We start from the raw sequence: 144,179 nt of genomic DNA on the forward strand, positions 1-144,179 counted from the left end.
GCAGGTCAAGAAGCAATAGTTAAAACTGGACATGGAAAAGTGGGCTAGTGCAAAACTGGGAAAGGAGTACATCAAGACTATATATTGTCACCCTGCTTATTTAACTTATATGCAGTGTATATCATGCGAAATGCAGGGCTGGATGAAGCACAAGCTGGAACCAAGATTGCCAGGAGAAATATCAATAGCCTCAGATATGCAGATGACACCACACTTACGGCAGAAAGTGAAGAGGAACCAAAGAGCCTCTTAATAAAGGTAAAAGAGAAGAGTGAAAAAGTTGGCTTAAAATTCAACATTCAAAAAACTAAGATCATGGCATCTGGTCCCATCACTTCATGGAAAATAGATGGGCAAACAGTGGAAACAGTGACAGGCTTTATTTTGGGGGGCTCCAAAATCACTGAAAATGATGACTACAGCCATGAAATTAAAAGATGCTTGCTCCTTGGAAGAAAAGCTATGACCAACCTAGGCAGCATATTAAAAAGCAGAGATATTACTTTGCGACAGAAGTCCATATAGTCAAAGCTATGGTTTTTCCAGTGGTCATGTATGGATGTGAGAGTTGTCCATAAAGAAGGTTGAGAGCCGAAAAATTCATGCTTTGGAACTGTGATGGAGTTGGAGAACAAGAGTTGGAGAAGACTCTTGAGAGTCCCTTGGACTGCAAGGAGATCAAACCAGTCAATCTTAAAGGAAATCAACCCTGAATGTTCATTGGAAGGACTGATGCTGAAGCCGAAACTCCAATACTTTGGCCACCTGATGTGAAGAGCTGACTCACTGGAAAAGATCCTGATGCTGGGAAACACTGAAGGCAGGAGGAGAAGGGGACGACAGAGAATGAGATGATTGGATGGTATCACTGACTTGACGGACACGAATTTGAGCAAGTTCCCGGAGTTGGTGATGGACAGGGAAGCCTGGTGTGCTGCAGTTCATGTCGCAGAGTCGGACACAACTGAGCAAGTGAACAATAACAATACACTTAGATACCCTTCCAAATCAGCCCCTGTCCAACTCAGTCTTTTTTTTATCAACTTCATTGCATTCCTTTGTATGACTATACCTTTATTTACTTACTCACTTCCTATTGACAAACATTTAACTTATCTCTAGATATTTTTGTTATTTAAAATAAAGCTAAAATGAGCATCCTTGAAAATATCTACTCTTTATATGTGCAGGAGTCTATCTATAGGAGAAATCCTTAGCAGTAGAATTGACAGGTCAAAGGGTATTTGAATTTTAAAATTTTGAGAATTATTGTAAAACTGCCTTCCAAAGAGTTTCCGTATCTCTCAACTTGCTATGTCTGCCAATTTCATAGTTGACAATATTACCTCATTGTTTTAATTTGCATTCTTTTAAATGAGTATTACTGTTTATACTAGCAATCATTTACATTTCATTATCAGAGCACTGCCTGCATATTTTTTGTCCACTTTTCTATTGGATACTTGTTTATTTGAAAGACCTCTATGCAGTGAATAAATTAACCCTGACTTATATATAAAGTGTATTAGAGCTTTGTCAAATATGTTGTAAACTTATTTTCTCAGTTTTTTGGTGTGGTGCTTTTCACATAGTATTTTTTATTTTTATGTAATTAAAACTAATCTTTTTTTTTTTTTTTTTTAGTGAGTTCTGGCTTTGGTATCTTGCTTAAGCAAACAAGCCTTTTAAACCCAAGGTTATATTTTTAAAAGTTACTTATGTTTTCTTCTAACATTCTGTGATTTACTTTTTACATTTTTGATCTATGTGAAGTTAATTATTTTTAATGCATGTAGATCCAGCTTTTTTCCCCCAGAAAGTTAGCTACATGCTTCAATATTATTTATTAAAAATTCTTTTTTTCTTCATTGATTTGAAATGCCACTTTCAGGTGGCAAACTGACTAGATAAGTTTCTTTATTCTTTGCCCCTATATTCTGTTCATTGATGAATCTGTGCATTTTAACATGTAGCATATCTCATTACACTTTATTTCTGCTTTTTAAAATATGTAGCATTATATTATGCCATGTACATTTCTTGAGAACATTTTCTTTTATATGAGTGCATATCTAAAGGAGCCCTCCAAATGAGTTAGATATGAAACATAGCCCCAAGATAATAAAATAAAATATTAAATGGAGTCATTTTGTGTGGATACCAAATCATAGAATATTAAAAAGCTGACATTCATCAGGCCATGTTGTAGAGGAGGGACGTGTACACCAAAAGCAACAGTTTTAATTCTGGAATTCATTCCTTCCTATTCTGATTCTCCATGGCCCCAGAAACCAGCAGAGGTTCAATTTTAAAATCACTCAGCTCAGTCCACTAAGAGGGGGTCAAGAAAATGGTGTGGAAAGCCTTAACTTTCTTCTAGTTTCTTCAGTGGGTTTTACAAAATATAGCAGAGAAATATTAATATTGTGTATAATATTAACATTATGCATACAAAAGTGTTCATTCTCCTTGCAAATTAAAATGAGACTTTGGAAAGCATTTTTGTTTGTTCATCTATTGTTTAGGAGAAAGCAGTATGGAGATCTGAGGATGTATATAGAAAACCAGTGTGTTTGTGTTTTGGGTGAATATAGAGCTTTGTACTTTTTTGAAACTAGACTAGATCAATGGTTCCCAAATAGTTGTCATTGGACCAGTGATAAACTAGCTACAGTCAGAGTTAGGTAGCTTGGGAAAAGCTAAAAGTTAAATTTATCCTAAGATAATCACATTTGTTTAGTTAGAACTTGGAAAAGTAGGGGACTTACTATAAAAATCAGAATTAGATTTCAGTAGTTTCAGTAGAAAAAGATCTCCTAGGATCTTTGCAGTGGTTTATAATTACCCAAATAAACTAGAATAGGTGATAAGACTGAAACTGTCTTGGTGTCATTTCAGGGGCTCCAAAGAACTCCAGTACCATAGTCTTTTATGTCTTAATGCAGAAAGAATTGAGTGTGAGCCAAAGTGATAGGTAAGTGATTTATTAGAATGCCTGGAGGGCATCACCGAGGCAATGAACATGAACTTGGGCAAACTTCGGGAAATGGTGAGGGACAGAGAGGCCTGGCATGCTGCAGTCCCTGGGGTACCAAAGAGTCGGACAAGAGTGGGTAACTGAACAACAACAGTAGAATAGCATGCTTGTTAGGCTTACAAATGGATACAAATGGATACTATGCCCTGAGAACTTAATGGGCTACAGTTTTATAATCAAAGAAAAAGTGGGGAGGAGAACTTCTTTGCCTTTCTTGAGTAGATGTCATGCTTTCATCATCATCTCCTTTTCCAGATTAAGTAGGTGAGTTTTCTTGTTCTTGAATGGTCAAGTTAGGTTCACAAATTACTGTTTTTTAATGTGTGTAGAGAGCATGTCCTAGGGATCATTAACTTATGGAGCTCACTGGGCAGGATGTGAGGCTCATGCCACTATTGTTTTATTGTTTGGGGTCATGTCTTATGCTTCTGTTACATAGTTTTATTGCTAAGCAAGCTTGCTTGGTTTTGTGGTTAAGCAAACTTGTTTTCTTGAGTAATCACTAACTTACAGGGGTCTCCTATATTTTTCTACTTACAATCTCCTAGCGGGATTAACTATTTAACTACCTACTTTGTCACTTTACTCGATTCCTGTCAAGATCTTATAAAAATTTTCTAGTACTTATGAAAGGTTTTCAGTCACAGGGTAACCAAGGTGTGAAAAATAACTATGTCATCATTGGATGTTGGTGCCTCCATGTTTCCCAGGCTGAAATCTACAACCAACATAGTATCGGAATTTTTTACTTTGAGCAATTAATTTTATTAGGGTCCTTGAATTGTAGTCGGTCAGAAATGTAGGTGACTCCAAGGATTATGTTGTCCAGAAACTCTGACACTGAGCTTCGTGGAGTCTGGAATTCCTTGGATTCCCTCAAAGGCAGCCTGTGTGAACAGATGGGTCCAGGCACCCATTCCAGATTCAATCAGAATAGTTTCATTTCTATGTTTGTATACATGCAGCTTCCCTAAACTTACATTTTAAGACAGTGTGCTGGATTATTCAAAACAACAACAAAATTTTTTTGAAAACAACTTACAGTTTTAATTTCCTCATTTTGAAGAAGAGAAAATCATGGCCTATAAATGTTTAATTACAGGTCCAAGATTATACATCTAATTAAAGACAGAACCTGAAATTAAACCCTTACCCTCTTAACATCAATTTGTTTATTTTGATATTTACACAAGATCTCATCATTTAATCTAATTTATTTGACTAATAATTTATTTGGTTTGAATGGAGGTCTTCCCATCCTGTGGCAGGATATTTCCTGTCTTTCTAGAAAAGTTAACCTTAGTATTTCATGAGTGTATCTGTGAATTCTACACTGGCTTGTATTTCTTGGCTCGTGTTCATCTCAGTGTTTTAATTAGATGGCCAGGTCCACAGACAGTATCTTAAAGAAAGTAATTCAGGATTTATCTCCTCTTTCCTGTGACTATGATTTATTACTAATGTGTTGGGAGAAGAAGAGATATATCTTTTTTTTCTCCCTTTATCTTAATTCTGGAAAATAATAAATTTGTCCCCAAGACCGAAAAAGGGCTTCGCAGGTGGCACTAGTGATAAAGAACCCGCCTGCCAATGCAGGAGATGTAAGAGACGTGGGTTTGATCCCTGGGTTGGGAAGATCCCCTGGAGGAGGGCATGGCAGCCCACTCCAGTATTCTTGCCTGGAGAATCCCCATGGACAGAGGAGCCTGGTGGGCCACAGTCCAGAGGATCCCACAGAGTCGAACATGACTAAAGCAGCTTAGCGCACAGCACAGACTAAAAAAGGAGACTTAGTCAATCATATTTTGCTTTTCTCTATCAAGGTCACGGCAGTTGCTTGCAGACTTTCTTCTTAAACAAGTCTTCCAGATTCAAGTTGTGGATTTTATTCACAGAAGTCCCACAATAGAGGGACTTCTGCTCCATTGTTACATTGTTCAAAAAGCTTATATTACAGACATTCCTTACTAAATTCATGCTCTCACAACAGGCATTAGTATGTTCTAGACTCAGAGCTACACTGTCGAAAAGAAGAATATGAGTGGAAAAAATGAGGTCTAAGCAGTGAGTAAGGTTTTCAATTACTTAGCATCCAACAAGTTCAGCAAACTTTATGCAAAGTCTATACTTTGCAATGAATTGCTAGAGGCTTTATAAGGGATGCAAGTCATCTGCCTCAAGGAACTTGTGCTTATGGAGACAAATTTATAAATATAGTTGACCCCTGAACAACACAGGTTTGAACTGCATGCATCCCCTTTTATGTGGATTTTTAAAAATAAACACATACTACAGTGCTATACAACCTGTGGTTGAATTCGCAGACGTGAAACCATGGGCCAACTGTAAAGTTTTATGTGGATTTTTGACTATGAGAGGGCTGCCATCCCTAACTCCCACATTATTCAAGAATCAATTCTACGTCTAATACTAATGTTACAGGAAATGAAGTATAGTGGTCCCTTCTCTTCCATGGTTTTGCTTTCCTTGGTTTCATTTTCCACTGTTCCAGTTACTTGTGGTCAACCAGGATCTGAAAATATTAAATGGAAAATTCCAGAAATGAACAACTCATAAGTTCAAAATTGAGAGCTGTTCTGAGCAGCATGATAAAACCTTGGGCCATCCCTCCCTAGCACACCTGGTGTGTGAACCATTAGTTTATTCAGAGTATCTGTGCTGTATCCACTGCACTCGTTTCATCACTCAGACGTCTTCTTGGATATCACATCTGCCCCAGCATTGCAGCACTTGTGCTCACATAACCCTTGTTTTAGTTAATAATAGCCCCAGAGTGAAAGAGTAGAGACACAGGTGATTAGGATACTATCCTACTGTGCCTTATAAACTATAACTTATAAACTAAACTTTATGATAGGTATGTCTGAATAGAAAAAAATGAAACAAAACATGGTATATATAGGGTTTAGTGCTATATACTGTTTCAGGTATTCACTGGTCGTCTTAGAAATTATACTCAGTTCTAATGAGATGGATGAAACTGGAGCCCATTATACAGAGTGAAGTAAGCCAGAAAGATAAAGACCAATACAGTATACTAACGCATATATATGGAATTTAGAAAGATGGTAACGATAACCCTATATGCAAAACAGAAAAAGAGACACAGATGTACAGAACAGACTTTTGGACTCTGTGGGAGAAGGCGAGGGTGGGATGTTTCAAGAGAACAGCATCAAAACATGTATATTATCTAGGGTGAAACAGATCACCAGCCCAGGTTGGATGCATGAGACAAGTGCTCGGGCCTGGTGCACTGGGAAGACCCAGAGGGATCGGGTGGAGAGGGAGGTGGGAGGGGGGATCGGGATGGGGAATACATATAACTCCATGGCTGATTCATGTCAATGTATGACAAAACCCACTACAATATTATAAAGTAATTAGCCTCCAACTAATAAAAATAAATGGGAAAAAAAAAAGAAATTATACTCTGTAGGTAAGGGAGGAATGCTAAACAGAACAGCAACTTTTGAATTGTGTAAAAGAAAACCAATTCAAAATAGATTAACAGAATGTTTAATTTATGTCATCTACTTTATAAATATTAATATGATATGGTTCCAGCTTTCCAATAACTTATGTTCTTAGTGGTGGAGACAAATGCGTAAACAAATTGTTCTTTTCACTCAGAACTGAAAATCTGGGGGGTGGAAAGAGGTAATTGTAGCAAATGTACACTGCAACAAAACCCTGAAGTATATGCAAGTATTCAATATGTAAGTAAGTATACCAAGCAGAAAATAAAAGTAGCTCATATCCTCTAAAGAAACCACCGTGACTGTTTAATACATATCATACCTAACTCTCCTCTTTCTCTCTCCTTGTCTCTCTCTCTCCAAATACACACACCTGTACTCAACCATTTATGATAAAGTATCCTCACAAGCATCAATCAAGATATATCAATTTATATGCCTTTTTCAACAGCTACAATTTCCCACTGATGGATATTTTAGTTCCTAAATTTCACAATTACAGTAAATACTTCAATGAGATGAGTTTGTACCAAGAAAACATGCATTTGCTACTTCTGTATTACTCTTCAAAATGCTACTCAGATTATATTCCCTCTAACAATATGTACAATGTGCCCATCACCCCTTTCTTACAAATAATAGTTATTATCAGTCTTTTATATCTTTTTAATTAAACAGTGATGCCTTATTTTAATTTATATTAAAATTAAATATTGGGCAACTATTTTATTTACTTATTGGCCAGTACTATTGCCTGACCATTCTACTGGACTGTCCCTTTTTTTTTTTTTTGGTATTGCTTTTTAGGAGTTTTCTCTATATTACATATATTAGCCTTTTCTTTCTCATATTTATTTCAATTTTTATCATTTTGTTTACTCTGTATTTTGTTTATATCTTCTTTGTGCAGTTAAAAATTTGTTTTGAAATCTGATCTGTTAATCTTCATTTGTATCTTATGCACTTAACCCAAGAAAGAGGACATAGGTGAGGGCTATGTCAGATGCAGGATGAAGGAAGAGAGAATAAAATGCGTGCAGCACAGTAGTGCAAGTTGAAAACTAAACCAGAGAATGGCTGCAGTGCCCTGAGAGGAATAGGGCTGGTTTCCTGCAGAAAGCAAACCTTCAGATAGGTGGAGAGAGAGAGGGCGTGGGCTTTGCTAGGGTGCAGAAGAGTCAGAAACATGCACTGCAGCCAGACCTCAGGCAAGTCTCAGGTGGAAACAAGAGAGCTTTCTCGAGCATCATAGGAACCGAGAATCACCAGATGGGGCGGGGGAGGGGGAGCGTGAGGATGCCCATTTTGGTTATACGGCCAGACTTCAATGCCAACTCTGGGTCACCTTGATTTACAGGGACCTAGGAAGGCAAAACTAAACTCCAATATTTTGGCTGAAACTCCAATACTTTGGCCACCTGATGCAAAGAACTGATCCCTTGGAAAAGACCCTGATGCTGGGAAAGATTGAAGGCGGGAGGAGAAGGGGACGACAGGGGATGAGATGGTTGGATGGCATCACCAACTCGACGGACATGAGTTTGAGTAAGCTCCAGGAGTTGGTGATGGACAGGGAAGCCTGGCCTGCTGCAGTCCATGGGGTCACAAAGAGTCAGACACGACTGAGCGACTGAACTGAACTGAGGAAGGCAAAAATTCAGCTCTGTTTCAAGCCCCAGGAAAGACCTAAATTCCTAAAGGTGGGGGGAAAAACTATATTTACTAAGTCAAGGTTTGGTCAGAAATACAAAGAATCAGTTCTTAGGTATTTGCTTGAGGAGGAAATTCAGAGCCCCGTTCTGCCAGAAGAGGAAATACACATGAAGGATGACTTTTTATGAGTCAGTGAGGAAAGTGAGGCACTGGCACTGGTTCGGGTAGAATTCTGGGTCCAGGCCCCTGCTCTGCGGCTGAGCCATCCCCAGCCTGGACTGGGAGTGTGCCCCGGCAGCAGGAGGTCCGGGGGAGTAGCGCCCTCTGCTGGTAGTTGGTGGGAGGCTCAACTCCTGGGCTTGTGTCCTGAGATGGCACTGTCTCCCCCAAGCCCTCAGTTTCTTCCTGGGATAAAGAATGTCTGAAAAGTTGGGAGGATTAATAGGGAAGGGAATAGGGAGATAAGAGTGAGTCTATGACACCACTCACTGTGGAAATAGGTACAAACCGAAAAAACGGAGGAGGGGCGGGATGGAGAAACAGAGGTAGAACACCAGGGAAAGTCAGAGGGAAAAAGGATGAAGAAATGTTCTGTTTTAAACATGGCAAGTGGGTTTTTCTTCTTTGCCCAAACTTGCACACATTCCTGAGGCTTGGCACCTTCCCACTTTGCTATCTGGGACCCGATTCAGGCCTAGGTTTGGTGCAACAGAAGGGGGCTTTTGTTAATGTGTCTCAAGGCAGAGGAAGACACAGGCTCTTTCAGCACATGTCAGCCTGGGGACACATGGGATGTGTTCTGAGAGAGGCCCTACTACAGAGCAGGAAGGCTAAATGAGGCCAAGTGCCCATGACGGGGAGGAGCAAGAGCAGGTTCAGAAAGAGGTATTTCCTCCCTGGTGAGAGGAACTGGCCTGTGACACACCCAGAGGACCTAAACAGAAAGACCCATACCCCTCAAAAGAAGTACCCATCTGTCTGAGAACTCCTTTTGCTGTTAAACCTGAACTAAAAATGTCTTCTGGACTTTGTGTATGAGACAGGACTATGGTAAAGTAGTTTCATAATGGACTCTAGCCCTTCTCCCTGGAGAAGGAACTGGCAAACCACTCCAGTATTCTTGCCTGGAAAATCCCATGGACAGAGAAATGTGGTGGGCTATAGTCCATGGGGTCAGCAAGAGTCAGACATGACTTAGTGACTAAACGATAACAACAACAGCCCTTCTCCTTTCCACTAAGTGGAGTGTGAGGTCAAGATTGTTTCTTACAGAAACAGACTCTCAGACATAGAGAACAGGTCTGTGGTTGCCAAGGGGGAAGGGGGAGGGATGGTGTGGGAGGTTGGGGTTAGCAAATGCAAACTACTATATATAGAATGGATGTGTGTGTGTGTGTGTGTGTGTGTGTAAAACAAGGTCCTACTGTGTAGCACAGGGAATTATATTCAATATCCTGTGATAAATCATAATGGAAAAGAATATAAGGACTTCCCTGGTGGTCCGGTGGTTAAGAATCCACATTGCAAAGCCAGGGGAACAGGTTTGATCCCTGGTCCAGGAAGATCTCACATACTGAGGAGCAGCTAAGCCCGTGCTTAGAGTCAGTGCTCTAGAGTCCAGGGGCTGCAACTACTGAGCCCTCATACTTCAACCACTGAAGCCTGGTCACCTAGAGCCTGTGTTCCACAACAAAACAGTAGATCCTGCTCGCTGCAACTAGAGAAAGCCTGCAAGCAGCAAAAAAAGACCCATTACAGCCAAAAATAAATAAATAAATCTTTTAAAAAAAAGAATATTTAAAAAATGTATACATATGTATAGGGGCTTCCCTGCTGGTTTCATGGTAAAGAATCCACCTGCCAATGCAGAAGACGCAAGAGACGTGGGTTTGATCCCTGGGACAGGAATATCCCCTTGAGCAGAAAATGGCAACCCGCTCCAGTATTCTTGCCTGGAGAATTTCATGGACAGAGGATCCTGGCAACTATAGTCCATGGGGTCGCAGAGAGTCAGACATGACTGAGTAGACACACATGCTCATGCATACATATGTATAACTGAATCACTTTGCTGGCCAGCAGAAATTAACACAACATGGCAAATCAAATATACTTCAACTTAAAATACCGTTTCTTGCTCTCCCTCCTCCTCCATAACTTCAAGGCTTTGCTTCAAACAGAATAAGATCTCAGTGAAGTCTTTATTAAATAAACAGGGGTAAGAATAAATGAATAAGCCATTCATCTGTGTTCTTCCAGTTGGCTGCTGTCCACAGTACGCCCATTATCAGTAGTGCATCGTTGTTAAACAGATGAATGAGCGAGTGAACTCTTGAGACCCCAAGTTGGTGGTTGCTAAGCTGGTGGGAAGCTGAAAGATGTTGCATAAAGGCTTGCCTAGGTTGAACCACTGGTGGGAACTTGGCTCAAATACAGGATGTGGGCTGAGTGCGTCTTGCCTTCCTATTTTTGAGGGTGGGGGTTGAGCACTGAAAGCGCCTCTGATTTGTTAGTGGGCCCCGTGCAGGGGTTGCTAGATCTGCAGAATTGAAAGTTGAGGGAGGAAGGAGGAAAAGAAGGATGTAAGCACCAGCCAGAGATGAAAAGCAAGCTATTGTGAGGGGTTCATGCCATAGAAGTTGGGGTCAGATTCCTGGAGGGGCCTGAGATAAGCACACATCATTGCCCATGGACCTGCTCCAACTCTTGCAGATGCAGGTCAGAGAAGACCAAAGTTCTTTATACAATAGGGATAATAAGATGACCTCCCCTGTGGGATTGTCTGATGGATTAAATTTGATCATACACATGAAGCATTTAGTATAGTGCCTGGATGAGAATGTACACTCAATAAATATGTTATTTTCCAACACCTTCTGAATGTTTATTTCTATTTTCTGTCACATTGATGAAGAAGGCAGGTAGAGAGCTGTGAGGAGATAGAACCTGTAATAGGGTGACCTTCCTGTGAGGTCATCACCCACTGCCTGAACTTGAGACCCTGGCTGCAGGGAACCTGGCCTCCACGTAGCTGCCCAAGTCCAGCTGTGGTTCCCTATGTCACAGGTTAGGTTCTCCAGTAACAGGGGTGGAATCAGAGCACAAGTCATTTATCGGGAGTCATCACCTGTGAAAGGAAGGGAGGGGGGCAGGACAGGGCAGAGGGAGAAGCTGCCTCATCATGCAGCCCGGACAAAGCTTTGGCCAACCTGGCCAGGAGCTCTAGAACAAATGGTGTCCAGCTGAGTTGTCCTCCTTCAGACTAAAATGCCTGGGCCTTTCTTCTCCCGCCCAAATTAGTCCCCAAATATGGCTACCCTGGTAAGGGCATGACCTTGGCAAAGGGAGACATCTATACCTGAAGCAGGCCCTGAAACACCAGCAGCAAAATGTGCTTCCAAACAGAAGTCCCTCAAACTTGTACTCCCGGAGAAAAGCGGCCTTTTATTTCTGACTCTCAGCCCCTCCAGGCCTGACACACAGAGGCAGGTATTTATTGCTCTACTTATTTTTTGATGAATGCCATTTGCTAACGTGTTACTGTCCACAGTATAGTTTCCTAGACCCGGGCTCATTCTGTTGCATGTTGCCATGAAAGGCCTCTGGGACAGACCTGAAGCAGATGTCCAAGTGGGGAGAACCGCAAAGCTCATCCCACGGGCTGCTGATGGAGTGAGTCTCAGTGCTTCTCAATGGTCTGTTATGACTCAGACACAGACACAGGGGGAAGATGACCATATGAAGACAGAAGCAGAGATTAAAGTCACACGCCCCAAGTTAGGGATGACCTGGGGCTGCCAGAGCCGGAAGAGACAAGGAAGGGTCCTTCCTTAGGGGATCTCAAGGAAGCGTGGCCCAGCCAATATCTTGATTTTGGACTTCTCGCCTCCAGAACTTTTTGGAGAACAGATTTCTTATGTTTCAAACCAAAATAAATAAATAAATGGTCTGTTACATGTGGACCTGAAAGACCTTTCCCAGATAGTCTGAAAGCAGGGTTGGGGAAGCGTTGGAAGGGAGCTGGCTGAAGGAGAGTCAGTATTCCAAGCATTAGAAGACAGGGACCAAGTAGGGGAAAGTGCTCAGAGGTGCTAAGTTGTGGGGAATAAAATGATATGGCTGAACATAAAGAATAGAATGGGAATGAAAACCACCTGGACACGCCTTCTGTTACCAGCAACAGCTTTATCTTAGGCAAATTATCTCCTCGCTCTGAGTTTCAGTTCCTCCACCACGTGCCAGTGTATTTACACTCAGCTCCACATCCTGGTAACTAGTACAGAGGCTGAAATGCACTGTACATTTAAAAAGGGCTTACGACCACTTTCAGTTACGACTGAGTAACCCTCACGCCATAAACTAGAGAACTAGATCAAAACATGAAACCATTATTTAACATATTTAAATGCAGGCAAACAATAGGCGGCATGCAGTGCAGGACTGTGAAATCAGAGAGAAGGCAAACAAGTGAGGTGAGCCCAGCTGCTCCTCTGGATTTCCGCCTTGGGACCATTTCCTGACTGCAGCACAAGGAAGGGTAACCTATTAAGAGAATCATGATCTCCCTGAGCTGAGAGGGCAAAGATTGGAGCTGAAAGAGGCTGGGAGATACGGAAATTGTGCAACAGAGCCCCAGAGACAAGGGAGCCATATGGAAAAAGAGCTTCAGAAATCTGTGTTTCCCCTGGATCCTCACTGAACGCAAACGGTACGCACAAAGGGTTAAACTCCAGAAGAATGGGTGAAGATTTATCACAGAGGGAAAAGAAACAAAAAATAGCACTAGAGAGCTGAAAACTAAACAACCACTAGAGCTTGCACAGGGCTGGGAGACATTAAGTAAGACTGGCCAGAAGAGAAAGCCTTGGTTGAGCAGTTGGTAAATTAAACTGGGACCTCAGAAGGTTCAATCCTTGATAAAGGACATGCTGGCCCAAAGATAGCTGGAGACATTCTTTAACAAAGCCTGAACACAAGCTTTGAAACACTGAAGCCAATCTGCCAGTAAACTGACTGCCTGCCAACAAAATCTACACATTCAGTGATGTAACAGTTCCCGTGTTCAGCATCCAATAAAAAAATTACTAGATATGCCAAAATACAGGAAATACGACTAACAACCAGGATGAGAATGATACATGTATACAGACATAGAAAATGGAGATTGACACACAAAGTCCTTAAAGCAGCTATAATTAGCATGCACAGGGACTTAAAGCAGAAATATAACTGGCAACTAAAGCATGCTACTCATCATCTGGCCTTACAGAGATTGAGTCATTAGCTGCTGAAGTCACTGACCTTCAGCATGCCCTGAAAGGAGTTTAGGGCAGAAATCAGGAATGAGGCACTTTGTGCTCTGTGAGAATTGGCAGAACAGGTCTTCAGACAGATATTTTCAGGAGATAATTTTATGAACCCAATTTATTGCATCTTCCCATGCTTAGAAAGCATTAAAACCATTGGCTAAGATATTCCTGCCTTGTGACTAACAGCAGGCTTGATTGAATGGACCCCCTTCTTCAAAATCATATATATGCTGTCTCCCTGTTCTTCTTCCAGCAGGCCCTCAGAGCTCTCTGAGAGACTGCCTTTATGGTTATAGTCCTCAGTAAGTCCCCAGAAAAAACTGAAACTCATATCTTTCACATTGTGTTTTTATACTGGTTGAAATAATGACGAGAGAAATAGAAACCATAAAAAATTGGAACCTCAAGAGCTGAAAAATATAATATTCAAAATGATGAATTCACTGGGTGGGCATAAAAGTAGACTAGATCCTAAAGAAGAAAGTAAACTTGACACTTTATGGTACAGCAGAGATTGACACAAATTTGTAAATCAATTATGTTTCAAATTAAAGTAAAATTAAAAGAAAAAGTAAACTTGAAGGTGACGTAACAGAAACTGTCTAAAACCAGGAGTGAAATCAGACAGGTGCCCTGTAAGTCATTCTAAGGACATTGACTTCTACACTGAGTAACATGGACACCATTGGATAGTTTTGATGAGAGGAGTGATACCATCTAACTTACATTTACGGGATCATTTTGGTTGCTGTGTTGATAATAGACTAGAGGCAAAAGGGTAGATGCAGGTGGTCTGTCAAGGGAATACTACATTATTCTGAGTGAGAGAGAATGGTGGCTTAAACCAGGTTAGTAGCAGCAGGGGCAACCAGTTCAGTTCAGTCGCTCAGTCGTGTCCGACTCTTTGCGACCCCATGAACCACAGCACGCCAGGCCTCCTGTCCATCACCAACTCCCAGAGTCCACACAAACCCATGTCCATCACAGACGGCATTTTTTTCATGCACTGAGTTTGGAATCAAGATTGATGTCAAGGTGTATAATATACACTGAGCCATTAACTTCTTCTGGAGAGCAAGAACTATACGTCAGTAAGATATATATGACAGGAAACCTAAGTACATAAACAAATAGAGGCTTATTTGTTTCACATAACTGGTTAGACCAAGGACGTTCAACTACTCAAGGTTACCATTAGTATCCCAGCCTTTTGCTGTCTTTCCCTTAAACCATACTTAACAGACTGTATTTTTGTCCTTTTTCTTGTGTCTCATGGTCTCAAGATAGCTGCTGTACTTCCAGGCATGATGTTGATATTTCAGGAAAGAAGCAATGGCAAAAGGGCAAAAGGGGCTCTGGCAGTTGAATTTGTCCCTTTTAACCCACGAAAGTAAAAACTTTCTTGGAACCCCCATCCAGCAAACTTCTCCTAATATCTCATTGGGTCAAGTAGCCAAACTTAGGAGAATAGATTGCTACGTGTGGTCTAGGAAAATTGCAATTCAGTCCTTATGGTCGGAGTAAGACATCGTCTCTCCCCAAATTCAGAAGACTTCTGATAGCTGAACACATGGAGGTTTTTTAGCAGAGTAGAAGGGGCAAGCTGTAGGAAGAGTGTTAGGTTGGTGGCAGACAATTTCTATCATAGATTGCTTTTTGCAGTTTGGTTACAAACCCTGCCCAGTGTTCAGCAGATGTACATAATAAACATGTACTGCTGCGATGCTGGCATGAAGGCAGTGATTGTGGAAGACTTCATAAACAAGCTAACTGAAAGACAGAGGAGGGAGAAGGGGGTGGGAGAAGGGTTGGCATGATTGGTTTCAGTTTGTTTAAAAAAAAAAATGACCTGTGATGGGAGCAATGCTCTGGGGACTTGGATGAATATATCTTCCCTGCCAGATGTTTGAAGCATTGAAGATTTGTCATTTTAAATTTCTAAATGTACAGATGTATAAAGATCTTCAGTGAGTTTCAAAGCCATACATGATCCTCAGGGCAGAGTCTGTAGAGATGGCAGGATAGGTTGGCCCTCTCATTCATTTTAGGTTACCTTGAGGAATGGGGGAGGTAGGGAAGTGTAGAGTGAAGAATCAATACAGTAACCATGGTGGGGGGTGGATTTTATATTAAAACTGGAGGCAGAATTCCTTCTGGAGAAGAATTTTATTGTTGCTAGCAAAACACTTGCAGAGTCACTCAATTTTGCAAAGTTAGGTCTCAGAATCTGGTTTAGAGAGCAAAACATGAAACAAAGAAAACAAAACCTCTTTGCAAAATAAAATAAGAAACATTTTGAGTTCTGGCTGGCTGAACAGGAAAAGAGATAAGGAAACCTGGGAACTGGGAAGGAAAGGGGGAAAATTAAAATGAATGGGAGGCAGTTAAGTAACCCACCTAGCCAGTGGGCTTTACACCCTTCTCCTCAACCCAGCTTTCAAATGGCAGAGCCAGGAATCCAAAAGCCTGGTGCTCCTTCTACCTCCAGCCTTCCCCAGTCAGCACGAAAGAAAGAGCTCAAGTCTGAGCTGGAAGGCCGTTGGTTGGTCATTCACAAACCCTCCCATCTCCATCTATGGAAAGATTTTGAGGTGAAGGCGCACCTCAGTCGTAAACTGAAACATCAGGTGCTCTGGCAGGAAGCGCATAATGACCCGGGGAACAGTTTCCTCTGGTTAGTGTTGTGGGTGAGGGTTCCACCTACTTCCCCAGAACAAGCTGGTAAACAACCATCCCCCCTCCTTAGCCGCCCCCCACCCCCACAGGTCTCTTTCAACCTGGATTCTGTTGTTAGGGCAACTGATACTTTCCATTTCCTGATGAGCAGGGGACTCTGGGCCCCTAAAGAATAAGTAACAATTTGCATTTGGTTTCCTTTGTATATTACAAAAAAAAAGAAAGAAAGCAATAACAACAAAAAGAGCATTCACCGTGGGACTCTGCTCAGGGTTTCTCACCTACTTGAAACTTGATTGCTGCTCAGACCTCACAACCTTCGTGTGGTCTGTGATGGTGCTGAGTACTGTTACCTTCTGCTTCCTCTCGGCTACAAGGACACTCATGAACTCTGCATACGGCAGTAATATCAGCTTGGATAATCCAGTTACTCAAAGCGTGTTCATAACTAAAATTTCCCTTGGTCCTCGCAAGAAGCCTGCAGTTTACATCGGTGGGAACTCCTCTGAACACTTGAGAGGGTGTCTCCTCGGAGCCAGGTTCAGGTTTGTGGGGTTCCACCTACAACACACAGCAGCGTGCCTGGGACACAGGAGACACGCAGGAAATGACAACTGCATGAGGAAGTGTTAGAGTGAGATGTGAAGTGAGGAGAGAAGGGGAGAAGTGAGGACGTAGGCTGCAACGTTTTTCAACTCTCAGAAAAGTCTGATATAGGCATCCACTGGGACGGAGGCAGGTCCCTATCCTTGAGTCTGTATGTCATCCCAAGAGTGCCAGCTCTCTGAGGGCACTGGATTTGTGACTCCATTCAGCAGAGTGCAGTGTGGGGACACGTGTTAGTTTGGTATGTATAGCAAAATAGCCCTGACGCACCTGTGTGAGCCTGTGTATGTGTACATACACACACCTTTGTGTATCCATCTCTTTAAATATGACCAAGACATAAGACAAAATAACATTGTCTGCAGGAGTCCAAGGGTAGGACAGGAGAGCAGTCTCGGAGACCCAAGTGGGCAGCCTCGACTCTGAGGGAGATGCCAGCCCTGCCCCCAGCCTCTCTACCCAGCCTCCTTTCTTTCTTCCCTGCCCCTTGTGACCTTCTGCCTTTTTGCACTTACTTGTCTTTCAAAGTCTTTCATCATTTCCTTAGCTTCCCCTACACATTGGCCATGATCAAGGTTGTTCAGCACAGCTCCTTTCTGAGCCGGGCTGGGGTGAGGGGAGAAGAAGAGACTCGTGGGTGTGTGTTGGGGGCTCTGATGTTACGGTGAACGTGGACAACTGGAGGTCAATGTCATTAATCGGTCAGTGAACAAGTATTTATTGATCTCCGTGTTCTAGGGCTGTGCTGAGTGCTCACTGCTTTTTGTGGTATCTGCTTATTAAGGGAAAAAAGGGGAAAAATTGAAGACAGTTATCTATCAGACCCCTTCACTGGGCTAAAGACAAGGGCTCCTGAAAGCCACTATCTAGCTGTGTGATGATGAGGCTGCACACGCGTGCACACACGCACGCGCACACACACACACACAGACGGAGGCCACAGACTGGCAGGGATTTTCCTACTGCTGAGACTGTACCTGCAGAGGTGGCAGCCCTTGAGATGGCTGACTTGGGCCGTAGGAATGCCTCTGAACCTGTTCCTTCTGACTGGACATTCTACAAGCCTGGGTTCTTTCTATCAATAAATGGCCAGAATATGGTGAATGAGACAAATGAGATAGAGAAACAAAGACATTTCACTGCAGGCAATAAAGGTCTTTCATTCCAATTTTGACAAGGAGAAGAGAAGTTAAAATCAGTGAATTAAAATGTACTGAGATGAAAGAACTTCCCTGGTGGACCAGTGGTTAAGACTCTGTGTTTCCACTGCAGGGGGCCCAGATTCCACCCCTCGTCCTGGAAATAAAATCATGCATGCCATATAGTGCGCCCAAAAGAAAATTTACTGAGATGAAGATATCTCAGTAAAAGTGTTATAAAAGATTACTGTCCAAAATAGCAAAAAGGTGATAGATGTACTATGTTGTAAGAAAAGCTATAGGATTGAGAAGACTTCATAAGAATAGTTCAGTTGATTCATTTGTGGATCATCTAGAATGATCTTAGAATTATTATGTAAGCTTTGTTTAGTCATCCAGAGTCTCAGACCAAACTCTGATTCTGCAATGTCAGTTACTACAGTCATGAGACTGAGGAGTTTTTTTCCCTTGGTTGGATGAAAAAAATATGTAGTTCTAAGAAAATGTACAAATAAACCAGGAGACAATAAACAGATAACTGTGGGATCAGTACTTTTGGTAAATTGTGTTCATTCAGGTAGTGATTTGTCTTCATGATGCTGCTCTGGTTGGGCTTCCCCAGTGGCTCAGCAGTAAAGAATCCTCCTGCAATGCAGGAGACACAGGAGACTCGAGTGTGATCCCTGGGTCAGGAAGATCCCCTCGAGAAGGAAATGACAACCCACTCCAGTATTCTTGCCTGAAAAATCCCATGTGCAGAGGAGCCTGGTGGGATATAGTTTATGGGGTCACAGAGTCAGACATGACTGAGCACACACACATGCTGCTCTGGTTTTGTTCTATCTGCTCACCAAATTTAGCAGGTGGATCTGTCTGATTTGCAAGACTCATTCACATGTTTAGAAGATTCACTTGTTGGATTAATATATCTTCCCTGCCAGAAGTCTGAAGCGTTGGACAACTGGTCATTAAAATTTTTTTAATGTAGAAATATCTAAGGATCTTTGAGGAATTACAGAGCCACACATGATCTTCAGAGCACCTACTTTACCTCTACAATGGTGAATGGTGGAGTTTTTTCCCTACCATTTCAGTAGAACTGTCTACTTTATCTCTAGGGGGTCATTTATATCTCTGAGGACTTTTAGTAGCTGGGACACTGATTATGGTAAGCCTCTGTCCCATATAGAGAAAAGCAACAACAACAAAACCCACATAGACTTTGAGGAATTCCTTCATGGGGAAGGTAGGGCATTTTAGGAGCACCAAGCAGACTGGCCTGACTGTAATCATAGAGGATATCTATCTGAGGACATCAGGGAAGGTTTTGAGGACCAGACCACTTACTTGTCAGTTCCAGAAACTGCTGGTGGGCTCACCCACAATGCCTCAAGAACCTGGAGGTAATGTTCCCATCTCAGAGTGAATGAAAGTTTCACTCTACCTCACTGTGTGACCTTGGGCAAGTTTCTTAACATCTCTCAACTTGTTTCTTCATCTATAATGCAGATATTGTAACACCTAGCTGAAAGGATTATTAGTAATGCTGATTTGAAATAATATTTGTAAAATGCTTAGCATAGTTCCTGGAACATATAAAGAGCTCAAACCATGAGAACTATCTGTTCCTGTTAAGTAAATAGCCAAGGAGAATTGGAAATCTCCTAAGTTAAAATCAAGGTTTAGGACTACAGTTCAGCTCAACAAATATCTACTAACCGTGTGCTAATGTTGTAGTCATAGCACTGAAGATTAATTCATATTTGTTCAACAAATATTTATTAAGCAAAGGTCTGTCTAGTCAAGGCTATGGTTTTTCCAGTGGTCATGTATGGATGTGAGAGTTGGACTGTAAAGAAAGCTGAGCATCGAAAAATTGATGCTTTTGAACTGTGGTGTTGGAGAAGACTCTTGACAGTCCCTTGGACTGCAAGGAGATCCAACCAGTCCATCCTAAAGGAGGTCAGTCCTGGGTGTTCATTGGAAGGACTGATGATGAAGCTGAAAATCCAATATTTTGGCCACCTGATGCGAAGAGTTGACTCATTGGAAAAGACCCTGATGCTGGGAAGGACTGGGGGCAGGAGTAGAAGGGGACGACAGAGGATGAGATGGCTGGATGGCATCTCCGACTCGATGGACATGAGTTTGAGTAAACTCTGGGAGTTGGTGATGGACAGGGAGGCCTGGTGTGCTGCGATTCATGGGGTCGCAAAGAGTCGGACAAGACTGAGCGACTGAACTGAACTGAACTGAAACAGGTGCTTGTCAAGGACATTTGTTATGCCTGTTGGTCACTCAGAGCCCTGAATAGTGTTGAAAGACACTGTCAACTTCTTACTGTTTTGTTCTTTTTCTTCGGAATGTATTTTGCATTCAGAGAAGTTTTTTAAAAGGTAAGTAGATACTGTTAAGTAAAAGAAGCCAATCTGACAATGTACATGCTACATGATTCCAATTCTATCACATTCTGGAAAAGGCAAAACTATGGAAATAGTAAAGGAACCACTGGTTGCCAGGGATTACAGGGAGGGAAGGAGGCAAGAATAGGTCGGAACATGGGAGATTTTAAGGCAATGAAACTACGCCATGTGTTATCGTAATGATGGAGACACATCATTACACATTGTCAAAACTGGCAGAATTTATAAGACCAAGAGTGAGTCCTAATGTAAATTATGGAATTTAGTTAATAATAGTGTATCAAAATTGACTCATCCCTTGTAACCAATGGAGTACGTTGATGCAAGATACTAATAATAGGGAAAACTGGGTTTGAGGGTGGGAGTGAAAGATATGTATAGGAATTCTCCACACTTTCCATTCAGTTTTTCTATAAACCTAAAATTGCTCTAAAATTACTCTATTAATTTTTTTAAGTAAGTAGCATTTTCACAATTCATTGTTTATCCCAGGCCTGCCTCCTGGAGATTAGATTTCATTCCACAGCTAGAATACATGTTTCTCCTTGGCGTTTTTGGACTGTTCTGTATTTCTCTTAATCTCAGCATCTCTATGCTACAGTGTCTTTCCTGCAAGAATGCAGAGTTCATGAGGACAGGGACCATGGCTTATTTATCTCTGTGAGAGCATGTCAGTCTTCTGTTCAGAGATCCCAATTTCTTCCCTTTCCAAGTGTTTTGGGTAAATTAACTTGTTTAATCCTTAAAGCAGCACTGTGGGGTAGGTCAGTCTTATCCTCATCAAATATGAGAAAACTGAGTCACAAAGAGGTTAAGAAACATGTCCAGTGTAACAAAGCTAGGAATTGGCAGAGGTGGGATACCACAGTCTGGATCCACAGTCTGAAGTTAAAAGTACCAGAAAACCCCAAAATGTTTTTTTTTTTCTATAAATATATAAATATATTTATTTTTTAATTGAAGGATAATTACTTTACAGAATTTTGTTGTTTTCTGTCAAACCTCAATATGAATCAGGTTTACATATATCCCCTCCCTTTTGAACCTCCCTCCCCAAAATGCTTTGAACTGCAGATTATACACATTTGGGGAGTGATAACATCATTTTAGGGTGCCTTAAATAACCATATTTTTAATGCAATTATAGAATGGAAGAAAAAAGTGGAAGTACATTGCATGTAGTAGGACTGGTATTGTTTTGTGAAACTTGTGTTTTTTTGTATATTACCTGTGTGTGTAATTGTGTTGGATGCCATGTAATATACACTTAGAAAGCTCACTGCCTTAATCTGTAAGACGAGTTGTTACCACAGACAGGTACCAAGAAATACAGGTCTGAGACGTCTGCAGGCTCCTGCCAGCCCAGCTGCGCCTGGCTTCCATCTCCAGCAGCTTTCCCCTTGACTAGGATAGACCTCCTTACCTTTCACTGGACCAGAACTGAGTCCCCTGCCTGCTATAAATCATTCTCAAGAAAGGAGCCTGGGACTGCCATGATCAGATCTCATTGATCTGATATACCTCTGATCAAAGACTCTTCCAGAAAAAAAAAGAGAGAGACTGGGAGTTAAGTAATCTTAGTGTTAGCCCTGAAAGAACTTGGAAGACCAAAAATATTCCAATAAACTTTATGTCTACTTAGATGCAGACACTTTGGGCAGACTACCCACCTTGTCATTCACTCATTTATTCAATCAAGAAATGTCTACTGATTACCTAATGTGTGCCCAGCACTGTGCTAGGCACTGGGGACATAGGGATGAGCAAAAGAGACACGATCTATGTCTCCTGGGGACGACTCTATAAAGGGAGAGAATAATTGAACAACTAATCTCAAAAATACATGTATAGCTATAAATTTTTAAGTGCTTTTAAGAAAACAAAGGAAAGAGGGTGATCTGATGTTATAATAGGAAGGTCTGTCTGATTGAAATAGAGAGAAGGCATCAGGTTTGGTCAAACTTATCCAAATAGAACAGAGACTATAGTCCAGGAGAGAGGTTTGAGAACTTTGATTTCAGGATCTCCTTGTGGGAATGTAAAAGGTGGTCTTTGTTTCCAATATTCAGAGATCTTTTGCTAATTCTGGCTATTGTTGATTATTCTAGCAGATGTATGGGTTGTTGTTCAAGTCATTTTTTGCAGGAGATCAGAAGCCAAGACTCCAAGGTGGCTTGAAGAACAGAGAAAGAGTTGAGCTTCTGTGCATCTCAAGAAGAAAAACTGTACAGGACTATGGACAGTGCTGTTCTGTACTGAAGAATCCATTCTTTGGAGATGTATTTTGCTGTGGTTTTGTTCTGATACTTTGTGCCAAAAGATAGGATCACATCCTGTCCTTTGGGGCAGGGGTCCCCTGCTGAATGTGAACACAGAGGCAGGTCTGTGATCAGGGCATTTCCTCTGCAGTCGGGTCTGCCGGTCCCTGCAACATGGGGGCAGACCTAGGGGCAGGCAGAGAAGTACCAGGACAAGACCCCTCTGCAAACCCCAAGAGCAGTGATACTTAGTTTTGAAATTCTCTGTTTCGTAAAAATAAACTTTTCTTATCACAAAACCTTCAGCAAAGTCCTAACAAATCTTATTTCCTGATCTCAGTTATCACCTTACTGAACAGGAGATAGGGCCAATGTCCAAACTGGGCAAAATGACACAGGGGAGAGCAGTAGTTGTCTTGAGACAAACACGCCTAACTGAGGAAGGAGAAAGTAACAGTTTGCTTCCCTATTGCAGATTCTGATGACAAGCAACTACCAGAATTCATTTTCAGAATGTGTAAATACTTCTTAACAGTTTCCCAGAAATCCCTGGAAACAGGAGCCTGGTCATACATGGTACTTCTGCAATTAAAAGAGAGAGTTGAGACTACATGTGCATTAAAGGGATATGTGAAGTTTCTATATTTGGATTACATATCAATTCTTTCTAGTCTTCACAAGCACCCTGCTAAGCGATTCTGTTGTTTTAGGAGAGTGAGGTATCAGTTCTGCTCAGTTTCTCAGTCGTGTCTGACTCTTTGCGACCCCATGGACTGCAGTATGCCAGGCTTCCCTGTCCATCACCAGCTCCCGGAGCTTGCTCGGACTCATTCAGTGATGCCATCTAACCATCTCATCCTGTTGTCCCCTTCTCCTCCTGCCTTCAGTCTTTCCTAGAATCAGGGTCTTTTCCAGTGTGAGTGAGGTACAGGAAAAGCCTAACCCAAGACTGCAAGTAAGCAGCAGCCTGGGGCAAAGTCCATGCACCCAAGTCATTCTGCTGTGGGTCTTCTGCACCCAAGCCATGCTGCCTTCCTGAATAACACTTACCTGTTGGCTTCCTTTCAAGACCTTCAGGAAAAGGCTGGCACATTTTCTTCCACTCCACAGCCAGTCTCTGGGACAACAGGCAGAGGGATAGAGTGGGAGGCAGCAACTACAAGAACGGAGGGGCAGGGGGAGGTGGAATTTTTTCTAGTTGAAACTGAGCCCTCCTTTTTTATCCTTTAACTTATCACTTCCTCATCTACAAATTAATCCACATCTATGACCATTTCCCACAAATAAAGCTTTTTCCCCATTTAAAGCCAGTCTTCTGCCAAAGCCCCTTCCATCTTCTCAACCCTCTCAGACCTTGTTCCACCTACCACTTCCTTTACTCTACCTCTCCCTGCCAATCCCCGCTTCCGGCCCCTGTTCTGTAAATATGCTCTCATCTTCCCCACTTTATCCCGCTTTAAACCCAAATCTCCCTCTAACTCCACTTCCTTACATCCCAATAATTTCTCAATTAATTCTCAATTTGCTTTGCTATTGTTCAGTCGGTAAGTCGTGTCCGACTCTTTGTGACCTCATGGACTGCAGTGCACCAGACTGCAGGGTTGTTTACCTTTAGGATTAACTGGTTTGATCTTCTTGCAGATCAAGGGACTCTCAAGAGTACTCTCAACTTGCTTAGGCCTCCATTTATATCATCCAAACATCCTAATGTATACTTTTAAAAAACAGCTTTTTAGTTTCACACGCACAGGAAGAAGTACATGTAAGTATATACTGCAAAGAATGACCATATATTGAGCACACCTATGCATCTGCCACCAGGTTAAGAAGTAAGACATTACTAGCACCGCAGAAGCCCTATGACGTTCTCAATTATTACTTCCTCCTTCCTTCCTAACATAGCATCATCCTGACTTCTCATTCCATATATTAGTTTTGCTTGTTTTTAGCTTTACATAATTGGAACTTAAAATATGTCTTCTATTGTGTCTGGCTGTTTTGCTCAACATTATATTTGTATGACGTAGCCATGCTATTGCATACAGTAGTGGTTTATTCATTCTTACTGCTGTATTGTACCCCCACTGCAAGAGAATGTTGTGATTCATCCGTGTCACTAATTATGGATGTGTGATGTTATTTCTAGTTCAAGGCTATTTCAAAAAACTTTCGACATGAACATTCTTGTACATAACTTTATGGTGTACTTACACACAAATTTCTTCATCTGTTTTTAAAGGAAGGGAGTAGTTTGGGTAAGACCACCATAAAATAGATTGGGAAAATTGAGGCACAGTTATGTTCAACCAGTTGGAGAAGTTTATCATGAACAACCACTGTACTTACACAGCGAGGCCTAAGACACAAATGCAGCCAAGAGAAGGCACTTGATGAAGACATGTGTCCTTGTCTGTGGGAATTCACAGAGAATAGGGAACAGAACCAGGCTATGTAATTAAGTACAGAATTGCATAGGCCCAGAGAAGAGGCAACTTTTAGAGCCTCCAGGTTAAGGCTAGACAGTTTAATACCAGGGCTCACTCCTGCTCACCCACAGTCTGTGACATAAGAGTCACCTGGAGGCCTCGCATGTAAAGGATAGGGGTTGTGGGTCTGGGGGTCATTGCTATAGATCCCAGACATATTTCTTGCACAGTGTCCTCTTCCCCCCATCTCCCATACCTTAAACTGGGCTAAAACCTCTGTGAATGGAGAAATTTCAGATGGACTCTGTACTTCTCTATCTTTTCCCTAAAGATCCTGGGAAGCAGAGGGGGACCAGTGCAGACCCCTCTGGGAGCAAGTGGAGCTTATCAAATGCAAATTTTCATTTCTGACAGCACAAGCTTGAAATCTGGGTGTGTATGTTGTTGCTCAGTCGCTCAGTTGTATCCAACTCCTTGCGACCCCATGGACGCCAGGCTTCCCTGTCCCTCACCATCTCCTGGAGCTTGCTCAAACTCATGTCCGTTGAGTCCGTGATACTATCCAACCATCTCTTTCTCTGTGGTCCCCTTCTCCTCCTGCCTTCCATCTTTCCCAGCATCAGGGGATTTTTGACACGCTTTTCTAGGTGTGTATGGAAGCTAATAAAGATGAGAGGCGCGGAGGAGGAGCTGAAAGGCTGTATTGGGATGTGGGATTAGAAGGGCAGTGTGGCTAGCTGCAGCTGTCATCATCACTAGCATCATTTTATTATCACCATCTCTTAAATTTACATCACTGTAGAGTTTACGGAGAGCTTTTCTATTCTTGACTTTCACATCTCTGCCGTGGCAGGGTGGGGATTGCCTTCCTTTGACTGAACTGCCCAAGAACAGGCAGGATGGAGGGCAGAGTCCAGGCCCTAAGCCTCCTCTCCAACCCCTCTTCGGGAGCCCACATGGCTCCGGTCCTTTAATTGAAGTGGAATAGGGAAAAGAGCAACGCAGGGATACGCGCCCCGCGGAGAAGGACAAACAGCGAGAGGTCTGCAACTGGACAGAGGCTAAAGCCCTTGCAGGCGGTAGAGGTGAAGGGGTTGGAGAGGTATGCAGCCGCTGAAAACTCCTTCTGGGGTACGTGCCCCAGCCACCTGGACGGTGCACCGACGCTCTCGGAGCGGGCACCCCCCGCGCTTGCCGCGGAGGTAGAGGGAGCCTTCGCGGAGACGCGGGGCTGGGAAAGTCACACTTTCCGGGGCGCCCCACGAAGGGTGGGAGCGAGGTGGTGCCGCCCCTCCGGGACGCGCGTCGGTGCCCTCTGTCACCGCACGCCGCCCCGCCCGGGGCCCAGGGAACAGCGGGCCCGCCCAGGTGCGCCGGGGGTTGGGCCGGAGTCCGGAAGGTGCGCCGCCCCGCCCCAGGCCGGTTCCCTCGGCCTCCCCCCGCGGGAAAGTGAAAGTGTCGCGCCGGCGGAGGTCGCGAGTTGGGGGGCGGGGCCGCCACGGACCTGGGAGCGGGCGCCCGGCACCCGAGGGGCCATGGATGGGCTCGGCCGCCGCCTCCGAGCCAGCCTGAGGCTGAAGCGCGGCCGCTGGGGTTAGTGCGGGCCGGGGCGCGTCCGGGCGAGGGCGCGGGGACGGCCGGGGGACCGCGGACCAGGACGGGAGGCGACGGGGGCGGGGGGCCAGGGCAGGGGTTGCAGAGCGTCGCGATCGATCGGGGAGCAGTCTAGGGGGCATTCCAGGGGCTTGGACAGGGGTCAGGAGAGCTAGAGAGAAAGGGCGCAGGTAGAGGTGGAAACGGGCGGATGGGGAAGGAAGGGGTAGGAGGTCAGAGGAGAAGCCACGCCAGCGGGGGTGAAGCGGAGGCTGTCAGCCAAAGGAAACCGCTGTGGGGCCCCGGGGCCACGTGTCCTTCCAGCCAGGAAGCTGGTGGGGCAACCGCAGGGTGCCTGCAGCGCCCTCACGGGAGACCCTGCCTCTGCTCCCGGCCGCCCACCGCCCCGCCCCGTCCCTCCCCACCCCTGGACTCCCCTCGTGGGAGCCCGCGATTCTGCCCCGCGCAGAGCCGCGGGCTACAAAACCGCTCTTACCGGCTACGTCACCCCCGCCCTACCCCCCACACCCGCACCCAAGGGCGACAAGGAGGCCTGGAGAGTGTGGCCTGGAGCAGAGCCGGGGTGGAGCCGGCTGAGCTGCTTCCATAGAGCCTGGGAACCTGACAAGTTAAACCTCTCTTATCCCTGAGTCCCCATTAGAGAAGCCAGAAGGATTCCTCCCGTCCAGGGTTGTAGGGATTAAATGAGAAGTCAATAATTAGAAGTCAATATTCGTTTCCTTTCTTCTCAGCTGGAGCGCTAGGTTTTGGAAGGAAGGGAATTCAGAATTCATTTTCTTTTTTTATTCATTCAGCACACTCTTTTTGCTGCTTCCCACTAGCCAGTCCTATGGCTCAGCAGCCACAACTCTTAGTCTGTCCAGAGGTCCCACCTTTTGAGAAGCAGGGAACCAATGGAAAAGTAGGGGTCATTCCCAAACAGCCCACCCCTTCTAACATTTGCAGTGAAAAGAGTGAGTGAGATCTCCTTCTATTCCAAGCGCCAGAGCTGGGGAGACCTGGAGGGGGAAACCAGCGCTCCTTCTGCCATTACCCCTGCCCCCACCCCAGCCCTGGCCGTTGTCCCTGAACGCAGGTTTCCATCATCTGGTCATTCTGCCTGTGCTGAGGCAGAGAGGTCAGAGACCATAGGTGGAGACAGAGCCCTGGGTGTGAGTGGTGGCCGGAGCAGAGGCAGGGTGGGGCTGGCGGCCTCTCTTCTCTGCCGAACGCTGTCTTGGTGTCTCCTTGGTCTCGCTCAATCCTCAGAAGCCTGTGTGAATGGAAGGGCTGAGAGAGACCTGTGTGAATGGCTGCTTCTGCAACCCAGAGGAAACATTCCAGTTGTTTCCAGAACAAGGCTGATAATTGTGGCTGGAGGAGCTTCCTGGACAGTGAGGAACTGGGAGATGCACAGCCAGTATTACCTGTCCTGAGGTCTGGCACGCAGCCTGCAGGAAAGTGTGCTCTTTTCATCTTCTGTACTATTCTCCACCTTCCCTGGAGCTTCCCCTCCCTCTTTTGCCCTTTTGGTTCCAAGGCAACTGTGTGGTAGGAGGATGTGCGTGTGTGTGTGTGTGTGTGTGTGTGCGTGCACAGATGCAAGTATAAATCATCCTCTGGGGAGCAGTGGCATGGTCCTGGGTTGAGAGCGGCTGAGCTAGAAGAGGAAGCTTTCAAGACCGAGGGCCCAGAAAGTCTCCTCACCTATATTCCAGCTGGTTCTGGGACTTTTCCTCAGAGGGCTGTGGGAGGGGCTTCCTGGTGGAGGAACAAGTGTAACCAGACTTCTGACTTCTCTAGAAAGGGTGGCTCCCTCTTCTACTTAAAATTCAAGATAATGATTCCTTTCCAGGGCACTGGGGATTAAACGAGATTGTTGTTGTTGTTTAGTGAGAAGCCCTTAGATGAGATGACCCATTATAAACCTGTGTTTGATGGACCTTTTCTCTTCTGTTGTTAACTCCCTTTGAGAGGGAGAAGGAAGCTATCTTTTTTTCTCTGGATTTTCTTGGTCTGCAGCCCAAAAGTCAATCTTCTGCTTGAGTTTGTGAGTTTTGCTGTTCTCTTGGCTTTTCCAATAAAGCAGGAAGAAATGGGCTGAAAATGCAACCCAAACAATTTAGGGAAAGAAATCATTTCCTTAGGTTCCAGAATGATCAGTGAAAAGATTTTGCTTCCCAAGGTCTTTTGCAAACAGGAGGCATCCCACATCTGTGAGATGTTTAGTGTGTACTGCATCCAGAAGGTAGGAGCACGAACATGAAACTCTCATAAGTCCCACCCCCAAGAGATTCTGTTGTATTCCCTAAGTAGTCCCTGAATTACTCTGTGCCTCAGTTTCCCCATCTGATCAGGAGATGCCTGTTCTTCAGATTGGTGGTGAGTATTGTGCAACCTGTCCGTGCAGATAGTGTGGTGACGGATCTGAGTGTTCTGGGTCACTGTTCTCACCATTGCAGTGACTGTAACATTCTTATTTACTGTGACTGTCGTTCTCCCCAGGAGTCATGGCTGGGCCACTGAACAATGGATTTTACTAGTCCACAGAAGTCAGGTCTGGAGCTATTAAGAGCAAGCAGCTGTCTCCCTTATTTCAGCACCCCACTTTTCTCCCAGAAGGCTGTTGATTCTTTGCAGGAGTGGCAGACACTGGCATCAAACCCTTTTGCTGCCAGGCTTCTCTTAGGGACAGCATCTTGGCAAAAGTCCTTCTCTCTTACCATGTACATTTACACACTCAAGAGCTTATGTGAGAATCCCAGGTGATGGATTGCTATTCTGTCTCTTTTCCCCAGCCTCCAGACACAGCATCACTGGAGCCCCAGGGGCCAGCTGTTCCGCTTTTAGCTTGTGTAGAACTGTTGACCTGGACCATCTGGGAAAAAAGACTGAGCAGGAGTAGGGATGGAGTGGACAGCACCCAGATGCTTTCCATTCCACCGAGTGCCCCTCAGGCTGCTGATGCAACCAGTCCCCTCCTGTAGGCCAGGGAGAATGTCCTAAGTCAGTGCTTTCTATCTGGGGGAGGGGTTCTCTGCTGGATCCCTGGCACACGTCCCAGCGAGACAAGTCTGCCTTAGGACATATGGCAGGGGGTGAGAGATGCACCATGGAAGATCCTGCTGCGATATCAGGAACTCTCCAGCCCAGAGATGGACTTTGTTCTCTATTTCCCCACCAGGAGAGGAGATTTTTAGGTTTGTGCTGATATCCAGGAATTGCTCTTGCTTGAACAATTTCTCCACCTAGATAATGGATGAGGTGAAGTCTATTGATGTTAATCAGGGGAGGCCGTGGCAACCTTGCTGCAAGGAGTCTTTGGTCCGTCCTCTTGCTTGCAGTCTTGAAGTCCTAGACATCCCAGAGTGCAGCAGGGGGCAGTGCAGAGGTTAAGAAGTGAAGGATCAGGGATCAGTTATGGAGATTTATGATCCTGGTCCTGGGGCTGATGAGGTCCAGTGCTCACAGTCTGATGTTATCAGGCATTCTTCCTTGTCCGGAGGTTGTACATAAATCCATTGCACAACCTTCAGCCCGGAATTAAAAGCCCTTAGCCCAGTAGCAGCTGGGCTCTGGGGGTGTTTGCCTATGACCTTTTCTCTCACCACACCCTGGGGCTCTTGGGAGGAGCTGAGGTCTGAGCTGCAGTGCCAGGATGCTGCCTCTGTCACTGCAGGCGTTCTGCTGCCTTCCTGGGTCCCGCCGCAGTCTTCTTGCTCAACCGTTGGGTGCACAGGATGGAAACAGCGCTCCCCTATTTGGAAGACAGCGTGTGGCTTGGCTGCATAGAGTCGTTGCTGGAGACTGAACCGGCAGGTGGTTTCTCAAGCTTTCTCTAGCTGGTCTGTATTGGAGGAAAGGGGGCACTCCATGCCTGACAGGCCCAAGAAGATGGAAAGACAAGCGGGAGGCGGGATCCTCAGTCGCTTCCGCAAACGACTGCCTCTACACCGAGCAGGTCTGGACTAGATTACCCACTTCCTTTTTTTCCAGGATGGCCCTCTTCATTGGGGCTGTTTCTTCCCTTGAAATACTTCTTTTTCTTCTTCCTTTTCTATCTCATCCTCCACGCGGTTCTCCCATGTGACCGAGCCGGGAGGTTTCCCCTGTTGGTTTTTAGAGCCGGTCATGCCCTCTGTGGGGGTTGGTGTGGTCACAGCCACGTGGCCCTTGGCCTGTTCTGATTTCTTGAGTCCAGGTTGACTTGGGGGGTGTATTACTTCAGGTAGGCAGGATCTCTACTACATGGGACTGCGGGCCTCCCAGGTGGCCTCCCTGGTACATTTTCTTGGCTTCTGAATCAGTGGTTTCTTTCCTTCTCTTGACTCCTGGTGGTTCCAAATGTTGCAGTTGCACAGAAACTGCCCAGTTGGCTCTGAGCCCGTGCTGGGATGTGAGGCACTGGGCCAGCTCCAGGGACCTCAGCGTGGGCCTGGCCGCCTGGAGATGCGGATGTTGCCAGAATCCCACAGCCTCCACTGGGAACCCGGATCAGTGAAATACCCATGGGCCCTGCTGTCTTGATTTCAGGACCTCCCCAGGACAATGTGGGAGAAGTAGTGAAGGAACCAGAAAGAGCCTTGGAGCACTATCTACCCAACTTTGCTGGAGGCCAGCACTTCTTTGAATACCTCCTCGTGGTTTCTCTCAAAAAAAAGCACTCAGGGGAAGATTATGAGCCCACAATCATCTACCAGTTTCCCAAGGTAAGGATTGAAGGAAGGGGCAACGGGGGCCGAGGGTTCAGCTGTTTGAGGGGCAATGGGGAGGGGTGTGCCCTCTCCCTCCCCCACCCACCCTGCCCGGGCTCCGCTGGAGCTGCCCTGAACTCACTGCTCCCATTTCCTTCAGACCCAGCCCTGTTTTCCGTTATCATCCACAGAATCTAGGTCTGGCCTCTTTGTGGGGAACAGACCTAGGTTCCCTAGCCAGGAAACTAGGTTAGTTCTTCTGCCTTTGGGGGGACCTTCTAAGACTTCCCTGGTGGCTCAGACGGTAAAGCATCTGCCTACAGTGTGGGAGACCCGGGTTCAATCCCTGGGTCGGGAAGATCTCCTGGAGAAGGAAATGGCAATCCACTCCAGTATTCTTGCCTGGAAAATCCCATGGACAGAGGAACCTGGTAGGCTACAGTCCATGGGGTCACAAAGAGTCAGACACGACTGAGCGACTTCCCAATTCCATCCTCAGCCACCCTGTTGAGAAGCTTACCTTCTGCCAGAGGTCCTTGCAGGAATCCCCTCCCTGGGGTGGGAAAGGGAAGGGCAGGCACACGGCTGATGGCCCCAGCCCAAGCATCAGGCTCCTTCTTGTCTGGTCCTGCTGCGGGTGAAGGGGTGGGGTCAAGGCACCCTTCTCATTAACCCTGACGGTGAGGCAACTGAGCTGGCCGCTTCTCTTCTCAGATGTGGTATCTCTCTGATGTGGTCCTTCCAGGAAGCTGGGCGGTCTCTGGGCCTTTCTGTATTCAGCGTGGTCCTGGCCCCCTTCCTGACCATGAACACCATTAGGGATACTGAAGTCCAACTCAGGTTCATGTAGACTTGGCCCAGGAGTGGCTGTTTCAGCCGTGGGATTGTTCCAGCCTGACCCAGAATGCAGTCTGCATGCAGTGATGGGCACAGAGGCAAGCTTTAGGTTGCACACGAGTGGAAAAGCTTATTCTCAGACTGCTTGCTGCTGCTGCTGCTAAGTCGCTTCAGTCGTGTCCGACTCTGTGCGACAACATAGATGGCAGCCCACCAGGTTCCCCCGTCCCTGGGATTCTCCAGGCAAGAACACTGGAGTGGGTTGCCATTTCCTTCTCCAATGCATGAAAGTGAAAAGTGAAAGTGAAGTCGCTCAGTCGTGTCCGACTCAGCGACCCCATGGACTGCAGCCTACCAGGCTCCTCCTTCCATGGGATTTTCCAGGCAAGAGTACTGGAGTGGGGTGCCATTGCCTTCTCAGACTGCTTAGGAGCCTCCAAAGAAGCTCACCAGACCCTAAGCCCTCTCCACCTGCTCCTACCTCCACACCCACCTGTCTCTTTTCCTATCGTAGCGAGAGAACTTGCTTCGGGGTCAACAAGAGGAGGAGGAGCGGCTGCTTGGAGCCATCCCCTTGTTCTGCTTCCCAGATGGGAACGAGCGGGCCCCACTCACTGAGTGTCCCAGGTAATAGCTTGGCTCTGGGCAGGGGCCTGAGATTGGAGGAGAAGGGGACAGTGTGAACCATGTGATTCCTGTGCCCCCTTCATCTGGACTTCTCACCAGCTTCCTTCCTGTTGGGGAGGGACTGGAGTTGATTTGTTTTTTAATATCTTGCCTGGGGTCTCTCGAGGCAAGAGATGTTAACTAAACAGGTTAACCAGTCCCTTCTGTCCAGTAGAAGGGTGAGGTTCTCCTTCCTCTCCTAGAAGTGATTGTCACTGTGTTTTGACTGCCTCTGGCAAAAGATGGACACCAAAGAAGTCCTTTGGTCACGAATGAGATCCTTACATGGCAAAGCCCTTTACACCATGAGTCCTGGAATGTGACTGCCTGAGCTCAAATTTTGGCTTTACCACTATGAGTTGAGTGACCTTGGATAAGGAATACTCCCTCAGAGTCTCAGTTTCTTCATCTTTAAAGTCAGGTTAGTAATTGAACCTTCCTCAGAGTCATTTTGAGAATTAAATGAGATGATGCATTTAGAGCTTGACACCAGTAAGCACTTTACATAAACTGACCGCTGTTATGATTACTCTCAGGATCACTCAGCAGCTCCCATGGCCCTCCTCTCCCCGCTCATCCCCCCTGATGTCGACCACCTTCCTGCTTTAGAACCCAGTGCAAACCAGGCCTTTGTTTGCTCTTCCTCAGGGAGACCTTCTCGTTCGTTCTGACCAATGTGGACGGGAGCAGGAAGATTGGATACTGCAGGCGCCTCTTGGTCTGTGCCACTCAGAATGCCCCCTCCTCTCTGCATCCTATTTTGCCCCACAGCTGGGTTTGCTCCAGCCTCAGCTGCAAAAGCCAAGGCTCCTTGGCAGAGGCGGTTGCAAAGAGAGAGCACAGTCCAGCACCTGCTGCCTTGCTAGTGCCCTGGGCAACCTCACAAGAACAGAGACACGCAGCCCTCCTCACCCACCGAGGGCACCTTTGCTGCTGGGGTTGGGTCTTTACTCTTCCCAGCTTTCAACCGTTCCCTTCTGTGGGAGGCTTCATTCTAGTCTGCTCTCCACCATCTCTATCTAGGCCTTGTTGCCTTGGCCCCTGGGCCCTCCCAGAGCCTAGCTTGGGATTGGGACCTTGAGGTTCAATCCTTGGGTCTCCCCAAGTCACTTTTATGGCACACCCTCCCTAGCTGTTTCTTGTCTCTACAACACACTTGCCCCCTCCTTGTCAACCCCTGAGGCTGTGGGTGCTGACAGAGGCAGTGCTTGCCCGTGAGCCAACCAGCCCCCTCAAGGCCACGGTCTTTTGGTTTCTGTGACTGCTCTGGCCTTCCCAGCTGCCCGTCCCAGGAGTGGGATCCCCCAGCCCCAGCCCCCAGCCCTGTGTCCCATCAGCCGCAGTCGGGCAGAGGCCCTGGAGAGGCTGCGGCACTGAAGGAGCCTGTCTGTCCCTCCGCAGCCCGCCGGCCGTGGTCCTCGCCTCCCCAGGGTGTACTGCATCATCAGCTGCATTGGCTGCTTCGGCTTGTTCTCCAAGGTAGGGGTGGACCAGGATTCCGCCAGTCCTGTCGGGCCTGTTTGGCCTCCAGCTCTGCCCTGGCTGCCTGCCCTGCCTGGACTCCAGGCGCTCCTCCCCCACAGTCGGGGTCAGGCGAGGCACTCTGGAGACACTCAGGCAGAGAGGGGCTTGGGCTTCACCTGGCTTTAGAGAAAAGTCGGAACTGAAACTAGTAGACTGTCTCCCCTGCAGAGAGTTCACTGCCCTCGAGTCTAGGCAAGGTAAGAAAGCAACTAAAGTAGGACATGAGAAGAGCTTCAGGTTAGAAATTGGGAGTTGCAGATTCGTCATCTGTCAGATGAATGTAATGATGCCTCATCTTCCTGTCTCATGGGTTGATGTGAGGTGCAGGTAACATGATATATGGAGAAGACAGAATGCTAAACAAATATAAAGACAATTATACAACGGGGCTTGGGGGACTCCCTCTGATTCCCTCCAGGATAGAGGGGAAGTTGAGGTCTTCTTGTGCCAGTACACCTGAGCCGGGGTTAGAAAGGAGTCCTTCAGGATGGATGGGGCATGTCTTTTTCTTCTTCTTTGTTGTTGTTTTAGTCGCTAAGTTGTGTCCAACTCTCTTGTAACCATGGACTATAGCCCACCAGGCTCCTCTGTCCATGGGATTTTCCAGGCAAGAATACTGAGAGGGTTGTCATTCCTTCTTCAGGGGATCTTCCCGACCCAGAGATCGAACTTGCAGCTTCTGCACTGACAGGTGGATTCTTTACAACTGAGCGACCAGGGAAGCCCATGGGGCATGTGTTGGTGGCCAGGAAAGGGCATCAGTGTGCTGTGCCCCAGACAGACCCCTTGGGGGATGAAGGCAATAAACTCCATCAGCCTTTGCTTGGGCGGATGGTTCATCTGTGTAGGGTTCTGCAGATGGAGGCCGTTCCTGACCCTGGGGAGTCTCCAGTGGAAGTTGGAGGTCAGAGTGGCACCCAAAAGGCCCAGCTTCTAGGCCGCAGCTAGCACAAATGAACATGGTACCATCATGAATGAGGAGTTTACTCTAGGATGACTTCCTGGGGAAGGTAGTTCAGGTTGATGTTAGGAGAAGGGAGGAATATGAATTGGTAGAGAGAGGATGAAAAGAAGAAGGCTAGGAAAAACATCAGGTCGTGTGCAGGAGATAAACAGCAGACTGGTTTTTGCCAAGAGGAAAGAACCCAGTTAAGGATTGGCTGGAGCAACCTTACACATGCAATCTTGGCTGGCAGCCCAGGAGCATTCCTCGAGTCATGTCTCCTGTGGTTCTTTTCCATACAGATCCTGGATGAAGTGGAAAAGAGACATCAGATCTCCGTGGCCATCATCTACCCATTCATGCAGGGCCTCCGAGAGGCAACCTTCCCCGCTCCTGGGAAGACTGTCACCCTCAAGAGCTTCATCCCTGACTCAGGCACTGAGGTGGGTGAGCAAAACGGGGGAGACCCTCCCTGGGTGGAGGGGGCGGGTTCCAGCAGCACCTCCCATCACAGAGTGCCCATTTACCAGGTTAACATTCCAAGAACCTGAGCTAGGCAGGGCCTGGCACTTGGCTAAAATTATTGGCAGAACTTAAAGTCAAACCCCAGTTCTCTGATTTCCTCAAGCTGATGCTCACAAAGACTGCTCACAGTTACTGCTCAAGTAACCAAGATCTTTTTTTTTTAAATAATAAACTATGTAAGTGGAAGCTCCCAGTACTAGAATGGCCTTTGCCTCCAGTTCCCAAACTGCTGCTCTTCACCATTACCTCCCTTATCTCCCTGTGTCTGTCCTTTATCTCTACCTATGGCTTCCACCTGTCTTTTTTTTTATCACCCATCCCCACCCCTGAGTCCCCACCCATTCGGTACTGGGGATGCTATTGCTTTAAGACATTAAACAGACAAAGCAGCAAATAGAAAATTATTTTAAGAATCCCAGTCTTGACCCCTGGTATTCTGGATATTCTGTGTGTCCGTCTGAACTCTGGCTTTCCCATATCAGAATAAGGGGAGGGGTTAGGCTTCTTCACTTACTCAAAAAATAAGTGTGGAAGGCTTGCTATGCCCCAAGTTGTACTATTTTCCAGCTCGTTGTTGTTGTTCAGTCACTAAGTCATGTCCAATTCTTTGTGAGCCCATGGATTGCAGCACGCCAGACTTCCCTGTCCTTCACTATCTCCCTGAGTTTGCTCAAAGTCACATCCATTGAGTTGATGATGCCATCCAACCATCTCATCCTCCGTCACCCACTTCTCCTCCTGCCCTCAATCTTTCCCAGCATCAGGTTCTTTTCCAGTGAGTTAGCTCTTCCCATCAGGTGGCCAGAGTGTTGGAGTTTGAGCTTCATTAGTCCTTCCAATGGATATTCAGGACTGATTTCCTTTAGGATTGACTGGTTTGGTCTCCTTACTGTCCAAGGGACTCTCAAGAATCTTCTCTAACACCACAGTTCAAAAGCATCAATTGTTTGGTGCTCAGCCTTCTTTATGGTCTAACTCTCACATCCATACATGAATACTAGCTTTGACTATACAGACCTTTGTCAGCAAAGTGATGTCTCTGCTTTTTAATACAGTCTTGGTTTGTCATAGCTTTCCTTCCAAGGAGTAAGCGTCTTTTAATTTCATGGATGCAGTCACTGTCCACAGTGATTTTGAAGCCCAAGAAAATAAAGTCTGTCACTGTTTCCTTTTTTTTTGCCCCCTCTATGTGCCATGAAGTAATGGGACCAGATGCCATGATCTCAGTTTTTCAAAAACTGTTGAGTTTTGAGCTAACTGATTCTGGCTACAAAATGGTAAATAAAAACAAATGTGGTCCCTGACCTCATGGAGCTAAAAGTCTAGTGGGGGAGACAGACTTAAATAAATAAACACACAAATAAATAGATCATTGAAAATTATATTGACGGAAGGAAAAGAAAACAGGATGCTACACGAGAAAATGATGAGAAACGTGTGTTGCATTATGTGGCCAAGGAAGGCTTCTAAGATATAAAGGAGGATAAGAATGAAGAGAGAAAATACTGTAAGTCAACTACATTTCAATGAAAAGCTAGTTAACTAATTAAAAAAAAAAGAATGAGGGACTTCCCTGGTGGTCCAGTGGCTAAAACTCCATGCTGCCAATGCAGGGGGCCCAGGTTCATTCCCTGGTCGGGGAACTGGTTTCCACATGCTGCAACTTAAACTCAGTGCAGCCAAATAAATAAATAAAACAAAAAAGTATTTTTTAAAATGAAAGGCAACCTAGGGGAGGGAAGTACCTCGGGCAGGAAAGAAGGAAGGCATGTGGAAGGAACAGAAGGGAGTTGATGTGGGGAAGCAAGGTGGTGGAGGAGGTGAGGGAGGCAGGGTGTTGCGAGCCACATAGAGGTTTACAGCAGCATTACCCTCAGAGCAGAGGGGAACCATGGATGGTTTTTTAGTAGCTGGGAGGTAGGATCAGATATACTCTTTTGGGGAGGATAGGGCAGAGGTAGGTAGAGACCCAGCTTTCTGGGGCTTGTGTGATTTTTCAGTGTGGTAACAGCCTCTCTCTTTGGTTTCCCGACAGTTCATTTCCCTGACGCGTCCCCTGGATTCCCACTTAGAGCACGTGGATTTTAGGTCTCTCATGCGTTGCCTCAGTTTTGACCAGATCCTTCAGATCTTTGCCTCTGCAGTGCTGGAAAGAAGAATCATCTTCTTGGCAGAAGGTCTCAGGTTAGTCCAGTCACTGAGCAGGTCCCCTGAACTGACTGGCATCCCTGGGTTCCAGGGGGCAGACAGGACGGTTCTCCAAGGAACCCAGGCTCTAGGACCTGTGTGTTCACCTTTCCTCCACACTGTCTTGATCTGCACTAAAGCCTAGAAAATAGCTGCTGTAATAGCTGTTGTAATTCCCTGTTCCTGTCTCCAAACTTGATCGCTGCCTAAGCCTGAAGGAGGTTTGTGATTTAGCTCTGAGAAGTGCATGAGGCATTCTTGTGACAGCCTAGGAGAAAACCAGTTAGGGTGGATGCAGAGAGGATTCTGCTCCTGAAAGGCTGAGGGAAGACAGGGCAGGAAGATGCTATGTATAATGGTATGGAGGTCAAACCCATTATCCTAGTGGCAAACACACCTCATTTGTCCATTTATTTACTCATTCAACAAATACTTATTGTGTGTCAACTGTTAACCAGACGCCCAGCATCAGGGAGATACAGACAAACAAAAGATGGCCCTAGACCTAAAGGGGATATAGACTTACTCCTGATTGAAAGGAAGCTTAGGTGTTGAAATCAGCAGAACAATTCAAGTTCTTTTCTTCTACCTTTAGCAACATGGTGTTCCTTAGGTTAGTTTCTTAACTTCTTATATTTTTTGGATGCATGGGCATGTGGAATCTTTAGTTCCCCGACCAGGGATTGGACCTGTACCCTTTGCGTTGGAAGTGCAGAGTCTTAAACACTGACTCACCAGGGAAGTCCCTAGTTTCTTAACTTTTTGAAGTCATGATCTCCTTACCTGTAATTGGACAGATTGACTGTACCTACCTCATAAGGGCGTAGTAAGGATTAAATGAAGCAATGCACTTTAGGTACCTAGCACCCTGCCAGGCCCACACTGGTAAATGCCAGTTATTTTTCTTAATAATAATTTCATAGTTGAGTATATCCCTGTATAGTGTATAGTTGAAGCAGAATACTATCATATCTTGGCCTCTGCCTCTTTGAAGCTTCAAGTCTGGTTAAGACATGGGGAGATATATGACAGATGGAGACAGGAGAAAAATTTTAAGACAGTAGAAGGTTGACTCATTTATGTCTGGGGATGGAGAAAGCTGCTTATGTTGAGCTGACAATCCTGGTTTTATCTTTTAGGAAAGAAGAAGGAAAGCACTTTAGGGACACAAATGTTAGACCAGAGGGTCAGGTGAATGTCATGGGTTTTAAAGGAAAGGAAGTTTGGGCAGGCAGTGGGGTCTGTGTAAAAACCCGTGATAACCAAAAAGGCACCGTGTGTGCGTGCAAAGTTGCTTCAGTCATGTCCAACTCTTTGCAACCCTGTGGACTGTAACCTGCCAGGCTCATCTGCCCGTGGGCTTCTCCAGGCAAGAATACTGGAGTGGGTTGGCAGGCCCTCCTCTGATCTTCACAACCCAGGGACAGAACCCGCATCTCTTGTCTCCTTCATTGGCAGGTGGGTTTTTTACCACTAGCGCCGCCTGGGAAGCCCCAGAAGGCACCAGTTGTGGGCTAATCCTTGTGGGAAGTGGTGTAAATCTCTTGCTTTAGACATAGCTCTTCCACTCTTGGCCCTTTAGGGCAGGGATCACCAACCCCCAGGCACTGGTCCATGGCCTGGTAGGAACTGGGCCACACAACAGGAGGTGAGCAGCCGAATAAAGCTTCATCTGTATTTACAGCCGCTCCCCACCAACTCCCATTACCATCTGAACTCTGCCTCCTGTCAGAGTAGTGGCGGCGTTAGATTCTCATAGGAGCACAGACCCTACTGTGAACTGTGTGTGCAAGGGATCTAGGTTGCATGCTCCTCGTGAGAATTTAATGCCTGATGATCTGAGGTAGAACTGAGGTGGTAATGCTAATGCTGGGGACCTGCTGCAAATACAGATTATCATTAGCACAATAAATGTAATGTGCTTGAATCATCTTGAAACCATCCCACCCCTCCCCTGCAACCCCAGCCCTCGGTCTGTGGAAAAAATGTCTTCCATGAAACTGGTTACTGGTACCAAAAAGTTTGGGGACTGCTGCTGTAGGCAACTGAGACGTTTCTGTTGTGGCTAGAGCTGGGATTCTGGCTTTTGCCCCTTAGGGTCAAAGTGAAGGGGACTCCAGGTGTCAGCTGGCCTGGAGACAGGCAAAGGTTGGCAGGACTCACCTCTCAGGCGTTAACTTTCTTCAGGGAAACCCCACCACTCCCCACTTCCTTCCTACACTGAATATTTCAGATCTCTGCTGCTCAGTCAGGAAAGGGACTTCCAGTCAGCTTAAGCCTTGACTAGACTCTCAGAGACTCTATCTTTCTAACTCAGGAAGTGCTAGCTTGATACGAAGAATTGAAACAAGGTTTCCGCATCTGTGTTTTTGTTGGCCTTGGCTTTGGGGCAGTTTGGAGAAATGAAGAGCCACTAAAGCTAGTGGAGAATAGAGAAGACAGGGAGGGTGTGTGTGTTGGAAGGGTAAAAGGGAGGGTGGCGTGAGGGGACTTGGGTCTGAGTCGTGACTTAGGCAATAATTATACAGGGAATGCTTCCTTGGAAAGGGTGGAGGAGTCCTCTCAGGGGGACTTTCCGGGTGGGAATTGCTGGTCAGAGGTTCCTGGAATCCAGGAATTTCCCAAGCAAGCTCAGGCACCAACCTGATAAGTTTAAATAACCACGAGTGGTCAGAGGGAGCCGTGAGAGTTAAGGCCTGGGGATGAGAGATAAGGAGGAAGTAGACTTGACCTCTCTGCTACACCCCAGTGTTTACATGTTTGTCTCCTTAACTACACTGAGTGCTTTAAAAGCACGGCCAGTCTTTTGCTTCCTGGTACCCACATCCCTAACACAGTGGTGAACATAGAAAAGGGGCTCCATCAATGATCAATGACCTCATAGAGGGAAGACATTTCTTCTTCCTCCTCCTCTCTTTAAAGACACTCCCTCCACCCCCAGTGGAAAAGAAGAATCACATAGAGGCCCCATACTTGACGAGGGGAGCCTCAGCCTCTTCTGGTTTCCACCCCTCCCCTCCCAGCATCGGGTAGCCACAAGCTCTGAGACCGGCATGGCTCCCAGACTTGCTGAGGCTCCGGCACAGCCAGCACGAGCCGCTGCAGCCTTGGCGGGCGGTGGGGAGGCGGCGCGGGCGGGGGCCTGGGGGCCCCTCTGACTCTCACTCTCTGTGCCCTGTCCCCAGCACCCTGTCTCAGTGCATCCACGCTACTGCCGCGCTGCTCTACCCCTTCAGCTGGGCCCACACCTACATCCCCGTGGTCCCCGAGAGCCTGCTGGGAACTGTCTGCTGCCCCACTCCCTTCATGGTTGGAGTCCAAATGCGCTTCCGGCAGGAGGTTTTGGACAGCCCCATGGAAGAGGTATGATGCAGCAAGAAGGGGGCCTGATTTGGAGCCAGGCAGACCTGGATCCGGATCCCACCTCTGCTGCTAATAGCTGTGTGATTTTGTGGCAAGTTGCTTAACCTCTTTAAGCCTCAGCTTCCTCATCTGTAAAACTGGAGTGGCAATGTTTAGACCCTAAGGATCCTAGGGGGAAAAATCAGCATAAAGCACCTAGCCTGGTGCCTGACATATAGCTGATACTCAGTAAGTGCTCCCTTCTCTGAATGATTTCCGTTTGGACTTAAGGGGCAACACATGGCTTATTTGGGCTTCACCCAACTGTACTAGGCCAGCTAGTCCTAGTGAGCAGGCCCTGGGTGTCCCATTTTTCTTCTGAATGGACAAGCACAGCTGGTCTGTACAACACACACCCCACTGGAATTTATTCACGTTGCTTGGAAGTGAACGAACAGTCTTCCTGGAAACAATGAGTCTTGAAAATGCAGATTTTTTTTGTAGTAGGGGTCATCCTTCCAATTAGCTCAGAGCTCAGTTGGTTAATGAGGATATAGGTCCAAATCCCCTTTGATTTTGTCGGCCTCTTGTGTCTTGGCAGTGCCCCCAGATACACCAAAGAGCTCAGTGGTGAGAATGGGTGTTCATAACATAAACCTCCCTCCAGTGTTGGAAGAACAACTTCTGCTTTGCTTGAGTTGTCAATAGAGACTTTCAAGAGATAGCACATTACTATAATCTCAAGCCAAAAGAGCTACTGAGGTTGGTCTGGCTAACCATCGACTCCCTCTGTGTAGACAGAAAAGGAAGCGGCAGAGCCTTGAAGTAAGCTACTGGAGGCATGCGACCAGCCCTAGTGGGAAGACTTCCTCCATTTACGTAAGAAATAACCAAGGTCCAGAGAGCTCAATCCACTTATCGAGGCTGCACAGGCAATCCCGGAATCTAGCAGAGATAGAAGCAAAGCACCTCTTCCGCAGAGTGCTGCTGGGAAGTAAAGAAGCAGGCTGTTTCCCTTCCTTGCCTCCCCAGCCCACCCTGCCCTTCTCAGAACTGCTGAGTACACATGCCCTTTGAGCCAACCTCTGCCTTGTGACTAACTGGGACAGAGTATCAGCCCCACGTTTAGTAATACGACTCAATAAATGTCCCAATCCCAGAAGTTATGAAACTTCCTGATGCTGCAGCGCCATCTTCTTGGACGCTGTGATTCCTCCCCCAGTGGCCTGGCGGGGAGACACCCCAAGGCTAGTCAGACTCCAGCTTGTGCTGTCCAAGAGCTCCAGCTGATGAAATGGTCAGGGGGTAGGGATGGGAGAGGGCAGGGAGATAGGTCAGGGAGAGAGATGGGGCATTCCTTGACTCCCAGGTCAGCTCTTTGGAAGGGCTCCTTGGACAGACAGTAATATACTCAAGTACTGGAAAGATTTCTGGGAGCAACCTCAGAAAGAAATTCTTCATACATGCCCTTACCTCCCAGCCCACAAGTGAACAGCCTGCCCTAAATGAAGGCATCTGAGCGTATGTATACAAGTGGTTTCACGCCTGAACTAGTTCAACTTTTCTCCCCTGATGATGGATAATTACAGTGCCTGCTCTGTCTTTTGGCACACATTCCTATTTCTCTCTTCTTTTTATTTGGGAGAAGGGTGCACGGAGGGATCACTCACCCTCTTGTCGAGACCAAGGTCACAAACTGAAAAGAGGGTCCCAGCAGGCATTTTAAATGGCCAACACAAGCTCTGGGGGATTATGATAAACTGCTGAGCACCTGCCTTGCCTAAAGGAGGCAGCTGTAACTCAGTTCCCTCTGAATGTGGATCAGCGTTAGAGCTCCTGACTTTTCCAGAGAACCCCTGGACCCAAATTCTATGTGAAATTTTTTAATTTAAATATTGGAAACTAATTCAATGATTTGAAAATTCTCTGAGTCTCAAAGAAACAGGTCTGTAGGTTGGAATCTAACTGGCAGGATGCGTATTGGTCTTCTCCAGTCTAGACTGAAGGCCCCTTAGGCTGTGTTGGAGCTGATACTAGAACTCAGGTCACCCAAGTTACGGCCCTATGCTTGTCCTACCTGCACCCTACAAACATGTGATTACTGCCTTTCCGTCCCTCCTCCTGTTGAGCCCAGGCTTCTTTTCTCCTCTCACTCTTCCCTGCTGAAGGTCCAAAGCTCTTGTGGGAGTTTTAATAATTTTTATTTATATATTTTTGGCTGTGCTGGGTCTTCATTCCTGTGTGGGCTTTTCTCTTGGGGTTGCAGAGGGCAGGGGGCATGCAGGCTTCAGTAGTTACAACACCTGGGTTCAGTAGTTGTGGCACATGGGCTCAGGTGCTCTGTGGCATGTGGGATCTTCCCTGAATCAGGGATCGAACCCACGTCTCCTGTGCTGGCAGGCAGATTCTTTATCACTGAGCCACCAGGGAAACCCTGTGGGAGTTTTAAAAATGGAATTCTAGGCAATTGTACATAAAGTTGTTGTAAGCATTAAAAAAAAAAAAAAATCAAAAGATGCCCATCCCTGTCCTAAAACTCACCAGAGGGAAGGGAACTGAAGAACTGTAGGAAGAATGATGCACTACCAAGGACAACACAACCCAGGCTTGGAAACTGGTTCTACCCTTTGCTGGCAGTATCACCTCAGGCAGTTTAACTTCTTTGGGTGTTTCCTCACCTGCGTAACAGGCATAGTAGCTGCCTCTGCAGGAGCATTGGGAGGATTAAATGAGATAAGATGTGCAGAGCACAGTGTGTGCCATGCACGTAAGGCTTCACACATAGAAGTTATTACTATGATCGATGCTTTTTTATTAAGGGAGTGACTGGCTTCAATTTACCCATGTTGTGTACCCCATCTTCCTTAGCTCTCTCCCCTATTTCCTGCTTCCTATGCCCTCCTGCCCTTTTCTCAGGAAAGAGTGGGTGGTGAGAAAGGTGTATCAGACAGGAAATGAGAACTGAAGATGCTGATTTTGTTGTTACTTGGGCTGAAAGGTACAGCCACAGGCAGAAACGGAGAAAGGGGGAGAAAACAAGCTGTCCCGTTTTTATTTCAGGTCCTGCTGGTGAATCTTTGTGAAGGAACCTTCCTAATGTCAGTAAGTGTCTGGGTTCAGATCCCTTGCAGACCCACAACCAACTCAACTACTCTTGGCTCATCAAAGTTCCACTACTTTAAAAAACTTGAAGTATGCTAACAAGACTTCATCTCTTTCAAGGAGAGTGTGACTTCACGAGGCAGTCGGTGTTAGTGCTTTTAGAGCAAGGACATAGTCCGAGTACCAGAGGGACAGAGACTTTCTAGTGTTTAGAGTTGAAGCTTCTTTTGTTTCTCTTGTATGTGGCCAATGATTTGGGGGTGGAATGGGGTGTAGAATTCATGCCTCACATTCTCGTTCAACACTTCACACCTGCTCCCTGACTGCTTGACCTCTGACTCTGTCCTCTCCTAGGTTGGTGATGAAAAAGACATCCTACCACCCAAGCTTCAGGATGACATCTTAGAATCTCTTGGTCAGGGCATCAAGGAGTCACAGAGTAAGTCCCAGGTCCCTCTTATTCTGGCTTTCTCCAAAGTTTAAGGGCATGATTCCCAAAAATTCCCTTCTAGAGCTAAAAGGGATTCACTCCACAGTCCTGGGCTAGTCCAAGAGGCCTTGATCCTAAAGGGCAAGTATGAGATTTTATTCTTCCTAAGCAATGGTGACCCCATCTCCAGTCTCACATTTTCATCAACCAGTAATTATGAACCCTGCCTCACCCCACCCCTTGCCCAAGAGCTTTCAGCCTACAATGAAAGCCACTTAGAGGTAAGTTTTCATCCTTCTGCTGCCCCTGAGATGGTCTCTTTATATCCCCTGCAGCTTCTGAACAAATCAATGAGCATGTTTCAAGGCCTTTTGTGCAGTTCTTTGTCAAGACTGTGGGCCACTATGCTTCCTACATCAAGTGGGAGGCGAATGGGCAAGGCCGCTTCCAAGAACGGGCCTTCTATAAGGCTCTGACCTCCAAGGCCAACCGCCGGTTTGTGAAGAAATTTGTGAAGACCCAGCTCTTCTCCCTTTTCATCCAGGAAGCTGAAAAGAGCAAGAACCCTCCTGCAGGTACGCAGTGAGAGCTCCCTATCAGCCCAAGCCCAGATGGTCACTGCCTCCAAGTCAGGTGTGGTCCTAGGAGGGGAGGGAAGAGCACTTCTAAGAGAGGTTCACGAAAACAGCTGTGATCTTATCAAATCGGGTTGGAAAGAAAGATCCCGAAGCCTAAGAAAATGCCTCCGAGGCTGATGTTTTGTAGACGTTGCTCTGTTCATCAGCCAGTAGGAGGACCTTTGCTTTCTGTTTTAGTCTAGAGCTAATTCCTACTAATTATTCTGTTTTAGGCCCCCGTAGGAGCCTAATCGAATACCTAGATCTACAAAGGCCTAGGATGGCATGGGGATCCTGGGGGGAATGTGGGTACAGTGGGGGAGCATGGGCCGCAGACATTGAGAGTATCTCTGACCCTTGTTCTTGAGCTCATCTTAGCCTGCCTGGCCAGGTTAGCTGCCTCTAACAGCTGTATCTCTAACTTCACAGATTATTTCCAAAAGAAAATACTTGAATATGAGGAACAGAAGAAACAGAAGAGACCAAAGGAAAAGACTGTGAAGTAAGAGCCGTGTTGAACACAAGTGACTAGACCTATAGGCCAGTAGTGGACTTTTACCCCTGCCAGCACGGTAGGATGTGAAGCTCTCAGTCAATAGAATCCACAGCCTTCTTCCGAGTCCTGGTAACCAGGTCTCGCTTCAAGTTGGTGTCTTGAGTTTGGGATTCCTGAAATCAGCTTTCTCGAGACTTTGGAAGGCTCTGACCTCTGTGCTCAGAGCTGGGCACATAGCTGCCTTTTCTGCAGAGGTGACACAGGGCAAGAGACAGTAGTAGAGGTGGTGTAGAGCCCCAGAAGTTTCTGGAACTGCCCTCTCCCAGGAAGCACTATTACAAAATCCTCCACAGAGAAACAAGCTGTCACCCAAATGCTCAGTTTCTTCACACATAAACAGAGGTCTGTGGACATGTGAGGATAAGAATAAAGATGAAAATCTTCCTGCTGTTTACACGTGTATCTCTGGCTTCCACTATGGAGAGATAACCAGCAAAACAAGGCAAGAGATGTGAGAATAAACTGGACTAGATGTGGAGGATCTGGCAACAGTGCCCAGAACTCTGGTGCTGTGTCTGGAGTAGTAGAATGATGGGCATCAGGAAAGCCTTCTACTAGGAAAGGTGAGGGATACTGGTAAACACAGCGGCAGTACTGAGGATACAGCGGCGGTTCTTGGTCCAAGTTAGGTGTTCTTTCCAGAATCCTGGGACGAAAGGCTGCTAGCCTTTCATGAAATATTTGAAGTTGAGAGTAACTTGACAGTAGGAATCTCAGCTGAAGAAGCCAGTGAAGAACACTACATTGTTTCCATCAATGGGTCTGTCCGCCCATCACTTCTAGTTTGGAACTTTCTGTTTTAGACATCCTACTTCCAACTTCATTATTGTGAGAAGCCAGTTCAACTCTTTGGCTAAGGGCAGAGGGATCTCCTCATTGACATTTTTTCTTTCGGAAGAAAAGAGAATCATCATCTTAAAAGTCCAAAGTTTAGTAGTCACCTGGTCCCTCTTCCCTCTGAATCTCTACTGACAGCTTCTGTTTAAATACTGTAAGGGATGGGAAACTTTTAGGAAGCATCCTGTTTTTCAAAAATTCCATCTTTTTAATGTGTGTATGTGCATGTGGCCCTCACAGGCCCCTGGATTCTGTACAGAGAACACAAATGTTGTTGCAGGATGGAATAGGAGACTGGGGTTACTGAATTGAAGTTAAAGTCAATATAATTTCATTTCAGGGGCACAGACACCTACCGCAGGTGGCACATGTCCTACTGTGCACATACCACCCCAAACTAGGCTGCTACTCTTCACAGCTTCCAAGGGTCAGTGCACTTTTTTAGGTCGTTCCTAATCCTAGTTGTACCTCAGGACTGGAATCCTGGGGAGTTTATGAAAATATGAGGCTTCATCTTTAACCTTCCAAATCATCATGAAAGACAGGACATGGGAACCCATATTTTTAAAACTTCTTCAGCTGATTCTGACACCTAACCAGGTATATAATATGCTCACAAGAATCAGGACCAACTGAGGTTTACTATAAACATAACTTGATCTCATGTTGATGGTTATCTAGAGCTGAAGGAAGCACACACCAAATACCTAGATGTCTTCCAGATTTCCATTATGCTGAAAAAGATTCTAGCACCTCAGTCTGTAGCTTTAGCTCACTAAAACCTAGTATAGTGTAGAAGATAATGCTGGACCAGGATTCAGAAGATATGGATTCTAGTCTCCATTTGGAAAAGGAACAACTGTTGTGCCACTGGTATGCCATTTAGCTTCTCCAAACCTCAGTTTCCACTGTAGGCAATTAACATCTGCTGTGTCTATCTCATAAGACGATGTAACTCTGCCAAAGTTAATTATCCTTCCTTCTTTTTCCCTTTGTCCTACCTTGTGACATTTGATCTGCCCTAGCATTTTCTTGTATGAACGTCTCTACCCCAGATGCTGGAGAAGTTGCTAGCAAGCAAAGATAATGAAAACTTCCTTTTCCAGCTACATTCTAGCAAATAAATGAATAGTTTCACTACCACTGCTAATCAAGATTACATGGAATTGATGGAATCATTAGAAGTGCAAGAAAGAGTTCTGGTTGCCAGGCAAAGCAGCACAGCTGTTGTGTATCCATGATTATGGAAACAGGGTATAAATAATAATCAATAGTAAGATACCTCATTTTAGTCAATAGTTTAAACCTTTGCTGTTTTTCTGCCTCTTCATTCAAGCAATTGAACTATACACAACAGAAACAGATCTGGTTTATAGTTACTGAGGACACCTGTTTTTTGTTTCAAACTTGTAGCCAGAAAAGGAGAGTGCAAATATTCAATAATTTCCAAGAGAGGCACAAGCCTCTCTTATTTTACACCTGGGGGAAGGGCTTGAGATTCTGAGAGCTACTAACCAGTCAATCCTAAAGGAAACCTGAATTTTCATTGGAAGGACTGATGCTGAAGCTCTAATAGCTTGGCCATATGATGTGAAGAGCTGACTCATTGGAAAAGACCCTGATGCTGGGAAAGACTGAAGGCAGGAGGAGAAGGGGATGACACAGCATGAGATGGTTGGATGGTATCACGAACTCAATGGACGTGAATTTGAGCAAACTTCAGGAGACAGTGAAGGACAGGGAAGCCTGGTGTGCTGCAGTCCAGGGGCTCACAGAGTCAGACACGACTTAGCAGCTGAGGAACAACAACAAAGACCTACTAAACTCCTGTGGGCTTTTAAGATTATGGTTCTCTTTTTACAAAGGGAAAAAAAGACTTATAATCTTAAGGGTGATAACTATAACAACAGCAAAAAACCTACCAAGAGGGAAAATGAACATAGCACTCCCATGTTTTAAGTTAAACAGTTTTATACAAAATAGAAAGGTCACAGGACACATGTTGACGACGAGGCAGCTGACTTAATTTCCTTATTTACTAAAGAACAAAAATAAATTTTGCTTTAAAATTTAAAAAGCAACATTAAAACTTAGTTTATGTTTCCACTGAATAAAACTGAGAAAAAAGACTGGCTTTCAGATCATATGTTTATTTAAAAAAATAAAATGGATCGACAAAGTTATCACATTATTATGCATGCTAACAGGATTTCCCAAGCCCATGAGATACCGTATCTTGAGCAATAAAAAAATGACTTCCTCAACAATGTAAAGATAGGAAACTTTTCAATCCAAATTCAAAATCTTTATCAAGTTCCACCTCATAAGCTAGTAGGATATATCTGTGCCACAAGCTGAGCTCCTTAGTAAAGAAAGCTTGAGAAGATACTAAACAAGGATGTCACTAAGAAGATGATGATTTGTTAAAATTATAAAGCAACCAATTTTGGCCTGCAAATATTCTACATTAGAAATCACCACTGGGGATCTGCTCCCCATGATGATTTTACTCTGAATCCAGGATAACTACAAACACATGGTATTTTTTTCTTGCATGCTTTCTTGGGCCAACCCTGCATGACAACACGTACATTTACAGGATGGAACTTGAAATTCCCATTCTCACACAGGGATAGTTAAGGAGTGTTATCAATAACAAAGAATAAAAGTTATACAACATTGATTATTATAAATTATTCTTGTTCTTAACCGCCCCATTCTCCTTAATATGTTTGGATTCTTTCCTGCAGAAAACACGAGCTTCCTATGTAACATCAGTTACATCATTAATGATGATTAGAATGAGCTGTAGAGACCTTGATTCTGAAGACATGTATATGCAGGTGAGATGCAATCTGATTGCAAACACTGACACAGTAGCGAATCAAATCAAAGAAAGAGAAAACCTGGAAAATACAAAAAAAAAGAGAGATTATTAGATTCTCAGCACCTGCTCAGGCCATCCCTAAAGCCGGAGAGGCTTCTGACTTTCTTCTCTTCTCCTGAAATTCATCTTCAATTCCATGCAATTTAATAACTCAATTTCCCCACAGATCTCCTTTACACCAAGGAGCAACAAACTTAGTGAATATTTTATGCTTTGTGGACCATACTTTGTCACACTGTTCAACTCTGCCTCTGAAGCATAAAAGCAACCACAGAAAATATATAAATGACAGGTTTTAGTAACTATGTTTCAAGAAAACTTTATTTACAAAACATGGCCACTGGCCCACATAGTATAGTCTGCCAGCTACTACTGCCTTATAGTCAGAAATATGGAATTTATGAGCCAGGATGTAGGCAGGACTAATAAGAATACAAAAGAATGACTAAAGACGAAGTCACAAGGAACTCTCATGAAGTCCCACAAATGTTTTCTGGTATTCTAAACCATTATAATTTTTTAAAAAAATTTTGGCCACACCCCATCGCCTGTGGGATCTTAGTTCCCTGATCAGGGACAGAACCCAAGCTCCTCATTTTGGAAGGTGGAGTTTTAACCACTGGATGGCTGGGGAAGTCCCTAAATCATTATATGATCTCTCTCTCAGGACTGGCCCACTGAAACAAGAAAACAAGCAGCCTCCAAATCATGAAATAGAACACAGTACCAAACTTACCAGGGCTATCCAAAGTACAATATACTCATCAATAAAGCTGTTAAAATACTGGTCCAGAAACAACAGTGCTGGCCCGATGAAGGCTGTGTCATGCAGATGCATCTCACTTTTGGTCATGTGTGCCACCTATGAATAAAGGACAGTCAGTGATGTAGGCAGCCGGTTCACTTTACAGCAATTGTGAGCTACACAGTAAGTCAGCATTGTGATCACATATCATTCTTTCAAGAACCCGTTAGCAGTATCTGCTGAATGTTCAAAACTAAGATGACAACAAGAGTGGGTTTGAGAGCTATAACACTGAAAGTATGTACCATGACAACAAAATCACCCCCAGAAGAGCTCTTCACAAGGAGCCATTAAGTGTACAGAATGAGAATGAAGAATAGAGACAAACTAAATAATCAAATTAAACTGTGGACAGAAGAGTTGCAGAGGTTTTATGAGCTTCTGTTAATCTCAAATTGTAGCTTCATGTATGAGTAAAAACAGCTCCTATGTTGATGTCAAGAGATTTTGACTGGAGGAGAGCAAACTCTAGAATTGCTTAAGAAACTATGAAATAAAAACTCTGGCCATAAAACCAAAATAAGAAGAAAGTTAAAAACAAAACTGGTGCTTACCACAAGCTTATTGGTGATTTTGGCAGATACAAAACCAAATGTCAATATATAAAGACAGGGATGCTTTTCGAAAAGCTGAACTGCTGATTTCTTGTAGATCATTGCAGCTAATGTAATTACTGATCCAATATGGAGGAAAGGAGAAAGGACACTTGTTCCCTGTTTAGAGTAAAGAGAAGTGAGGAATTAGTGGTTTTCTATACCGATCAGATACTGTATGGATCTGCTTGATGTAAGACAGAGCAACTCAAACTTCTAAGAACCTCATGGTGTCTTGACAGCCAGCAATTTTTATAACTGAACACCAGAACAGCTAGGGAAAAGTAGCAGTGTGGACTGGTAAGGCACAAACTGATTTTACTTAAAGAGGCCAGACGTATTTTACAAAGTAGACTGCACTCTTTAAAAAAGATACACGTTTTTAAAAGTGTGTGTGTGTGAGTATATGTGCATGCACAAAAATATGCAAATATGAGCATAACGCTAAGTGCAAATTCTCAATTAACAAGTGATTTTTAATTAATTCAAATAACAATTCAAATAAAAAACAAAGCAATTACAAAACTAAGTCCAAGCACAGAGATTACAAAACTCAAGTTTGAGCAGACAATAACCAGAAATCTTAAGAAATACTTACTGCTATCGTTGATCCATTTTTTCCAACACCACCTGTGAAGATTACACGGAAGTAATTTGTACAGGAAAATATGGTCCCTGCTACAGTACAAAGTGCAGGAAAAATTTTCATTTGAATATTCAGCACTGGAATCTTCAATAGGTAGAGAGAGAGAGCAATTAATATATATATATATATATACACATATACAGATTAAAATAACAAAACACATATTTGATTCATATTCTGATATATTCTCCATTCCTTCTATAGTCTGTAAATACTCAAACTGACAGAAGTTTCCCTAGCCTTTCCATTATAAACAACATAACAAGTCTCAACAAATGAGAGACTACATAAAAATTAATCTTACTCCTAATACAACTTAAGAAAAAAAACGGATTCAACTTTATTAGTCTGTGTCATAGCTAAGTTCACCTAACACATCCCAGAAGTCTGGCAACACTGAATCAGGTTATCTTCTAGCCTTTTTATAAAAGAAGTGAGCTCTGCCTTTTTCTTTGTGCATTTTTTGAACTCTATTGGTAAATCTGTAACTAGTTATTAATTGTTATGAGAAAAGCATAGAGCATAAAGGACCAGAAGTATGTGCAACAAGATTTAAAAAAATCTCCAAACTTGAGAATGGAAGAGGAAAGAAGGTTCTACTGAAAAGAGGTCCCAATTCCAAACTGTTGGGATATAAACTGCTAGCAAAAGCAGACAGCAACTAAGAAAGCATTCATATTCAAGAAGCTTCTGATAATCTCAAATTATAGCTTCACATAAAAGTAAAAACAGCTCCCATATTGATGTCAAGAGGTTCTCATTGCAAGACAGAAAACTCAGGGACAGGAGGAAAAATATATGACACACACCCAAGCAGGTACAGCTCTATAACTGTGTATCCAAAATTTTAATGTACAAGTTTACTTTCCAGAAGAAGTAAGTAATACATTTTTGTAGTATACTGAAAATATGAATCAATTTACCTAAAGTAAGGTGGGGGGGGGTGCTGCTGAGGAGATTGAGATCATGTATCTAACCTTGCAAATACAATACCCTCATTTAAAACAAAACACGCTTGTACTAAATCTTAAAAATCATTTAAGATTTCCTTTTTACATTTCTCTTTTTAGCTTTTCTGAGGTCTCTAATTTTGTCCAGTATGGAAGGAAAAGAAAGCAACAGTAAAATGATACATTCTATTAAGAGAAACAAAATGGCTCTAGAAGTAAGATCCCAAAAGCAATGGTTTTCCAACAGCAACCATTCCAAAACAATGGTTTAATAGGCATTGAGTTCTTACAATGAAGACATTTTAATCAGGGCTGTTTATACTTTTCAGGGCTGCCATCTGCCTATATTTTAAAAATCAAATAAAGAAATGTGACATTGCCCATTCTTTTTGTGTATAAAACCCCATGAAGATTGATAGATACAAAATTAAACATTTAGATACTCTGTTTCTTTAAAACGCTCAAGAACTCAGTTTATTTACACAACTCTATGACCTCTTGCAAAACTGCAGTCTAAAAAACGGGAAAATCAACTATTCAAATTTCAAGTTGTACTGTGGCAGTGTTTAATTTTCTAAAATGAAATAGGTCAACTTAAAAAATTAAGCCCAGAACTTTATGGAGCATCTAAAATTGTCCCCTTCTTTCTCTAATTGATCTCCAAACCCTTACAGTCCAAATTCAAAGTTTCTTTGCAATAAAGGAGAAAATCAACACCACAGGGCGCTCTGAACTCCAAGAGATTTTTTTTTTTTCCCTCTCATTCAGAAAACTAAAGGTACAATCTAAATCCGATGCACCTCACTGAAATTCAATACTCTGGCTAGTTCCCCTTTCCCTCCAGAGACAAAGGACCTGCCTGGCAAAGGAGGAAACACTACTCTTTCAGATTTCAAAGGAAGCAAAGCATGAGTCCATTACAGGGGCATGCCTTTATTAGGGCCAGGGTGCTAAATGAGTGCCAGTGACCTAGTGCCACAACTAAATGAGTGTGACAGTAATTTGTGCCACAACGGAACTGAGTAACATCACAACTGTATTTAAAGTTTGGTGAAAATGGTTTAGGATCGTGGAAATTTCTGCTCTTTGAAAGAACAAACAGCAACATTAGAAAAGCCAGGCAAAGCAGTAAAAGCCAGGCAAACCTTGGACTACAAACCAAACTACAGACTTGGGGCAAAGAATCATAAACATTCTTAAAGCCCTCTTCACTTCTGTCATATATGATAGCTATATACACCAAAACATTCACTCCTGAATGTAGGTTTATGCTTAAATTGATTTTTATATTCTCTAGAACCCTGGATATTGTAGGTGCTCAATATAAACTTGTCAAACAGATTAAGATGTCCTCCCTTTCTCTTACTCTCTATGTAGAACTTTTTTGAGATACTATGCAGACACATCTTGCCCCCTCATTAAGAAGGAAAAAGGAAGTTAGCTACAAGAAAATCTGAGGCAATGTGAAGGAAAAGCTGAAGTCAAAGGAATCCCAAGTACTACCAGGTGATCCCTTAAAAATCAGCACAACTGAACCACCTATAAAAAGTACTAAAAGAGTTGTCACTTTCACCTCACTCAAGATCAAGGAGGGTGGACACATTCTGTCTTTCTCAATCTTTCTCCTGTCCTCATCTTCCTGGAATGTATTCAAGGTGATCAAAGTGCATCTGCTTTATAGACACTGACAGAAAGCTGTATTAAAAACACCTTCATCTCAGGTGTGTCCTCAGACACTACTCAGAATGTCCTCAGTCTTTGCGGCTGGAAAGAATACAAACTCACTTGGGTCACAGTGTCTGCTCTATAGCTAGGGTGAAATCCTCAAGTTGTTGCTTAGTCTGGTTGTTGTTAAGTTGTGTCTGACTCTGTGACCCCACGGACTGTGGCCCACCAGGCTCCTCTGTCCATGGGATTCTCCAGGCAAGAATAGTGGAGTGGGTTGCCATTTTCTTCTCCAAAGAGTCTTCCTGACCCAGGGATCTAACCCCTGACTCCTGCGTGGCAGGCAAATTCTTTACCACCGAGCCACCTGGGAAGCCCAAAATTCTTTGGACTCATGCCATAAATAATATAACCAAATAGTACCAATCTAATGTAATCCATTTTCCAGAGATGAAAAAAATCTTAAAACTCTCAGGTTTACAAATTAAAACAGACATAGGTTTTGGTTGAATCGCTTGGATTAAAGCAAAATTTCAGTTGCTAATAAAATACTCTTACACGCTTTGTAAATTTCAGCAGAAAGTATAATTTTGAGATTAGATACTTTCTTCCAAAGAATGTGGATATGTCTGTTTGTAAATTATGACCAAACTAGACAGCATTTTAAAAAGCAGAGAAATTACTTTGCCAACAAAGGTCCATCTAGTCAAAGCTATGGTTTTTCCAGTAGTCATGTATGGCTGTGAGAGTTGGACTATAAAGAAAGCTGAGCACCAAAGAATTGATGCTTTTGAACTGTGGTGTTGCAGAAGACTCTTGGGAGTCCCTTGGACTGAAAAAGAGATCCAACCAGTCCATCCTAAAGGAGATCGGTCCTGAGTGTTCATTGGAAGGACTGATGCTGAAGCTGAAACTCCAATACTTTGGCCACCTGATGCAAAGAGCTGACTCATTTGAAAAGACCCTGATGCTGGGAAAGATTGAAGGCAGGAGGAGAAGGGGACGACAGAGGACGAGATGGTTGGATGGCATCACTGACTCAATGGAGATGAGTTTGAGTAAACACCGGGAGTTGATGATGGACAGGGAGGCCTGGCGTGCTGCAGTCCATGGGGTTGCAAAGAGTCAGACACAACTGAGCGACAGAACTGATTGTCTGATTTACTTACGTATAAAGGCACTCCTGAAGTCTTTCAGTTTAAGAGTAAGATACCTAATGAATTCTACCTAATGAATTCTGAAACTTCACCTGTAATATGTTTGTGCGTACACTCAGTCATGTCCGACTCTTTGTGACCCCATGGACTGTGGACTGCCAGACTCCTCTGTCCATGGCAATTTTCCAGGCAAGAATACTGAAGTGTGTTGCCATTTCCTCCTCTGGGGGAATCTTCCTGACCCAGGGATCAAACCTCTATCTCTTGTGTTTCCTGCATTGGTAGGTGGATTCTTTACCAACTGTGCCACCTGGAAAGCTCTTTTCCTGTAAAGCCCCTCACCTGTAATAACACCCACCATTTGCCTTAACTGGATTCTAGAAGGTGTCTCCTGGTTTAACACACTTTTATTTAACACACATCAACTGCTACTTAAAGAATCGAATGTCAGTGAAAGTAACCAGCAGGGGCTTTTATGTGGATCCTTCCAAAGTAATATTCCTTTTTTCAAGAGTGATATATATATGATAGAAGATAGATACAAGACATCCCAAAAGGATATATTCTTTTGGAGAAGCAATACATACAAATGATGTCTTGTTTCTTGCAATGTATAAACTATAGTAACTTTTGTGCATGAGAATAATTTCTTTTCTTAAAACACTGGAGAAAAGAAACAAACCACAGACACAAAAATCCTAACCAACCTAAACAAACAAAAACTAACTACAACCTCTGGTAAAACAAACAAACAAAATCTCTTTGAAGGAAAAAAAAAAAAAAGCAAAAAGTGGGTGCTCAATAAGCAGTAGATGAAAATCACTTACCTTTGTAAAACAGCTGATCTTCTAAAATCAGCTTTAAGAAGACATTTGCACTGTTTTTATTTGTTTTCACCATAAAGCTGCTTTCTTAAATATCAATAAAAGTCTTTAAATGAGGATTTGGAAGGCAATTTCCATTTTATGTCCTCAGGCTCAAAAGAGACAAAAAATTCATTCCTGGGCTCTAAATAAATATCTCCTCTCCATTTTGGCACACAAATAAATCAGAGCACTGGAAGTATAGTCTTTCCTGAACTAAGACAATGCATTTCAAAACCCCTTATTCAGCCATGAGCTCATGGGGTCATGTATAAAGAAAAAAAGAAACAGTGGATGAAGTCAATTATGGGAATCTGCACTGAAAACTGCTCAAAGAATACAAATATTTCTCTAAGCCTCTGTATATCACCAGAGAGGGCAAGTCCTTTCCTTTTAGTTTAATGATGGTAACAGTAGAACCAATGATACTAATAATAAGACACAGGTCTGGGAATCTGTTTCCTTACTGCAACCTAACCTCGCTAATACTGCAATTGAATTGTTGGGTCTGGGACCTCCAATTCAGACTTGGGTCTGAGAGTTCCTCAGGTTACTTCTTTAAACATAAAAAAGAATGATTGTATATATCTTGTCAATAAAGACAGGACAAAATATTTGATCCTTTTAAAGAAAAATAATTTGTTATGCACATGTACAGATTCTGTGTGTAAATCCTAAAAAAGGGAACATGTTTACTTGAAGCAAATTTACTGCCAGGTATCACCTAAAAATTAAGGATATGTGTACAGCCTGTGTGAATACACAAATGCACCGACAACAATGCTTTCTGTACTTCCATGCTGATATGGATAATTAGGTATACATACCTGATGTTGACTTGTTTCTAGACTATTAAGCCAGAAATTCTATTTTTTGCTATTGATATGTTGAAACACTACAGGTAATTTATATGTGTATAAGAGATGCAAAGTAATTTTGGAGGGGGAGAGATTTTGGTATAAAACACAAAGCCTATGAAAAAAATAATATAGTCAAGAAATGAAAAAAAATTAAGTGAGAGACAAGCTTTAGGCTTTATAAAATAGTTTCAGGAGAAGACTACTTTTTCTTTTCTTCTTCTATAGCCAAATTGTTTAAAACTATTACCTATTTAATAGTTTTATAGCTACTTATAACTTTTTAACTATTTAGCCTACAAGAGAGCAAAAGTAATAATATTACAGTGAAATCTAAGGTCTACAGAGAGATACATATATATAGGACATGTTTATATATCTATAGATCTTGGATTTCAGTAGAGACAGTACTGGCATTTGAGACTAATGTGTAAAAAAGATGTGATTTTGAATGATACTATGCATGAACGGTTTCAGAATTTTCCTGGTTGACTAACGATTATTTTTATTCCTTCATTTCCCTCTTCACAAGGCTATCCTGTCACCAAAAGGCATTATGCAATTTCTGGTAATAAATACTTAAGGAAGAATGTTAATTATACTTCCTTGAGTATCAAATTCACCATCATTAAATGAGTTAGGTAATGGGAAAATTGTGCTCAGTAAATTTCCCTTATACTTAAATATTAATCTGACTTTTAAGAACTGTGTTTGTTTAGGAGTAGGAAAAATTCCAATTGTAAGAGCAGCCACAACTTCTCTTGAGGGCTTATCATTTGATGGAGGCTGTTCCTGAGTGCTTTACACATACTCATTTAATCCACAAAATAACCTTATCAGACAGGTACTATTATTGTCCTCATTTCACAAGAGGCAAAAACTATGCCACAGAGAGTTGAATTACAGATCAAGTTCACTCACTCAGTAGGCAGTGAAGCCAGTACCAAACTCAGGCAGTCTGGTTCCTCAGCCTGTGTTCTTGACCCCCTGTATTATATATATTATATTCTCTCTCCAGAAGTTTGTGGGAAAGAACTTGTATTTGCTGGGGATGACTATATTTCAGGTCAGGTTGAAAATCAGGGTCTCGGCTTGTTGAAACAATCCTATAGCATTGTTTTCAATAAGCATTTATTCTGTTCTGGGGTCAGAATTAATTTACTACCAAAATTCATTATTCAGCTTTAAGCATATAATGGAGAAACTAGTAGACTCATGTAGTTCAGCAAGAGAATAAAAGATCTGACTTAAGTCTTTTCATTGGTTAAACTGATATACTACCTGCTGTTCCCTCACTTATACAATGGGATAACAAATAATAATTCTGAAAGCCTTTAAAAATACCCTTGAAAGGGACCTACTGAACCACATAACTCCAAATAGTAAAATTCACTATGCCCTAAAGAGAAGTTTGTATCCTAATGTTGCTGTGACTTTTTGTTTCCGGAGAGAACAAAATAATTTGACATATCACCTTTTAAATGGATTATACTGCATTAGAAAAACACAAGCAAAAGACAACATGCATGACGTGGGATACACAATGTGAAGAGTTACCATAGATTGCCAAAAAGGTGGTCCTCCAATCACTGCCAGCAAATGCATGATTATTATGAAGATTTGCACTTCAGTCACATCAATTCTGATTAGGTACAAAAAGCCAAAAAAGCAGAATTACTCAAAACAATTTCAAGTTAATTACTTGCAAGCTTAGCAGCATTCCTCTATCATGCACAATAGAAAAAAAATCTCAAATATTGAGGAAAGGGGAAAAGGAGGTGTCAAAAATTTGTTATGAGCAAAATCAAATAAAATCCAGAGCGTTTTCATTTAATTTAATGAATTTCACAGAGCAATAAAAACCCCTCCTTTCTAAAGAAAATTTCTGAAGTTGGGTTGAAACTATAGCTTAACCTTTCTCACCAAAAAATAAAAAAGAAAAAAAAAGTGTGTATATTAAATTCTGAATGTCAAGCAGAGGACTACACTGTACTGGTATACAAGATCTTGAAATAAGTGCTTTGTAGTATCAAATGGAAGAAATGGTGAGCTTTTACTAAAGTAACATAAATCACAGATGCAAAACTTACTGCCCTTTATATTCATTTAATGCCTTCCATGGTATGGGTGTGGAAAAAAAATTCACCCAATTCTCAAATTCTTATGCTTATTATGTCAATTACTCTAAGACATCTGGAAAGAAGATACTGAAAGCAGTCAAGAATTAGCTTTGAGGTTGTTGGAAATGATCTTTACAGTCAAGAAGAGACAAACCTGGGACAAAAACAGGGCAGTGGAAATGAGAAGCCTGAGAGTCTGAAAAAAGAATACGGGCAAAAAGACTGAGAAGTAAAGCGTAAGCTGGTGTTCCTTTCCTCCATAAACTAGCACTTTATATAATCTTGAGACTGTCCTTCTCTGATTATTGGGTCCAAATGCCTTTCAGTTTTGATGATTTACCCTGCAGTATGCTCACACAAAATGTCTGTACAAGGTTATTTATTACAGCATTATTTGTGGTAGCAAAGCTTTAAAAATATCCCTCTATGAGGGAACAGTTATAGAAAGTATGGTATTGTACTTCCATACAATGGACTATTGGGTAGTTTTTTTTAAAAAAGAGTGGGGCAGCTCTCTATCTGGTGATATGGAAAAATATCAGTTATATTAGGTGAAAAAAAAAGTTGCAGAAAAGTATATGCTACTTTTTGTGTAAAAAAAAAAGAAGAAAATTAATATCTCATTTTAATTTTTGCCAGTAATTACATAACAAATTTCTGGAAGGATACATTACAAACTAAGAACAGTAGGTACCTATTGGAGAGGGCAGTGTGAGAACTGGACAGCCGGGAAATGAGGATAAGAGACTACTCACTGCATACCTTTTTTATAATGTTAGTTTTTAAACAAAGTGAATAATTTATCTACTAAGATAAGATAAACTGAAAAAAAAAAAAAAAAACCAGTCTAAGAAAGTGGACAGCAACAACAGCAAGGGGGTTCAAATTCTAGAGCAAAACAGAGTCCCCATTTCTAAAATTGATACTTCAAGCAGACAATCTACAATGTGAGCTTAAGAAATGTGAGTTTTATGCTAATAAACAACTAGACTGAAGCCAGTCTCTCACAACTGAAGAAACTGATCTTTGATTGCTCAATAATGCTTTTTAAACAGAAGCGTATTAAGCTGCAAACACATAGTGATGTAGTTATCTTGATACACACATTTATTGGAAAGAAAAATGGACTGAATTAGGCTAAAAAGAATCTGTAGAGCTGACCTGGTGAGTGATGTTGCCAATAAGGGGAATTACACTCAGTAGCAGACTCAGGAGACTAAGCAGGTGTCAAAGATGATCGACTCTGTCTTGGGTGGAGGAGGGTAGACATCTTACAACATTTTGCTGGATATATGAAGTAGCCTTCTGGGAGGGGAAGGGCCAGAAGTATAGAATTACAAAATAAAAATGGAGGGAACCTCATGCAATTAACCTATGTACCTTGGATGAATGTAAGAGATTAGGAAACATGAATGATTTATACAAAGCCCCAAACTGGGATTCCTAGGGAAATTTTTATGGATTTTATAGCCTGTTTGGAAACTTCGGAAGACAGAATTTTGTAAACCATTCAGATAATATCACTGAATTTAGATCAACAATGCCTTAATGTTAGGAAGGAGAGTCAAGGAAAACTTACTTACCAGTTGGTAATTAGTTAAGAATATTTTTTCCCATGTGTTTTTATGATTTAGAGGAATACTCTGTACTCCCTCCTACTGTCAATCATGAGAACTGCCTATTACCAATCCTGCATGTGTGGCTCTAATCATTCTAATGATTATCAGTCTAATCACTGACTGTTAAATGAAAAAGGGTGCAGTGTGAGGCTATCCCCAAAGACAGAAAAAGCAAGCTAAGAGGAACACAGGGCAGAAACAACAGTGAACAGGAATTAATAATTCTGTTAAGAAGAGAATTGGTTACTTGACAGTCCATTTTTTCATCCTCCACTAAGAAGTCTCTCAGTATGGGCTGAATTTACTGTGACACACACTAGGAGGGGGCTCATCTTACGTTTTTTTGGCTATACAGGAAAGACATAATTATCTAGAGGGAAAATTCTATATAAAGGCAGGAATTCAGCATTTCTATAGCCACTTGCTTATTATTTTTTCTTCAAAATAACAACATGGGTGATAATATTTCCAAGTGCTAGAACTATTTCTCTAAAACAAAAGGAAACAAAAAAAATCAATCTCCATAACTACAGCAAAAAATAAACCCTTCAGAGTACAAGGGCTATGGGGTAGAAAACCACCTAAAACACCACAGTGATTTTTTTTAAAAGACATGGGAAAACAAATCTCATTATCTGTAGGATTAGAGTTCCACAGCCTGAGAGTTTCAGAGGGGGGGAACTAGAGGATAATAAATACAATTTTCTATAACCAAGATATTTAAATATCTTGACTGGTATTGCTTAATAATTTCTTACTTCTACTTTATTTTAGAATAGGTTTTGTCAAAGAACAAAAGAAAACTCCCCAAATGCTGTGGATAAATCTATGAGTGCTCTGGTCAGAACACAAAAAATTACTACAAGCCAACAACAAACAATATCCTGGTGGCTGTCACAGAAGAAAGATGGGAAAAAAGCAAACTAGTTGTGGAGACAGCTCTCTCATTTTTCTGACTGGCAGGCTGCAAGTGTGGCAGTCCTGAGTCAAAATAACCTTAGAGACTCACAGCAAAGCCCTTGGTCCATTACTCCTTACAGCATCCTAGTGATCTACTGATTAAGAGGTAAAGATATCAGGGTATCCTAAATAAATATGAGTAATTTAAACTTCTGAACAGGAAATAGAAATTTTCTAGTTGGAGTGATGATCTTAGGAAGCCTTCATCACCAGAGAAAGGCAGCTTAGAAAGATTCCTGATCAGGACAATTATTACATAAGAAGTACAGCTTTTAAAAGTGGTTAAGGGGTATAACAACTCCGAATCATTTAAGTTACCTAATTGTAAAGAAAATTTCTATTCTGAATGTTTCATTTTATGCATTTGGTTTGAATTCCAACAAGACTCAGCATTAACTGAGGGATGTGAAAGGATTTAACTGACATTCTGTGAACATCGATAAGCATGTTTATCATCATTTTCCAGAACTTTTAATATGAGAAATAAGACAATTTAATCTAGTTTTTTCCCTACATATAACACATGTATTACAAAGATGTACTTGCAGTTAATTTGGAAATTAATTTTTCTGTTAAACTACATATATGTAAATATGATTTTGTTTTAACTGGGTTGGCCACTAGCTTGGTTAACAGAGAAAGTGCACTAGGGTTAAATTCACAATGTCATAAAAATTCTGATTTGTACAATCTGACTTGTCAGTTGTTATTTTAAAAGAAGTATTCTTCTTAGAAGTCACTGAAGTGGGCTGGAGTCCTAGTTAAGGATTAGATTGTTATTAATTACAGACTTGCAATTATTTGTAAATGAATCTGATGCTCTAGGGAACTTATACATAAGCAGAATTGGATGGCATCATCGACAGGACAGACATGAGTCTGAGCAAACTTCGGGAGATGGTGAAGGACAGGGAAGCCTGGTGTGCTGGAGTCCATGGGGTTGCAAAGGGTCAGATTTGACTTAGTGGCTATATTGGTACTGGCAGACTGAAGACTGACCTAGAAATTCAACATACTGCCTTCCAATATTTTACTTTCTACCCTTGATAAGGGGCAAACTGGGCAGGACAAACTTAATGTTAATAACATTAACCATATAGCTAAGAGACAACTAAGAGTATTTTAAAGTCAAGTTCTGTTCTTTGGCCATTTTTTGATTGGGTCATTTATTTTTCTGGAATTGAGCTGCAGGAGTTGCTTGTATATTTTTGAGATTAATCCTTTGTCTGTTGCTTCATTTGCTATTATTTTCTCCCAATCTGAGGGCTGTCTTTTCACCTTGCTTATAGTTTCCTTTGTTGTGCAAAAGCTTTTAAGTTTCATTAGGTCCCATTTGTTTATTTTTGCTTTTATTTCCAATATTCTGGGAGGTGGGTCATAGAGGATCCTGCTGTGATTCATGTCGGAGAGTGTTTTGCCTATGTTCTCCTCTAGGAGCCCATCAGCAGACGAATGGATAAGGAAGCTGTGGTACATATACACCATGGAATATTACTCAGCCGTTAAAAAGAATTCATTTGAATCAGTTCTAATGAGATGGATGAAACTGGAGCCCATTATACAGAGTGAAGTAAGCCAGAAATATAAAGAACATTACAGCATACTAACACATATATATGGAATTTAGAAAGATGGTAATGATAAACCCTATACGCAAAACAGAAAAAGAGACACAGATGTACAGAACAGACTTTTGGACTCTGTGGGAGAAGGCGAGGGTGGGATGTTTCGAGAGAACAGCATCAAAACATGTATATTATCTATAGTGAAACAGATCACCAGCCCAGGTTGGATGCATGAGACAAGTGCTCGGGCCTGGTGCACTGGGAAGACCCAGAGGAATCCGGTGGAGAGGGAGGTGGGAGGGGGGATCGGGATGGGGAATACATATAACTCCATGGCTGATTCATGTCAATGTATGACAAAACCCACTTCAATATTGTAAAGTAATTAGCCTCCAACTAATAAAAATAAATGAAAAAAAAAAAGTCAAGTTTTATATATAAAGCCTAAGCCTCTATTTTTGAGATAAGTTGAAATATTTAAAACAGTACTATCTTACCACATGAATGACTATAGGGATCTTTTAGAGTATCTGAGAAAACTAAAACAAAACAACCCACTCAGTGACTCTGAATAAGAGAAAAATAGGCAAAGGCTAGAACAGAACAAGTCCTCTAAGAGGAACGAAAGTTTAGGTCTCAAATTTAAGGGGCAGCCTATCCTTATCACCTTTGGAAATAGAAAAATTAGAAGAGAGGACTCTCATCTCATTTAGTAATAATCTCAGAGTTAAATAAAGAGGTCATGGACATATTCTTCCTCTCAAAATAGCAGTATCAATTTTGGAAGAAACCTGGAAATTAGTGGGAGTTATTAACACAGGTCTTATAACGAAAATGAACACTTACTATATATGATAAGCACTGCAGTCAGCATATAGCATGTTTTTCACTTTTTTAACCTTCACAACTATCCTAGGAGGTAGGAAATATTACCACCATTTATAAATGAGGAAATCTGGTCAGATACGGTAAGTGACTTTTCCAAGGTTATAGAATGGTAATGGTGGAAGAGTCTTGAAAGAAATTAATGTTGTTCCTCTACAGTGCTGAAACTCTTCTAATTTTCAGTCTACTAATCATCTGGGACAAACATTTGACATATGCTTTTAACTTGCTGTCATTAAGATGTCTGTATGTTTCAGCATGACCCTTCTCACATTCTAACACAATTTTCCCTAAAATGGCAGAATACAACAGGCAACAGCTAACACAAGTTTATATACTAATACGTTGAAATAAGTTGAAAATAAATTAGAAAGAACTGTTTCTGAAGCTTAGAACTTCCTCTGAACTTTGTAAAGAGAAAAGAAAGTACATCTGACAATTTCATTTCTATGATTAAATCAGTTAAAGCAACACACATTAAAAGCAAATGAAAATCTATGCAAGTTAGCAATTGATAAAAGTGAAGACAATATATCTGGAGAAAAAAATGTATTTCTAAAACATTATTCATGATGTTAAAATTAAAATGCATTAGTTTTAGAAACATTTTAATAGGAAGCACTCTATAAACAGAAGGTACTTTGTTATAGACAGACAAGGTGAAGGTAAAAGAGTCAATATCCTGACTGTTAGTTAAGAACACTAGCGGAAAAAAACCTTTGGTGAGTTTAACGTTAATAAATGAGCTATCAAAAATTATAAATCTAGACAACTGCAGTGAGCATAAAGCTTCAGGTCTTTGGAGAAAGTACTAGAAACAGGTTAAAGTTGAAGGAGTGCTAAAGAATGACACATCCTGAACTATGCACATTATTCTACTCTGGGAGGGAATCTCACAAAAAACTATGCCAATACATTATAATTCAACTGAAAATGGCTTCAGTTTCACTTGTAAAACATGTCTATAGTACTTCTTAATATATTCCATATTTCACGTTAATTTGAAAAAATGGTGTAGGATATCCCTCACTATTAATTTGTCCCCACAGCCACCACTACCACCACTGAATAAATGGCTTTTCAATGCTGCAAGATACTTTTCAGAAAGCACTCTGCTATCAAGAGACTCACTATTTCTATCATATTACTGAAACATTTTTGGATATGGGGACTCAATGCACAAAACCTAATGCAGCCTTCTAGCCTTGTGTTGCTAGAATGATCTATAATATGAACAGTTCCCCAATACTATTTTTTTCCCAATACTATTTAAACTGTAAAAATTTTTTTGAAAAACTGTTTTTCTTGTAAATAAAACCTTTCAGACTAAAGTGTAAAGAATTCTGAAAAATTTCACTGGGAAACCATTTCCTAATAAGTTTTTTTTTTTTTTTTTAAGTCATAAGGCCAAAATTATAATTCTAATATGAAGGGGGAAAAAGATATTACTTACTCTGTTAGCATTAAGGAAATAATATTTACCAAAACAAAATAGAACAAAGAAGGTATTCAAAGAACGACTGATAGTAACATGAAAAGCTAAGAATACTTAGTTTTTAAAGCACAGCTAAGAGAGGAAAACAGTAAGCAAAACAAATAGAAGTGACAATAGCTTCTAGCATTATTTTTTTTAAACCAAGATCATTTAATAGAAGCAGAAGAACTAGCACCAGGTATCTTAAAGAATATTAAGAGAATAAACAATCTTTCCTATATAATTATAAAGAAGCTTCTCAAATTATCTAAGGAAAACTCTGCTTGGCTTATTTTTTTCAAAATATAAATACCAAAAAGTTCCGTTAAATGGTGGAAAGGTGTTTGTTTCAAAAATATTACATAGATCAAAAATAATATAAGGTACATCAGGTAAATGGGAGAGAACTGTTTTTAGTATCAAATCACCAGAAATATTAATTTCAAAAAATTTTGTTTAATAGGGTGGATTTTTATTGCCCTATTATACATTAAAATTATTTGTTTTCTAACGACCTGTTTGTCTGTGAAATACCACCAGGAAGACTTTTGAATTTTTGTTTTTTAATTACTCTGTGCATGACAAAGGTGCCGTCTTTATTGAGTTCACGCCATTGTTCATTGGACAGCATGAATATTCTAGCAGTTACCGTGAAGTTCCAGAACCAAGGTCCCAGGGTTCCTGTGAGAAGCTGGCATATTATAATTATGATCTGGGACTCTGTAACATCGAATCTATGCATAAGGAAACAAACATTTCAAAATAACTTTACTCAGAACTTTTGCTAAAGAGCCCTACGAAAACAAGGGAGCAAAAACAGATTTAAAATGTAGCATTCTCCGACATCTAAAGATTCAATGATACAATTTATACAGCACTATTATCATCCTTATGCATACAGGTATTCTTACCCAAATCAAAATAGTATAGAAGTTTAAAAATCAAAACTAATACACTGAACAAATGGCCTACAAACAGGCAGATGGAAACAATGGAAATAAAAACACAGAGTCAATGCTCAATTACCTAGGAATGCTGAATACTGCTGCCAAAACAATCACTGTCTGTGACGTAGGTCCCGTCAGTGCCAGAATCTACCCAGGCTTCCCAGTGGATAAAAATACTTCCCAGGAGCCCCAGTGGACAGTCATCTATGTGTCTGAAAAACCACTAATCATCTGACACCCCTTTACTTCTCCATACCTCATCCTGCTCCTGCCTTTGCAAGCTCAGTAAAATTATCATATGGATGTAGAAAGGGCAAGTAGGAGAGTGAACGTGTGACTTCTTTTGATATGGTCAGAGCAAAAATCAAATTGGCCATTTCTCTATCCTGCTTCCCTGATAATCTCTAGTCTAGAATCTTCTTCTTCTTCCTCTCTCTTCCCTTAATTCCTCATAATCATTATATCTCTCTACTGTATAGGATTACTTTATTAGTCATAAAAGTCATTAAAACATCCAATATAATCACTAAAGAAGTTTTGGAACACATGGTGACAGAAAAAGAGACTTCAAATAAAAACTACACAACAAAAATTAAGAACTGAGGAATGAGAATGAGAAAGAAGTCTATGATTTTACCTGATGATTTGAGAGTCCAAACTACAGTCTAGGTTTTACATTAATATAAATAGCTATTTTAGTATATTACCTATAATAATTTGATAAAATTTAAATGGGCAAGTCCAACTGAATTAATTATTACTGAGGGGGAAAAAAACAGGAACTACAAATTAAAAGGAAAATCTTTGATACTAAATAATTCATGTGATAAATCTTAAACATTTAAAGACAGGTAGATCCTATACAGGCATTTGGAAATTTCCTCCTTGTTTTATTTTTTATTGAAGTATATAGTTGATTTACAATGTTTTGTTAGTTTCTACTCTATAACAAAGTGATTCAGTTATATAAGATATAACATTATATATATAAAATATATGTTGTAGATTATGTATTAAGAGACAGCAATTTTTAATTACTTGGAGGTAGGAGGTCTCTGAGTACTTATTCTTTAGAGGTTATTTGGATAAGAAGATGAACTTGATTTGTCAAACTATCAGTAAATACATAGCCTATTAACTTTTTTCAATTAACTACAGAAAAGGAAAACGTCATAAGTTATTTATTTACACAGGAATAAATGTTGGTGGCCAGGTTTTTGGTTAATGTAAATGTGAAACCCTAGATGTATGAACTGAAAAATGCCATAAACTGAAATAATATCTGTAAAAGTAATAGACTCACAGAAGGAATCTTAGATATCAAAACTCTTACAAGTTGGGAAATGAGGCCCATGAAAGTCATGGGCCTTGCCCAAGCTGATACGCAGATAATATGGCGATAACTCCTGAGGAAAGTCACTGGCCTGAGTTCAATCTATTACAATTTCTTTCTTTTATTCTCTTCTGAAAAGATAACTTGAGTATTTTTTTCCCTGAAATAGTAATTTAAGGGTTTTACCTTTTACAATGTGTAAGAATTTTTAAGGCCTTCATTTTACATAAATATAGTTTTATTAAAGATTGTTTAGGATTTCTAAGCATTTAATTTATAAAAATGACTCTATACATACAAGTTATATATTTAAAAGTATCTAGATATAGAGGGCTTAGGCTTTAAGAAATAGGAATTCTCTCATTTAATATAATCCATGAACAATTAAAAGACTATTTTACAAATGTTTACCCATGAGCTTCAATTCATAATTTTTCTTTTCCCCCTAACCTATGCTTCTATGAAGTTCTAACATCTAAGACCATATCCCTCCCTCAGTTTTTCATATCCAGGGCTAGGAAAAGTTCCAAAGGTATAAACTGGGTCAAGAAGGGTCCCAATTAACAGTACTTATCTCCATCAGATCTCTACTTGCTTAGTCCAGAAGCACTGTCACGGCAGAAGTCTGTCTAGATGTGAAAGGTGTTGATACTCTCTGTGCAAGGCAGCTTTTAGCAAATCAGATTTCAGTGATCAGAGCAAAGATATAGCTCATAATTGCATTCACTTCTATTCCCTACAGTATGGCCTCATTTTGAGTCTTGGCAGCATCTAGCATTGTTCTCCTTTGAAATTCATCCCTCTTCTGGCTTTTCATTCTGGTATGCCTCCTCCTACTATGGCTGTTCAATAATTTTCACAGGCTTCTTTCTAGGCTTGCTCTCTACATTTTCTGCTATCCTCAATCTGTTTGGATTTCTAAAATCCCTCACATACATGTTCTAGAGAAAACTATTTTTTCAAATAGGTTCCTCTCCCTCACATACATGTTCTAGAGAAAACTATTCCTTCAAATAGGTTCCTTTTCCCATCTTTCATTCAGCCACCCTAGAAGGGGAAATGGGACTCATTCCAATATCTGCTCTCTCATTCATTCTCCATATCCAAATACAGACTATGGCCTATAGTTTCTACCTGTTAAGTTTCTCTCCAACATATCCCTTTCTTGTCTTTTTTTTTTTTTTTTAAGATTTTTTGATGTGGATCATTTTTAAAGTCTCTATTGAATTTGTTATGATACCGCTTCTGTTTCGTGTTTCGGTCCTTTGGACACAAGGCACGTGGTATGTTAGCTCCCTGACCAGGGGTTGAACCCACATTCCCTGCACTGCAAGGCGAAGCACCAACCACTGGACGGTCAGAGAAGTTCCCCCTTTCTCTACAATAGCACTGTGACTGTGCTAGTTCAGATTTCACCATTCCTCATATTTAAGTATGTTAATACCTCCTAAAGGATCTAACTTCTGTCACAGCCCACTCCAATTCACCCTCCAAACTGCTGCCAGACTGATCTTTTTCTCATTTCCTGCAAAGGTTCTCTGTTGATTGAGGATGAAAAACCCTCAGTTCTTGGCAGAACACAGAAGGCCCGTGATTTTCTGGATCTTCTCCAGCCTTATCTCCTACCACACCCCTACAGGCATCTTATGATTTAACAATATAGCTTGCAATTCTCCAAGTACGTATTTCATCAAAGGAATATACCACATGGGAAATTTCAAGACTGGCAAAAAGAAAGCAGTCATAGCAAATCACTCCTAAAAATACCGTCTATTTAACTCTTCCCCTGCTCCATGGTTCATTTTCTTTCCTTTCTTCACTTCCCACACCATAAGACTGGTGCTGCTTTATTTGAATGGGAAAGAAAATAAATTAGGGCTAAATGATAAATAAGCTTTCAAAATAAGGGTTTGAAAGTTAAGCCTAACATAATAACCAATGAAACATAAACTATGTGAAATCCAAGTACTACAAATTCTGCTATTTTTGAAAACAATAACATTACTAACAATTAAAACTGAATTAGGGAAAATTAAGTGATCTTAGAAGTCCTTTATATTTTGTGGTTTTTACCTAATGTAGATAAAGACTATGAAAACATTACTGAGATTACAATGAAACTATGAAAATACTGAAAAAAAATCTGTACACAATATTTTTGATTACTGCTTTTTTTAATAAGTATCTGATATCTTCTATATTTTCTGAGCATAGATCATTTTATAAACTGCTGATGAATGCACAGAACGTAGTTTTCAATTAGAAACTCATGGCCACTATTATCACTTAAGCTGTGCCTTAAACACATTCTCTAAATCCCTCTATTTTTAAGTCATTCCAAGACATGTCTTTTAGTTAACATTCATATTATTATTAATTATTCATTTACTGTCATAAGAACACCTTAAATCCTATTTAAATAAGGTTAGCAAAAATCACCTGAAGAGAACTTGTAGGGGACAGCTAAATTTCTATGCCTTCTGGCTTTTTCAAGGACTAGAAAACTAAGTTTATCAGTGACCTAAAATTTTAAAATCCATTAATGATTTGTCTTAATGAAAGACTTGGTTAAGATGGTCTCCTATCACTTCACATCAGAGATTTTTATTATGATATTCCATGAAGTTTTCAGAGTCTTTTCTCATTTTTTTTTTCATCTAACCTACACCAGGAAAAAAATAAAAGATTAACTAGAGTAGTGTAAATCAGATTTGTGATACTTAATTAAACACCAATTGGTGAATTCCATCCTTAACCTTTTCAAGACTGGCTTACTCATTAATATTTACACACACACACACAAAATATTTACAGAAAAGTGCTAATCATTAAGGAGGAACTATTCATTTTGGAGTTCAAACAAAGTTCCTATTTCATTTTTTAAATTCTTAAGCATTTTGTTGGCAGTAATAATCTATATGGTGTGCTCATATCCATTAATGTATCAAGAGCTTAGATATTTATAGATTCATAAATAAAAACAATGTGAAGAGAGTAAAATCTAATTCAGCTATGATATTTAAAGAGTTGCTCTTAGCTTTCATAAACTATCTTTTCTTTCCTGAAAATACAAGTTCATAGGTCAAAATAAAATGCAGTATTAAGATGAATTAACAGTGGGGAAAAAGAAAAATGAATTTGAGGGAAATACAGTGGGATATGAGTGAAGCGGCTACTATTTTTTATATTACTTTAAAAATACTGGTTGGGAGTTTCTAATATTTCCTGTTAAACAGTGTGACAGAAGGACACATGATAAAATGATGACAGTTTCTTTTATTTACTAAAGTAGTGATTTGATCAATTTCTAACACTTAAATATCTATAAGCAACATTCTTTGTATCTGAGAGAGAAAAAACACACACCATTAAGTGTTACTTACATTCCAAATCGCAATGTTCCAGAAACGTATGTTTGCCAGTGTGCACAATAGAACATGAATGTCCCAGCAAAACAACAAAAAAACATCCAATCGGGGTTTGTCCCCAGCTGCACTGTAATACAAGTTCCAAGAACCACAAAAACTGAAAAAGAAAGATTACAATGAAAACTAAACAATCTGATTAACAAACATTAACTAAGCTGGTAATGATTTTAGATGAGGCAAAAAGAAAACATGCTATGAATGTTTAATCTTTTTTCAGTCATCTACGCAAATAGGACAACAGGCTACAATCTTTTATATTAACATTTACCCTGTAACTTCAATCTGTTCTTTCACTATACCACTAGGTGAAAACAAACTTCTTGAGAGCAACTAAAATACTTCGGCGTTTTTTTGCAGTACATGTGTATCTCGCTTTATTTCACGTAACAGATACTGTGCTTCCAGATATTGCATTTTTTTCCCAATTAAAGGTTTGTGGCAGCCTTGCATTGCATGTCTATAAGTGCCACTTTCTTTTCAACAGTTTTAGCTCACTTAGTATCTCTGTGTCACATTTTAGTAATTGTTAAAATACTTCCAATTATTTTCCATTATTACATTTGTCATGATTTCTGATCAGTAACCTTTGATGTTACCACTGCAAAAAAAGATTACAACTTGCTGAAGGCTCAGATGGTAGCATTTTTATCAATAAAGTATTTTTTAATTAAATAGTATACATTTTTCAGACATAATGCTATTGCACAGTTAACAGACTAAAGCGCAGTGCAAAAATAACTTTTACATACACTAGGAAATCAAAAAAACTTGTTTCGCTTTATTGCAATATTCACTTTATTGCAGTGGTCTGAAACTGAATCCGCAATACATCTGAGGTATGTCTGTATTCCCTCAACTCAATGATAGAGTACTAGTGAGCAGTGAAAAACTACAAGGCAGAAAGTCAAAAAGAAAGAAAAACAAAGGCCTAGATAATTCACTGGCTAGATAATCTACTGGCTTCAGATAGCAATCTTTTTTTATTTAGCAGATTTCACTATGGGTAATATACATTAAAAACAAAAAAAGGACTGCCTATAAAAGTTTCGAACTCAAACTACAATGCAAAAATGACTATCACTTAGGAAAAAAAACAGAACACCTATCATTCTGCTGTTACCAAATTAAATTATAATAGTTTTTCAAGATGCCCAACTAGCATCTTCAGTGGACGCTTTTTCTTGAGTCTTAAGAGTTACATGAAATTATCTGTTCCTTCCCCTTTGCTAAGCAAGCTGCTATCAGGATACAACCAAACAATGATTTTAACATACACTTACATTTGTGAATCTGAGCTCACAAAGTAAAACCATCAAGGGTTTTTGTTTGCCTCTTTAAAAATATTTTAAACGCTGTGCCAAATGACAAGAAACCAACTGAAGAACTAAAAAAAATAAGTGTGTTGGGAGGAATATGTGGCAAGGTGGGGAGTCAGGGGGAGCAGAGTTCTTAAAAGGAAGACTAGTTAGAAACTGTCATTTCATTTCTAAATCTCTTTTTTCCCTCTAAAGAAGTACTAAATTATTATTCTTTAAATGGTACAAATAAAGATATACCACATATAATCTAATTAGAGTAATTCATCTTTTGCTAGCACCTTTTAATGTATTTTTTCCTAGTCTTTTCATCGAAGCCCACTATCACAGCTACAGTCCAAGTCTATAATGAAATTTTAAATGTCTGTATAATATCCATTTAAATAAAAAGACTATCTTATAAAACTGATCAACATTTATCTACCAGTACAAAATTAATAGCTAATACAACCTGGAGTAGAATCAGAATTCAGAAATATCTTTAGAGTTGAAATAATGGCTGAATTTACTAAGTGTTCATATGAGATGCCTAGAACAGGCAAATTCATAGAGACAGTAAGTTAGTGGTTACCAGGGCCTGGGGGAAGTAGGGAATGCAGAGTCACCACTAGCAAATGATTCCCTTTCGGAGTGGAAAGGAAAAAACTGACATCTGACAAAATGTTTTGGAATTAGAGGGCTTCTCTGGTGGCTCAGCTGGTAAAGAATCTGCCTGCAATGTGGGAGACCTGGGTTCGACCCCTGGGTTGGGAAGAGCCCCTGGAGAAGGGAACAGCTACCCACTCCAGTACTGTGACCTGGAGAATTCCATGGACTGTATAGTCCATGGGGTTGCAAAGAGTCAGACACGATTAAGCGACTTTTCGGTTGCATAATTTTGTGACTACACTAAAAGTCACTAAATTGTATACTTTAAAAGGATGAATTTTATAGTAAGTGAATTATATCTTAATAAAAACTTTAAAAAGGCAAAAACAAAAATACAAAGACTATGAATTTCTTAGTCTCCCATTACTGAACTCTCATCTATAAATTATGAGATTTTTTTCATGATAACAATTATGCCCTAAGAATTTAAAAACAACAGGTGCCAAAACAATAATATTTAGGGTTAAAAATAACTTAGGTAGAAATTAATTCCTAAATTTCCTGATATCATCAAATAATGAACAAGTATTAACCAATTTTATATTTTTGACAATATTAAAACTTAATATAAAATCACTTCTTCTGATAACTACTATAATATCACAAGCCTCTTATTTATCTTATCATTGTTTTCATATTCCTTTTAACACTGTTAATCATTAACATTAAAAAATCAATAATACCTGTCGATAGTGAATCACACCCATGATCAAAAAGTTCTCCCAAAGGAGAACTACTATTAGTTCTTCTTGCCTGTTTCCCATCAATAGCATCCAAAGACTGGTAAATGAAAAGGCCGCATGCACAAGCAATATACGCCCACAGAGGTGCCTGTGAAATAAAATTTAAAAAACAAGAGTAACAAGACATATTAATATTATGTTTGGCTAATATATTTTTACTTGCAGATATTCTTCATTCTCCAGAGAAGTTGGAAGCTATGGGAGAGAAGATCCAGGTGCTACATAATGAAAAACTTTTCAAAACAATCAGAATTATGAGAATTAAATTCCCTGTTTTGCAGGGATACTCAAGCAGATGCTGGGTAAACTACTTCACAGGGGTAATACAGAAATGCCATGCGAGATTAGATTAGGTAACTTGTATAAGATTCCTCCTAACATTTAGACTCTAAGAATCAATTAATGAATAGCTAGTAAGGTTTATCCTAAGTTGTGTTTTTGAAGATGTTTATAAGTATTACACAAAAAGAAAATTTCTATGTTAAACTCAGTTGGAAAACACTGGATTAAACAACGTTAAACCAATTTTTCTACTGCAGGACTGCTTCCAGCTCTTAAGATTGCTAACGCGTATTGTGCATGTTCAAGGAGGATACAACATGCTGCCATTTCCCAAATGTATTTGAGTGTGTGACTTATTTTTTTCACTGTTTCATGAAGCAACACTAGGGAAATAATGATCTACTTACTAGACAGAGTGCTTACATTACTTTTCAAATACTTATTATGGTCACATTTTCAATTAATAATTTTTCTTTTGTCAGACAGAAATTAAACCACTAATACTGAATTTAAATGTGACGCATTAAAAAAAGAGAGCTTCTATTTAGTCTGTTCTCTGTAAGAAAGTAAGAGTTTTTTGCATCATCTTTTCCAATTTTCCTATGCCTAGGCCATGAAAACAATTTTATAACCACAAGATATTTTCTCAGATATTGGTTTTCAAGTTAACTGCACTAAATGTTCAGAGCTGCAAATTAATATTTAGAGCTGCAAAAAATATTCAGTATATTCTGCACTACAAAGAGGTATCTCCCTGAGAGAGATCTATTTGTGTGTGTGTGTGTGCTCAGTCATGTCCAACTCTTGCAACCCAATGGACTATAGCTTACCAGGCTCCTCTGTCCATGGGAATTTCCAGGTAAGAATACTGGACTGGGTTGCCAATTCCTTCTTCAGGGGATCTTCCTAACACAAACTTCAAACCCATATCTCCTGCATTGACAGGCAGATTCTTTACCACTGAGCTACCTGGGAAGCCCAGAGACCTATTTAGACTCAGTTATTAAAGGTAAAGATCTTCTCTTAAATGGTTTTTTTTTTGGAGTCTCATAATTTTAAAAACGCTGAGGCTGCTAAAAAGATCATCGTATACACCTCTCCCAAGCTCGAGTTACAAACCTGGAAAAGAATACCTGTGATTTTGTAACCAAGTTTACATGGCAGCACACTGGACTAAGTGGTTAATCTTTTTTTTTAACGTATTTGTTTTTTAAAATTTTTATTACTAATTTTTGGTTTTGCTGGGCCTTCACTGCTGTACACAGCTTGCTCTGGTTGTGGAGAGCAGCCGTGTTGCACGGGCTCCTCACTGCAGTCTTCTATTTCAGAGCACAGGCAGCAGGCACACAGGCTTCAGCAGCTGCGGCACGTGCATGGAGGAGCCGGGGCTTACCGGCTCCGGCGTGCATGCTTCAGGAGCTGCTGCACGCAGGCCCAGCGCGTGCAGCCCACGGGCTCTCGAGAGTGGGCTCAGCAGCTGTGGCGCACGGGCCTAGTCGCTCCCAGGCATGCGGAATCTTCCCGGACCAGGGATCAAATCCACGTCCCCTGCATGGGCAGGCGGATTCTTATCCACTGCGCCACCAGCAAAGTCCACTAAGCGATTACTCTTATGTGACTAAGAACCTTCCCTTCTAGACTTGGGTTTACTGCGTCTTACTCCTAGAGGAAGCCAGGAATTCTCTAGAGCTGCACTGTCTTATACAATAGCCATTAGCCAGCCATCTGTGACTATTTTAGTTTAAATTCATTAAAATAAACCAAAACTTAAGTTCCTCAGTTGCTAGGTACATTTCAAATGTTCAATAGCCATAAGTATCTATGGCCTCCATATCAGATCACACAGATACAGAACACTATCATCATCACAGAAAATTCTATTGAACACTACTGCTTTACAGAACTATAAAAACAAGCAGGGAGGGGGGATCGGGATGGGGAATACGTGTAAATCTATGGCTGATTCATATCAATGTATGACAAAAAAAAATAAATAAATAAAAATTAAAAACAAAACAAAACAAAAAAAAACAAGGAACTTCTTGGGGAGGGGGGCGGTTTAGGATTTTAAGGGGAAATGTGTTACCCTGGAACAGAATCAGATACAACTTAGTGACTAAATAACCACCACCCAGAAAAGAGCAAGATGGTAATTACATATATAAGAGAGAGAAGCAAAGCCTTCTTATCTTTGGACTTTTCTTTTTTCTTGTGAATACATAGAACACTTTAATATTTATCTATTTCTTCTTTGTTTCCATTATTTCACAATTCGCAGAGGTATTTTAAGAAGAAAGCCTTCTCATTCAGGAGCAGGTATGGTCTCACCTGGGTTAAGAGTCTGATACACTGAATGTGTAAGTCAGGAAACTATTGTGTCATAATCTACCTTAATTTCTCCCAGCAGCATTCTGAAATTAGCGTAGTTCCTATTCTGGAAGTTTCCCAAAGATTTAACAAATGCTAGGGTTACTCTAATAATTCCAAATCACTTAAGAAAAGAGGCTGAGGAAAAGGATTACAGGGAACGTGGTGCCTGGTACAGTCTAGGTGTTCAAAAAATGACTATTCGTGGCCAAGCTAATCTTGAACTTGCTCTCATTCCCTGATCTTTCTCCTGGAACTAGTTTAGGACTTAGAAGGTTTCAACTGGAACCAACCCAATTCCCTGTTGTATCTCTAAGGATGTGTGAGATCTGGACCAGACTCCTCTGGAAGGAGATGTCAAAGCCTCAAGTGATCCACAGGAAAAACAACTCCAAGGAAATGTGATAAAGAATCCCAATACATATTTAAACAACTGCACTGGTGTTTATTTTTTGTTTCCAGATCGACGTAAAGAAAGATAGTTAAGAAAATGACGGGAAACCAGAAATATATCCATATAATCTGTATGAGTTGTATCTATATAGTAAAAGAGGAATTAAAGGTAATCAAGGGTGAGGGGAAAATAAGCATCTGGAAAAAGACAAAGAAATGTTTTATATGTAACTGTGACCCTCAATACAGAGAAGGCAATGGCACCCCACTCCAGTACTCTTGCCTGGAAAATCCCATGGATGGAGGAGCCTGGTGGGCTGCGGTCCATGGGGTCGCTAGGAGTCGGACACGACTGAGCGACTTCACTTTCACTTTTCGTTTTCACACACTGGAGAAGGAAACGGCAACCCACTCCAGTATTCTTGCCTGGAGACTCCCAGGGACGGGGGAGCCTGGTGGGCTGCCGTCTATGGGGTCGCACAGAGTCGGACACGACTGAAGCGACGTAGCAGTAGCAGCAGCAGCAGCAGTGACCCTCAATAACTATTTACGTTACAAGCTATATGTGGAAACAAATGAATTAATGAATACAGAAAAGGATAATGGATTAAATGGTGATAATTTTACCTCAAAAAACAAATCATCTGAAAAAGACTACATTGAAAAAATTACTTCAAGTTTAAAACAAGACAATGAGCGTTGTAGCCACTATGATTCACACAGTCACTTTCAACAGCTTTACTTGAGGATCACCTCCTATCTTCTTGGCTTATCTGTATTGATCATTCTGGCACAGTAAATGTTTTGATTCTCTTTCATCTACCTAACTACCTTGGTTAACTTTTTGACAAGGACATTGTGAAGCCAAATAAACTCCAATTTACCCACTGAGTTTCAGTTTTGGTTTTAAGTAGTGAGCAGAAAGAAGGTAAAAGTGAAAGAGCAGCAGAGACATTTATCTTTGAGAATGTCCAGCAATACCATGTTTCCTTTTTTTAACAACAGCCACAGCAGGATACAGAGCAGGAAATACATTATACCGTTTCTTTCTTCTATTTTCTCTTGCTGTGTTAAAATAACAGAACAATAGAGATACACCTGGGGTTATCAGCCACATATGTTTACAGGAAGAGAAAAGGGATATTCAACAACTCTCACTGGAAATCAACACAATACTTTTGATATGACTAATTTATAGCTGTGCCATCTTCCTACCAGAGACTTTGCTCTCTGATCATTTTAAACCTTGCTAAGACTTTATTTAAAAGCAGAGACATTACTTTGCCAACAAAAGTCCGTCTAGTCAAGGCTATGGTTTTTCCAGTAGTCATGTACGGATGCGAGAGTTGGACGGTGAAGAAAGCTGAGCACTGAAGAATTGATGCTTTTGAAGTGTGGTGTTGGAGAAGACTCTTGAGAGTCCCTTGGATGGCAAGAACATCCAACCAGTCCATCCTAAAGGAGATCAGTCCTGGGTGTTCACTGGAAGGACTGATGCTGAAGCTGAAACTCCAATACTTTGTCCACCTCATGCGAAGAGTTGACTCACTGGAAAAGACCCTGATGCTGGGAAGGATTGGGGGCATGAGGAGAAGGGGATGACAGAGGATGAGATGGCTGGATGGCATCACTGACTCGATGGACATGGGTTTGAGTAGACTCTGGGAGTTGGTGATAGACAGGGAGGCCTGGCGTGCTGCGATTCATGGGGTCGCAGAAAGTCCGACACAACTGAGTGACTGACTCAACTGAAGACTTCATTAGCCATAATAAAGGGGGATAAAATTCTTTTTGTAAAGCATTGAGATTTACTGATTTTAAAGGACTACTTTACATGTTAATCTCAACTAACATTAATTTATCTAATGGCATCAGAGTCCACACTTTGCTTCTGGTTTCTCATAAGCATAGTGTATGTAAAGTAGGTTGCAGTTATGAGAGCTATTTATAGTAATATATGACAGGATATTTTAAAACAGCTGACAAATAGCTGTCACATTATCTTACCTTTAGCTAAAATGACCTAAAAATCCCAATTATAGTGTTTCCAGCATGCAATAAATGTTTATATCTGTTATAAAAGAAATTCCTCTTACCTGCTCTGTAGCTGTAGGGCAGTAGAAGACTAATAAAACAGTTGTACAGATGTTTATTGACAATCCAATGATCGTGATGAGATTTGGAGCGATCCAGGAGGGAACTCGTCCAACGAGCCATTCCCAGTACCCCTGCATCAAAGGCTCAAGCAAGGACCGTCCGGCACTCTGATACCTGTGTTCTTCTAGCCGCTTAAGTTGATGTCTTGACAATGGTGGTGTAGGTAACTGGAACAACTTATTTAATACACACCCGGGAGTAGTCATATGCCCGAAGCCCAAAGGGGACTCCGGGTGAGAATCTCCACATCGTTTCCTTGTTGACCGATGCCCACTCATGGATCTTGGCTTTCTTTTATTTGAGGAGAATACTTTATTTTGTTTTATAGTTTTTGGTGGATGGTCTTTCCCTGGGGATAGGAAAAAAGATATATTTGTCAGCCACTATTTATATCAATGTCAGTAAATTAAAAAAAATCAAACTGGCAATAAAACAATACATATTGAACAAGGATCAGAAAAACAGGGATCTGCTTTTAGTTCTAATTCTTACTGGTGTAAAGCCAAAAGAAGTCATATAACCTCATCTTTATGTGAAAAATATTAAGAATTTTAATAATGTGCTTCCTGTTACCTTATAGCTTACCTGACTTCAAAGCTCATGATTTTTTTTTTCAATTTCACACTGCTATCATAGTATAAATTGGAAAAAAACCTAATAATGATCTGATCATTTCACATATGAGGAAACTGAGGTCCAAAGCACACCCAAAGACAACTAGTAAACCAGTCTTAATAGTGGAGAAATGACCTACATAGAATGGGTCTTAAACTAGATTTTTATTTAATGTGAATAGCTAATACTTATTGAGCACTTACTATGTACTAAACATTTTAAGCAAGTTTTATATATTAACTCATTTACTCTTCACAACCACCATAGATGCTAAATACTATTAATTACTCCAGTTTTTGCAGAAAATTAAACTAAGGCACAGAGAGGCTAATTAACTTGTCCAAGTTCACACAGCTGTTAAGTGAGGTTCATATAAACAGGGTTTCTGTTTAAATAAAAGATAGAACTTTTTAGAGGAAAGGGATATAGATAATATTTCATGAGGGAATAAACAACAATGAAAAAAATTAACTTTAAGAGGACTGTATTTATGTGTTAGAGTGAACTGATAAACTGAGGTAGTAAAAAAAACAATTATAAGTGCATTAAGTGGTGACTGTTTATGTTGTTGTTCAGTCACACAGTCATCTCTGACTCTTCGCAACCCCAAGTACTACAGCAGGCCAGGCCTCCCTGGCCCTCATAAGGTTTTCTATAAACCTTAAATTTAAACCCATGAGGTACTTCTACCTGACTTAGAAAGGATCAGAAATAATACACTTACCGTAAGTTATTAACCAATGTAAGAAAACAATGACAAGCTGATAACATATAAAAATTAGTATGGTGACACTAAAGGTTTGAAGTGGTGAGGGCCTACAGTAGGGTGGTAAAAATGGAAATATGAAGACAGTCAAATCTGTAAGTAATTTCTACTTAGGAGGAGGAATCAAGAGGAAATACTTAGGAATTAGATATGAGGGACAGAAAACCAGAAGAAAAAAGAAATCAGTCAGAGACTACTGGTACTGTGGTCAAAAAGGAGAGTTTAGAAGGAAAATCAGTTATTTTGGCTTTTGGGAGGTATGAGATGAAAGGGGATCTCGCAATGAAAGGAAAGACATACATGCAACTTTTATATAGAGATGTTTTAGACAAAAATCAAATGACTGGAGTTTAGGTGAGATATCAAAATTTCAATTTTTTAACTTGGAAGCTAACGCCTAGTTGAAGACTGGAAAGCAGAAAATTTCTTAAAAGTATTAAGTATGAAGAGAAAAAGAAACTCATGGTTAGTGAGCAGAAAGAAAAACCATGAAACGATTAAAAAAGGAAAAAAAAATCTTAACAGAACTAAAAGGGTAGTGACATTTGACCGACAAAGATGTACTTTGATCTGGCAAAAAGCTATCCAGAACACAGTACGAAATTCCCAGAAATGCTCCACCATGGGAATACAGAATGTGATACAGGGTCTAGGACAACTCAGCAATGTACCTAGTATCAAAATATGCCCACGACTTCTCTCTATTCCCATAAATAAATCCCAAAATTCCAATGTCACTAATGATCTAAAGTGGCATCCCAAACCTCAGTTAATCCTGTATCTCAATAATCGGTTTAAAGAATAGTTACTGTAGTTACTAACTGACTTACATTTTCAGAAATCACGAAAGAATCACTGGTAGCCCAGTTTAACTAACTCAAGTGCTCTGAAATAAAAATAATGATTTCAAGCCAAGGCAAACCAAAGCTAATTTCCTACTATTTCAAAGAATTCTTTCACACATTCAATTGTATCATAAAGAAACTGATTTAAACTGTTTAAAGTAATATTTACATAATGTCAAACATCTGGTTACAAAATCATTTTAGATGATGAAATGACAGACTGATGACCACCAAAATACTGTACTACCAAGCAGCCAAATTTTCAGAAGTCAAACTGAATGATGTATTTTCATATTTGGTGAGCTATAATCAATCAGCTCTTACAGATTTCCACTTAAATGGGAATAAAAAGTTTGGCCAACTCAATTTATATTTTATTTTTGTCGTGTCCCATTCTCCCATGGTTAAAAAAAAAAAAAAGTGACATATTGAGGATGCTGGCCTGATTTTGGCACTAAACAGCTACAAGTTTCTGATCCTAATGGTTTTAAGTTTGAGCATTTGGCAGGACTATATGATAAACTGGATACTTTTCCTTTTAAGTCTTTTCCCCTTCTGACCTAGATTTTTGTCCTTCTATTTCTCTTTTAAGAAAAATCTACATTTTGATCAACCTTCCTAGACCTAGTTATTATATAATACATACATGTAAAAAGGACATTTCAATTTGGCAACACTATCTCTGGGAAGGTTACTAGCAAAAAGATTGCAAATAAAAATTCAGATACATGTTGCCCTTTGCTTTCCACACACAGGTAGCCACAGAGGTTGCTGACACTGCCACAGATCCATCTCTACTCTTCCTTCCTCCCGTCACACCTGAGACCAGGAGGCAACTGCCAGGAAAACCACCTCAGGAAAAAAAGAGGAGTTTCTGAACTTCAGCAAGTGAAAAGCAAGCATATCAAGGGAGCAAGACAGTGAAGGTTACTACAACAGAAGAGGAGACTCCATGGAGAGAAAGGGGAAAGGATCTGAGATAGGAGTATGGAAAGAAGGTACAAACATTACAAAAATTATTTTAGCTACCTGATATTTTTATCTAGAGTCAAGCCTATGACCAAAAGGTTGAGGAGAAAATGTCATTTTCTACCCACACTACAAGGAACTAAAAAATTAATGCAAGAAATTAAAACTAGTGCTGGTTAGCTTAGAAACCCAGACACCAGTGGTTAAGTTTTTATGAGAAAATGAATTCCAAGTTTCAAATGCATTCAGCCAATATCTGAGTGCAGTAAACAAAACAGACATAATCCCAGTTCCCAAGTCCAATGGAAAAAGTAAGTAAAAGAAGGTAGATAAGCAAATGACATTACACACTTACACACTGTGATGGACAATGTGAAGAAAACAAGATGTGGAGCCAGAATATAGTTGAAGAGGAACACTGTAGATAAGGTGGTTGAAGACCATGAAAAAGAAGCATTTATACCTGGTGGCTCAGACAGTAAAGCGTCTGTCTGCAATGCAGGAGGCCCAGGTTTGATCCCTGGGTTAGGAAGATCCCCTGGAGAAGGAAATGGCAGCCCACTCCAGTACTCTTGCCTGGAAAATCCCATGGACTGAGGAGCCTGGTAGGCTACAGCCCATGGGGTCGCAAAGAGTAGGACACCACTGAGCAACTTCACTTTCACTTCACATAGTAACTTCAGAGGAAAAGGAGAGAGCCATTCCAAGAGCAAGAGGAAGAACAGTCCAAGAAAGAAAAACAGACTTGAGGCAAAATCCAGCTTATCTTTCTTATTCACATCTCTGGGATCACTATGGCTGGACAGTAGTAAACCATATGAAAGAGTGAGATAAAGGAGACTATGAAAAGTTCAACAATGCAGAGGTTTATAGATTGTGGCAAGGAGCTAATATTTTATTCTGATCTTATAGAAAGCCATCAATTAACCTATAAATAAATCTGTAATTTTGCAGCACAGCCAATTTATTAACTAAGGAAGTGTTTTAACAAATTATAACAATAAAAGTGAGTATTTTAAATGTTTTAAAATCCTCATTACCTGGAATTCAGATTATAATAATACTGATCACTGTCCTATGTCACCTCTCCACTTATAATCAACAAACTCCCCTCCTCTGCTATAAGTTGGCTTGAACGTGATACTTCTTCCATAGCACTTACCACATTTTGAAGTTTTTTTGTTAATTGTTGGTGTTTTTTTTTTGGTCTTTTCCCCACACTGATATGTAAGACACAGGAGTGCAGGAGCCATGCATGTCTTAACATTCTTTTCCCAAAATCTTATACCATACCTAACACTAGGTGGGTGATCAGTACTTATTTGTGGGACAATGAACAAATGTGATTCATCTAGTTATTTAATAGCTCCGGATTGTTCTATATCTTTGAGGAAACAGAAAGACTGAAATATGCCATCCATGCCCTCAAGCTCAAAGTGGTGGTGGGGAGCCTTGTAAATAGCTAAGCTATGGCATACTGGGAACAAACTGCCGTGGGAGTTCAAGGGAGGGGGCACATATGGTCTAACAAAATTCTCCTTTGCACAGACATGTATCTATGTAAAAAGTCCAATGAAGGTACAAAAATAAAATCATAGACATTTAATGAGTATCTTTACTAAAATTATACACAATTTGTAGACCTTAAGTCTGTGATGCGAAACATCTGTGCTTGTAGCCGCTAAAGATAATAACATGCTGTCTACAATATTCCAGTGTTCAGCACTGGTGAAAATCTGACAAGGATCACACTAAAAAAGGAATCTCCAACCGCTCAGCAGAGCATAAGGTAAGCTTACACAATATCCAACCTATAGTGTGAAATTCCAATATTCCCATCCCCCCTGTGTCTAAGGGTGCCAAGTTTTGAGCTGCACTGATTCAGCAGTATGTTTACAACCCTTTCAAAGGAATTGGTGACTACACAGCTCTTTCCACTTCTATAGCACAACTAAAGGAAAATACTAATGGTGAACAATATCTGGGAGGCAGAGCAGCGAACTATAAAAAATCAAGCTTAAAAAAACTAATAGGATCACAGGATTACATTCAGCATTATTTAACAAGTGATACACAGAACAAGTTACCAAAAACAAAAGCCTTTTCAGAAGACTTGGAAGCTAAAACAGTACTGTGTAACACAATTTAGATCTACTGCTTTGCTGAAGTGAAATCTTGCATTCCTTAAAAAAAAAAAAAAAGGAAACAACTTCTTCCAGAAACAAACAAACAAGCAAAAAAAGCCAAAGCTTAACATTTGGTGGATTATTTTCCTATACCCTTAAAAGAGACAGCATAGCATGACCCTCAAAAAGAATGTCACCAGTACTTTTAGCCTAAACAAGTCTACTGCTGCCTAGAAGACACACTGACTATGCAGTAATATCTAACGGAGGTTATAAAACAAGTTTATATTTAAATATCAAACATATAATAGTGTTTATAATATAAATTTTGAGAGATTGTGTATGGGAGAGGAAGAAGAATGCATTTATGAAACCATAGTTGTAAATATTCAATAATAATCTAACAGCTGGACAACAAATGAAGGTACCTCTGTCAGAACAGGTTAATACAAGAGGCAGATTTATCTGGCTTTTTTCCAAAATGCAAGGGTTGTAAAGACAAGTTGCACAAGGGGCTTCCAAATAGTTTTTGCTCAGCACAAAACGAATATGCAGCAAAATGCCTTGAGAACTTCAATATCTGGAATTTTACATGAAAGCCAATGGTTCTTAAGTTCTTATGCTCTAAATGCTCTCAATTCAACACCTCCACTGAACACATGCCTAGTAGTACGAGAGTAGAAATAGAATCTTTATTCCTTGTTCACACACACGACACTAACGTTTGTTTAAAGATAATTATGAACTTGCCTATTACCGTTAACACGGATTCATCAATGAACTAAGAGACTTAAAGCAAAATCACATATATATATTAATACGAATGATGCAAAATGCCATAAATGACACAAAAACGCCAATCACCGAACTGGAGTAAAAACAAGTTAAACACAGCAAAATGTAAAGATCCCATTCATCTAGTGTTCTAGGGACACCGGCAAAGACTAGCAAACCCTTCCGTCCTTCCAAGAATACTTCTGAAATAAACCCTAGGTGGCAACCTTAGAGACCGTCAGTATACTCTGAGATTTCTAGAAAAGTTGCTGACCAAGAAGTGTGGCCCCAGCTACGAATCACCAGCACCGTATTCCAAACGGAAGGCAAATTCGGCACAGGATTCAACACGGTTTGTGGACTTGGCAACACCTGAGCAGGAGGGTGTGGACCTGATAGGCAAGGTCGGTTCCGCGCAGGCAGCGCCTCCAGCTCTCGGCCCGCCCAGCCCGGGCCGGGCCGCCGAGGTTTTCTCCAGCCTGACACCCAGCACAGTAGACCGCGAGCTCTCGGGCTGGCAATGCGCCACCTCAATCTCTCCATCCGGGGTCAGAGGAGCAGTAGCCCCTCGCCCTCCCCACAAGTCCGCGCGCGAGGCTACCCTGCGCGAGGAAGAAACTGCGTTCGCCTCGCGCGAGTCCATACAGAGATATATTCCAATGCCCCACCCCAGAACTTGCAGCCCTCTCTCTGCCCCTTTTGAGAATCGTGGCCCCCGACCCATTCTTTACACTCTGGCCGTTTCCCCAGGACCGAGCATCGCAGCCTTACCACGGCCCGCAGAAGCACACCGCTAGAATTAAGACCTGCGACTCCAGCCGACTGGGTGACTCTGATCCGCGGCAGCACGTTCACGACACTTTCGCGATTGCCGTAAAGGGATATAGTGTCGGAGCAGGCGGCGGCGCGAGCGCGCACCTCCGGGTGGTGAGCGCGCCCCGGGACCGGCTTGGGTGCTCGGGAGCGCGCTTCGGGGCCCTGCCCCATCTCCGTTCAGCCGGCCGCCTCCGGACCCGGCGGTCCGTACTGGCAGGGTCGTCTGAGCGAGGTAGGCCAAAAAAGGGATGAGGGCCGACCCCAGGCCCAGCTAAGGAGGGGTGTATTGGAGAATGGGTTCGGGCGGGTCCGAGACGGGGATGCTGCCGGGAGCCCCACAACCCCGTGGCGGGCGTGCGAGGCGTCCAGCTTCCAGGGACCACGATGTGCGACTTGCGGGAGAGGGACCAGGTGGCAGTCGGAGCGCGGACGGACTGCTGGGGGTCCGAGTGGGGAGGAGGGGTCTTGAGTGGGTGCAGGCTGGGTTCAAGTCTCCGCGCCTCACCTTTCTGTGTGAGTTCTTGGTCTTTCCCCCTCCCCCGCACCCCTCCACGCCTCGCTTGCCCCAAAGCCCTGCCAAGCCTCCGCCTCCCACGTCTTTTCTCTGCCCCAGGCACGGGTTAATCGAGCTCTTCGTCCCAGTTCTTTGCGCCTCCGGAAGAAGGCAGCGGTGGGTGTAAATAATTCCTTGGTTTTATTTGTTTTAAGTGGTTATCGTTGCCCCAGTGGAACTGTTGTCCCAGTCCCACAAAATCTATGGTTGAGTACACCTTCCCTTTGTCACTCCCGGGCTTGGATTCCTTGGAGGGGTGGGGTAGGGGAGGAAGGTTATTGTGGTGACTTGTGTTTACCCGAAGCTCAAGTCTGCCCTGGGGTGAGCAGAGTAGTGTGTGTGTGTGTTGTGTGTATGTGTGTCTGTTAGTCGCTCAGTCGTGTCCCACTCTCTGGCACTCCCGGACCGGGGCTCGCCAGGCTCCTTCTCTCTCTATAGACTTCTTCAGGCAAGAATACGGGTAGCCATTCGCTTCTCCAGGGGATCTCCCCCACCCAAGGATCGAACCCTGGTCTCCTGCATTGCAGGCAGATTCTTTACCGTCTGAGCCACCAGGAAAGTCCAGTATAGAAAGGTAAATATTGTAGTCCTTTGTATCCTCACAACTGTGCTTACATTAGGATACATTTGTAAAACTCCGCATTTTTCCATTTCTCCCAAATTTAAGTGTATAAACCAATACTAAAATACAGCTCTAATTTTTCATGCACCACCAGATTCTCCCTCGACTTCTCTCCCTGTAATGTTTGATCCGACTTATAAAAGTGTTACTTAATTTTCTAGATTATTTAATTTTTAATCATTACTAGAATAGTATGTTTGTTAGAAGGCCAAATTAGAGTTTAGAAAAATAACCATTTACTATTTTGCTTTGCTTTGGGCATGATTCTGTGTACCTGTGGCTTTCTTTCTTCACTTGGAATATCCAGAATTTACTTTTTTATTGTCCCTGAGCAGTCACCACTTAAAGGAGACAGCATAAAGAATTCATCTTTTTACCTGTGGCATTTAAATATTGCGGAATTTAAAACTTGTAGCTGCAGTTCTGATTCAGGGATCTTCAAGGAAAGCAGAGATAAGATAGGTGAGAAATGCAAGAACATTTTGTTAAATGTTTCTGTCATTGCTATGTGAAGGCTATTCCTGCATATTTTCAGGAATCTTGAAAGGTTTCTTAAATTATTAAGCATTAAAATTCCAATTTTGCTTGGTTGGCAGTGCTTCCAGCTTTCCAGTGTGATAATACATAGGCAACAGTAGTCTTCCTCACCTTGGTGCACTTAAATTTCTCAGTGGTCCTTTGCAAACTGGTAAACCATTTGCCCAATAATCTCAGATATGCAGATAAGACTAGCCTAATGACAGAAAGCCAAGAGGAACTAAAGAGCCTCGTGATGAAGGTAAAAGAGGACTGTGAAAAAGCTGGTTTCAAACTCAACATTCAAAAAACTAACATCATGGCATCTGGTCCCATCACTTCATGGCAAAGAGATGGGGAAAAAATTGAAACAATGAAAGATTTCATTTTCTTGGGTTCCAAAATCACTGTGGATGGTGACTGCAGCCATGAAATTAAAAGATGCTTGCTCCTTGGAAGAAAAGCTATGACAAACTTAGAGTATTAAAAGTCAGAGACATCACTTTGCCAACAAAGGTCAGTGTAGTCAAAGCTATGGTTTTTCCAGTAGTCCTGTACAGATGTGAGAGTTGAACAGTAAAGAAGGCTGAGTGCCAAAGAATTGATGCTTTCAAACTGTGGTGCTGGAGAAGACTCTTGAGAGTCTTTTGGTCTCTCAAACCAGGCAGTCCTAAAGGAAATCAAACCTGAGTGTTCGTTGGAAAGACTGATGCTGAAGCTGAAGCTCTCATATTTTGGCCAGCTGATGTGAAGAGCCGACTCATTGGAAAAGACCGTGATGCTGGAAAAGATTGAGGGCGGGAGAAGAGGGTAACAGAGGATGGGATGGTTGGATGGCATCACCAACTCAGTGAACATGAGTTGAGCAAACTTCAGGAGATAGTGAAGGACAGGGAAGCCTGGCATGCTGCAGTCCATGGGGTCCCAAACAGTTGGATATGACTGAGCAGCTGAACAACAACCATTTGCTGCTGCTTTTCCTCTAAATTGTCAATTTAGATAACTGGAACCCTCAAAACCTCAGGAGATAGGAATCTAAGATGATTCAGATGTACAAGGAATTAAGAATTGTCATTCCCCATCCCTGTGGCTAATTGTGGTTGTACAGAGTTAATAAATCACCCATCATTATCATGGGGCTTCACAGGTGGCTCAGTGGTGAAGAATCCGCCTGCCAGTGCAGGGAACCCTGGAGATACAGGTTCCATCCCTTGGTCAGAAAGATCCCCTGGAGGAGGAAATGGCAGCCTACTCCAGTATTCTTGCCTGGAAAGTCCCATGGACAGAGGAGCCAGTGGTCTACTGTCCATAGAGTCACAAAGAGTTGGACATGACTTAGTGATTGAGCACGAGCATCATGAGTATTTGTATGTTTACTTTGTACTACTCTAAGGAATACCTACTTTACAAGTCAGAATACTGAAACTCAGAGAAGCTAAGTAACTTGCCTGAAGTTGTACAGCTGGGATCTGATAAAGCTGAGATTTGCACTTATGTAAATCTCATCTTACAACTGTGTTCTTCCCATTGCATCTCAGGGACTAGTCAATGCTTTATTTGGCTTAATAATAAGCTATCATTTTTTCCTCATTGTTTTTCCTTCTGTGGGAGGGAGCTCAGTGTTCTTCATTTAATTTTATCCTTTTTGAGATCAATGAAAGGTGTCTAATGTAAGAAAGAATGAGAAAATTGATATCCCAGATTTAAAATATTATTTAATTCTATATATTATTATAAAATGCACACATATGAGCTCTTTAAAGAAAAAATTAATAGCATAGTGCTCTACCCTTGAGCAATATTGGTGCATTGACTTGAAATTTTACATGTTTTAAAGACACGTGGGTTGAAACAGCCTCTATTTTGTTTATATGTGAGTTTCAGGACTTACAAAAAGGTGCAGGTTTGGGCATATTTGACTGGTATTTTGTGAACTTTTATCTTTTACATTCTAAAAGAGGAAGAAACATTTACTGACCACCCATGAGAGCTTCTTTACATGTATTATCTCATTTACTTCTTGAATAAACCTCTCTGAAGCAGGTATTCTTTTAGAGCATTTAACAGTTAATACTAAAAGGTACCAGTATCAGTAAGTATTTAGGCTCTTCACTTGTGCTGTCAGTGTAATCCCTGTAATAGTGATCCGGCGCTGTCCAATAGAACTTTTCCATGATAATGGAAATGTTCCATATTTTCACCATCCTGTATGGTAGCTACAGCTGTGGCTTCTGAGCACTTGAAACGCATCTAGTACAACTGAGGAACTGAAAGTTTTAATTTAAATAGTCACATGTGGCTTTGTTGTTGTTATTCAGTCTCTTAAGTTATTCCATTCTTTGTGACCCCATGGACTGCAGCAAGCCAGGCTCCTCTGTCCTCCACTGTCTCCCCGAGTTTGTTCATTGAGTCTGTGACGCTGTCTAACCATCTCATCCTTTGCCGCCCCCTTCTCCTTTTGTCTTCAGTCTTCCCCAGCATCAGGAACTTTTCCAGTGAGTCAGCTCTTCGCCTGTGGCTGGTACTAACTGTATTGGACAGTACAGCCTTTGCCAATAATATTATTGTCATTTTTCAAAGGTGAAACTGGTTCAGAGAAATTAATGAAGCTTGCCCAAGTTCACACAATTTTATTTGAAGAAGTTTTTGAGCAGAAATGTATTTTAGGAAAGTTAATTTGGCAGTGCATGTAGAATGGATGGAGGGGAAGGAAAAACACAGGCCAAGAGAACTGAGAATCTTATTTGAGTGTTTACAGTGGTAACTAGGAATAAGAATGGTTGCAAATGACCAAGAGCTGCATCTTGTCACAAGAATATTGTACTGCATATCACTAGGCTGGGAAAAGGGCAAAATTTGAAGTGTGATTTCTACTGAATGTAAATTGCTTTTGCACCATGTAAAGATGAACTACTTTAAGTTGGGGATCACTTGTACTGTTAACTGAAATAGAAAAATTGTTGGGGTTTATGGGGATTTGGTTTGGGCTATTGAGTAATTTTTATGGGCAAGTGCCTATTCTGTGCTTGAGTAGAGAAGTAGAATTCCTCATCAAGGATTTTATCCACTTCAGACACCCTCCCCAGTTTTTATACTGTCAAAGAAAATGAGCTGTAAGAGATGTGCAAGTCAGATGTTCTCAGAAGAAGGAATGTTTATTTCGAGATCCAAATGGATTAGGAAGGTTGTGTGGATATGGTATCTCAGCCCGATTTTGAAGAATAGGAAGGATTTGGACATGCACAAACAATTAAAGGAAGAGGTCGTGCGGGAATTCTCTGGTGGCCCAGTAATTAAGAGTACCAGGCTTTCACTGCCATGGCATGGGTTCAGTCCCTGGTCCAAGAACTGAGATCCTGCAAGCTGCGTGGCCAGGCCGAAAAAGTAAAATAAAATAGGCTTTCCCATTCTCCCTGGAGAAAGACAGTGCTTTCCCCAACTTTGAACAAAATGAATCATCTATCTCCACCACTCCTATGCTCTTCTCTGACTTTATCCCATACTCTAGAACTTGCCTGGGACCACAGCCTCCAACATAACTGAGATTAACACGGCCCTTGGGATTCTTGGAGAAGGAAATAGCAACCCCCTCCAGTACTATTGCCTCGAAAATCCCATGGATGGAGGAGCTTGGTGCAGGCTACTGTCCATGGGGTCGCAAAGAATCGGGCACTACTGAGCGATTTCCCTTCACTGGGATTCTGGGAGTTTTTTTTCGTTTTTTTTTAAAGAAGAGGTCATGCTACTAGCAATAGGGTGGACAAAATCTTTTGAAAATCCCTTTTGCCAAAACACCCAAATGCTGAATAAATGCCTTGTAAATGTATAGCGGTCCTCGGAGAAAAGAAGGGGAAATTCCCAGGGCTAAAAAGTTGAAGAGAGTTGACACCAGGGTAGTAAACTAATAGTGTGTCTTTTGAGGGGGCTTTGAAATAAAGTACAATTACGGATAAATGATAGGCTACCCCTGTTACCACCCAAGTTAGAGAGCGAGAATTCATAACCCTTTGACCTCCCGGATGTATAACTTCCAGAGACACCATTCATGTTATATAGTTTGTGTAGGTGATGCCTGTGTGTCAGGGGATGATTTTTTCCTAAAAAATAAAGTGTAAATATTCCCATTTGAAATTGTACAACTCGTGGACTTGGAGAACCACCTCTCCCCTCAAATCAGCCAGGACCCTCAAAAATCTACATATTCAGTGAAAGGTGGGCTAGGAAAAAATATCTCCTTCCTGGCAAAGAGGGATCACAAATTTGTTCCTTTTCAAGCCCCATAGCTCCAGGTAGGGGAATAAAGATACCACATAAGAACTTAAAACTATAGGGCCTGTCATCACTCAGATTCAAAGTTTAAATTTACTTGTATACATGGTCTGAAAAACTTGGAAGCCAAGAAATTAAAGTCAACCCAGGTTCATAATGTACCAGAGTACCTGGAAAAAATACAGACCCTCTCTGGAATGATTCACCCTTAATCTAAACCTTTTAGAATACTCCCATTAAGATCATCTAAACAGGAGCTCATAGTCAAAAATTGAAAAAAAAAAAAGTGTGCAAAGGTTGTCAGAACCAACAAATTCGAAACTAAACTCCTAAAGATTTCAAATTCAAGTTTTTAGAAGTTACTCAAAATTTATAGAAATTAAGAATTATTGTCCAGAAACATGCTGGGGAAAGTCCTATAGGAACTTCACAAGTAATTGGCATCAGGTGAAGAAGGACTGGGAGTGAACCCTGAGAGATGGGAAACAATGGCTCCAATTTACTGCCTAGGGAGAGTTCCCAAGCAAGGCACCCAATGTGAAAATGTTAGCTGCTCAGTCATGTCTGACTCTTTGCGACCCCGTGGACTGTAGCCCACCAGGCTCCTCTGTCCATGGAATTTCTCCAGGCAAGGATATTGGAGTGGATTGCCATTTCCTTCTCCCAGGGATCTTTCTGAACCAGGGATCGAACCTGGGTCTCCTGCATTGCAGGAAGATTCTTTACCATCTGAGCCACCAGGGAAGCCCCAGGGAACTAGCATGATTAACTAAATAGAAGAGTAAAATTGATGGAATGTTAAGGGATGACATGAAGAAAGAACAGAAAAGAGGAGATTATGATGATTCAGACAGGAAATTACTCAAATTGAGTGTACACTGGTGACTCGAGGGATAAAGGAAAAGAAACTTATTTAGCAAGGTTTAGATGTACATATTTAGTAGCAAGTCAGATGATCAGAGTTAAAGAGAAGTACAAGTCAAAAATGGCTGAGGTTTCATTATTTGGAAGGTCAGTCTGAGATGAGGAAGCTGAGCACTTTGGAGGATCATGGAGATAAGAGTGTAAGTTTTTACAGAGTTCATGGGGAATACTGAATTGCAGTCTCACACTATGAGAAGATACTCCTCCAAATATGAAATTATTTTCACATATGTAATAGTAATTTCTTATAATTTGAAAGTATTTCTATATTTTTAAAAATTAAATGCATGAAGATACATTAATATTTTCTAATTCATATTATTGACACCTTATTACTTACCAACATCCTCAGTCTGGAATTTAAGGGAGAAAGTGGTGATGTGTGGTATGTGTGTAGATAGGCCCTCTAAAGTTTAGTGAGAAAGATAAAACCAAACAATCAGTGTCCTTGTTGAGAAAGTAAGGGTGCCATCGGAAACAAAGCAGAAATACTCAGATGAAGCTAGAAGAGTTGAGACTTGAAATGTATAGCAGTTAACGTGTGGTAGTGGAGGAGGAGGTGTGACACTATTTGTAGCCAGACAAAACAAAGGTTCAAAGATGTGCAAGAGGGCATGACACACTTGGCAGCCTGAAAGAGATTTGCATCATGATTGGTATTAGAATGGAAAGGCCATGGCACCCCACTCCAGTACTCTTGCCTGGAAAATCCCATGGGTGGAGGAGCCTGGTAGGCTGCGGTCCACGGGGTCGCTAGGAGTCGGACACGACTGAGCAACTTCACTTTCACACATTGGAGAAGGAAATGGCAACCCACTCCAGTGTTCTTGACTGGAGAATCCCAGGGACGGCAGAGCCTGGTGGGCTGCCGTTTTATGAGATCACACAGAGTCGGACACGACTGAAGTGATTTAGAAGTAGAAGCCTGAGTTTGAATACTGTCTCTACTGCAGCCCTATGACCTTGGGCAGTTCTCTTCCTCTATGATTCTGTTCTGAGGAATAAAGGAGATCATATGTTTAAGGTACTTAGTAGGCTTGCTGACACAGTAAACACTGTTTTTGTTTTGATGGTGAAGATGATGATAGCTAGGGCAGGGAACTGGGAGCAGACAGAGAAATGGCCAGAGAGGAATGTATTGAATAGATAGAGATAAGACAAGACCATAGGCCATGTTAAGAAGGAAAGAAAACTTGTAAAGGCATCTTTACGAGGGGAGGCACTGAAAGGTTCTCTGGAGGAGAGTAAAGTGGTCAGATTGGTATTTTAGAATTAGAATGCTTTTTAAAAAAAATTTATAGTAGAGTCTGGGTTGGTTGTGGTCCAGACTAAGGGAGGACCATTTAGAAGGTTATAATAATAATCTGGTCAGGAAATGATGGTGGTTTAGGTAGAGTAGTAGCGGTAAAGATGGAGAGAAGCGGTAGATTTGAGGAAACCCAAGAGGTGAAATTAATAGTCCTTGGTAATTGATTATGTGTGGAAAGATGGGGTAGAGAGATAGTGTCTGGATGCAGAAAGTGGGTGATTCCTGGTTCCATTTACTGCGAAACTGAAGGAGAGTAGGTGTCAGTAGATGGTGTGGGAATTGATCAGAAGTGAAACAGCTGAGGATGAAAGTATAATTTTGTGGGATGGAGGGGCTGAAGTAGAATAGATGAAATACTCGTGAATAATCTTACCTAATTTTTTTTTTTCTTCCCTGCCTCAGGAGACCTGTTTGAGATGTGGTGGTTTCAGCAAGGCCTCAGTTTCCTTCCTTCAGCCCTTGTAATTTGGACGGCGGCTGCTTTCATATTTTCATATATCACTGCTATAACACTTCACCATGTTGACCCTGTTTTGCCTTATATCAGGTCAGTGAAATGTATTCTTTTGTCGAGAATGGTATGTATCATTCATGTTTTAATATTGAACTCAACATTTAATTTTAACATTTTGAAATTCAAATTTTATGTTTGATATTACAAGAATAAAATCAGAAAAAGGAAGTTGTATTTGGTTCTTCCTGTGTGATAGAGAAATATGGAGACAGATGGTTAAGGTTCAGTTAGTGAATTGTGACACCTCAATGCCTGTTTTCCAAATAAGTATTCAAGGTTTCAGGAGATAGAGTTGGAATTATTTTCCCTTTACAATTCAAAAATACTAGAACAACAATAATAAGAATCTGCCTACAATGCAGGGGACTTGGGTTCAATCCCTGGGTCAGGAAGATCCTCTGGAGAAGGGTATGGCAACCCACTCCAGTACTCTTGCCTGGAGAATTCCATGGACAGAGGAGCCTGGCGGGCTACGGTCCCATGGGGTCTCAAAGAGTTGGACACGACTGAGTGACTAACAGTTTCACTTAATGGTAATGGCAAACATCAGTTGATTTGCTTACTGCATACAAGGTAATGTTCTAAGCATTTTTCTTAAATAGGTCTTAAATAATTGAATGTTTACACCCACCCTTTGAGTTAGGAACTATTACCCCCATTTGACAGAGGAAGAAATGAGGTCCAAGGAGGTTGTTTATTCAAGGGCATATGACTCAGTAATTGATGGAACCAAGATTCAGTTTGACCAGGCAAGCCATTTGATTCTAGAGACTATGATCTTACACTTTATGACATGTTGCCTAGACTTTTCTGACACACTAAGTATCTAAATTTGTTGATAATGTTTTTGAAATATCAAAACTACTTGTGATTTAAGTATGGGTACTTGATTACATGTGCTATGTCCATAATCTTTTTTTCCCAGTTATAAAGGCAATATGTGCTTATTATAACACATTTTAAACAGTACTAGAGTGATTCAGTTCAGTTCAGTCGCTCAGTTGTGTCCGACTCTTTGCGACCCCATGAATCGCAGTACACCAGGCCTCCCTGTCCATCACCAACTCCCAGAGTTTACTCAAACTCATGTCCATCGAGTCGGTGATGCCATCCAGCCATCTCTTTCTCTGTTGTCCCCTTCTCCTCCTGCCCCCAGTCCCTCCCAGCATCAGGGACTAGAGTGATTATAAAAGTGAAATTCAAAGTCTTTTCCAGTCTCCCTCTAGTTTCTGCCCCTCCAGAAATGATTAACCACTTGGTTGATTTCCCCCCAGTTTGGTTGGTTGTCATAGTTGTTTCATTTATTTGTTTGTTTACCCTCTGAAAAATAACCTTTCCAACACAGAAAATAGAGCACTTCTGAAAGGTGATAAACTCAAAGGCTAAATTTATCTGTTGAAGAGATCAGGGCAATGCCATTTCATTTATTGTTTCCACAATGGTGTGGTGTAGCACACAGGTCACCAACAGATTGAGTCTACTTTAAGAAGATTTATAAAATCCAAAAATATTGTAGAATTTAAGTTTCCAGTTGTAGGAATCATTTTGATAAGTCACCACTGTTCACCACTCTGATCAAAGGACCTGTAGCTTAAAGAGCCAGTTCATTCTCTAGTAACACCAAGAGAGCATACATATTCGTGAGTGTCTTTCATCATTTTTATTTCCCCTTAGAGAATTTGCTTTCATTTCAAAGAGCTCTTTATAATTTGAGGCCATTGAGTTCTTTATCAGAGTTTCAGTTCTCTGATGGTACTGCATGTGATAGAACACTATACACTTCCTTGTCTGTCTCTGTCCTTCTGCCTTTTAATTTTTTTTTGCTAATGAACTTAGTATTATTATCTGGAGAATTTCCTCCCACATTTTAATGTATGTAAACTCAGTGGTACTTATTTTTACTTCTCCTAGGCTCATTGTCTTCATCTGAAAAATGATGGAGTTAGATTAGATACTCTGTGAAGTTCCTTTCAGCTCATAGACCCTACCCGAAAGACTTCATTGTTACAGTCCCCCTACGACATAACCAAATATAAATTTCACTTCAGAGATAATTCACAGTTCAGAGACAATTCTGCAAGTGTGCTTCAGGTGTTCTCTTGGTTCAAGTTATGAATGTGTAGGTGGGGTGCATGAGACTAACCACTGGGCTATGAGAAGAAATTGTTAGAACGTCTATGTATTTTATATTTCAAAATATTTAAACTTTTATTTGGGAATTCCCTGGTAGTCCAGTGGTCAGAACTCCTCACTTCACTACCAAGGGCCTGGGTTTGATCCCTGGTTGGGGAACTGAAATCCCACAAACCATGCTACGTGGCCAAAAAAAGAAAAGAACTTGTATTTAATATATGCATGATAATATAAATAACATATAATAGTGATCAGATAATTTTTTTTTAATGGTATGTAATGACCACTGGGTTGAAATGCAATGCTGATGAGATGATAGGCTTGGCTATTTTTATTTGTAGGCCAGTTTGTCATTCTGATCCAGAGCACACTTAGCCAGCCATCTTGGAAGTGCATGCTGTTATTTACTTGAAAGTGAAAGTGTTAGTAACTCAGTGGTGTCTGACTCTGTGCAACCCCATGGACTGTAGCCTGCCAGGCTCGTCTGTCCATAGAATACTCCAGGCAAGAATACTGGAGTGGTTTGCTATGCCCTTCTCCAAGGGATCTTCCTGACCCAGGGATTGAACCCATGTCTCCTGCATTGCAGGCAGATTCCTTACCATCTGAGCCACCTGGGAAGCCCCATAATTTATTTACTTATGGGTAATCTAAAACAGGAGCATCATTTGGAATACCACAGTTAAAATTATGGATTTTTTTTTTTCTAATTTATTTTTATTTTTGGGCAATAACCATGCAGCATGTGGGATCTTAGTTCCACGACCAGGGATCAAACCCATGCCTCCTGCCTTGGAAGCACAGAGTTTTAACCATTGGCCCACCAGGGAAGTTCCATGGATTTTTTTCTGATTATAAGAATAATACATATGCATTTATTCTTGAAAATTTGAAAGGTAGAAGCAAAGACAATCCCTGCTCCCTGAAGATGATCAAAGAGTCGCAAAATCATTTGTGTCTCTTAAGAGAGTAGAGTGGGAAGGAGCAATCCTTAGAATCCGTATTTGATACTTTACTTTCCTAAACCTGATCCAAATATTCACGAGATATTATTGATAATCCGTATTTGATACTTTACTTCCCTAAACCTGATCCAAATATTCATGAGATATTATTGATTCCTTAGCAGATATGACTTTCCTCTTTTTTTAAATTATGTTTATCAAGGTTGAGATCTTTATTATCTCTTTCCTATATTACTTCAATTTGAGGATAAAGACTTTGTCTTTTTAATCTTTTCAGTAGTTTGAGGAAAGGGGAAGGAACTAACATTCACAGAGTGTCTTCTGTGTGCCGGCAGCTATGCTAGATACTTTGCATGCATGACCACAGTTTCATTTCCTTATGTTGACCTGGTGAGTCTGGGAAGGAATTGATAGCCCCATTTTTTAGATAGAGGACAACCGTGGGTATACATAGAACATACTCAAGGTTCCCCAGTTAGTAAATAGAGGGCCGTTAATCAGGATCTATGCATTTCACCCTCACTGAAAGACAGGCATGTAAACAGACACATTGCAATACAGTGTGATCTGTGATTTTAATAGAGGTCTGGAGTGGAAGCTGTGTGAGTCAGCTAGGATGTAGAGAGGAGAGAACTCAAAACTGGCCTTGAGTGGAGTCTCCAGAAGGGCAAAGGCAAGGGCTTTGTCTCTTTTATTTCCACAGTGTTCTTGTCCCTAAAATGCTGTCTGACAATCCTGTTAGATGCTTGATAAATATTTCTAAAAAGTAATCAAGAAACAATTAGGTGTTAATTATAGGCAGAGAACAACAGATGGCCAAGGAGTCTGAAAGGATCTTTGGTGTTTAGGGAATATTCAGGTGTGACAGATAAACATGGTGTCTGACTGATGTAAGTTAGTAATGCAGCCTCAACATGACAAGGATAGCTATTTTATCCATTTATAGTGAATTCTATTATGTGAAAAAGAAACAACCTTAAGTGATATGTGAAAAAAGTGAACGTCAAATGTTGAGTCCTGAAATTGTCATGTTCTCATTATAAAATTAAGGGTTGAGTCATGGAATTTATAAAACGGTAAAGGATTTGAAATAACCTCTTTTGTTTCTTATCCATTAGAAGAAATACACATGTATATCTAAGTCTAATATGAGAAATCCTCATACCTATTTTTTTTTTCTTCTAGTGACACTGGTACAGTGGCTCCAGAAAAATGCTTGTTTGGGGCAATGTTAAATATCGCCGCAGTTTTATGTAAGTAGTAAGAATGATTTTGGGATGCCCTTTTATTCTTCAGTACTATTGAGTTATTTGTTTTACTTGCTAGTTACATTGAAGGAGAGTTATCACTAAATTATTGATGACAGATATGTTTCTTTTAAAGTAAAAACAATGTCTAGAAATGCTAAATTATGGAAATAAATCTTTTAAAAGTATCTATAGAGCTATTTGACTACTCATGCACATAGAAGCTGTAAAGTATAACTAAATATTCCTTGAGTCTTAAGGGGATTTCTTAAGCAACCAGTGGAGGACAAGGAGCTATCAACACACTGACCACAACTAACCTCAACAAAATTCCTTTAAGATAAACAATTGAGAAGTTTGAGAATAGCTGTGAAACTCTGTTTTATTTTTGAGCAACATTCTAATGCCAAAGAAATGGAGTTCTACTATGCTATTTTACATTCCTTTCTCTTTTTTTTTTTGAGCTAATTTTTTATTAATGGTTTACTAAAATAATGCTTTTTCCACCAATTGTGATTGTTTTAAATATTTGCATTTTTCCATATCATGTTTATTATTTGCTCAGGGCAATCACTTAAGTTAAATTATTTCAGTGTACAGAAGTTCATCTTAACTAAAGTTTTCAAAAATATGTCTCTACAAAAGTATATCTCTGTTATGTTTCCTACACTTTCAGTTCTTTGGCAATATTTTTTCAGTGGAAGGTTTAATTTGACCCTTGACCAGTTAGGACAGTCAAGTGGGGTTTTGTTTTTTTTTTCCTGTGTTACTGACCCCAGTATCTGATTGAGCCAAGTTGTAGCAATTTGAATTGAAATGAGAGTGAGGCAAATAATCCTTTGGTGTTTTTTGCCTATGTCTATCTTATCCATATTCTTCAAACTAATTACTTTAGACTTTAATGCTAATCATATGTAATGGTTTGAGTGAAGTCGCTTTAGTTATATCTGACTCTTTGGGACCCCATGGACTGTAGCCTGCCAGGCTCCTCTTTCCATGGGATTCTCCAGGCAAGAATATTGGCGTGGTTGCCGTCCCCTCCTCCAGAGGGTCTTCCTGACACAGGGATCCACGTCTCTTATATCTCCTGCATTGGCAGGTGTGTTGTTTACCATTAGCACCACCTGGGAAGCCCCCAGTTTGTGTTTTATATAACATTTATTACTAGAGATTTTCAGAAAACATCAAACTCATCTCTTAAATTTTTCCAAAATATTTTTAACATGAGGCCCACAGGAAGCAAAGAACTTGCTCAGTCACACAGAGATAATAGTAGTTTTACAGTACAATCTTAAAAGTTCTGTAGAAACTACAGCTGGTTTTTTGCTTGTTTTGTTTTTTCTTCTCTCCGATTATCTTTAAAAGGAAACTATGTTTCTTGAGACTTCCCTGGTGGTCTAGTGGTTAAGACTGAGCTTCCAATGCAGGGGGCATGGGATTGATCCCTGGTCAGGCAACTAAGATCCCACATGCAGGGGGGTCAAGGGGTGGAGTGGTGGTGGTGGGGGGGATTCCATGTTTTTAGATACCACTGACTTTTGTGAGCTCTTTATTCCTTAGTTATTTATTACTTTTTTGTTTTTCCAATTGTCTTTTCCCAGGCATTGCGACCATTTATGTTCGTTATAAGCAAGTTCATGCTCTGAATCCTGAAGAGAATCGAATCATCAGATTAAATAAGGCTGGCCTTGTACTTGGATTACTGAGTTGTTTAGGACTTTCTCTTGTGGCAAATTTCCAGGTTTGTGTTTTAACTCAGCATAAGTATTTTCCTGAAGTCGCAAAAAGTCAGACACGACTGAGCGACTGAACTGAACTGGACATAAAAATACGTGCTAAAAAAGAAAACCTAAAGATCAAGTTACATAATCCAAATAGATATTAGAGTAATGCTTGCTGCTATAACAAAGTCCAAAATTTTAGTGCCTTAACACAATCGAAGTTTATTTTTTACATAGATGCATCACATGCTGGTATTTTTGGTTGGTAGATGGCTTACCTTCCACAGTGATTTAAGGTCCACACTGCCCATCTTTGGGCCTTGCAAATCCTTAAGACTCTTTTGACATCTGCATCTAGCAGCCTGAAAGAAAGAGAACATGAAAAATTCACACCTGCTTCGTAAAAACTTTGACCTGGCAGTGACTCACATCATTCTACTCACATTCCATTTTGCTAGATACAAGAAAGGCTGGGAAGTAAAATCTTGCTGGGCAGCAGTTCCCAGGGCAACTCTATACTATGGGAGGGATACAGAAATTTGTGTGGACAGCTAGTTAGCTGTCTACCACAAATACAGTCCTGCCTTCTGTAGTTGGTTTGTATAGCTCAGTGTTTAAACATGTGTTTGGTGGTTTTTAGTATTTGGATAGTGATTCTTTGCTCCAGTTGTCCTGTGATCAATTTAACAATATCTCTCATCACTGTATAGTAAAAATGGATTGCAAAGTGACCTTCACATTTAACATACTACTTCTGTTAGTATCTGATACTTTTTTATAGAACCCAGTGAATTCCAGTGGGAGTTCCTAATGGCACCCATGCAAAACTGCCTTTCTCCCTTAATCTCCTTCAGCCATTAAAACAGTTTATATTTGTATACATTCTTTATTTTCAGCTTCCATTCTAATTCACGTTCATCACAAGGGTCTCACTGACCTTGTAACTTTCAAATTACTTTTTCTCTTGATAATATGTATTTTCATGCACCTTTGGACCTGTTGAATGAATGTGCTCTACACCTTTTACTTATGGCTTCATTGCCTGTTTATAAGCAAACCCTGTAGCATTACTCACATAGCAAACAGTTCTCCTTCCTTCCTTTCTAATGTAAACTTTCACTGCTTATTTAAAATGGTGAGTTAATTCCTCTTTCTCTTCTCCCCACTTCTCTCTTGCAGAGACAAACTCTAGTTAATTCATATAGGAATAATTGTACACAAACCAGGTCTACAAAGGAGTTATAGGTGCAGAGCTTAAATTGGAAGAGAGGCAAGCACCTTATTTTAAAGTAGGGACTTGTTGGTTTTATCTCTTAAATATTTCTTGAAATCATCTGCGTCTCCATTTTTTTTTTCCGACTGTCTCTACCATCTCCTTCTCAACCAGTTTAGATTTCAGCACCTCTCCTCTGGATTACTGCCATAGCCTCCCTAATAGTTCTTCTGCATTCAGTGTTATATCCCTTTAATTTGATGCTGCAGCCAAAGTAATCTTTTAGAAATATCTGTACACCTCATTCCTGTTTCCTTGTACCTGTGCTTAAAGCTCACGGGTCCAAGGTCACTTGAAAAGAGAAAATCAAGAGAGGAAAAAAATAATTTGTTAAACTGCCAAGCTGCTTAATTAATCAAAAGGTCCTGTGTGATCTGACTGCTGTCTACCTGTATAGCCTCATGCTGCATCATTGCCCCTCCTTATATTATACATAGCAGGGGTCTTTCTGTGTTCCTTAAATAAGACAGGGTTACTTAACTCTGATTCATACACTGTTTCTGCTGTTGCACATGCTACAAACCAAGCCTAAATAGATGTAGGCAGACTTTATTTCTTGAGGGCAGTCTTTTTTGTCAGTAGATTTCCTCTTGTAAATTTCAGGTTTTCTTTCTTTGTGTTCTCTGACCCTCTGGAAACTAATTCTTTGCAGCACTTCTGGTAGTATAATCTTTTGTTTATGTTTTTTAAATTTACTTTTATTTTTTAAGTTGGTATATTTCTCCATTAAGTATAGCTCAGTGGTTTCATTCACCATTGTATACCCAGCACCTAACATAGTACTTAGCACAGACATGCTTTCATACTAAGTATTAATATTTAGTAACTTATTGAGAGGGGTTAAGGGAACTAAGCAGGATGGATAAAAAAATTCCCTGTGACTGCTGTGATTGTCTGCATTTAAAGAGACCTAATAATTGCAATATGGCCTTTGACAACTCTTGACTTAAAAAAGTACATTATTTAATTTCTTTGAAAACAAGTGTGTATAAAAGCATCCAGCAAGGGAATTCCCTAGTGGTCTGGTGGTTAGGGCTCTGTGCTCTCACTGCCAAAGTTTTTGTATGTGTGTGCTCCGTCACTCAATCGTGTCCAGCTCTCTGCGGTCCCAGGGACTGTAGCCAGCCAGGCCCCTCTGTCCATGAAATTTTCTAGGCAAGAATACTGGAGTGAGTTGCCATTTTCTGCTCCAGGGGATCTTCCCGACCAGAGATTGAACCCACATCTCTTGCGTCTCCTGCATTGGCAGACAGATTCTCTTTCAGAGGGCTTGAGTTCATTTCCTGGTTGTAGAACTAAGATCCTGCAAGTGTACAGCCAAACAATCAAAAAAAAAAAAAATGCAGCAAACCAAATATGTGTCCTCAGTGTTTAGGAATTTTTCCCATCCTAGTGTGTTGACTGAAATAAAAATATACCGTGTGAGAGATGTGAGTTACAGTTTTATTTGGGGACTTATGAGGGCTTCCCTTGTGGCTCAGCTGGTAAGGAATCTGCCTGCAATGCAAGAGACCTGGGTTCAATCCCTGGGTTGGGAATATCTGCCGGAGAAGGGAAAGGCTACCGACTCCAGTGTTTTGGCCTGGAGAATTCCACAGAGTATACAGTCCATGGGATCGCAAAGAGTTGGACATGACTGAGCGACTTTCACTGAGGATGATAGCCTGGAAGCATTCTCTGAGATAGCTATAGGAAACTGCTCCAGAGAAGTTAAGGGGACTCCCATCAGCATATATGTGACGCTGGAGAAAGAGTACATTCCGTCAAACACACGTCTCATAGAAAGTTGCTGCTAGTCATAAGGCAGGACTATCTAAGTAAGTGCTTTTCTAAGTATGAGAGGATATAAGAATTTGGGTTCCTAAAATTATCTCTTGAAAATTATCTTTGAAGGCCTGTTCTGCCAGTTTCTCCCAGCACACAGAGGGCCTCATTCATGGGCTCTGCCCTGAGCTCTGTTCAGAGTGTGTTGAAGATCAGTGATTACCAGGGCTAATCCCTATAGGGCCAGACGGTGAGTGACATTCTTTAGTTGACCCTAGAAAAATTTATCCTCAAGGAAACTTGGAAGGGATAACCAGGCAGGAATCTATATTGATTTTCTAGAGCTGTCATAACAATACCATAAGCTGGGTATTAAAAAATAAGAGAAATTTATTCTCTCAGAGTTCAGGAGGCCAGAAACCTGAAATCAAGGTGTTAATAGGGTTGGTTCCCTTTTGGGGGCTCAGAGGGAGAATCTATTCCATGCCTCTCTCTCAGCTTTTAAAATTCTTGGCATTTCTTGGCTTGTGGTGGCATAACTGTAATTTATGCCTCTGTTGTCACATGGCATTCTCCCTTCCTAGAAAATTTATCTTCAAGGAGACTTTGGAAGGAATGTCATTCAGTTCAGTCGCTCAGTCGTGTCCGACTCTTTGCGACCCCATGGACTGCAGCACGCCAGGCCTCCTTGTCCATCACCAACTCCTGGAGTTTATCCAAACTCATGTCCATTGAGTTGGTGATGCCATCCAACCATCTCATCCTCTGTCGTCTCCTTCCCCTCCTGCCTTCAATCTTTCCCAGCATCAAGGTCTTTTCAAATGAGTCAGCTCTTCACATCAGGTGGCCAGAGTATTAGAGTTTCAGCTTCAACATCAGTCCTTCCAATGAACACTCAGGACTGATCTCCTTTAGGATGGACTGGTTGGATCTCCTTGCAGTCCAAGGGACTCTCAAGAGTCTTCTACAACACCACAGTTCAAAAGTATCAATTCTTTGGTGCTCAGCTTTCTTTGTAGTCCAACTCTAACATCCATACATGACTAGTTTTTAAGTTTCATTAAAACTTTTAGGTGAAGATTACAGGGTATTCAATACATGGTTTATAATTTCTGTGGCAAACATTTGCCCCTGACCACACATATACCTCTATAATTTCTCTTGTCTTTGTCAAGGAGTATATTTTTGTCTCTGCTAAATGATATATATATTTTTTCTTTTTGTTAAAGATTTATTTATTTATTGGCCGTGTCGGGTCTTTGTTGTTGTGTGAGGGCTTTCTCTACTTGCAGTGATTGAGGGCTGCTGTTTAGTTGCAGTGCACAGGCTTCTCATTGCAGTGGCTTCTCTCATTGTGGAGCACAGGCGATAGGGTGCATGTAGGCTAAGCAGTTGTGGCCCACAGAATCAGTTGCTCCATGGCATGTGGGGTCTTCCTGGGCCAGGGGTTGAACCAGTATCCCTTGCATTGCAAGCAGATTCTTAACCACTGGAGCACCAGGGAAGTCCTAAATGATATATTTTTAAAGAAGATAAAATTGTGACTTTTGTGGTACATGTGTCAAAGATTGCATTTAATTTATTAATTAATGAGAGGAATAGTGGATACTGCAAACCGCTTCAAAAAGAAGTCAAAGTACCACACAACTATAAGTCAGAAAAGGAATGCTCAAATGAATTTACAAATAGATTCTAAACTAACAAAACTGGTCATTATTCACAAAGTGAAAGTCAGTTGCATTCAGGAGGACACAGTATGCCTTTCTATTCACATTGATTACTTGTGTTACTATGCATTTTCAATAAGTTAACTTTTATATCTATACATAATGTCTATCATACAAGTTCTCTCTTCAAAATAGCCTAATCAAAGCCAAGTACAATTAACATTTCTATAGAATCATTCCCACAGGCGATAGCATACTATTGAAAGGGTATCTGTTGCCCATTTCAAGATCTTTTGCTGTTTCCCTAGTCTCTAAATGACAAAATTAAATGGATTAAGCCAAAGTACTGTCAGTTAAAACCAGCTTTATACACCTCCATTCTGATTATAAACATAGTGGTGAATGCTGTCCATTCTTTTTCTTTTAACTACGGGATTTTGTTGATGGAACTGTGTGCTGATCACATGTGGGCATTGATCAGACTATATCTGTATTTAGCTTCATCAATATGTGAATGAAAAATGTTGCCTGCCACGTCAGTAAACAAAGGATATCGCAGTCATCAAGCCCCTACAGCTGTCCCCAGCAGTGAGCCTTGAGAAAACTCAGGATGGAGACAGATGGGCTCCCAGCTGCCAAGCCTGCAGCCACTGCAGCCACCGCCCAGCAGTGCACCCTGAGGGGACTCAGGATGGGGACTGGACACTGGACCTAGATAGCTAAGGTGCTTATCAAAGGAATGATTTCAGTGAGCCCAGGCTCTTGCATCTTTCCATATATAGAAAAGCACAAACTAAGTTGAGATATCTGGTTTTCTTTAATTAATAGTAGCCATCTTTGTTGCAGAACTCCTTACCTCTTCAGGACAGTTTCTTAGAGCTACCTGAGAGGCTGCCTCCTGGTCTTGAAGTCTTCAGAAAGTCTTCCAAATAAAATATAACTCTGAAGGTGGCTCAGACGGTAGAGAATCTGCCTGCAGTGCAGGAGACCTGGGTTTGATCCCTGGGTTGGGAAGATACCCTGGAGGAGGGTATGGCACTCCAGTATTCTTCCCTGGAGAATCCCCGTGGACAAGGAGCCTTGTGGGCTACAGTCCACGGGCTCACAAAGAGTTGAACATGACTGAACAACTAAACACAGCACACACTCAACTTTTATCTTGTGCATGTTTTTCAGTCAGCAAATATATTTGAGAATATTTTTAAGGAGAAAAATCCTGCTTTTAGCCCTAAGTCAATTTCATTTTTGCAGCCTTTATCGATATACAGTGGTAAATTCACATGAACCAAGAAGATACTACCATTTTGTATTGTTTTATGGGTGCTGAATTTTTTTTTTCTTTGTGACCCAAGGTGATAGTAACAATGATTTTTTTCCCTTCCCAGTGCTCATAACTTACTGCCAGTTAAAACATCCCAAACCTTATCAAAGTAGCACTTTCTCCAAAGGAATCCAAATAACTTGTTATCTTTATTTCTCTATACTTGAGACTTCTTACACCTTCAGCTAAAAAAAGTAGACTGTATGTGAATCAGCATAGTTGATTGTGGAAGGACAGAACCAACCCCTCACCTAATCTCTCTTCTGTTACCTTAGTCATACCCTCTTTTTTCTTTTAATTTAGATTTTACTTTTTAACTTGTAATGTAATTGGTTTACAATGCTGTGTTAGTTTCTGCTGTACAGTGAAGTGAATTAGCTATGAAAGTGTAGTCACTCAGTCATGTCCCACTCTTTGTGACCCCATGGACTGTATATAGTCCACCAGACGCCTCTGTCCATGGAATTCTCCAGGCAGGAATATGGGAGTGGGTGGCCATTCCCTTCTCCAGGACATCTTCCCAACTCGGGGAATCAAACGCAGATCTCCCACATTGCTGGTAAGTTCTTCACCATCTAAGCCACCAGGGATCATATCCCCTCTCTCTTGGACCTCGCTCCCCTCTCCTTCCCCCGCCACCCTGCATCCCTCGCATGTAGGTCATCACAGCACCAAGCTGAGCTCCCGGGGCTACACAGCAGGTTCCCATTAACTGTCTGTTTTACACATGCCAGTGTATATATGTCAGTCCCATTTTGTCTCAGTGTGTCCTGCCTTCCTCTTGCCCATTGTGTCTACATGTCCATTCAAGATTCTGCATATATGTGTTAATATACGATATTTATTTTTCTCTTTCTGACTTACTTCACTCGATATGACAGACTCTCGTTCCAACTATGTCTCTACAAATGACCCTATTTCATTCCTTTTAATGGCTGAGTAATATTCCATTGTGTATTTGTGTCACCTTTTATTCATCCATCTGTCAGTGGACATTTAGGTTGTTCCTATGTCCTGGCTATTGAAAATAGTGCTGCAATGAACACCGGGGAGTCATACCCTCATGCCACGTGCTGTGTAATATCTTGTCAACCAAGTGACACAGACAGCGTCAGTTTAGAAAACTGTATTAGGTTGCTACAAAAGTAATTGTGGTTTTGCATTGTTGAACTTTGCTGTTTGATATTGGAATACATTCTTAAGTAAATATGATTATGTTATACACTGTTTTAATGCACATTTCTCACTTTTTTTTTTTGCTAATGACTTAGTACTTGCTGTTTATTTTATATTTATTTTAGACTAGGGAAATGATGTTAGACAAAGCAAATTTGAACAATTTTCTTATTCAAGTTCAAAATGGGTCGTAAAGCAGTGGAGACAACTTGCAACATCAGCGCATTTCACTCAGGAACTGCTAAGGAACATACATTGCAATGGTGGTTCAAGAAATTTTGCAAAGGAGACGAGAGCCTTGAAGATGGGGAGCACCATGACTGGCTGTTGGACGTTGACAACAACCAATTGAGAGGATTATTGAAGCTGATCCTCTTACAACAACATGAGAAATTGCCAAAGAACTCAATGTCAACCGTTCTATTGTCGTTCAGCATTTGAAGCAAATTGGAAAAGTGAAAAAACTCAATAAGTAGGTGTCTCATGAGCTGACTGCAAAAAAAAAAAAAAATCATCATTTTGAAGTGTTGTCTTCTCTTATTCTATGTAACAGCAAACCATTTCTCAATTGGATTGTGATGTGCAATGAAAAGTGGATTTCATACAGCAGTGGGCAACGACCAGCTCAGTAGCTGGACTGAAAGGAAGCTCCAAAGCACTTCCCAAAGCCAAACTTGGTCATGGTCACTGTGTGGTGGTCTGCTTGCTGCCTGTCTGATCCTCTACAGCTTTCTGAATCTCAGCAAAACCATTATATCTGAGAAGTATGTTCAGCCAATAGATGAGATGCTCTGAAAACTGCAATGCCTGCAGCTGGTTTGGTCAACAGATAGGGCCCAGTTCTTCTCCACTACAGCATCCAACTGCACATTGCACAACCAACACTTCAAAAGTTGAACAAATTGAGCCATGAGGTTTTGCCTCATCCGCCATATTCACCTGACCTCTCGCCAACTGACTACAACTTCTTCAAGCATCTTGACAACTTTTTGCAGGGAAAATGCTTCCACTACTAGCAGGAGGCAGAAAATGCTTTCCAAGAGTTCATTGAATCTCAAGGCAAGGATTTTTATGCTACAGGCATAAACAAACTTATTTCTCATTGGCAAAAATGTGTCATTGTGATGGTTCTTATTTTGATTAATAAAGATATGTTTGAGCCTAGTTGCAGTGATTTAAAATTCACAGTCCAAAACCACAATTACTTTTTCACCAACTAATACTTCAACCAAAGGCTTTGATAATAGAATTTTTTTGGAGCTACTGTCATCACTTTTAAACAGGGGCATATATAGTAAAAAGTAAAATGTAGATGGATATTAATGAGAGTAAGGCAAAGGAAAACAATAAATTCAAAAGCAAAGAGTAAGGTAACAGAGAAAAAATTTGCAATTTATGCTAATCCCTTATTGTGTAATTTATCAAAACAAGTCAAACTAGAAACAAGACTGTTTTAATTTCTTGAACCTTTAAATTGTATTTAGATTTTATTTAGATTTAAGTTGATACTCCTTGCCTCCTGCATTCCCAACCATCTTAGTTCTCTTTACTTTATTCTACTCTTCTTCTGTAACCCGTATCACTATTTAACATATATGGAATTATTTCTAAAGTTTATTTTTTATTGTTTGTGTTCCTTCACTTGAATGTAAGCTTTGAGGGCCAAATTTTTATCTGATTTGTTTATTCATATATCTGAATGCTTAGAACAGTAGCTTGACACATAAGAGGCACCCAAATAAGCATGATTAAATGAGTAAATGAGTAATTACTCTCATGTTTTCACTAGTGGCATGTGAAGTAATTTGGATGACTGTAATTTTCAGGTTTATGCTGAGTCCTGAGAGAAGATTATCTCAGGAAATAATCTGTAGACTCTGCATAGCTTTCCTACTCAGCAAATGTCCTGTTGAATTTGCTGGACTTGTGTTTTTAAATATTGTGTTTGTGATGCTTTTGGAGTTTCTTTTATTGACTTATTTCTTCCTTTTACCTCTCAGAAAACCACCTTTTTTGCTGTACATGTGTGTGGAGCTGTGCTCACATTTGGTGTGGGCTCATTATATATGTTTGTTCAGACTATCCTTTCCTACCAAATGCAGCCCAAAATTCATGGCAAACAAGTCTTCTGGATCAGATTGTCATTGGTTATCTGGTGTGGAGTAAGTGCATTTAGCAGTATCCTTTGCTGTAAAATGTGGCTACCCTTGAAAGGGAATTGAACAACAAAGTTTAAGTGAAAATTGTTGACGTATTGTAAACAGGCCTTTTGTGGGTGAGCTTCTTGGTTTACTAAGTCCTAAATTAATTTGAATCATGAAATTCAGATTTTTACTTGGGACTTGGTAATTGAGTGAGAAGCAAGGATAATGTCTAGCCTAATCATACTCACTTCAAAAACAGGAAAGATGAGTTGATGCCCTCCTTAAGAACAACTGTTAGCAAAAGCTTATGATAGAACTAAGAATTTATTGAGCAGAGAGAGACTGACTCTGCAAAGCATTTCATAATAATCTGGGCACATTTTAAATTTTACTAATGCCATGTAATGTGAAGTCTTTAAGAAAATGGTTTTGGGCCTTGGAAACAAATATATGTGTGGTCCTTTTAGATATTTGAAGATATTTGTTTTTAATTTTGAATTAAACTTACAGGTCTTCCTTGAGGTTCTTCCTTGACTTATTTCTTTTTATTAGTGCTGACTTGCTCATCACTTTTGTACAATGGCAGTTTTGGTGCTGATATAGTACAGAAACTCCATTGGAACCCTGAGGACAAAGTAAGAACTGAGAGGCTATAAAACTTAGTTTTATGTTAAGGATGACTGTTTTGATTGATTTTGATATATTTTTCATTTCACTACTAACAATGAAACTTTTTCAGTAGAATAATCAGTAATGTATTATTATTTTCTATAAATGATAGAGTTTGTGTCAAACCCATTCTATATGCTTCTGTCTCTTTGTGATCTGTGAATGTTTTTATGACCTGAAGAGAACTGTGATGGCAGAGTTTTCTCAGAAATTGATCCCTCTAAATGTGGATATAGTATGCAGTATATTCGACTGACCTAGAAAAGGGAATGGCAATCCACTCCGAGTATTCTTGCTTGGAGAATTCCATGGACAGAAGGCTAAAGTTCATGGGGTCGCACAGGGTGGGACACAACTTAGTGACTGAGCATGCACACATACTCGTCCAAAATCTATTATTTAATAGAATACTTGTTTTCAAGTTAAAAAAATTACTTCTATTTTTTGTTATCTGGAAGTTTGTTATTATGGACTCTGCATTTGGATTCCAATATAGTGGATATCTGAATGGAGATAGTATCTTTGATCCTGAGAAAAAGGGAGGTGGGGCATATACTTGAGTGGGTAATACAATGAGTTTATCTATTTTCACAAACCACTCAGGTGGCATTTTATTTTAAATTAAATATAGGAATCAGCCCTAGAAAGGACATGATTGTGAAAATGATTAAATGAAATAATTTACTAGATAATCCTAATCAGAATCCATATTTTAATGCTCAAAATGTAGTATCAAGTTTGTCATGAGCATTTTTTGCATGTGTGCATGTTCAGTTGCTCAGTCATATCCAACTTTTTGGGACTCTGTCGACTGTAGCCTGCCAGGCTTCTCTGTCCATGGAATTTTCCAGGCAAGAAGACTGGAGTGGGTTGCCATTCCCTTCCACAGGGGATCTTCCTGCCCCAGGGATCGAACCCGCATCTCCCGCATTGCAAGTGGATTCTTGACCACTGAGCCACCTATTAACCTGAGCATTGTTTACTTAAACTTTTTTAGTGGCATTTAATGTCTCATGACTTTGGAAAAGGCAGTGACTTCTTGGTTGTAGAGTTACGTTCTTCTGTTCTTAGTTATTTGAATGAAAATTTTACTTGCTATAAATGAAAATGTGATAGGTCATTTAGGATGTCTCTAATTCTTTAATTCTAGAGATATGTTAAATAAATCAGGGGTTGATATTTCAGAATACTGATTGGTTTATAAATGTTACAGGTTTTTTATTTGAGGTAATATGAGTGAAATTTCACAGAACTGTTTTTTTGTTGTTGTTGTCACTTAAGGGTTATGTGCTTCACATGATTACTACGGCAGCAGAATGGTCTATGTCACTTTCCTTCTTTGGTTTTTTCCTGACTTATATTCGTGATTTTCAGGTAAGAAAATATAGAATTAGATACATGCTGTCAGACTTCCTTTGAAGGAATAAGAAACTTTCTATAGGCAACTCTCTCACCTTTTCAAAAATAAACCTCTTAAGCAGTGAGCCCAAAGAGGAGCTTTTAACGTGATTTGTTTCTGTGCTTTGAGAAATAGTGTTCTGTTCGCAAGGTTAAGCCTTGAAAATAGGGTTGTAAAACAATCAAATTTGCAGATATTCTCTCAGAGAGTTTTTATCAACTCAGGCTACATTTATATAGGCTATCCTCAACATTTAGTTTTATTGATTCTTCATAGAAACCTGAGAAAACCAAGGAACTTCTGAGGAAAGAAACTTATTTTTCCCAATTCTGTTGGTACTACACATGATACTTTTGGCAGTACAACAGCCGTCTCTCTCTTGTTCCTCATTAGAATTGGTTTACATTCCTGATCCCAAGATATTCCCAGAGTATATTGAATATGTGATCTGTCTTTAAGGAGCAAACTTCTATATGTAATTTTCTTTTCTGTTCCAGAAAATTTCTTTACGGGTCGAAGCCACTTTACATGGATTAACTCTTTATGACACTGCTCCTTGCCCTGTTAACAATGAACGAACATGGCTACTTTCCAGAGATGTATGATGAAACGACAAAATATACCTTTGGTGATTATGATTCTCAGGGATTGGGGAGATATTCATGAAAGTTACTTACTCTGCTCTGAAATTTTCAACCATTTAATCAAGGCTGACAGTGACATGAAAGAATCCTGATAATCAAGAGACATGAATTAAGACATTTGATGTTATTTTAAAGGATGTCTTCAAGAGGATCATGTAAAAACATTTATGCCTATACTTTTTTAGCCCAGAAAGTAAAACCAAAGGACTACAAAATTGTATATTTTTTTCTACTTTTTCTTTTCTTTTTTTTTTTAAAGAGAAACAACCAGATGTGCACCAAGCAGTCTGCAAAATCCAACTTTTCACATTTTTAAAACCATTAACATTCATGTTTTGTTTGGATCACTTATGTAAGAGAAATGTTTCAGGACCCCAAATAATCGCAATGCTCAACAGCTCCTTTAGAATTGGGTTCTGAAGTAATAGTTTTACATTTCATATAGTCTTTATAAAATTTATTTCTTCTGGAATCCAACTTTAAAGGGAAGTAGACCTGAATTCACATGAGCACTTTAATTGCTTAAGCTTTGCACAGGATAGTCTGTGAATATTGATTTGATTCCTGCCACAAGGCCAGATACTATGCTAAATGGTCTGTCATACATGCTTGCTCTCACTTGTTTCGTGAAGCTTAGTCTCAGATGTGAAATTTTAATTACTAATGAATGAGAAAAATAGCTGTAGGTAAATGTACTCCAGTTGCATTTTGTATAAAACAGTGGTTAATGTTCCTACACAAGGCTGAGAAGTTTGTGAATAACAGCAAGTATAATTATATAAAATAAAAGTCACCTCAAACTGCACTCAAGAATTTCTTAAGATTTCATTTATAGCAAATTATAATTATTTGAAAAAGAAACCTTGAACAGATGTTGGACATTGTTTAATGGGATGTGATCTTTGTAGAACCCCAATTCTAAAGGATAGAAACAGCAATCCAGAAAAACTAGGTGCAGAATAATTATGATACATGCACCCACCAAAATAATTTTCTTTCTTTCTGGACATGCAAGTAATTGGAGCACTTCTACTTGAATCCTTATCTGTGCAGATAAAGAATGGTTTACAGATCCCAGATAAAATTCAGAAGAAGAAAACACTCATTTGGAAGGTGCCCAGTGATCAACTGATTTGCAAAAGAATCTCTGAAGAAGATTAACAAGGTTTTTCTTTTTAGAAGAAGTGGGTCCATAGCCAGAATAAAAGATGGTAAGGAAAAGTTTAAAGTGTAAGAGGGAGCAATTAAGGGAAGGTGGTTATATGGTAGAACCATAGATCTCAATTATGAAAAGGTTGCTGGTTATAAAAAGGTAAATGTTTCTGAAGACTCCTGGACTTAAAAGATAGACAATGGAATACAATACTGTTTAACTATATAAAGCAACAGTGAACATGGGAAACATTTCAGTAAACACTGATTGAAATCTGACATCACTAGAAAAAAATTTTCAGTACAAACCATAAAACATCTTTTTCATGCCTCTGAAAATCATGATTTTCATCATGTGCAACCACATATGTGAAACAGTATCTAATCCTGACTCCTGTCCCTCAAGGAAGCTATAATCCAAGTTGTGAAGGACCATAGTATGGTAAGAAGGAAACAGATAAAATCAAAGTTCATAAAATTATAGTTTGTGTGGGGGGAAGATGGCACAGGGAAGAATATGGCCTTGTGCTTCCATATTAGAACTTAGAGATGTATTAACAACTTTAAATTATTTTAAAAACAAAAAATATTACTTGAATAGTATTTTAATTTCATTATTTAACTTTTACCCTTAGAAATAACATGGGCTTAAAATATGAATAAGTTTAAAAAGAGATTATAAATAGAAATTTTTGAATGTGCCTTCATCCCTTATCTTAAGCCTGAAGTAATGGAAGCTAACCATACCCTCCCTCAAAGTGTGCCTTGCCAGCACTGTCAGATAGTACTATTAATAGCTTGGATGAATGGGTAAGGTAGTTCAATTTATTTTGTTTTGAATGTAGACTTTTAAGAATAGGAGGTTAAGCTGACAAAATCAACAAATGCTATTTCCTGTGTTCTTAAGACACGGCAAGACATTTCCCTTTTAGTTAAGTATAGGCAGAAGAATGAATTTTAGTCATGAAATGTAAATGAAATGGACGTGTCTCCTATTTCAGCATTATGATTTTGAAAAACAAGAATGCTGTTTCCCATTTTTTTCTCCTTACATCAGTTGTTTATTGATAAGAACAGGGTTTCAGGAGATGGCAGACTAACATGTAGGAGCCTGAACTAGTTCTCTTTTCATCAGATTTTAGAATACCAACCTAGAGATCTAATATAATATAAGAACTCTTTTTAATTATCCTACTTGCCAAGATTATCTTTTTCTAGAATAGTATCATGCTGTACTCAGTGGATTTATGAAACAGAAAGACAACTTTTCTTGAGCAGTGTTCTATACAGACTTGCCATGAAATGAAGTTGAATAAATGTTGGATTACTGTCCCTAATATTGTCTTTTTTTCAACCAGCCAGAGTGCTGGTTTTTAAAACATGTATTTATTAGAAACGTAAGAATGTAGAATAGATCCAAGACAAAGGAACAGTCTTTCTGAGGCATTATTGGTCTTAGCAATGTAAACAGTTGTATCCTCCACAAGGCATGGTGATTTGAAATACAGTTTAGCTGAGAGTTCACCTACTCAGAAGGTTCAGACAGAATATAAAGAGAATGCCTCAGAAATTCTAAAATATACAGTTGGAATGTAGGGCAGAGAGAAATTCCCCATGTTTGGATAATTGGCAGCTCAAATGAAAAGCACAAAGATTCCAGTAGAGTCAAGTGAATCAAACTAGCAGTAACAAATCTCATCTCTACCTCAAGTATAAATCATATTAGCTAACCTTCCATTCTATATACTTGACAAAATAGGCATTCCCCTTTTGGGAGGCAACTGCCATTTTGAATACCTACTGTTCTTTTATAGAATATATACAGTATATAATCAGAAGTTATAAAATCATGCAAAGGCACAGAAAAATTTGATACAGGCAGGAAATTGTCAATAGAAGCAAACTCAGAGATTGCTCAGATGTTGCAGTTATCAGGGAGATAACTATGATAAAAGTGCTGAAGGAGCTAGTAAAAAGAGTAGAAAACATGCATGAAAAGGGATTTCAGCAGAGAAATGTTCATTTTGAAAAGCAAAATAATTCTAGAATATGATATGACTGCAGAGGAAAGGATTGGTAAACTGAAAGATAGGGCAATTGAAAGTATAAAAGCTGGAAACCAAAGAATAAAGCAAAAATAAAAAGAATCGAATGAGTTTTGAAGGCAAAATAAAGTGATCTTATAATTGGGTTTCAGAAGAAGATAAATATGGTAGTGAAGAAATGTTTGAAAGGTATTGACTGAGGACATTTGCAAAGTTAATGAAAACTAACAGAAAATCAACAAAATCAAAAGTGAGACTTCAGAAATTATAAAATTGATAAACACCTAGGCCGATTGATACACTGTATTGAATGGTATTCCCCGCAAAGTCATGTCCATGCAGAACTTGAGAATATGACCTTATTTGGAAATAGGATATTTCAGATGTAATAAGTTATGATGAAATTGACAAGGTGATTGTAAAATTTGGAAGTTCACAACATCTAAAATAGTCAAAACAATCTTGAAAAGATTGTATGTCTTAGGCTGTCTGGTTTCAAAATGTATTATAATGTTAAATAAAACAATGTAGTTATTGACATAAAGATAGATCAATACACCAGTGAAATGGGATAGCATCCTAAAATAGACCATACATACATAGTTTATTTTCAGACAGAGTCCCAGAAAATGTAATGAGAAAAAAGTCTTCAACAACTGATGCTCTTTCACCAGAATATCCAAGTGGAAAAGTGAGCTGCAACATTTTTCTTGGTCCTGTACAAACATATCAAGGTTTATCTCAGGCCTGCAAGAAAGAACCCAAACTGTATAGCTTCTAGATGATAATTTAGGAAACTATCTTTGTGACATCAGGGGAGGCAAAGCTTTCTTAGCAACACAGAAGAAAATTATATGAAGGGTTTTTTCAAAATTTAAGATTTCTATTTATCAAAAGATACCTCCTGGGGACTTCCCTGGTGGTCAAGTGGTTAAGAACCTGCCTTCCAGTGCAGAGAATGAGAGTTCAGTTCTGGGTCAGGGAACTAAGATCACACATGTTGCAGGGCAACTTAGCCCATGCATCACAGTCACTAAGCCCAGGCACCTCAACTAGAGAGTCCACATGCCAGGAACTACAGACCCCAAGCATTCTGGAGCCCACACACCACAGCAGAGCCCACCCACTACAACAAAAGATCCCACATATTGCAATGAAGACCAGATACAGCCAAAAATAAATACTTTAAAAAGATACCACTTAGAATCTGAAGAGGCAAACCACAAACTGGGTGAACATATTTACAATATTTACAATTTACAAAGAACTTGTATGCAGAATATATAAAGAACATAAAAAGTGCATGTTCAATTTTTTGTAAATGTGCAAAGGACAGAAAGATACTTCATGAAATAAAGGACATGCATACACAAGAAAAGGATGCACACATCAGAGTAATGGAAATAAATGTCATAACTGCTACAGACCCACTAGTATGGTGACAATAAAAAAGACTGACAACACCATATCTTAGTAAGAAAACTAACAAGGATCTTCCCACCAATCAATAATTAAAGAGTGACAATAATGACTTAATGACCATCAGTAAGAAAATGGATAAATAAGTTGAGGTGTATTTATACAATGGCATACTGCTTGGCAGTAAAAAGAGACAAGCTACAGATATGTACAATGACATGTATGAATCACAAAAGTATTGTATGGAGAAAAACTACACACAGATACAAATATGTATAATTCTATGTATTTGAAGCAAAATAGCAGGTGAAATTATGGTAAATAGAAGTCAGAAAGTGATTCTTACGGGAAAAATTTACTAGAAAGAGGTTTAGGAGATTCTTGTAGATTGTGTCCCTCCAAAATTTCTGTTTTTAACTTTGAAGTCCTAGGACCTGATAATCAGACTATGTGGAGAATGTCTTTAAATAGATAATTAAAATAAGGTCATTAGGGTGTGCCTAATCCAATATGACTAGCATTTTTATAAGAAGGAATTAGAACAAAGACATATACAGAGGGAATATGGCCATCCACAAGCCAAAGAGAGAGGTCTTAGGAGAAACCAACCCTACCAACACCTTGGTCTCACACTGCTAGTGTCCACGACTATGAAAAAATAAATTTGTTGAAGCTGTCTAGTCTCTGATATTTTGTTATGGCAATCCTAGTAAACTAAATTTACTGGGGATGATGCAAACATTCTCCATCTTGAAGTAGATGGTATGATAAGTGTATACAGTTATCAGTTCATCATACTGAAATATTTCAAGTAAGAAAAGATAAAAGAAGAAAATAGAAGAATAGAACAAATAAGACAATTAGCTGATGCTGTGGGGAGAAATTAGTAAAATGTGTAAAATTTTAGCTAACCTTTTTAAAAATATTAAAATGTACAAAATGAGAACTATTCAGGAAAAGTAATTGAAAAAGCAGAAATTTTAAGTAATGAGACTACTTTGAGTTTATAGAAATAAATGTGACATTTTCAAAAGTTCTCAAGAATATGTAATTTATCAAAATTGATTTAATGTGAAACAGAAATTTTAAAGCAACCAATTTCCATAGAACAGAGAATGTATAAATTGGTAGGAACATAAAATAACTAAAATTTTGTGTGAGGTATACATCTATATTATTTTGCCAATACTTTCACAACAAAATACCACGGATTAAGTGGCTTGAATACCAAATTTATTTTCTTGACAATTCTGGAGTCTGGAATTTCATGGTCAAAGTGTCAGCAGGCTTGATTTCTTCTGAGTCCTCTCCTTAACTTCTAGTTAGTTGCCTTCTTGCCATTGAAAGGTTGTTGCTGAACGATAAGACACCGGGATTCTTGGCCTCCGGAGGAGAAGAATTCAATCCGGGGCCAGAGACGAGGCTGGATCGCTCAGAGCTTTTGTGTAATAAAGTTTTATTAAAGTATAAAGGAGATGGAGAAAGCTTCTGACATAGGCATCAGAAGGGGGCAAAAGAGTACCCCCCTCCTAGTCTTTAGCTGTATGTTATATAGTCACTCACAGTCTGTTAATGAAAAGAAAGGAATGTCATAAAATTTAGAATGGCACCAGATAATTCATCCCTGGCCATAAAACGATTGACTTGAATCTTGTAGAAGGGCAGACTACCAAAAAATAGTTTCTTTTACATAGATTAGGGGAACAATACCTGAGTAAGTTAGGCCGTGGAACCAACTTGAAGATAGAGTCTGGGGTACATTAATAGCTTAAGACAACATTTCAATAAGAAAAAGAAATGTATTGGTTAACTCAAGGTTTGAGAGTAGTTAGCTTTAGGTGAGACCAGGTGTCATGGCAACACAGCATTTTAAGAGAAACCTTTTAAATTTGTATAGAGAAGGAAAAACATGGCTGGTTTGTTTCTTCTTGCCGCTTAAGAGAGATAAAAATGTCTGGCACTTGCAGCCTCTTTCCTCCATTTGGAGACCCCCGGGCCTTCCTGCCTGTTACCCTCTCACTATGTCTTCACCCATAGTCTCTGTGCATTTACATCACTGGTGTCTCTTGATGTATCCAAATTTACTTATAAGGACACCAGATTAGATTAGGTCACAATCTAACAGCCTCATTTTAATTAATATGATCTACAGTCATTCAGCATCACAGTAATCCAAGTCTATGCCCCAACCACTAATGACGAAGAAACTGAAGTCAAACAGTTCTATGAAGACCAACAAGACCACCTAGAACTAACACCAAAAAAATGTGAAAGTGGGAAGTCAAGAGATAGCTGGAGCCAAGTTAGGCCTTGGAGTACAAAATGAAGCAGGGAAAAGGCTAACACTTTTCCCAAGAGTACACACTGGTCATAGCAAAACCCTCTTGCAACAACACAAAAGATGACTCTACGCTTAGATGTCACCAGATGGTCAATGCTGAAATCAGATTGATTATATTCTTTGCAGTTGAAGGTGGAGAAGCTGTATACAGTCCATAAGAACATAACGGAGAGCTGACTGTGGGTCAGATCATGAGCTCCTTATTGCAAAATTCAGACTTAGATTGAAGAAACTAGGGAAACCACTAGGCCATTCAGGTATCTGAATCAAATCCCTTACTAAGGAAATGGTAACCCACTCCAGTATTCTTGCCTGGAAAATTTCTTGGACAGAGGAACCTGGTAGGGGTCCATGGGGTCACAAAGAGTTGGACACAACTGAACGACTTCACGTTCATGTATTATGACTATACAGTAGATGTGACACAGATTCAAGGGATTAGATCTGATAGAGTGCCTGAAGAACTATGGATGGAGTTTCATAACATGTGTGGGAGGTGGTGACCAAAACCATGCCCAAGAGAAAGAAATGCAAGAAGGCAAATTGATTGTCTGAGGAGGCCTTAGAAATAGCTGAGAAAAGAAGAGAAGCAAAACATAAAGGAGAAAGGGAAAGATATACCCAACTGAGTGCAGAGCTCCAAAGAATAGCAAGGAGAGAAAAGAAAGCCTTCTTAAGTGAACAACGAAATAGAAGAGAACAATAGAATGGCAAAGACTAGAGGTCTCTTCACAAAATTAGAGATACCAAGGGAATATTTCATGCAAAGATGGGCACAATAAAACAGAAATGGTAAGGTCATAATAGAAGCAGAAGAGATTAAGAGGTGGCAAGAATACACAGAACTGTGCAAAAAATGTCTTAATAACCCAGGTAACCACAATGGTGTGATCACTCACCTAGAGCCAGACATCCTGGAAAGCAAAGTCAAGTGGGCCTTAGGAAGCATTATGATGAGCAAAGCTATTGGAGGTGACAGAATTCCAGCTGAGCTGTTTCAAATCCTAAAAGATGATGTTGTGAAAATGCTGCAATCAACATGCCAGCAAATTTGGAAAACTCAGCAGTGGCCACAGGACTGGAAAAGGTCAGTTTACATTCCAATTCCAAAGAAGGGCAATGCCAAAGAATGTTCAAACTACGACACAACTGTTGTAGGAAGGGGGACCCCCTTCCAGGGCCCGAAGTTGGGCTCTTGTCTAACACTCGGAAAAGAATTGTCCGAGGAGACACATACTGACAAAGCAAGAGATTTTATTGGAAAGGGCACCCGGGTGGAGAGCAGTAGGTAAGGGAACCCAGGAGAACTGCTCTGCCGCGTGGCTCACAGTCTTGGGTTTTATGGTGATGGGATTAGTTTCCGGGTGGTCTTTGGCCAATCATTCTAATTCAGAGTCTTTCCTGGTGGGGCACGCATCGCTCAGCCAAGATGGATGCTAGCAAGAGGGATTCTGGGAAGTGGACGGACAGGTAGTGTCTCCTCTCGATCTTTCCCGAACTCTTCTGGCTGGTGGTGGCTTATTAGTTCTGTATTCTTTATCAGGATCTCCTGCCATAAAACAACTCATGCAAATGGTTACTATGGTGCCTGGCCAGGGTGGGCGGTTTCAATCAGTGTGCTTCCCCTAACAACTCCCCCCTGAGAGACTTTATACTCAAGATGTTTCTTGGGAATTGGGGCGGAGGTCTCTTTTTTCTGTAACTTTTTTCTGCTGTGCCTGGGCGTAGGCCTGTCTAGCAGAGCAGAAGTCTCTGTCTACCTGATCTAAGTTGGGGTGTTCTATATTTGAAACCAGCTCCCGCCCTTGTAGTAACATCAATTTGGCCTGGAACTGCTGGAGTCTGCTGGAGATAAACTTTGTAAGGAGTTGGAGTATACAGGGGCCAAATAGGAGGCCTAATAGGATAGTTATCACTGGACCCATGAATGGTAAGAGCCAAGAAGGGAAAGAAGGAGAACTCCATACACCTGTTGAACTTAAATCCCGGATCTTTGTAGCTTGTTCCAAAAGCCCCTTGATATCTTTTTGGACCTGCCCAGACTGGTTATAATAAAAACAGCATTTTTTTTTTAGATATAGACAAATGTCTCCCTGTCCTGCAGTCAATAAGTCTAGGGCCCGACGATTTTGTAGGACCATTGCGGCTAGGGAGTCTAACTGGGATTGTAGGCGTTGGAGGGTCCTCGCTGTTTTTTTTATGGATACCGCAGTGTCGGTAGAAAGCTGCTGAAATTTATGTAAAGAAGTTCCCCCCACGGCAACTCCTGTTAAACCAGCAGTCAGTCCTAATGTCAGGAAAATAGGGGTAAGTATTACCGCACGACGTATCTTCTGGTTGGTATATACTGGCAAAGGCAAGGAGGTATTACTCCAGGCCAGATCTATGTGGGGCGTGACATACCCTAGGGAGCAAGTTCCTGACCAAAAAGGTGGTAGGGATAAATAAGCTTTATCTCTACATATGAAATAGACACCATGACTAGGTTTAAGTTGGGCAGCAAAATGGGTTTGCCAAAGAGGAACAGGATTTCTATCTGCCTTACAACTGGAACATGGCATAATGGAACAGGGGCAGTCCTTTAGCAGCTGGGAGGAGACTGTCACTCCACTTGCTGCAAAAACGGCAACAGTGAGGGCATTTAGGAATGGATTTAAGTGTTGTGAGGCATCCTGGGTTTTGTCCTCAAGGTAGAGAGTATTTCGTTTGGGCTCCCACCATAGGGTTAGGTTTTTAGGGGTAGGTACCCCTACAAGGGAATAACAGGGGTCAGAGTTGCCCATCCGGTTTAGAAACCAGGATGAACGGGTGTGGTTCTTTGGTCGTCCAGAACAGAACATGGATTTTCTAGACTGGTTAATGGCATCTGAGGAGAGCCTCATGTTCGGGGATAGGTATAGTGTGTCGGTTCTGTCAGAACCTCTAGTTTTCAAACTTTGGGCTAAATCGTAATACCCTAGTGAAATTTCTAGGTCCCGGTTTTTTCCATCAGTTTTAACAGTGAAGGTCACCCCACATTGTGAGTCGTCTAGATTTTTCACTGACACCCCTGTTAGGGAGTGGCTTTTTAGACAGATAGGGAAGGTCACTTGGGGGATGTTAGTCAAGAGAGAAAATAAGGGCTCAGGTGGGATTGCAGATGTCATCGAGGGGGTAAATAGAGACAGTTGTTGCTGGTACCAAGGCATGAAGTTTTTTTTTCTTTTTTCCCAAAAGGCCATACTACGTCTAGATGGGGTGCGCTGAGTAACAGCTCGTAGCTCGGCTGGAAGGGTGGGCCATTGATACCCTGGGGTAGGTTGGACATACCCCCAACTTCTGCCATTAATGTAGATCCAGCACGGGCTGGTTAGGTCGAGTTGAGAAGCAGTGTGGTTTGCAAGTGTATATGTCTCGTTTAGGGAGAGATCAATAGCCATACAGGGAGATATGATTAGAAAGAGGAAGAACATCATATGATGCATTTTACTTATCTGAGGGAGGGCTGATGGGGTTCCGCTTGAACAAGAGCCTGAGATCTTGGTTCACAGGAATAGCTGTCCTCTGGCTTTGGAGTCTCAGTTTCTGTCTCCCCCTCCTGTAGGCCATACGGTTTTATTCTAGAATTGTGGACCCAGGCAGATAGACCCTTTACTTTTACAGCAGTTGAAGTCACTAGAACAACCTGATATGGCCCTGTCTATTTCTCGGACAGCTGGTTTGGACTCCCTTTTTTTTGCCAGGTCTTTACTAATACTTGATCCCCTGGCTCTACCTGGGGATTTTTCAAGTCTTCCTGTGGTTTAGGGAGGATCTGTTTTCTATACCGTTGGAGTTTTTGTTGAAACCTTCCCAGGTCAATTATATGTTTTAAGAGTGTATTGGCATCTTCATCAAAAAACAAATCAGAAGTTAAGAATGGACATCCATACATCATTTTATAAGGACTTAACAATAGTGGCCATTTGGGGGATGTCCGTACCCTCATGAGGGCTATGGGTAGCATATGTGTCCACTTATTATGTGTTTTTTGACATAGCTTAGCCAGAGGACTTTTAAGAGTCTGGTTGGCTCTCTCTACCTTTCCTGAATCTTGAGGCCTCCAGGATGAGTGGAGCCGGTATTTTATGCCTAAGCATGCGGCTAGGTTTTGGGATATCGTGGCTGTAAATGAGGGCCCATTGTCACTCTGAAGTGACTGGGGCAGCCCAAACCTAGGCACTATCTCTTGTAGCAGAGCTTTACAGACTTTTGTAGCTCTCTCTGTCTTAGTAGGGAATGCTTCGATCCATCCTGTGAATGTGTCAATAAAGACTAGCAAATAAGAAAACCCTTGGGTCTTTGGCATGGCTGTAAAATCTACTTGCCAGTCCTCTCCTGGGCATGATCCCCGATGTTGGACCGGTTTAATTAGAGGAGGTGGCAAGGGTCTGGTTTTTGGATTATTTTTTAGACAGGTATCACAATTCTGTGTGACCTGTCTAATAATCTTAGCTAACTGGGGATGGTAGAGAATAGACTTAAGCAAGATTTTTAGATTATCTCTTCTGAAATGGGTGCTCTTATGTAAGGAGTTAGTAATTTTTCAAACCTGAGAATCAGGGAGTATTATTTGGGCCTGATCAGTCTGAAACCACCCAGGTGACCCAATCTCCCAGCCCCGCTCAGCATATCGGGAATGTTCCTTTGGGGTATAATCTGGAATCAGGGTTTCCTTGGGGAAAAGGGGGCAGATAGCAGTGGCAGAGGTAGCTTCCCTGGCAGCTCGTCTTGCCTCTTGATCAGCTTTCTTATTTTCTTGGGCCTCTTTTTCTTGCCCCTTTTGGTGACTCTTGCAGTGGATGACAGCTAATTTTGCAGGAAGTTTGACTGCCTCCAGGAGCCTGAGAATGAGCTCCTTGTGTTTAATAGGAGAGCTTCAGGCACTGAGCATCCCTCTTTCTTTCCTAATTGCTGCATGGGCATGCAGAATGAGGAAAGCATATTTAGAGTTCGTATACAGATTAATCTTCTTTCCTTCTCCTAACTCCAAAGCTCTTGTCAGGGCAAAAAGTTCAGCTTTCTGGGCTGAGGTGTCTGGGGGAAGAGACCCACTTTCTTTAGTTTCTTTTAGGCTCACTACAGCATATCCTGCTTTCCTCTCTCCTTTTTCTACAAAACTGCTGCCATCTGTGTACCAATTTTCCTCTGGGTCAGATAAAGGTGTCCCTGATAGGTCCGGGCGAGAAGAGTATAACTTGTCTATGATTTGTATGCGTTGGTGATCCAGAGGGGAAGTAGGGGGATCTGGCAGTAAGGTTGCTGGATTTAAAGTCTGGCAGACCCTCATGGCTGCTATCCAAAAGTCTACAAGCAATAAATGCTGGAGAGGGTGTGGAGAAAAGGGAACCCTCTTATACTGTTGTTGGGAATGCAAACTAGTACAGCCACTATGGAAAACAGTGTGGAGATTCCTTAAAAAACTGGAAATAGAACTGCCATATGAGCAGCAATCCCACTTTGGGCATACACACTGAGGAAACCAGATCTGAAAGAGACGCGTGCACCCCAATGTTCATCGCAGCACTGTTTATAATAGCCAGGACATGGAAGCAACCTAGATGCCCATCAGCAGATGAATGGATAAGGAAGCTGTGGTACATATACACCATGGAATATTACTCAGCCATTAAAAAGAATTCATTTGAATCAGTCCTAATGAGATGGATGAAACTGGAACCCATTATACAGAGTGAAGTAAGCCAGAAAGATAAAGAACATTACAGCATACTAACACATATATATGGAATTTAGAAAGATGGTAACGATAACCCTATATGCAAAACAGAAAAAGAGACACAGAAATACAGAACAGACTTTTGAACTCTGTGGGAGAAGGTGAGGGTGGGATGTTTCAAAAGAACAGCATGTATACTATCTATGGTGAAACAGATCACCAGCCCAGGTGGGATGCATGAGACAAGTGCTCGGGCCTGGTGCACTGGGAAGACCAAGAGGAATCGGGTGGAGAGGGAGGTGGGAGGGGGGATCGGGATGGGGAATACGTGTAAATCTATGGCTGATTCACATCAATGTATGACAAAACCCACTGAAATGTTGTGAAGTAATTAGCCTCCAACTAATAAAAAAATTTAAAAAATAAATAAATAAAGTCTGGCAGACCTTCAACTTTATTTCTGGAGTGTCAAGGAGGAGGGCTTGGTATTGGGTGATCCTTCCCCCTGTCATCTACCTGTCCCCTTTAGTTTTTAAGACTGCTTGCACCTAGTGAGGCGTATACACTGTGGTGGGCTGACCCAGGGTCAGCTTAGATGTCTCCTTAACCACAAGAGTGGTGGCTGCTACTGCCCAGAGGCAAGTGGGCCACCCTCTGGCCACCTCATCTAGTTGTTTTGAGAGATAAGCCACGGGTTGTAATATGGGCCCCATCATCTGCCCTAACATCCCAAGAGCATTTCTTATCTTTTCAGAAACATAGAGTCTAAAAGGCTTCTCCAGGTTTGGGAGGCCTAAAGCTGGGGCTGTAGTGATGGACTCTTTTAGGGCATTAAAGGCCACCTTGTAGGTCTCATGCCAGCCGAGTGGCTCTTCCTCTTTTCCCCTTAACTTTTCATATAGGGGTCTGGCCAGATTGCCATAATTAGGAATCCAGATCCTGCAAAACCCAGTCATTTCTAAAAATCCCCTAAGCTGTTTTTTTGTTTGGGGGTACGGGGTATTTAAGATGAGGGATTTTCTCTCGGGGTCAAGCATTTTTTTTCTTTTGTAATTATAAATCCAAGGTATTTTACTTGGGTTAAGCTAATCTGAGCCTTTTTGGGGGATACTCGATAACCCTTTTCATATAGGAAATTTAGAGTTTTAATAGTGTCTATTTGAGAGCTGGTAAAATCTGCACTAGCTATGAGCAAGTCATCCACATACTGTATTAGACTACTGTTTGTTAAAGTTTATTCCCTTAGTTCTCTCCCCAAGGAAGTCCCAAAGATATGAGGGCTATCCCTAAACCCTTGTGGTAGTCGAGTCCAGCAGAGTTGTATGGTCTCTCTTGTTTCTAAGTCCCGCCACTCAAAAGCAAAGAGTTTTTGGGATTCAGGATGGAGAGGAATGCAAAAGAAAGCATCTTTAAGATCTAAGACTGAGAAGTACTTGGCATTTCCTGGGACTTGGGATAGGAGGGTATACGGGTTTGGGACTATGGGGTGGATGGGAACCACAGCTTCATTAACAGCTCTTAGATCCTGGACGAATCGATAAGATCCATCTGGTTTTTTAACGGGCAAGATTGGAGTATTGCAGGGGGACTCACAGCTGATTAGAATTCCAGTATCTCGGTATTTGTTAACTAATGGTCTAAGACCCTCAAGAGCTTCTGGTTTTAAGGGATATTGTCTTTTTCAGGGGTAGGGAGCATTTGGCCTCAGAGAAATCTTTACCGCTGGAACATTTATGGCTAAACCAGGGCTGGAGACATCCCACACCTGGGGATTGACCTCAACTAGGAAAGGGACAGACTCCTCCTTTTTTACCTCTGACTGTAAATATTTAGACACTAGGCAAAGAAAATTATCGACTTCTACCTTTCCCCAAGTCACTTTGGTTTGGAGGCGGCAAAGAAGGTCTCTCCCCAGTAGGGGAGCAGGGCAACCAGGGATGTACAAGAAGGGGTGGGTTGCTTGCCAATTTCCCACCTTACAATGGAGGGGCTTAGTAAAATTCCGGCTTTGGGGTTTTTCATCTACCCCTATCACCATTTTAGTCTGGGAGTCTAAAGGTCCTAATCGGAAAGGAAGAACGGAGAAGGCAGCCCTGTGTCTAAAAGAAAGTTTACATCCTTACCTTTTATTTGTAGAGTCACCCAAAGGTCGAGAGGAGTGATCTGGATCTCACCATTCACGGGGGTTTCTCGAGCCGCTGGGCACCGTCAGTCCTGGTCGCCCAGAACTGACACAGAGGGAGCAGGTGTAGGGGTCGCCATACGCCTTCCCTTAGGGCGATATGGACACTCCCTTTTCTAATGTCCATCCTCTCTGCAGTAGGCACATTGGGTGCGGCTCAGCCGCGGTGGATTGTTAAGATCTTTTTTTTCTTTCCTGCTCTCTCTGGGACTCTCGCATAGTGGCAGGATGAATCAAGGCCAGGATTTTAGCCTGTTGTTGGGCCAAGGCCTGGGTCTGCCTCTCTATTCTCCTATCTTTTCGGACTTCTTTTTGCTCCCTTCTTGCTTCTTCCTCCCGGTCCCTGTTCAAAAACACCCTATTTGCCTCCTCCACCAAATCGGAAGTTGGGGTCTCTGGTCCTTTTCTTAGTTTTTGTAATTTTTTCCTTATGTCTGGGGCTGCCTGGGTTATGAAGGAATGGACCAACAAGACTCATCTTTCCATACTTGTTGAATCTGTCTCGGTAAAGTTTTTAAAGGCTTCTGTGAGTCTGCCCAAAAAAAGAGCTGGATTTTCATTTTCTTCCTGTGTAACCTCTTTTATTTTATTATAATTAACAACCTTTCGCACACCCTGGGTCATTTCCTGTAGTAGGCAAGTAATGAGGTGTCTTAAGGATTCCTTTCCTGACCTAGTATTAGGATCCCAGTCTGGCTCTGTCGAGGGAATTGTTTCTTCGGCAGGGGCCAGCCTGACATCTACCCGCTGTCTTTCATCAGCCACTTTTCTAGCCTGGTCTAGGATTTGAGCTTTTTCTTCATCATTACAACACCGGGTGAGGATGACCATTATATCCCTCCAGGTGAGGGAGAAGTTAAGGCTAAGACGCTCAAATTCATCTTTAAATTTTTTGGGGTTCTCGGAATATGAACCCAATTGTTCCTTGCATTGGGTAATGTCTTGCATAGAGAACGGAACATGAACGTGTATAGTTCCCCCCTCCCCATCTGGTACCTCTCTTAGGGGGCAGATTTTGTCTGAGGATGACCTTTCCTTCTGTAGAGGACAAAGCTTACTTCCTGATCGTAACCCCATGGGGGAGGGGACATACGGAGGAGGAGCCGAGGCGACTGGGAGTGACTCCCCTTCTGATCCCAAGTCTTCTGGGCCCAGCCTCCTGACTTCTGGGCATGTCTGACCCTCCCTTCCTCGTGGCCTCTCTGCTGAAGCAGGGGAGGTCAAGAGAAGGTCAAGGGGATCTTCTGTTTTAGACCTTGCTAAAAGGATTTTGGAAGAGCATTTATCAAAGTCCTCAAGCTTATATTTTCCCTTTTTTTCAGAATCCTGGTAGCGGGCCATAAAGGCCTGGACATAGGGAACTTCCTTGTATTTACCCTCACGTTTGCAGTATAAACTGAGCTGTAAAATGGTGTTGTGTCTAAGTGATCCTGACTGGGGCCATTTTTCCCCTCCTCCCAGGGAGTAAGTAGGCCAGTATTGAGTACAGTATTTGATAAGTTTGTTTTTTTTTTTTTCACCCTCCCAGTTGGTATCCCTCCCAGTTGGCCAAAAGACAACCGAGCGGGGTGTCTACAGGGAAGCTAGGCTTATTTCCCATTTTAGCGATGGTATAGCTTATATCTCGTTCCCAAGGGACCAGTATTGGGGCGGATGCCTCTATATCTGACTCTAGAGAGATTGTAAGCTCTCTCCTGGTCCCAAAGGGCGTGATTGTATAAGCGCCAAAGGAAATGTTCGGTAGTAAGCACAATTAATGGGGCTGTAGGGCTGGTCCCAAAAGGTAAATTAACCCCTAAGGATGTATCTAGGGTGTTAATTTTCACCCAAGACCAGGTGCGACTATACTGAACCCCGTCAATCACTTCCATGTGGAAGCACTCAGCCAAATGCTCAATTAAATGGCTGAATTTATAGAAACAGGGCACCCGATGGAGGGCTTCTAACGCCCGATCGTCTCCCCAAGAACAGAAAACACAGTTGATGGGGAGCAGAGGGCGTAGCCTCTCTGAAAATCTCTTACAAAGACCCAGAACTTCAGGTCCAAGTATTGACAGACAGAGTAAGCGGAAATAACTTGGGTCTTCAAAGAGAGGGAAAAGGGCCAGGTTGAGAGAAAAGGAGTGGGACGAGACAGAAGGTCTAGGAGTGGGGGAGAGAAAGAGAAAAAAAGGGGTGGCATTACAGACGTCTCCTGCCACCTGCAGACACCCAGGCGTTATGGGACTTTTCCCTGGGCTTCCAGAGAAGGGAGGACTGGAACTCGGCCCTACCAGAACCAGAATTCGAGTTTTCTGCCAAGAGGAGGTGATCAGTCTCCAATCCTCAGCTTAAGTTGAGGCCCTTCGACCAGATTCCTGCATCCAGAACCGGGGGGCTAGAAAAATAGGATAGGTTGAAAAGAGGGGTGAGAAAAGAAGGGTCAACAGAATCTCTTGTTCTTTACCCGGTTGGGGCACCCTGGCCAGTTGTCTGCGTCAGGAGACCAGGGACAAACGAGTCCCGGTTGCGGCCGCTGGGTCAGATCCGTCGGCAGGCGAGCTGGTCCTGGAGTACCCCGAGCGGTCTGGATGTCCACCCAGTAGAAATGGGGGGGTCCCTTCGTGGTCGCCAGTTGTTGTAGGAAGGGGGACCCCCTTCCAGGGCCCGAAGTTGGGCTCTTGTCTAACACTCGGAAAAGAATTGTCTGAGGAGACATGTGCTGACAAAGCAAGAGATTTTATTGGAAAGGGCACCCGGGTGGAGAGCAGTAGGTAAGGGAACCCAGGAGAACTGCTCTGCCGCGTGGCTCGCAGTCTTGGGTTTTATGGTGATGGGATTAGTTTCTGGGTGGTCTTTGGCCAATCATTCTAATTCAGAGTCTTTCCTGGTGGGGCACGCATCGCTCAGCCAAGATGGATGCTAGCAAGAGGGATTCTGGGAAGTGGACGGACAGGTAGTGTCTCCTCTCGATCTTTCCCGAACTCTTCCAGCTGGTGGTGGCTTATTAGTTCCGTATTCCTTATCAGGATCTCCTGCCATAAAACAACTCATGCAAATGGTTACTATGGTGCCTGGCCAGGGTGGGCGGTTTCGATTAGTGTGCTTCCCCTAATACAACTGTGCTTATTTTACATGCTAGCAAGGTAATGCACAAAATCCTTTAAGCTAGGCTTCGACAGTATGTGAACCAAGAACTTCCAGATGTACAAGCTGGATTTAGAAAAGGCCGGGGAGCCAGAGATCAAATTACCAACATTTTTGGATCATAGAAAAAGCAAAAGAATTCCAGAACATCTACTTCTGCTTCATTGGCTACACTGAAGCCTTTGACTGTGTGGTTCACAACAAAGTGGGAAATTCTTCAAGAGATGGAAATACCAGACCACCTTACCTGCCTCCTGAGAAACATGTATGCAGGTCAAGAAGCAACAGTTAAAACCGGACATGTGACAATGAACTGATTCAAAATTGGGAAAGATGTACAAGGCTGTATATTGTCAGTCTGCTTATTTAACTTCTATGTAGAGTACATCATGCTAAATGCCAGCCGGTATGTCACAAGCTGGAATCAACAATTCTAAGAGAAATAACAACCACCCCAGATATGCAGATGACAACACACTAATGGCAGAAATAGAAGAGGAACTGGAGAGCCTCTTGATGAAAGTGAAAGAGAAGAGTGAAAAAGCTGGCTTAAAACTCAACATTCAAAAATCTAAGATCATGGTATCTGGTCCCATCACTTCATGGCAAATACATGGGGAAAAAATGGAAGCAGTGACAGACTTAATTTTCTTGGGCTCCAAAATCACTGTGGGTGGTGACTGCAGCCGTGTAATTAAAAGATGCTTACTCTTTGAAAGGAAAACTATGACAAACCTAGCAGCGACATCACTTTGCTGACAAAGGTCCGTATAGTCATAGCTATGGTTTTTCCAGTAGTCATGTGTGGATGTGAGAATTGGACCATAAAGAAGACTGAGTGCCAAAGAATTGATGCTTTCGAATTGTGCTGCTGGAGAAGACCCTTGAGAGTCTCTTGGACAGCAAGGTGATCAAACCAGTCAATCTTAAAGGAAATTAACCCTGAAAATTCATTGGAAGGGCTGATGCTGAAGCTGAAGCTCCAATAATTTGGCCACCTTTTGCAAAGATTCTTTTCATCGGAAAAGACCCTGATGCTGGAAAATTTTGAGGGTATGAGAAGAAGGGGATGACAGAGGATTAGATGGTTAGATGGCATCAGTGACTCAATGGACATGAGTTTGACCAAACTGTGGCAAATAGTGAAGGACGGGGATGCCTGGTGTGCTGCAGTCCATGGGATTGCAAAGAGTCAGACACAACTGGTGTTTAGTCACTAAGTCGTATCTGACTCATGGCAACCCCATGCCAGGCTCCCCTGTCCATGGGATTCTCCAGGCAAGAATACAGGAGTGGGTTGCCATTTCCTTCTCCAAGACACAATTGAGCGACTGAATAACAACAACAGTCATGTTTTGTGGAATAGGGGACTAGGATTTCGTACAAAGTTTGCCTGCTAAGTTACTTCAGTCATGTATGATTCTTTGCGACCCTGTGGACTGTAGCCCACCAGCCTTCTCTGTCCCTGGGCTTCACCAGGCAGCAATACTGGAGTGGGTTGCCATTTCCTTCTCCAGGGGATCTTTCCAACCCAGGAATCAAATCTGTGTCTCATGTCTCCTGCCCTGGCAGGTGAGTTCTTTACCACTGTCGCCACTTGGGAAGCTCATATGAAGTTTGAGGATACACAGTCCAGCTCATAACAGTCCACTTTCTAGACCTCTGAAATTCACGTTCTCATATGCAAAATACATGTGTCCATATCACAGCATCCAAACATCTTAACCATTCCATCATCAACTCTAAATCCCAAATCTTATCTAAATGCCATCTAAATCAGATTCAGTTCAGTTCAGTTCAGTCGCTAAGTTGTGTCCGAATCTTTGTGACCCCATGAATCGCAGCAGGCCAGGCCTCCCTGTCCATCTCCAACTCCTGGAGTATACTCAAACTCATGTCCATCGAGTCAGTGATGCCATCCAGCCATCTCATCCTCTGTCATCCCCTTCTCCTCCTACCCCCAATCCCTCCCAGCATCAGGGTCTTTTCCAATGAGTCAACTCTTCGCATGAGGTGGCCAAAGTACTGGAGCTTCAGCTGCAGCATCAGTCCTTCCAATGAACACCCAGGACTGATCTCCTTCAGGATGGACTGGTTGGATCTTCTTGCAGTCCAAGGGACTCTCAAGAGTCTTCTCCAACACCACAGCATCAATGCAAAAAGCATCAATTTTTTGGCACTCAGCTTTCTTTACAGTCCATCTCTCACATCCATACATGACCACTGGAAAAACCATAGCCTTGACTAGACGGACCTTTGTTGGCAAAGTAATGTCTCTGCTTTTTAATATGCTATCTAGGTTGGTCATCACTTTCCATCCAAGGAGTAAGCATCTTTTAATTTCATGGCTGCAATCACCATCTGCAGTGATTTTGGAGCCCAAAAAAATAAAGTCTGACACTGTTTCCCCATCTATTTCCCATGAGGTGATGGGACCAGATGCCATGATCTTAGTTTTCTTAATGTTGAGCTTTAAGCCAACCTTTTCACTCTCCTCTTTCACTTTCATCAAGAAGCCTTTTAGTTCCTCTTCACTTTCTGCCATAAAGGTGGTGTCATCTGCATATCTGAGGTTATTGATATTTCTCCTGGCAGTCTTGATTCCAGCTTGTGCTTCTTCCAGCCCAGCATTTCTCATGATATACTCTCCATATAAGTTAAATAAGCAGGGTGACAATAGACAGCCTCGACGTACTCCTTTTCCTATTTGGAACCAGTCTGTTGTTCCATGTCCAGTTCTAACTTGCTTCCTGACCTGCATACGTGTTTCTAAAGAGGCAGGTCAGGTGGTCTGGTATTCCCATCTCTTTCAGAATTTTCCAGTTTATAGTGATACACACAGTCACAGGCTTTGGCATAGTCAATAAAGCAGAAATAGATGTTTTTTTCTGGAACTCTCTTGCTTTTTTGATGATCCACAGGATGTTGGCAATTTGATCTCTGGTTCCTCTGCCTTTTCTAAAACCAGCTTGAATATCTGGAAGTTCATGGTTCATGTATTGCTGAAGTCTGGCTTGGAGAATTTTGAGCATTACTTTACTAATGTGTGAGATGAGTGCAATTGTGCAGTCGTTTGAGCATTCTTTGGCATTGCCTTTCTTTGGGACTGGAATGAAAACTGACTTTTTCCAGTCCTGTGGCCACTGCTGAGTTTTCCAAAATTGCTGGCATATTGAGTGCAGCAGTTTCACAGCATCAGCTTTTAGGATTTGAAACAGCTCAACTGGAATTCCATCACCTCCACTAGCTTTGTTCGTAGTGATGCTTCCTAAGGCCCACTTGACTTCACATTCCAGGATATCTGGCTCTAGGTGAGTGATCACACCATCGTGATTATCTGGGTCGTGAAGATCTTTTTTGTACAGTTCTTCTGTGTATTCTTGCCACCTCTTCTTAATATCTTCTGCTTCTGTTAGGTACATACCATTTCTGTCCTTTATTGAGCCCATCTTTGCATGAAATTTTCCCTTGGTATCTCTAATTTTCTTGAAGAGATCTCTAGTTTTCCCCATTCTATTGTTTTCCTCTATTTCTTTGCATTGATTGCTGAGGAAGGCTTTCTTATCTCTCCTGGCTATTCTTTGGAACTCTATGTCCAAGTGGGAATATATTTCCTTTTCTCCTTTGCTTTTCACTTCTCTTCTTTTTACAGCTATTTGTAAGTCCTCCTCAGACAACCATTTTCCTTTTTGCATTTCTTTTTCATGGGGATGGTCTTGATCCCCATCTCCTGTACAATGTCACAAACCTCCGTCCATAGTTCATCAGGCACTCTATCAGATCTAGTCCCTTAAATCTATTTCTCACTTCCACTGTATAATTATAAGGGATTTGATTTAGGTCATACCTGAATGGTCTAGTGGTTTTCTCTACTTCACTTTAATTCTGAATTTGGCAATAAGGAGTTCATGATCTGAGCCACAGTTCAGTTCCCGGTCTTGTTTTTGCTGACTTTATAGAGCTTCTCCATCTTTGGCTGCAAAGAATATAATCAATCTGATTTCAGTGTTGGCCATCTGGTGATGTCCATTTGTAGTGTCTTCTCTTGTGTTGTTGGAAGAGGGTGTAGCAAGAGTCAAAGTCTAATTCACTCTGAATCAAAGTTTTTATCCAACTGTCAGCCTGTGAAATCAGATAGGATCTGCTTCCAAAATGCAATGGTGGAACAGACATAGGATAGACATTTCTATTCTAAAAAGGAGAAATCAGAAGACAGGAGTCATTGCTTCCAAACGAGATGAAAACCTAGCAAGTAACATTCCATTAGATTTTTTTTTTTTTTAAGGCTGGAGAATAATTCTGTTTGGCTCAGTGCTCTGTCTTCCAAGCCCACTGGGGAGGTTGTCCAGCCTGACGCCAAGATGCCAGCCTTCTTACAATCCTGGGCAGCAATCTGGCCTGCTGAAACCATTCAGGTGGCTATGCCATTTGGAATCATAGAAGAAACAATCTTGGCACCTGGACCTGTGCCCTATGATACAACAGTGACAGTGTCAGGCAGCCCGTACTGATCTCTGAATTATCTTCAAAGTCATTCTTCCATTTTCTTGAAGGATAAATCATGTTCACAGATATACAACTCTGCCATCCAATTCTGTCATATCCCAGAACAGAAGTCTGATCACCTGCTTTCATTTTGTCTCATCTCTGTCTCCCCTTAGTCCAAGCTAGCAGTAATGAGTATAATCCATCTCTATTCCTGACTTATGCTGAGACAGCTAATTACTTCCATGAATAATACTGGTGCTCTTAGTCCATTTTGGCTGCTATAAAAATACCATAAATACTTCTCACAATTTTGGAGGCTGGGGCATCCAAAATGAAAGTACCAGCATTTTTGGTATCTGGTAAGGACCTCTTTGGGCTTTCCGGGTGGCACTAGTGGTGAAGAACTTGCCTGTTAATGCAGGAGACTATGCGAGATATGGGTGTGATCCCTGGGTTGGGAAGATTCCCTGGAGAAGGGTATGGCAACTCACTGCAGCATTCTTGCCTGGAGAATCCCATAGACAGAGGAGCCTTACGGGCTACAATCCATAGGGTTGCAAAGAGTCAGACATGACTGAAGTAACTTAGCACATATGCATGCAAGGACCCTTTTCCTGATTAATAATTGTCTTTTTGCTCTGTCCTCACATGGCTTCCCTGGTAGCTCAGACAGTAAAGAATCTGCCCGCAATACAGAAGACCAGAGTTTGAACCCTGTGTGGGGAAGGTCCCCTATAGCAAGATTTCCTATAGCATAGGAAATGGCAACCCACTCCATTGTTGCCTTGAGAATCCTATGGACAGAGGTGTCTGGTGGGCTACAGTCCGTGGAGTTGCAAAGAGTCAGACACGACTGAGCAACTGACACTTTCACATGGCAGAAAAATGAAGGGGGGCTCTCTGGGGTGTCTTTTTTAGGACACCAACCCCATTATGAAGGCTCTATCCTCATCATCTGATCACCTCCTAAAGGCTGTATCTCTAAATATCATGTGAAGTCAACATACGAATTGGAATGACACAAACACTTAGTCTGTAGCATACATGTAGCCTCTTTATCAAATAATTGTTCAGCCATACTCTTAATGTTCTCTCAAAGCATGTTTGCTTTTTTGTTTTTGCTTTTTTAAATTATGGATGAGCTGAGACTATTCAAAATTATCAAGTCCTGGCTACTTTCTGTTTATCAAGTCCTGGCTGCTTATCAACTTCATCTTCACTTTATCTCTTTCCTCATATTTTACCATAAGCCATATGGAGGAACTAGCCCATTTCAACACTTTGAGTAGAAATCTCAGTTAAATATCCAAGTTCATCACTTACTCAGGGAACTCTACACAATACTCTGTAATGGCCTAAAAAAGGTGTGCATATATTTATATGTATGACTGATTCACTTTGCTGTACAACTGAAACTAACAATATTGTAAATCAACTAAAATCCAATTAAAATTTTTTGAAAAGAAATGGACAAATTCATAGAAACACAAGTCTCAGATTTATTTTAAAAAATTGAATAGAAGAGTACACTTCCTAACTTATTCTGTGCCCCCATTCCTCTTATATCCAAGACAAACTCTATAAGAAAACTAGACCAGTATTTATTGTGAACACTGACACAGAAATCCTCAACAAAATACTAAGAAGCAGAATTTGGCTACATATTTAAAAGATTAGACATCATAAGTAGAATTTACTCCAGGAAAGCAAGGATGGTTCAACGTATGAAAATTGATCAGTGTAACATACCATATCAATAGGCTGAAAGGGAAAAATCCCACATGAACATCTCATTTGATGCAAGGAAAGAACTTGACAAAATTCCACACCCTTTCATGATAAAACCTCTTAACAAACTAGGAGTAGAAGGAAGTTGTGTGTGTGCTTGCTAAGTTTAGTCATGTCCAACTCTTTGTGACCCCCCAGGCACCTCTGTCCATGGGGATTCTTCAGGCAAAAATATCGGAGTGGGTTGCCATGCCCTTCTCCAGAGGATCTTCCCAACCCAGGGATCGAACCTGAGTCTCTTATGTCTCCTGCATTTGTAGGTGGGCTCTTTACCACTAGCACCACCTGGGAAGCCCAGAAGGAAGCTACCTTAACAAAGCAAAAGCCATCTATGAAAAATTCACTGTGAAACTTATGCTCATTGGTGAAAGAAGAGAAGCATTTCCTCTAAGATCAGGCCCAAGGCAAAGATGCCCTCTTAACATATCTATTCAAGACAGTACTGGCAGTTCTAGCCAGATTAATTATGCAAATTAAAAGACAAACAAAAAAACGTAAGAGATATCCAAATTGGAAAGAAGAAAGTAAAATCATGGCTTTGCATATTACATGATTTAATGTATATGTAAATAACCCTAAACATTCCACAGAAACTCAGAACTAATAAATTAATTCAGCGAAGGAACAGGATGCTAAGCAACACCCAAAAGCCAGTTGCATTTCTTTATACTAACAATGAACAATCTGAAAAGGATATTATAAAAGCAGTTTGAAAATGAATTTAAAAATACTTAGTAATTAATTCAAAAATATAGTACACAGATGGGACTATCTGCTCAATTTTTCTGTAAACCTGAAATTGTTCTAAAAATTAAAGTTTACTAATAAAAAATTTAGAGAACAAAAAATTACATAGTAATTAATGTAGCAAGAAAAGATGAAAGACTTGTACACTGAAAACTACAAAATATTGCTGAAAAAATTAAAGAAAATGTCAATAAATGGAAACACATCCTACATTGATAGAATGGAAGACTTACTACTTTGAATTGTTGATACTACCGAAAGTGATCTACAGATTCAATGTAATCCCTACCATAATGCTAATGACTTTGTTGTTTTTTTTTTTTTTTGCAGAAATAGAAAAACAAAAATAAAAATTATATGATATCTCAAGGGACCCTGAAAAGCCAAAACAATCATGAAAAATAAAAAAGTCAGAGTTTCTAAAACTTATTACAAAGTAGCAGTAATCCAAAAGTGTTGTGTTGGCATGAGGACAGACTTATATAGACTGATAGAGTAGAAGAGAGAGCCCAGAAATAAATCCTTATATATATGGTCAAATGATTTTTGACAAGGTGCTAAGACCATCCAATGGGTAAAGGCCAGTCTTTTCAGTGAATGGTTCTGGGAAAACTGGGTATCCCTATGTAAAAGAAAAAAGTTAGACCCTTAACAATATATCCAAAAATTATAAAGTATCAGGAACCTAAATGTAAGACCTAAAGTATAAAATTCTTAGAAGAAAATAGGACAAAACCTTTAAAGCATTGGTTTTAGCAATGGTTTCCAGAATGTGATAGCAAAGGCACAGATATCAAAAGAAAAAAATAGACAAGTTGCACTTCTTAAAAAAATTAATTATTTTAAAAAGTGATACATTAGAAGACATTGCCAATGGAGTAAAAAGGCAACCCACATAGTATCAGGAAACACTTGGAAGTCACATATCTGATAAGGGGTTAATATCCAGGATATATAGAAAACTCCTAAAAATAGCAAAAGCCCAATTTTCCATTCAAAAATGAGAAAAGGAATGAACAAACATTTCTAAAAAGAAGATATATGGTATATTCAATAAACCATGAGAAAGTGCTCAACAATACTAACCTCTTGTTGTTGTTCAGTTGCTAAGTCATGAATGAATCGGTGTGACCCCATGGTCTGCAGCAAGCCAGGCTTCTCTGTCCTTCCCTATCTCCCAGAGTTTGCTCAAATTCATGTCTTTTGAGTTGGGCTTCCCTGGTGACTCAGACAGTAAAGAATCTGCCTGCAATGTGGGAGACCCAGGTTTGATCTCTGGGTCAGGAAGATCACCTGGAGAAGGGAACGGCTACGCAATCCAGTATTCTTGTCTGGAGAATTCCATGGACAGAGGAGCCTGACAGCTACATCTAGGATAAATTACAGTATTTCTCTTTCTCTATTTCATTAAGCACAATACCCTCCAGATCCATCCATGTTCTTGCAAATGGCAGAATTTTACTCCTTTTTGTGGTTGAATAATATTCTGTTACATATATATAAACACATCTTCTTTAGATGTGTATCTGTTGCACACTTAGGTTGCTTCCATATTTTGTAAATAGTGCTGTTATGAATATGGGGGTGCATGTATCTTTTCAAATTACTGTTTTCATCTTTTTTCAGATAAATACCCCAGAGTGGAATTGCTGGGTCATATAATGTTTTTATGTTTAGTATCTTGAGGACATAAAGTATGCTTTATGTTTAGTATCTTGAGGAACTTCTGTGCTATTTTTCATAGTGGTTACACCAACTTACATTTCCACTAACAGTGTAAAAAGTTTTCCATATTCTCCATATCCTCACCAACATTTGTTATTTGTTGTCATAATGATTTATAGCCATTCTGACAAGTGTGAGGTGATACCTCTTTGTTGTTTTGATTCACATTTCTTTGATGAGTAGTAATGTCAGGCATGTTTTCATGTGCCTGTTGGCTATCTGTATGTCTTCTTTGGAAATTGTCTACTCAACTCTTTGCCCAGTTTTTTTTTTTTTTTAATATGATTGATTGTTTCTTTGATATTGAGTTATATGATCTAAACAATATAGTTTGGATATTAACCCCTTACTGTTCATATCACTTGAAATATATTCTCCCTTTGTGTAAGTTGTTTTTTTGTTTTATTGATGGTTATTTTTGTTGTTGTTGTGAAAAGCTTTCAATTTTAATTAAGTCTCATTTTTGTTGTTGTTGTTTTTTCTTTTGCCTTAAGAGCCAAATCCCACAATAATATGTTGCTGCAGTTTATTTCAAATGGTATTCTTCCTGTGTTTTTTTTCCTAAGAACTTTGTGATTTCTATTCTTATATTTAGGTCTTTAATCCATTTTGAGTTTACTTTTGTATATGGTATAAGAAAATGTTCTAATTTTTTTCTTTTACATGTTAGTGTCCACTTTCCCCAGAACCACTTATTAAAGAGACTGTCTTTTCTCCATTGTATATTCTTGCCACTTTTGTCCTATATTAATTGCTAATAACTGAATGGGTTTATTTCTGAGGTCTCTATTCTGCTTCATTGATCTATCTGTCTTTTTTTATGTGTACCATTACCATGCTGTTTTAATTACTGTAGCTTTGTAGTATAGTCTGAAGTCTGGGATGGTGATACCTCCAGCTTTGTTCTTTTTCTCAAGATTTCTTTGGCAGACTGAGGTCTTTCATGGTTCTGTATAAATTTTAGAATTATTCTAGTTCTGTGAGAAATTTCATGGGTATTTTGACCAAATTTGCATTAAATCAATAGATCACTTTAAGTAGTATCATCATTTTAACAATCTTAATTCTTCCAATCCAAGAGCATGGAATATTGTTCTACTTTTTTGTATCATTTTCAAATTCCTTCATCATTGTTTTATAGTTTTCAGAATATAAGTCTTTCACCTCCTTGGTTAAATATGTTCCTAGGCATTTTATTCTTTTTGATGAGATTTAAATGGCTTGTTTTCTTGCTTTCTCCTTCTTCAGGTTTATTATTAATGTATAGAAAACAACAGATTTCTGTATATTACTCTTGTATCCTGAAACTTTACTGAATTCATTTATTTGTTCTAATAGTTTCTTGGTGGAGACTTTAGGGTTTTCTATATATAATACCATATTATCTGCAAACAGTGACAATTTTCCTTCCTTTCTGCCAATTTAGATACTTTTTATTCTTTTTCTTGTCTGAATGCTGTGGCTAGGACTTCCAAGACTATGTTGAATAGAAGTGGGAAGAGTGGGCATCCTTGTCTTGCCCCTGACTTTAGAGGAAGTTTTCCAGCTTTTCACTATTGAATATGATGTAATCTTTGGTTTTGTCATAATTGGCCTGTATTATGTTGCAATATATTCCCTCTATACAAACTTTGATGAGAGTTTTTATTATGAATGGACGTTGAATTTTCTGTTGTTTCTTTTGATACCTGTGCCTTTGGTATCATATGCCAAAAATCATTGCCAAAGTCAATGCCATGAAGTTTTTCTAGTGTTTTCTTCTAAGAATTCTATGGTTTAAGTCTCTCATTTAGATCACTCATGGATCTGAGTTAGTTTTTATATATGGTGACAGGTAAGGGTCTGACTTCATTTGTTTGCATTGTGGATACTCAGTGTCTCAGTACTGTTTGTTGAAAATACTTTCTTTCCTTGATTGAATGGTCTTGGTATCCTTGTTAAAAATCACTTGACTATTTTTATGCTGTTCTATTTATGGACTCTTTTTTTCTATGAGTCTGTATTTCCTTGTGCCAGTGCAAAACTCTTTTCATTATCGTAAATTTGTAGTAAGTTTTGAATTCAGGTAATGTGAGTAGTTCAACGTTCTTACTTTTCAGGGTTCATTTAGCTGTTTGTGGTTCCTTGAGATTTCATATGAATTTTCAGATGAGTTTCTTGATTTCTGGAAAAAAAATGTCATTGGAGTTTTGATAGTGACTACTTTGAGTTGGTAGATCATTTTGGACAGTGTTGACATTTTAACAATAGTAAGTCTTCCAATTCTTGAACATAAGATATGTTTCTATTTATTGATGTTTCCTTTAATTTCTTTCAGCATTATTTTGTAGTTTTCACTGTACAAGTTTTTCATCTCCTTGGCTAATTATTCCTAAGTATTTTATTAAATTAATGTCATTTCAAATGAAATGGTTTTTCAATTTTCAGATTGTTCATTGTTACTGAATAGAAATGAAACTTATTTTTGTGTGTGGGTTTATATTCTGCTTCTTTGCTGAATTAATTTATCACTTCTAAGGGTTTTTTTGGGGGTATCTTTAGGATTTTTTATTTTCTATATATTAGATTATAATGTGTGCAAAGATAATTTTAATTTTTCCTTTCCAGTATAGATACTTTAAATTTATTTATTTATTTACTGCTCTGGCTAGAACATCCAGTATGGTGTTGAATAGAAGTGGCAAAAGTGGGTATCCTTGATTTGTTTCAATCTTAGGTGAAAAGATTTTAGTGTTTCAACATTTAGTATATTTTTTGTGAGTTTATTGTTTATGGCTTTTATTATGTTAAGGTAGTTTACTTATATTTCTAGTTTGTTGAGTGTTTCAGTATGAATGTGTGTGTTCAATTCTGTCAGATTATTTTTTGCATCAATGAGGTGATCATGTTTTTTCCCCTCATTCTGTTAATGTATTGTGTTACATTCACTGATATTTGTGTGTTGAACCATCCTTATGTCCTAGGCATAAGCTTAATTTTCTTGTGCCATGTAATCTTTTAAATATGTAGCTGAATTTGTTTTGTGAGTATTTTGTTAAGAATTGTTGCATCAGTGTTTACAGTGGCCATTGGTGAGTAGTTTTCTGATAGTGCTTTCTTCTGGCTTTAGTATCAGTGTAATGATGGAGAAGGGGACGACAGAGGATGAGGTGGCTGGATGGCATCACCAATTCGACGGGCATGAGTTTGAGTAAACTCCGGGAGTTGGTGATGGACAGGGAGGCCTGGTGTGCTGCAATTCATGGGGTCTCAGAGTCGGACATGACTGAGCGACTGAACTGAACTGAACTGAACTGAACTGAACTGAATGAAGATCTTGTAAAATTAGAGAATATTCTCACCAAATTTTTGGAATCACTGTGATTACTGTTAAGTCCTTAAATGTTCGTTGGATATTACCTGTGGAGCCATCAAGTCTAGGATTTTTCTTGGTAAGGAGATTTTTGATTACTGACTTAATCTCCTAACTAGTTTTCAATGTGCTTAAATTTGCTATTTCTTCATGACTTAGTTTGGGTAGATTTTATGCTTTTAGAAATTTGGACATTTCATTTAGGTTATCATGTTTATTGCCATGTGATTGCCAATAATCTTCTATTATGATTCTTTTTATTTCTGGAGAATCAGTAATAACATCCCCAGTTTCATTTCTGACTTTAGTAATTTGAATTTTTTTTTTCAGACCATCTACCTAAACATTTGTCCTTTCTTTATTGTTGTTGTAATTTTCAAAGAACCAATTTGGGTTTTGTTTATTATCTCTTATTTTTCTATTCTCTCTTATGTTTATCTCTGACCTAATTATTATTTCTTATATTTCTGCAGCTTTGTCTCATTTGTTCTTCTTTTTCTAGTTCCTTAAATTGTGATGTTAGGTTGTTGTTTTGAGATATTTGTCACTAATATAATTATTTATGGCTATAAAATTTCCCCTTAGGACTGCTTTTATTATGTCACACAAATTTGGGTAACTTGTGTTTTGTTTTCATTCATAGCTAATTCTTTCTAATTACTCTTGTGATTATATCTTTGACCCATCTTTTTTAGAAGAGTGTGTTGTTAAATTACCACAAATTCTTGAATCAATAGAAACAATTTATGGCCTAACATTTTGTCTATACTTGGTTGAAATGTACCATATACTTGAGAATATATATTCCATTGTTATTGCATCATATGTGTTGTACATG

General features: G+C 40.8%; 3 protein-coding genes across 9 annotated transcripts; 2 read left to right on the top strand and 1 right to left on the bottom strand.

Moving 5' to 3' along the window:
* The first annotated feature begins 26,394 nt into the window (after positions 1-26,394).
* Positions 26,395-46,437, top strand: DENND2D (DENN domain containing 2D). Of its 4 annotated transcripts, none has more exons than XM_043460347.1 (13): positions 26,395-26,620; positions 30,300-30,439; positions 31,154-31,329; positions 32,666-32,778; positions 33,466-33,535; positions 34,219-34,296; positions 35,587-35,727; positions 37,845-37,993; positions 41,182-41,359; positions 44,399-44,440; positions 44,795-44,879; positions 45,206-45,445; positions 45,917-46,437. In XM_043460347.1, the coding sequence occupies exons 2-13, from the start codon at positions 30,361-30,363 to the stop codon at positions 45,991-45,993; spliced, it is 1,428 nt and encodes a 475-aa protein (XP_043316282.1). In that variant the 5' UTR covers positions 26,395-26,620; positions 30,300-30,360; the 3' UTR covers positions 45,994-46,437. The 4 variants fall into 4 exon arrangements, with proteins under 4 accessions (XP_043316282.1, XP_043316283.1, XP_043316279.1 ...); XM_043460344.1 differs by lacking the exon at positions 26,395-26,620 and adding an exon at positions 27,408-28,057; XM_043460348.1 differs by lacking the exon at positions 30,300-30,439 and having other exon boundaries at positions 26,397-26,620.
* A 2,573-nt stretch (positions 46,438-49,010) lies between these two features.
* CEPT1 (choline/ethanolamine phosphotransferase 1) lies at positions 49,011-86,508 on the bottom strand. 2 transcript variants are annotated; one of them, XM_043460352.1, is made up of 9 exons: positions 86,407-86,508; positions 79,480-79,889; positions 74,282-74,429; positions 71,590-71,731; positions 66,576-66,660; positions 51,764-51,895; positions 51,127-51,285; positions 50,504-50,629; positions 49,011-49,786 (listed from the first exon to the last, which is right to left on the bottom strand). In XM_043460352.1, the coding sequence occupies exons 2-9, from the start codon at positions 79,816-79,818 to the stop codon at positions 49,667-49,669; spliced, it is 1,251 nt and encodes a 416-aa protein (XP_043316287.1). In that variant the 5' UTR covers positions 79,819-79,889; positions 86,407-86,508; the 3' UTR covers positions 49,011-49,666. The 2 variants fall into 2 exon arrangements, with proteins under 2 accessions (XP_043316287.1, XP_043316286.1); XM_043460351.1 differs by lacking the exon at positions 66,576-66,660 and adding an exon at positions 58,861-58,945 and having other exon boundaries at positions 86,407-86,506.
* Positions 86,509-86,533: 25 nt separating this feature from the next.
* On the top strand, positions 86,534-114,086 carry DRAM2 (DNA damage regulated autophagy modulator 2). 3 transcript variants are annotated; one of them, XM_043460354.1, is made up of 9 exons: positions 86,534-86,683; positions 87,065-87,121; positions 95,047-95,191; positions 99,442-99,509; positions 101,105-101,244; positions 110,426-110,603; positions 111,122-111,204; positions 112,520-112,612; positions 113,135-114,086. In XM_043460354.1, exons 3-9 carry the CDS (start codon positions 95,061-95,063, stop codon positions 113,240-113,242), a joined length of 801 nt encoding a protein of 266 aa, XP_043316289.1. In that variant the 5' UTR covers positions 86,534-86,683; positions 87,065-87,121; positions 95,047-95,060; the 3' UTR covers positions 113,243-114,086. The 3 variants fall into 3 exon arrangements, with proteins under 3 accessions (XP_043316289.1, XP_043316288.1, XP_043316290.1); XM_043460353.1 differs by lacking the exon at positions 87,065-87,121 and having other exon boundaries at positions 86,536-86,683; XM_043460355.1 differs by lacking the exons at positions 86,534-86,683; positions 87,065-87,121 and adding an exon at positions 87,518-87,578.
* The last annotated feature ends 30,093 nt before the right edge of the window (positions 114,087-144,179 follow it).

The sequence above is a fragment of the Cervus canadensis genome, chromosome 2 (assembly GCF_019320065.1).
Source record: "Cervus canadensis isolate Bull #8, Minnesota chromosome 2, ASM1932006v1, whole genome shotgun sequence".
Lineage (NCBI taxonomy): Eukaryota > Metazoa > Chordata > Mammalia > Artiodactyla > Cervidae > Cervus > Cervus canadensis.

Bases quoted from the DNA above. Each gene is read 5' to 3' on its own strand.
- DRAM2 (XM_043460354.1), top strand. From the start codon at position 95,061: ATGTGGTGGTTTCAGCAAGGCCTCAGTTTCCTTCCTTCAGCCCTTGTA. The intron at 95,192-99,441 runs GTCAGTGAAATG...TTTTTCTTCTAG, and splicing joins CCTGTTTTGCCTTATATCAG to TGACACTGGTACAGTGGCTC. The intron at 101,245-110,425 runs GTTTGTGTTTTA...TTTACCTCTCAG, and splicing joins CTCTTGTGGCAAATTTCCAG to AAAACCACCTTTTTTGCTGT.
- CEPT1 (XM_043460352.1), bottom strand. From the start codon at position 79,818: ATGAGTGGGCATCGGTCAACAAGGAAACGATGTGGAGATTCTCACCCG. The intron at 71,732-74,281 runs GTATTATTGATT...TTTCTTTTTCAG, and splicing joins GTGTGATTCACTATCGACAG to TTTTTGTGGTTCTTGGAACT. The intron at 66,661-71,589 runs GTAAGTAACACT...CCTTATGCATAG, and splicing joins GGAACATTGCGATTTGGAAT to ATTCGATGTTACAGAGTCCC.
- DENND2D (XM_043460344.1), top strand. From the start codon at position 27,930: ATGGCTGCTTCTGCAACCCAGAGGAAACATTCCAGTTGTTTCCAGAAC. The intron at 32,779-33,465 runs GTAATAGCTTGG...GCTCTTCCTCAG, and splicing joins CCACTCACTGAGTGTCCCAG to GGAGACCTTCTCGTTCGTTC. The intron at 45,446-45,916 runs GTACGCAGTGAG...CTAACTTCACAG, and splicing joins GAGCAAGAACCCTCCTGCAG to ATTATTTCCAAAAGAAAATA.